Raw genomic sequence first — 107,757 nt, 5'->3', positions numbered from 1 at the left:
CTGGATTTTTGCTAGTGGGGAAGATGAGTCCTGCTTTTTCATGATTTTGTCCTTGTAAATCTCAGCATTAATTAACCAGTCGTCTTGCTCCATGTATCCCTCTGGAACAGTTGTTGTCTTCCCCAGGAGTAGCAGGCTGGCCGTAATTAACACGAGGGAGATAGATGATTGGACCCTTAAGGGATCTGGACCTTTCAGCCTCTCTTCGGAGCAAATTGACTGGCTAGGATCGTCGCCGAGTTGCAATTGCAAGTGTCTTTGAAAAGGTGCCACTGCTGGTAGCCAGCCAAATTGTTCAGCTTCGAATGAACACAGCTAAATGAGTCGTCGCCTGGGTAATATCTGATGCAGCACAATGGAATGTAATGCATAGAAACGATTTGATTGTTCTCCACGATTTACTATACTGCGTTGTCTATTTCGTCCTCCCAGAAGACATCATTAGAAATTATTATTTGGGTGACGAAAATTCAAGCACTCCTTGATGTTTTTGTGTCTTTGATATTAAAAGAAAAATGATTGGCATAGAGAATTCACTGTGTTCCTCAAAACGTATCATTATTCATCGCAATAGTATAATTATTATTCTGTCTAAAAATTAATTATTGAGTGTAATAAAGTATTTAAGGTTAGCTTAATTCATGATTGGGTTTGCTTTCTCTACCATCATTATCATATTTAAGGTTTGAATTCTTAACTAAGATACTAAGAAAAATAATATTTATGAACACATCATTAAAAAATGAATAACCTATTTAATTTGAAGGGAAGTGAAATTTAATTTTAAAATATGAAATTTTTCTGAGGAATTATAGTTTATATCTTAATCAATTCAATATTTAAAACATGATAAAAAAACAAATCTACCCTTATATATATAACATAACACGAACACACAAACAGCATATTAATCATCTAAATCCATCATTCATACAATTTCTTCTCCCCTCTCAAGGAACACAAAATCTCACCAAAATCAAAACCTAATCTACCTGCCAAAGCAAACCAGCAAAGAAAAGCAACACGATATTTAACAACCTCCCCTTTTGTGGTCAAGTTATGAAATCATGCAGGTGAAATCTGGAGTCATGATGAGAGGAGAAATTGATGGTGAGATCGAAGAGATTGATGGCGGGGGTAAAATTGCGGGGGTGATATGATTTTACTAGTTTTACTTGTGATACATAAATGGGTTTAATAAATATATTGCAAAATGATGGGAATTGGCTTGATATTAGCTCTGTTGATAGGGAGGACCTTTTTAAACTCCCTATTAAACAGAATTTCTCAGATAATCCTTCCATTTTTTAGCTCGCAAGAACAAAAGAATACTACATACCCTTTTCTTCTTCTTTTTTTTTTTTAAAAAAAAAAAACTAATCATGAATTCTGCATCATCTATAATAAACTTGAGATCAATTCTTTAAAACCTGGTGATATTAGAGGGTGAATAGTGTCACCAAGTTCGCTCTCGTTTGGAAATGCGGTCCAAACATAAATTTGTTAAATCATTTTTTTATTTAAAATTAATTTTTTTATGTTTTGAATCGTTTTGAAGTGTTGATATTAAAATAAATTTTAAAAAATTAAAAAATATTTTTTTGATACATTTCTAAGTGAAAAATACTTTAAAGATTAATTGTTACACAACTCTCAAACACTTTCTTTAACTCCACAATAAATTTATAATTATAACACTATCAAGTATATTTGTTTCATACACGGGCATGCCATCTTGTTTTTGTTATTTTAAGTTTTAAATCATTAAATAAAATATAATGATAATTTTATAAATAATTTAATTTTTTTGTTAATTTTTTACATGCATGAATGGGGTATAAAGGATTATCAACTTATAAATTTTAGGATATAAAAAATTACTAAACTAAATGAGGGTCGGAGTAATTTTTTTTATTTTTATAATAGTATCATTCCTTCCCTTGATTTATTTTCATCATAATTTCCTGTAACATTCATAGCTTGACTTGCATAATCCGTAAAACTTACGTATAATTTCCTGATAGAATATCAAAATTGCTATTCTTAAACCCTCACGAGATCTGAATCCCACCACCATCATCTATTTAGTTTTTTTTTTAATCTTTTTTCAATAATTAAAAGTATATGAATTACTTTTAGTATCAATCAAAATTAAATATATTATTTAGATTAAATATATTATTCGTACAAATTTAAAAACACATTCCAGATTAATGCATTCAAAAAATAAATTCTTCTAGGATTAATAAAAAAAACTAATAGGGCTCGATCTTTCATTGTAAGCCAAGACATATTGTGCTATATATTGAAACAATATAATAATAATGACCATTTAACTATTCTAAAAAAATCAATGAACTAGCTATCAAGGTAACACAATGTTTTCACAATGCTTTATTAGTTATAATAGAGGATAAATAAGTTTTTTAACTTTTTAAAGTACATTGAAATAATTAAATTACCCTTAAAAGCAAAAAACATTAAACAGATGTTCAGGTTTTTTTTTTTTTTGTATTTTCATTTTTAATCACGTATTAAAATGAATAAATTGTCATTCAAATCAAAATTTCTTTAACTAGTGTACACTTATGTTTTTGTATTGTTTACCTGTTTTTTTGGTTATGATCATATTAAATGAGGGATAATTTGGTAATTTAATAAATATAATATTATTTTTAAAAAAGTGAATTGTAGACATCAGAGTGTAGGTTGTTATCGCGTCATTTAGGTGGCTTATGAGCGGGTGCTCGACAACCAAATAATGGTTTGTGGGGCGACATTAGAATCGTCTCATTAGATTCTCTATCCTTGGACAGCGTGTGTGGCTAATGCACCTCTGATTTGACATCGACGACGTTTTATTTTCTATTTTTCCATCTTTTTCCACATTCTTCTCGATTTCCATGCTTAGCCCTTTAAATTTTCAAACATTCCTTCAGTTTGTTTTTCTTTCATATTTGGCCCATATTCTTTTTATTACCATTTGTTTTATTTGAAATAATTTGTAAAATTGAATTTTTTTAATTTTATTATCTTTTAATTGTTTTTGGTCATATTTGGTCCTTATTCTTTTTACTGCTATTTGTTTTTATATGAAATAATTTTTAAAATTATTTTTTCTTATAATTTCATCATTCTTTATTTTTTTTTCAGATTTGATCATCATTCTTTTATTACTATTTTTTTTTTACTTTGTCAACTTTTTAAAATTGAATTTTTTGTGGTTTCATCATTCAACATTGAATTGGTTGAGAATTAAGCTTCATGATTGAGTTTGGATCTATAATGTCACGGGTTATGAGTTTGAAAGAGTAACACATGTTTAAGTTATTCGTCTGGGTTTACTCCCCCCTCCCTCTCTTTTTTTCATTTTTATCATTAAAAATTTATTTTATTAGAAATTATGCTCTATTATTTTTTTATTTGCTTTCTATAGGATTTTTTACTGATTTTAAAAATAATTCGAGTTATCTCGGGTATTTTGATTTGTCTTTCTTTATCAAATTAATTAATTAAATATAAGCATGTGATGCTCACTTTATGATATCTTGTTTAATTTGCTTTTTGAGTTGTTGCTCTGATTGTGTATGCGATCTTTTTTGGTGTTGTTATGCAGCCTTTTATGATGACATTAGAACTGTCTCAATGAGTTTTTTCTAGTGGCGGAGTAACATTGAGTCTCCAACAAGCTTTTTTTTTTTTTTTTCCCTCCTTTTTAAGTATAATATTGAAAAAAGAAGAAGAAGAGATTTACTTACGCTGCCAGTAGCAACGTGGAATTCCTTTTTATGGTAATGTTGGGGAGAACAATGAACTTGGCATGAAGGTTGAACTTAACCCACGATCACTTTACTTGCAAACCGGCCACTATGCCTCTTGTCTTTTACACTTTTTTTTTTTACTTTTTTCCTTGAACAGATCTTTTAGACCTTTAGGCTTTAAGTTCTTCCAGCTCGCGATTAGTATACCTTACTCAAATACGAAGATATTAATGATACGTTAACATGTTAAATCTATCCTGATCGAAGACTAAGTTTAATTTGAGATACAAGGTATGTTGTCAGTTAATTATTAAAAAATAAAAAGAATATTGTTATCAATTAGGAAAAATTATACATATTTAAACAATTTTTGGTGTAGCTGATCAGAATTGAAAGATAGAAATCATATTAACTAATTCATACAAATAGGGGGGTAAGGGCGCGTTTCGGAACGCGTTCCCTTAAAATTTATTTATTTTTATTTAATTTTTTATTTTATGTTTTTAAATCATTTTGATATGTTAATCTTAAAAATTATTTTTTTAAAATGAAAAAATATCATTTTAAAGTATTTTTAAATAAAAAAACACTTTAAACTGAAATCGTTATCACAATTATAAACATGCACTGAAACATTTTGAAAGTTGGAACATATTTTTTATTTAGTTATATTTCTTGATCGGTAACTACAGTAGAACACGTTAGAAAATTTGTTTTTTGTTTTCTTCTCGTTTATGCAAATTGTTTTTATTTTTTAAAAAATTTCTTCTTCGTTATTCCCACATGCTTCCGTCTATAATACATTCGGTGTTGACAAAAGTTTTTGGTCTTTTTTTTTGTCCGGTATTGCAGTTTCACTTTGATTTTAAAAGTTTTTTTTTTTTTTAGTATTTTTAGATTGTTTTGATATATTAATATTAAAAATAATTTTTTTAAAAATAAAAAATATTATTTTAATATATTTTTAAATAAAAAATATTTTTTTAAATAATTAAAAAACATTGGATAATAGCATTAAAAAACCTTAAAACATTACAAATCTTGCCATCAGAATGACTGATCATATGGTTGGACGATGTTCACCGGATCCCACCCGCATAGATAGGCACCGATTGTTTTTAGCTATAAAAAAGCCAGGGCATTCTAGGAAATGCCCTATCAAACCTGACGGGTCCAGTAATTGAATTGAAACCAGCTAATACATGAAACCATACGAAGAATTACAGTTTTATTTATTTATTTATTAATATGAGTATCCGGATCGGTTTATATTTTTATCAATTAATTTTATAGATTCTGAAATTAACGACCATGTAAGTTTTCAATAACCCTAAAATTTATAAAAAATCAAACTAATTACCTTTAAAAAACCAAATCTAAATCTAGTTAATTAAGTTACACCGATCATGAGTTAAGAATTACAGATCCTTTACAACTTTCATGCGTGGATGTGATATTTTCTTCACCTTTTATCCAGTCCTTGAACTACGGTAAAGATTTGGCTTCTTGCCAAGGAAGAGAGAATGGTAGTGGGGTTGTTGAATGTCCCCATTATTGCGATAGGCATATTTGTTATTGTATTTTAAAATATTTTTTTTAAAATTGTTTTTTATTTTATTTTATTTTATTTAAATTAATATTTTATTTGTTTTTTCAGATATTTTAATTTACTATATCAAAAATAATTTTCTAAAATATAAAAAAATATTATTTTAATATATTTTTAAATAAAAAAATACTTTAAAAAGTATTACAACTTCCAAATAATATTTATTGCAACTTGCTGACAATATGCAAACCATGATCCCAAAGAAAGCAGGTTGGCATGCATGCGTAGTTCCACACTTTTATGTTATTTTATATTAGCAAGTGGTTGTGGCTTCCAGAACAATTATTCAATACTGTTATTTTTATTTTTATTTTCATATTAAAATGTGGATTTATTGATAACTTTCATAGTGTATTTTTTTAATTAACATGGGTGTCCGAGTCAGTTTACGCGTACTTTGACTAATCCCACGGGTCCTGAAGTTAACGACCATGTAAGTCTCCAGTGGTCATCATATTAGCAACCACAAAACTCGAACATGAGATTACAGATGGAGCAAACGCCTTTATTTACATGAGAGTGTGAGTGTTATATATATATATATATATATATATATATGTGATTATTTATTATTGCTTTTATGAATATATTTCAATTATAGTCTCACCTTAAAAAATAAGAATGAAAGAATGATACCAGCATAAGAGGAAATAAAAACCAATGATTTATTTATTAGAAAGAACGAAGAAAGAAAGTAGAGAAAGAAGACTATTTTCCATGAGACGCAATAATATTATGGTAGCGTTTGGAAACACAAATCAAACTCTATTTGTAAAAAGAAATGATTTTTTAAATATTTTTAAATGGTTTTGATATGTCAATATTAAATATAAATTTTAAAAATTAAATAAAAAATATTATTTTAATATATTTTCGAGTAATCACTACCACAATATCAAATTCTATTTTTTTTCGATGTTATTTTTTAGGCAAATTTCATATATATATACTTTCATGATTGGGTGGATTCAATTACCAATCTTATTAATTAGGTCCACCATATGTTAGTCGCATTTTTTCTAACTGACCCAGATTTTCCCAAGTTTTTAGTAAAAACTAAATAAATTCAATTGTTGATTTCAATTTAAAACGGGAGAGGTGAAATTAATACACATTCGAACAAATTTATACTTTAATTACACATGTTGAATGGATAGAAAATATATTTTTTTATATTTATACTTTAATCTAAAAAAAAAGAGTGTTTAAAAGTGGAATAACCTTTTTTTCGTGTGTTTCATTTTAAAAAAAATAATCGATTTAGTATTTTTTATTATTTTGATCTGTTAATATAAAAATTAAAAAAAAACTTTTAATAAACAACAACAACAACACAGTACCAATCGGACAAGTCTTCAATGGTCAAAACCGTCATTTAATTCCCAACATCTCTCCCACTCCACATAGTTTGACTTTAAAGTAAACCCATTAGGCCTAGTGGTGGTCACATTACACGCTAAATACCTAACCACCTCAAAAAAATCATTATCAATGTTCAATGAACAAAACAACAATGGACTGTCACCGCACACAATCTCTCTCTCTCTCTTTCTGTTTTTATTTATTTATTTATTTTAAAAAAGATATTATTATTATATAGGAATCTTGTCTAGTGGAGTAAGATGGGCCCATAGCTTAGGCTGGGCTTTTTAGTGAAAACTATATAAAATAGAAGATTGTCGGTGGCTTGATGGACTTTCTTGACACCCTGCTAAGCTAAAATAAAACAAACAGCCAAACCGAGCGAGCGAGTGAAAGGTTATCCTTCCTTCCTTCCTTCCTTCAAATCCAAATACGAACCCCTCTTCTCCTCTCCTCCTTCTAATCTTATCTTTAAAAGGATCATATTTCCTTTTCAGACAAAGAGAGAGAGATAGACGACACAAACTATATTGATAATCATCTGATAAAAAGAATGAACGGTGGTGATGCGTACAGTGCAGCAGAGGTTCAATACATACGGAGACACCATCAACACGAGCCTGCGGAGAACCAGTGCACTTCTGCTCTTGTTAAGCACATCAAAGCTCCTGCTCACCTTGTGAGTTTATTTTTGATACTCTGTTTTGGACGTTGATTGGTTGATTTTGTGCTCGTCGATTTGTTTGACTTCTTTTTTAAGGTGTTTGACTTCCTTGTTCTGTGTCAAATCTGGTAATTTTTACTCGATTTCGGCTGGTTTTGCTTCATTTCTGCCTTTTCTCGTAATGGGGTTCTCTCTGCTATTTGTTTTCTCGTTCATTTTTAATAAACCAATATAAAGAATGGGGCTTTATTTTTATTTCTTTTCGATATCTTGTTATGTGTGCTCTGCGTGCATAAACGGATTCTTATCGATAGAAAATCTGGTTTGATTTTGTTTGATGAATATATATATATATTTTGTTTATTTGGATCAGGTTTGGTCACTGGTGAGGCGATTTGATCAGCCACAGAGGTATAAGCCATTTGTGAGCAGGTGCGTTATGAATGGAGAGCTTGGTATTGGAAGTGTTAGGGAGGTGAATGTTAAATCTGGACTTCCTGCAACTACTAGTACCGAGAGGCTTGAACTTCTTGATGATGAAGAGCACATCCTTGGGGTCAAGATTGTTGGTGGTGATCATAGGCTCAAGGTATAAATAAATTTATCTTTCTTCTTGACCTTCTATTATAAGCTGTTGGGGTTTGGGTCGTGTTGTTTCTTGCAGTGTTATAGATTTTAGCACCTTCAACTGTATTTATGTGCCTTTACGCGTGCTTATAATAAATAGATACGCGGTTATCACAAGTTTATGGCATGTTAAATGCTGTGTTTTGAATGGATCGAAACGTGTGATAAGCTGCTGAAAAGTGGATAGATTTCAATAAAATCATCTCTACATCTCTGTGTGTATTGCTGTTTTTTCCATTTGTGATGAAGAGATTTTCTGTTTTGATTCTTAATAGCATTTCCCCAAGGGGGATTTGCTGTGTATTCCTTTTTTATGAAAATTGGAATTTTGTTTCCAAGTATTGGTCATGGAACGTAGCACCTAGTTCCAAGAAACGTGGATAGCACGAGATACTATCTTCTGTTGATGTGGTAAGTTTGCTGCAATTGTATTGTATCTTTTCCCCCTACCATTTCTGCTCTTTTAATCACATTAGATTTGTGTGGCCAAAGGGGCATCTTTTGGTGGGTTAGGTATGTTCTAGTGTTTTCTCCTTCAACATTTTGCTTGGTAGGTAACTTTATTTTAGGGCCATGATATCACAAGTCACTTAGAGTCACATATAGTGGTTGTGTATCACAGTAGCACGTGGGAGCTAAAGTTTTTTGCCTCCTTTTTATCCCTTTACTGTTTAGTGTCCAAATTATATATGTGAATTGGTCTCTCTCAATATGTTTGGAGGAAGAGAAATTGGAATCTTGTTTAGTTGAACGATGCTGAAAACGAAATAGAGAATGTTTATGGGGATTGTAGCCTTTTCAATTCTGAGGAAATAAAGTTTGCTCCAAATGGACAAGCCACTTTTTCTTGGTGAAATGGAATGAACCTTTATTTAACATCCATATATATATATATATATATATATTCAAAGTGCGCATATGCACATAATGAAAAGACATTTGGAATCTGCCTCTAACTATGGTATTTTGCAGTTGGATACTTGGTTGAATTATCAGTCTTTGGGCTACTTGTGTCCAGAGTAACCAAAGCATTCCTTTCAGTACTCAGATAAAGATGCCTCTCACTAAAAGCATCCTGGATTCTTCCTTCTTCTGATTCCCCCCTGGTTTATTTTGCAGAACTACTCATCCATCATGACTGTCCACCCTGAGATTATTGATGGGAGGCCTGGGACTTTAGTCATCGAATCATTTATTGTAGATGTGCCTGATGGGAACACCAAGGATGAGACATGCTACTTTGTCAAGGCCCTGATAAGGTGCAATCTCAAATCTCTGGCAGATGTTTCTGAGAGAATGGCTGTGCAGGACCTGGTTGAGCCCATCAATCAATTCTGAGTAGTAAGGTCCTGGAGATGCATATGAAGGATGATAAGCTGGAGTTATGCCGTTTGACTTGTCTAGTTTCCCGAAGCATCATATAGATTGGTAGGAGTACTTTTTAGGATGAGAAGTTTTGAATGCAATGGGTGTGCATTTCCACCTCATCGAGATTCGAGGCCCTACCTGTCTGCTGTTCCCTTTGCATTAATCCTCAACATTGATGCGGGAGTTTCCCCAGTATAGCCCCTAGGTTCTTAGTCAAGTTTCCTTAAACATCCAATGAATGGGAAAGAATCAGCTGTTTTCCCGAGTTGTTTTTACTTTATGCATGGTGGTATATAAACACACTACTGGTCATGTCTGTAAATACTCTTGCAAGACACAGTCGGTTCCTTTTGGATAGGGTTTCATGTTGCAGTTGAAGCTTGCAGGTGTAGGATTTTATAATAGGGACGAACTTGTAGTAGTAGTTAGCTGCTGTCTCTTCCGCGTACATATTTATTTTGCATTCAGTGCACTATTTCTTTTACATATTCTCCCCTATAGTTCAATAGATACCCATCTGCTCATGGTAAAACTTCATATGGGTTTGATTTATTTTTGTCTTCAACGGAAGCCCTTTTGAAAGAAGCCATCCATTCAGGAACAGATGGATGGAACGTTTTCTACTTCAGGAACAGGAATAAAGAAATTCATTGCTCTTAATCTTTATTATAATTAGATTAATAATACTATTAATTAATAATTAATAAGAAATAATAACAATATATATGGAAAAATGAAAAAATATTCTGGAAAAATATTTCGTCCAACCTTTAAAGCAGCATGTCGAAGCATATGGTTTTTAGTTCATGCTATATAAAGAGGGTTTTAGTTATAGTTTTCCTTGCGATGGTATGGGACAAGGTGAAGGTGCTATTTGAGATATTTTGGCTTTGGATGCATTTTATTTGGTAGTTTGGTCCGAAGTTAGCTCCTAAAGGATATCAGGACTGTTACCTATTAAGTGTCACTTGAAGCTTTTACTCGAGGAATTGTTCTTGGTTTAGTGAATATCGTTTATTCTGGTATTAGTTACTGGTGGTATACAATAGCCTTAAAGATCTTTATATTGAAGCTCATTTTCTATTATTTCTTTCCATCTTATTCCTACTAGGGACTTGTTTACACCTATAATTAAAATAAAAACCTAGCGTTTCGTGGTTTAAAAATCTCGAATCTTGTCTCAAGAACCACTATTTGTCAAGATTATAGAGTAAGTTTCTTGGCTTGGACATAACATTTAGTCCATGTTGTTATTCCTGGTTTTAAGAGAAATCTGTTCGATGGAATAATTTCTTAGATGCATTACCGTATCCTCAAGGATTAGACCTGATTTTTACATATCAATGGAATCTTTATACTCAGAATTCCAACTCAAGTAGTCATTTATTTGGTACAGGAACTTGAATTGTTGCTAGCTATAACTATTTTTGGCAGGTTCCACCCACAAACACAAAGTTTATGGTTTCCAATTCAGTGCTTACGATTCAGTAACGACTTGGAGTTATTAATTGAGTTTCAGTTAACAGACAGGGGTTGATCTAGGCTTTGAACGTAGTTTACTATTTTTCTTCATCCAGTGTGTGAAATTTCATTTTCTTTGAGTTATGTGATATTGCAGACATGTCCTCTGACTCAATATTTTTTCTGCACATGACATAAGACCCAGTTGAAACAAAATCCTCATTTTATTTCAAGTTTCAGCAGTGTAAAAATCTCATTAAAGATTTGTTATATAGAGGTGATGCACAAATGGGTTGACTTTCAGCGTTGAAAGCTGAAGTTATAATAATTTAACGAAGCTTGTCATTGTTACTGATGCTCAAAATACAACGCTTTTTTTAACGAGAAAATATTGCAAAATCAAGCTAAGGTCGGTTTTATATTGCTGCTTTTAATTAATGATGACCCGTGTACAAGCAACACAAGGAGGTGAACTTTCTGCTTCATAATCGAGACCATGCCCAACACATGGAAACTGTGTAGACTCTCATCAGAGGTTGATTGTGTTTCTCCAGTCTCTTTTTCAGTGTTCTGAAGAACTAATGGATCAAAGATTCAAAAAATAACCAGGGGGGTTTTAAGCTTTTCCTTTTGTTGACACTTTGTTTCGTCTTGCTATGTTTGTTGGTATGCACAACCTGGGAGTTCTTCTTGCTGGAATGTCACTGACTTGATTTATAAGGGCTGGGAGTGTTCAAGCAGTGCATGTACATTCTGTGCTACTCCTTGGCGAATCCTAGAAAATAGTGTTTTCTTGTAGTTGATAAAGATCATGATATTCTGGCTACTGTCTTCATCTATCACAATTTTTCATGAGTGTTACTGTAGGCTTGTTGTTGGATCTGCCAGCCTTCCGGACTCGTTGCTTGCTGATGCACAAGGGATAAGGGACTGTTTCAGCTAGAAAAATTCAGGTGGTGATCTCTTCCTTTCCATTTTCTCTTTAATTTCTGTGGTTAGGACTTCATGCTTGAGGCAGCCTAGTGTACTTTTATTGGATAACATGGTCAGCATTCTAATTTATCTTGAAAAAGTCACTCTAGAACTTTAGAGTGAGTGACTTCATCATATTCGAAGCCTGTTCTACTTACATTACAAATATGTAATATGGCAAAGGTGATGTATACCTGTATTTGCAAGATGGTGAAGTGTAACAGAAAAGATACACAAAAACAGATTTGACTTATGGTTTGCTTATCTGTGGAAGTGGTTCTTCTGACGGATTGTTGCCTGAATCTTCGAGTCCTATGTGAAGGCTTTCCGATGTTCCTTCTTTGAGGGACTTGATCACTTATCGTTTTGCTTTTCTGTAAGAGAGTTTTTTCTTACTGTTGCCTCTTTTCTTGCTAGTCCTCTGTGATGTTTCCTCTGCATTTCTTCTGTAAAGAACTTGATCATGCATCTCTGATACACTTTCCATACTTCATTGATGTTATAGAGCCTTACTAGTTGATTTTACACTTTTCGGTCATATTCAAGTGACCAATTGTCAGATATGAGATCATCTAGGGATTTTCAGTTATCTTATGATTGTTGAACTTCAAAATTTCTTTTTACAGAACTTCATTGGAACTTGGCTCTTTTGGGTTTAGTGGTCTAGAGTTGAATGATCTGAATAACAAGTTTTCTGGGGGTGGGGGGTGGGTGGCTGTTTCCCATTACTCGGATTTCAACTTTTTCTATGTTTTTTGCTAATCTTTCATACGAGACCTTCCTTTTAATGTTTTTATCTTGCTTCTGCTGGATGTTTTCATCGGATGTCTCATGAATCTTTCATACTAGGTGGCCCTTCAACTTCTTCTTCTTTGTCATGATCGAGAACCTGCAAGTTTTACTCCTTAGAAAGTATATTTTGATATTTGTTGTGTGCTTTTCCAGGGTTCTTTTGTGTTTTTATGGAATATATAGACTAAAACGAACCAGGGATTTTTTGTTTTAAAATCTATGTCTGTGTTTGTGTTAACTCTCAGAGATGTCAAGGTCATTATATTTTGTCGTTTGGCTTGCTCTTCCATCTATGCAGTTAATGGCAGTATAAGCTTGTCCCTGGACTGAATTCATACCTTACTTTATGCCAGGTTGGCTTGTCTATCTTCTGGTTTCATTTCTGTTTTGTGGTTGCAAGTGCTGGGAAACCCAAAAAACTGCATATGTAATTGGTAGGTCCTCGGAGCCTCTTTTGTTCACAGAATTCCCAGACAAGGGATGAGTGTATTCGATAATCTTCTAACTGGAGCATGTGTCAACTTGAATTTTCTGTTTCTAGAAAGATATGAAAATCTTCTATTTCAGTTTCTCACCTTTCCCTGTACACCTAACAGAAGTACTGCAGATGTTTGAGGAGTCTGTACCACCTTTTTTTAGTCTCTTCATTCCCTCTGTCGCTTCATAGGTTCTTGGATCTGAAAGACATATTTCAAACAAATCAAGTTAAAACCAGTGGTTAATTTAGTAATTATTCTTTTTATCTCCTTTCTAGTGGTTTCTATTTGTGCATGTCTAGGTCTTACCCTTGAATGGATGGAAAAAGGGCAGAACTGCTGTGAAGGCAATCTGATTTGATCTTCCCCTTGTTTTAAGATACAAACTTACATTCTTCTTCCTGGAATGGTTACTTGTCTGTAGCAAGCTGTGAGCATTTCTGTATGTCTTGGATGGATAGCTTAATGATTTCCTGCATTGGAAGAGCTAAGACTTTCGTGGCGGTTCGTCAACTTCTATTTGACCGATTCTGTTGTATGTTTATTTTGGATTTGTGCACGAGTTGATTATGAAGTCCTGTACAATGAATTTATCCATCATTTGAAGCATTTAGCAATTTCTGGCATGCGATCAAGCTTTAAACTTTTTTCTGAGATCTGCTTCATATATAAGTTGGTTTTTGGCTGACTTGCTGAGCTTGTAACTGGCGGTTGGTTTTTTCAACTGAGGTTCGGTGTATGTTATGCATCTCTGGCTTTCTTCTGTCGCTCATCAAGCAGTTATGTTTTCAGGTTTCAATAAAATTAACATTGTGAGGTTTCAATTTTGGTTCGCACACATCAGGAATATCATCTTGCATAAGTTTCTTGTAGATGTATTGTCTAAAAGAGATGACAAATGGGTTTTTTTTTTGGGGTTACTTCTTAGCTGGGAATTCTGTTCTCTTTCCGTCTCACGTTGTTATTTTTTATTTTTAAGTGCTATTAGAATCTAATCTTTGGTTATGTGTTTGTCAGACTCTTCTCGAAGCAGAAGATAATGCTTTTATACTGTTTTTGCCACAGGGAGCTTTGCACTATCCTAGCCCTTTGTTTCCATTTGGACGTGTCAACTTGGTAGGCCTTTCTATTATTATGATGTCCCGCCTTGTAGCAGAGTTTTCCTTTAACCAGGTTATCGCACTTGGCTGGAAAGAAGTTATTTCATATTGTTAGCGATGGCAATACAGCTGCTTCATGGTCGCAGTATGGTTTGGTACTAGGTTTGGCTTCTTTTTTTTTTGTTTCGTTTCTGAGAGTGTTTTCCTATCCTGTGCAATTAATCCTTTTAACATGACCTGTTAGATGATGCTTGCAAGTTCCATTGTTTATTTCATGTGTTCTGTCTAGGACTCTGGTGAAAGGAGATGCTTCGGCTGTTACGTTTTTGCTAGAGCAATGTTTTAAAGTTTGTTTTGGTTCAGGGGCAGGAATTTAGAACAAATTCCATTTCCTGGTTCTATTCGATATGCTTGTCCTTTAAATTCAGTTTTCTTGAATTTTTTATCACGCGACAGGAAATTATAAGACTTCATGTTGTTTGCCCTTTTTGGGAGACCACAAAGCTGGATTTGTACCTCCTTTTCAACTTCCCTTGCAATTATGGGTCTGTTTGATTGTGTGCATCTTGGTCTTTTCGACAAATAACAGTGTGGCGACCTGTCTCCTTTTTCAAGCAGCTTGCTAGACGTGCAGGTGATATATAATTTGCCTTTGATTCCATTTCGCTTCCGCAACCTGGTGGCAGAGACTTGGGTTATTTCTTTCTTTCAGAGCAGAGATGTCAGGAGAGTGATTCTGTAGATCATAATGGTGATAAATCTTGTTTCAAGATGTGCAACTATGATCGGTGTGCTATTTTTTGGTCCTGTTTTTCCAGTGATTCATAAACTTTGTGGTGCCTTTCCTCTTTTGTATTTCTGTATTTTCTTTTTTTGATTCTGGAAGGTGATGCATGAGGGAGGGTTCCGCAAGCTGCTGTTTGGTTTTGATTCGATCCTATCCTTATCTGTTTTCTCGGTATTTGTCTCCATGTTTTTCTCCCGATGACTTTTGCTTGTTGGGCCAATCTCAGTATATTTTATTGGATAAGTTATTCTCTTTATCCTAATATCAAATGATTTTTTTATGACAAAGCACCTTGTTAAAATAAGATCTTAAAATTAATTTTATAGCAGCATATTCAATTTGCTTTTTAGATAAAAAGTAATTTGAAAAGTAACATAAATATTGCCTTTGTGCTTGATTCTCTAATTTTTTTTGTCGTGCGTTCCTGCGTGCTTGCTTCTATTGATTCTTGTGGGTGTTTGTATGCATGCAACTCCGCCCGTGTGGTGTAGATTCTTGTGCGTACCATAGCTGGTCTCAAGCCCGCGATAAAGGAGGAGAGTATGCTTTTACAGATGATTCTGTGTCTAACAATGCTGCCAGGCAAAGAATATATTTAGAACTGTTACCATGGCTATGAATGGCAGAGGCAAAATTTGGAGGTGATGAAGTCACAACTCCCCATTTAATTTAGTTATAATGGCAAATTGCCAATTACCTCCTAGCTTCGTGAAGTTGGAATTGGAAAGAGGAGATAGTTCAAGTGGAAAGCAGGCAGGAATAGCTTGTAAAGTATGCTTCTCCTCTCTGTTCTCCCATTTGGACTGCAATTGGATAGAAGAAGCGTTGTGATTTCCATGCGTTAAAATGAAGATGGCCGCGCATTTGCTCTCTTACAACTGTCGGAAACGAATGAGTATACCTGTTCTATATACGCAGTCGATTATTGTTTTGTTTCATCTGGGGTAAGCTCGAAATTGACATACAATGCGGTCAAACAATTGGCTATTTGCTATCTTATAGCAAGGAGAGAGAGAGCCCTGAAAATCGTCCTCTTCCAGGTTGTGGGTCGGATTCAGATCTTTTTTATTTTTGTGTAGACAGACAGGCTACCAGTTGCTTCGTCAGGATTTGTACTGTTTTACAAGTACCAAACTGATTCCCTTGAGAATCACATGCATCCAAGACAACAAAAAAACAAATCTGGAACTGCTGACATCTTCACCCTTGAGAATCACATGCATCCAAGACAACAAAAAAACAAATCTGGAACTGCTGACATCTTCACTAAAGTTCTCCTATAGACAACCTCTGTGTCCTACCTCAATCTGCTATTTGGGCCATGGTTGGTAATTTTAACCTATCTAAACAGAGATATTAGTCTGTTCAATGTTATTCTAACATATCCTTCTATGTATTTTTTCGGTTCCAATTAGCTATGCATAAATTTTTCATGCATACAATTTTTTTTTCCCATAATTTTATGTAGATAACTTTTTTCTATACAAAGACATGCCACAACACCTAACGGTAGTCACAATGATTAGCCAAGAACAACGTGTGTGTGTGTGTATTATCTATGATATGTCTCGTTTTTTATGAAGAAAGTTTAAAACATGAGTGTATAAATATGCTTATCACCGGAAAATACATAGCTCTATAAAGCCAAGTTATTATCATGCAAGGATGCATACCATGCCAAACAACACAAAAGCCAAAGCATTCGGCTAAAGTTCGGTCAGACTTTACTTTTTGTAGCCATTATGTCTAGATATACACTCCTAGCAATTTCATTTTAATTTTTTTTTATACATTATTTTATCTTTCTACGTCTACGTACTGATTTGCATTGAAGTGTCCTAGAATAATCTAGTCTAGGCCAGACAAAGATCTACATTCTCCACCAACCCGAGAATGGAATAGCCATGGAAAACCTAAATTCTGTCTGAAGTATTTAATTTCTCGACTTTTTTGAGAGCCATAAAATGATGATTTTTTTTTTTTATCGACTTTGTCCACAACCGCGAAACTGAGAAAGCTACTACAGTAGACTTATCCAATGAAAGGTCAGGCCTAGAAGAAGCGGGATTGATACAACAACTGATTAGTCGCTAGGGCAAGGGAAGTGCTTCAGCGAAGATTTTTCATAGCATTTTTCTAAAGAATGATTCTCCAAATGTACGTAACGCACAGCCTGGGTTTTCTTCAAGCACCTGACTCGGAAGAGGGTAAAGAAAAAATAGCTTTGGGCAGTGAGAGGACACACGCATGCTAAATGCTCTATCTACTTCAATTCGTTTGATGGTTCCTGATCAGAACTACTAAAATATTTTCACTTTAACAGGAAATATTAAAATGTCTAAAATTAAAACCATATGTTTGCTTTGTTTTTCTCACATGGCTTTGTTTTTCTTCTATATTATGGATGTCTTTTGTTTTCCTTCCTTTGTTTATTGTTATTTTCTTTTAGTTTTAGGTTGTTTCGAAGACCGCGTTACTTGGCTTGAGCACCACCTCGGAGGGCTACTGCTGGACATGGACGCCGGTGGATCGATCTGCAGGTTCCACGGCCATTTGTTCCCGCAGCACCCATGCAGCAAGCCAGGTATTGAGATTTAAACAAATAAAAATAATAAATTTAAAAAAATATCCTTTTTCGTATATCCTCTTGTAATCTCAACACCATTTAAACAAAGCAAACCTTTCTTTTGATTCACTATATCCTTTTTCAAAGAAAGCCAGGTGTTGAGATTTAAACAAATAAAAATAAAAAATTGTATTTTCGTATGAAATGTTTATTATCAGCGGCTCTCTCTTTCTTCAAGAAGATAGGTTTCACAGCCAAAGGGAGAGAGGAGAAAAGTCAGTGACGGCAAAACTTGAAATTACAAGAGGCATTTGACTTCCTTGTTCATTCACCAGCCAGCCTACTGCACCTGAGCACCTGCACACCAACACCAAAACACCTCCTGTAGCACCATCTCCACCCCAAGCGAGGAACAAGCAGTTGCTGGCCCCTAAGCACCGGCGGGTCACATCCCATCTGCTTTTGGGGAGTAAGCTGGCCTACAGTATCAATCATATCCGCCAGTAAAAGGAGAGAACAGTTAGGCAAACTAAATAAGGGCTTACCAAAGGATGATCCAGTCGGATAGGCACCGGGATAAGGCTTAGAAGTCGCAAGCTATATGTCACGTCTGAAGGCGTAGCCCAGATTAATTCGCGTCTTAGATTCGCCTTCGAGGCATGCCTCAGGAGGTTTCTGCGTTTATTAAGAAATGTTGTTTGCCTTTATTGTTTTTAAGAGTATCTTTCAGTTTCACTACCTTGAAGAGGACGGAAAGCTTTCTTGGGTGCATAGGAGCAAGTCTGTTGTGCGTGGCTCTTTCGAAGAATAACTGTTGGAGAAGCGAAGACATAGATCGTAGTTAACTGCAAGCTAGTTAAGATTGATCCTTGATTAACTGGAAAAATCCAACGTCAATTGGAAAAATCCTTGATCGGTGCTTGAACGACAACCATACATATTTTCTACAATTTAGCAAAGACACTAATTTTCTGTTGATGGTCTTTTCTTGCACGTTTATTTCATATATCAAGAGAAATACAAAAAACAGAAGCTCTTCTCGATATCCCATGAAAGGATCACAAAGACCAATTTGTTTCCCTTGTAATGCCTTTCTGTTTTGTTGACACGAAATCTTACTAGTTAATGATTTCCTCTCGATGTTTTCGTTTCTAGAACTAAGATTAATGGATGAAGTGACAAAAATCCTTTCTAGCTATTTCACAACATGAACTATTACTATATGCTTGAGTGATTTCTATATATCCAGCCACTAAAATGAAACGAAAAACTCTTTTTTTTTAATCCAAAAAATCTTGCAAGAGGAGATACCTGCAGGTAGGATTAATTACCAGCAAAGAATTTACAGATGATATTGTTTTTTCTTGTCTGCCAAAATCATGACAGCTTTTGATCACTACTCTCACCAAAGACCTCGAGCCTGCAGCGAGAATATGCTGACATGCACGTACCTGCTTACTGCGTTGGAAGCCCTGAGGGAGAGCGAGCAACGATTGCCATCCTGAGACTACGGAGAGCCTTTGTAAGCAAGACAGAACCTGTTTAAACCCCCAAAAGAGCCCCCAGCCTGCCTCGATACTTGGTAGTATATGTTTTGTCTTAAAACACAAAACCATCATTACCAGATTGGGCAAACAGGAAGCCCTTGAGGGGGAGTGAACAGCCAGTGCCTTGAAGATCTGCGCATGGAGAGAACCTATGCTTTCTTTTGTCCTGACTTAATCAAGAAGGAGCGGACCCTCCTTATATAGACTCAAAAAACCTTACTTGAGCAGCTGAGCCAATTACCTTCTCACATGCAAGCCAGACAAATGGAAGTGTGTGTATGAGACAACAGAAGAATTTGTGGGGACTCCACTATGTGACACGTGATTTAGTGGCCTTTAATTTGATTCCAAGAGGGGTTTTTCTCAAACCCACTGGCTGCGAAGAGCCATTTCAGTCCCCCCTGAACAAAGAATAAAGTAGCTCTAGGCATCCCAACCATATCTATTATCTCATTAAGTCCACGCAAGAACAATTCCTACAATCTCTCTATCCTAGCAGCGAACATATCAAAAGTCAGGAAATGTAATAATCTCTGTCGTAATCAGACATTTATATAATAATGTTTTTATGAGAAAGTATAATCCCATTAATTATTTTCTGACTTATCTAAAGAAAAATACAAATAGAAGAGTAAAATTTTAAATAGAGATATTTTTATTATTTTTATTAAATTATAAATTTTAATTGTTTTTTGTGTTTATCTCTTTCTTTGAAATAAATATCCACTAGACACTTACTTATCACTATAAAATTTTCCTTGCAGTTTGCCAATTTCATTGATCTCCTGATCAGAAGGCTCTCTAGTACTGTACCAGTTCAATAGAGGAAAAAAAAAGTTATTTAGCGTAAAACTTCTTAAAACTATTAAATTTCCCCTTGCGTTCCAAAATAGTGTACCCCAGGTTCAAGAGTCTTCACAGCTGCATAGCACAACAAGAAAAAAAAACTTCACACTCCGCCACATCTCACCCCAAACCTTTTCTTTTTCTTGGAAGGATACCTAACATGTCAACAGTCCGGCACATCTCGCTGTCAGACCTTACGACCTGAAACTGACTGGAAAGATAAACAATGAAAGAAGGTGATGTAGGAGTAAAAACTGATTATGTTTAAGCTTATTACATGCAGCCACTAACCCTGTTTTCTATCTTTTATCACCGATATAATCCTAACCCTAACGTCCATGGCTATATGCACCTGTAGTATCAATTTTGCAGAACAAGTGATGTGATTTCGACAAAGCATGATAGTGATGCTCAATATAATCTGATAAAATGATGCTGAAGATTATTCTTTTTAGTTGCTTTATTGGATTGATTTAATTAGTTATAGATATCTATTATCTTGGAATGCATGAATTTTATAAAACACAAGGTCTCTGATAAACAAAAACGACATGGAGAATTTTCTGGATGTAAAAATGATGCAGAATTTGAGATTTGGTGTACAAGGGCATCCGAATCTAGATGTTCTACTATTCACATACTCCAGCCTGGATAGTCTCAACTCATCTTTACAAAAGATTGAAAGTTGAAAATCTAGTCAAAAAGCAGTCACATATACACGACAAAAATGAGGAAGTAAAATAATAGGGTAAGAAATTTCTAATAGGGTAAGAAATTTCTAACAGGAAGAAGAAATTTATTGTGATTTATAAAATGGAAAAGGAGGGCTTGGTAGCTTTCACTGGGAGGACTTTTAGCATCTACTACCATTTATTATCCACTGTACTTGATCTGAAAGAGGGAGTTTGGTGATGCCCAAGAGCTGGCAACAGGGTTTGATGACGGTTCTGAAGAAATGTATCACTACAATAGAAACTAGTATCTCATTGCGTGGAAGAAACGAGTTTGAACATAGAGTTATTGTCAAGATTATCCATGATGAATACAATAAATTAGTTCATGAATCTGAATATAGAGTTATTGTCAAGCCCTAAAATAGATATCCAAAGTTGTGGTCTCAATGTGCAAACAATTTGTAGCTGGCAGGTTACTTTAACAAAAGCATCGCCATACATATATACAGCTGATAGAACTTATTGCAGAACGAAAGCTAAATCATATTTCGGAAATGGAAGTTAGAAGCCATCAACCCACCACGTAATTTTGGCTTTGGTCAGCTACATATGAGAAACTCACAGATTTCAGCTATCGATATTCACTATTAGAGGGTGCTTCCATGATTAATGAGAAAATCAGCTTAACGATTTAAACAGAAAAATAACATTCCAAAAAGATCTATGTTTATAATTTGAAAAGGCTATTAGGTTAATTATATTAACAGAAGGCATAAACTACTACATATTGAAAGCAAGATACAAAGACCTATTATCCATGCAAAAAAGTTTTCTTTTAATGGTTTCAGAAGTTCAGGAGCCATATCTCTAAGTTTTGCACAAGTTTGAAGAGAAGAAGGCACATGCTATTGCTGCATGTCTCCATTTGCAAGGTACTTCCTGAGACTTCAAACTCGAGAACATGGTCTAGACCCGTACTTTTGAATTACCTTGTGAAATCTATGTTCTTCATCCAGAAAACTCACACTTACTGTAGCAATAATGCTATGATGATAGCCTCTTGGAGCAGTAACCCTACACCAGGGCACAGGTAATGATGCATTTGGCAGATTTGAATCTCATTCACCAAAGCTCTCTTGGCCGGCCATCAGGAAACACTGGAGTGAGCACCTTCTCTTTGTCATTTGTTACAGTATCTGTCTGCTTGATTGATTTGCTCAAACGAATTCTCACAGTTCCATCATCATCATCATCTTCAAAATCTGGGGGCATATCATCATCTTCATCACTCCAATCATCTTCATAATCATCATCTTCATCATCATTGAGCTCATCACCACTCAAGTAACTATCAATATCAGACCAATCTTCAGCCTCCTTAATAATTCCATCTTCATGCCCAGAAGTTCCATCTTCTCCAGCTACAGAATCTGTCTTCGGAGCACCTCTCCGAGGGAATCTAGGAACCATAACTAGAGAACGAAGCTTCTCTTTGATGAGCAATAGCCGGTCCTTCTCTACCAAATGAGAATCACAATATGCTTCCCTAAGGAAAACTGAATCCCTATCCCCTTTCAAAGACACGTAAAACAAATCAGGATGTCTTATTAGCATCCCCCTCAGCTGCTGAGAGAATCTGAACTCCTCTCGAAAATGAGTAAGATGATCAACAAGGATCCGCTTCTCTACTGTGAGACTTAAAATCTCATGAACAACCCCACAAGCATGTTTTTCCTTCTCCTTTGAACCTGATCTCAGATGGGAAAAGTCTGAATAAGGAGATATGTAAGGTATGTCTCTGAACTGGCAAACCCTTCTCATTTCACTCTTGGAAAGCTGTAAGCCCTTAGGCAGCTTCACTCTGTTAAACTTTAGTGGTCTATCAATTATCAAATCTTTCTCTTGCAGCTCTTTGGCTCGATTTTCCTCGTCAGCTAATTCAGCGGCTGATACTGCAAGCTCAGGATCCCAATGAGTTAATTCTAATGCAGGACCCCTTCCAGTTGCAACAACTCTAAAGTATTGTGGATATCTATGACAAATCGTATCCCGAAATTCAAAAGGTAACCCAAAATCAGTCTTCAAATGGGCTATTTTCTCCAACAAAATCCGCTTATCCATAGACATCATCAATAATTTCCTCAACTTCAGAACCAACAGATCCTCCATCTCATTCCTAACCTTCAATTCCTCTAGATACAGTCTTTCAGCCTCGGGCGTCAATCTGAATTGCAATGAATAAACCCCTTCTTCCACAATCTCAAACACCGCAGGGAATTTCTTCAACAAAGCAATAAATCGACGCTTCTTCGTAAGACCCAATTCTCTTCTAAACTTACCCAATTCCCTAAGTAACATAATTCTATTGGGTTGATTAACCAAAATCTTCCTTATCTTCATAACTAATTTCAACTTCTTGTCCCTGTCAATCACATTATCAAAAGGACGCTCCTTTCTCCACTTGACACCAGCAGCTCTAACGGGCTCAAATGGGAGACGGGTTTTTCTGAACTTGCCACTAAAAGACCCGTTTCTCTCTACAAAAACCAAACCATTACCTAAAAACTGCGAATTTTCTAGTTGAAAAGGTGAAACAGAGAGATTGGTTCTGACAGAAAGTTTGGGTCTTTCGAGGAAATAAGAAGATTTTTGTGAGAGAAAAAAGGGTAAAGAAGTAGATAGCGAAGCAATGGATGAGGAGAACAAGAGCTTAGGCTCCATATTTAAGCTTAGGCAATTTTAGAGGAACAAAATATAACAGAGAGAGGTAAGCGAATAGAAGCAAGAGGATAAGAGTTACCTTCTTTAATCAAGACAGGATGGTCGTTCGTAGCGTTTGAGCTGCCGAGGTAGACACTCTGGGGTTTATCTCTAAAGAGCAAAAGCCCTTTCCTTTTCTTTGATTGCATTCAGATCAGATATATAATAATAATAATAATAAAATTTCTATTTCCTCTTAACTGCATGTACCTGTGCAAAAAGCCAAAAATAGAAGGACAAAAAAGTCACTTGGGCCTAACTAGAGCCTCTTCTTGAGCCCATTTACATATAAAAAGGCAACTCGTTTCATTTCCAAACGAGAGTGAAGTAGGCTGGTTGGGTGGTTGTTGACTGGCCATGGCCATGGTGCAGACCCAGCCGCAGTGACTGTGAGTGTCTCAATCAGTACAGTTTGAAGAAGACGGAGTCGTTATAACCGACGTGAATCACCAAGAAATCCTCGACGTAAGTATCTTGCGGTTGCTGTTATTCGCTAACTAATCATTTGCTGCAAATAGTTATTTTGTTTAAAATCGAAATGTCGTCGTAGGAAAATACAAAGGTTTCGAAGAATGAAGGCAAATATCCTGTATTGGCCTACATTACAGTCTCAATGGTATATGCTGCGTATATCCCAATGGCATTCCATTTTTCCTTCTTTATTTAGTGAATTAGTTAACCAGAGTGTTATGATGATAACTTTCTAGGAACTCCAAGGGATATGAAATGGCGAAGCTGTTTACCAATAAGTTTACGCATTTATCGCCTGTTTTGTATGATTTGAAGAGCTGTGTATTTTCTGATTTCTGCATTTACAGCAAATATAACTTCTTCTTTTTTGTAATTTTTGATTGGTATGTTATAATTCGTTCCTTTTGTTTTGTGTTGCCCAGTCAAGGTGCTGGGTTAGTTCTGGAGGGGAGATATAATGCTGATATGGGATGGATTTCGGAGCTTAGAAGGCATGGAGATGCTCTGGTAATTCCAAACCACTTTATGTTTCATTTACTCTTCTCTGCTTTTGTAATAGGGAATTGTTTGGATTTTTTTTTTCTTAAGAAAATGTAATCCAATAGCTATTTGATAATTGATCCAAGTGATGCTATCTGAAATCATGTGGAGTTGGGCATCAATGAATTGGACGAGACAGTCACTAGATTATAATAAAGCAAATTCAGAAATGTGGATGAGTATTTTAAACTAACCAGTTCTACATATTGTTTAAATTTAAAAAATATTTTCTGGTAGTCCAAACACTGATCACTTGAAGTCTATATTTTTAAAAAAATCTTGTGTAAATGAACTGAATTAATTTTCCGTCAGACATCTCTGTAATGTCCATTAAGATATTTCTTTCATACTCATGAGAAGCTCTCAGATCCAATTTCTCATAGTTGTGAATACCCAAAGGTTTAAACTACGAATGGGCAATTTTTACTTGTCTGCGTATGGATCCTCAGGTGTTCAAAATTTTAGTACTTCTGACCATTCTTAGGTCAAGAAAACCATCCATTTGGCTTTACTTTAGTTCTGGTTGCCTGTTGATTCTTCTCTATTTGTAGGGAAATGGAATATGACGGCAATGTGCTTGAGCCCTGGTCAAGGTGGGCAGCTTATGGTGTCTTCCATGATCCTGAAATGAGGAATAAGGTAACTGTTGACTTGTATAAGGCTTCTTTTATAGCTCAATTTTTGTTAGGATCTGATTTTTATTGAAACCTGCCAAAATATTGTGTTCTATGTATCATACTCCATGTAAAATTTTTCAGTGCCTTATTTATAAACCAAACTGATGAGGAGAAAACTGTTAGTTCATATCAAGAAAAAAAATAAGAAAAGGAAAGGAAAATTGCTAATTCATGATTTTCTTGCTTCAATGTGCGATCAAAGGTTTCGTATAAATTTTTGACTTCTAAAACATGTAGTTTTTTCCTGATTTTATGCTTACAATCCAAGTTTTCGCAATCCATTTGCTAGTAGATGAAACCATCAACACACTGTGGCGGGATTTTGAGGATTGTGTCCGGGCCTGCAAGCCTAGGCGCTGCAGTTTATTAAACAACTTGGGCATGCAATGCATTCTGTAAGCTCATCACGGAATGGGAAGCAACATTTACAGTAGGCCTACATTATCTGTCCACCATATTTAGAGAAGCTCCAACCTCATGACTTCAGTCCAGAGGATCTTCAGAGCTTGAGTGATGCTGTAGATAGTTTCTCATTAATGAACCATGACTTCTCAAGCCCTCACAACCCAGGTCCAAATGCACCTTTGAAGTGAATCCATTTCACTCTGCAGATACTCACAGGCAACAGGGGTGCTCGTACCCTGGCCCATAAGATATTTCTGGGCATCAATTTTAACGGAAATGATTTCATGCTTTCTGAAGGTACTTTTCATCTTTCTTTCATTTATCCCCTTCACTTGTTTTTCTTTCTTTCTTTTGGTGATTCATTCTGGAGATATTCTAGTTTGATTTCAATAACTTTGGACAAGACACCAACAAGCACTTGGCTAGCAGCCTAGGCTTTCTTCTCCTTTTATCTTCCCATCTCGGCATCTAGCTTTAAACTACAGAATGGCCCATCCATGTTGTCCAAGACAATAAGAGATTCCAACTCATGGGAGGGTGAATGATTCATACACATCTTATTACACAACCCTTGCTGAAATGGGTCTGGACAAACCAACAATATTATAGGATCTGCTGGTTTCCTTAAATTTGCTAGCCATGCTGCCTCCAGTTATTGAAACTGATTCTTGTTAATGTGGGGTATATCTTGTGTTTAGAAAGACAAGGGGTGGAGTCACCAAAACAAACACTTAAATTATCTATCTATTAGATAGATAGATAGATAGATAGATAAGCTAACTTAGCTTTGTCTCCTTTCACTACGAATACCACACCATATATGGAACACGCTTATATGTCACTCATTTTATGGGAGTCGCAAATGGCCATTTTCCCAAGTTGGTGGCAAGCAACTGCTGTGTATGAAGATGTGCACAACTCCTGATCAAAATGCATTCCCATGCTATGCGAGGGAAATTGAACAACTGGTCCTGATAACACCATAGCTGTCCTTGTATAATACACAGTCAGCTTGAGGAAGCAAATCCAGATTTGCTTTTTTTCCCCATACCAATTTCTTGCTGTTCTAATGCTCCTGGAAACACTCTTTCTCTCAAAAACTTATGCTGCAACAGTCAATCAGCTATTTGTTTAGCAGAAAATCATGTATTCCATGCATGAAAGAAGCTTGGTGAATTGCTTTATCACTTGCAAGATAGAAGGTTTTACAAGGACTTTCACATTTATATTGATACGGAGGGCAAAGTGCCTGGTGTATGCACCGAGCCCTAAGGAACTCAATGGAGGAAGTTTATGGAGTTCTACTCGTGACTTGGAATGACAATAGGAGTTGTTGTTGAGGGTAATTCAACGCTGAACGCTGACTTGACACTTAGAAGAAGTGAAATTAAATTTGCTTTCTCAAGCAAGCCAAGAATTATACTAAGCCAGCTGTGGTATTGTTTAAATCCAACCATGAAGACAAGTTTAGCCAATAGGGAGAGTCTTCTTTGAACAAAATTTATACAGCATCTTCATACCAACTAGACATGCGAAAAAAAGGAAAGTGTTTTACAACTGGCCTTGAACTAGTATAAATAATTAAACTTGGCTCCATATAGTTATGTTTCAAAATCTGTGCGCTTCACCTTATGAGTGCTTGTGTAAGTGCGAATGTTACAGGTAGTGAGTTAAGAGAAAATTAAGTGAGCTTGTGGGTGCTTTTGAGCAAGTCATGGGCAGCATATTGTGAGAACGTTTTACTTGTTTCTTGGTTGTATGAGGTTCATGTATAGTGTTGAAGTACAATAAAATTGTGTTTTTTTTGTGGTCCACCCTTGTATTCCTAAACAGTATGTTGGGATTGTTAAATTAGTCACAAAACTGCAGGTTCTGAAGGTGGTGGAGCCATCGCGGAAATAGAATACCTCTCTTTACAGGAGAAGCATAAGCCTAAATTACAGTGGGAAAAGAACAGTGGGGAGGATTTTTTCCTCTACATTGATGATGACCCTATCAATCACGCAGTGTTCTCTAGAAGAAGCTCGACTAGGGGAGCAGGTATCTCAATCTGGGAAGCTAGTCAAGGTTTGGATTACTTTTTTGATATTTTGAACTTCTCAATACAATGTAACATGACTTCTTATTTTTAGTGGTTCATCTTAACTGTAACAAATTTTGGTTATGTCAGCATCAGTTTATAGAGTTCTTTCTGAATGGAAAAGACGTATAATTTTCGTCATTGATCTTGGAATTTCAAAGCATAAAGATTGGTTAGCAGCAGAAACGGTGTTCTTTTACAAGGCTAAGAGTCAGGGTGATCCAGCTCTCTTTCTTGGAAAGTTTATTCTCGTTTCCGCTAATACATATATATAGATTTGAAGCAGTTGCTACTACCTTTAAATAAGAATCTCATATTTTAATATTGTCAATATGTGAATTGAGTTATGCCATAAAAAATGATGAATACCAGAGCACAAGACTGTACTTCATGGAATGTGGAACGGCTTTCTGCCTACCTTGCATTATTACCACACATTGGATGAAATATTACTACATTTTAAGCACCACCATGCTATTAGAACTTCTTTTTTTTATCCACTGTAATCCCACCACATCCATAATTTTATGTTTTAAAAACAGTCTTGAAGCTTCGAAAACATGGCTGTAACGTATTAACTAATTTTGTTACCAATTTTTTTAGCCGAGCCTAATCCTTCTGTCCATGTTTATGTCAAAAACTGTAGCTCTGTACTGTAGGAAAAGTTCAGTACAATATATGTAGCTTCCATAAACTCTCTCTTTAATATCAGCCACAAAATCTCTTTCCATGAAAGTCATCAAGCCATATGATCACCAACTCCTCATCTCACTTCCACGTGTCAGGCAATGAGTGGCAAAGATATCCATTCCCCGTGCCACGCCAGCACAGCGCCCCCCCCCCCCCCCCCACTCAAAGCGCACCAGCAGCAGCTCGCATTCACTGAAGACAGGCTTTCCATCCTCTGCTTTACTTTCCATCCAATCATCCTAAAACAAACAATATCAGTATAAACTCCACTCTTATGGTGGTTCAAGCTTCTGCATCAGTTCGGTAAGAGAACATAATTTGTCCGTGACAGAGAACTATGCCATGAAGGCCCTCAATGCTGCAAGCTTGACACCATTATCTGTTCTTTGTGAGAGAAGAGCAGAGACCAGAAAATCTTTATCGCTCCCTACAGTTTCACCACTCAAATTATCTCATTCTGACTCTTTAAGCGCGAGCCGGTCAGCTGCACAAGAATGTCTATCAAGGACTTTACATGGTGGTGTGGTGCTACTATCTTCAGTTCTTAGTACTGGGCTAGCTAGAGCTTTAACATATGAAGAAGCACTAGAAAAACCTGCGAGTCCCTTCTCATCTGATTTTGATGTTAATGGGATCCTAGATGGTTTCATCAAATTTGGATCAGAAAACCCAACAATTATAGCAGGTAGTGTTACAGTTTTGGCAGTTCCTCTGATTCTGTCTCTGGTGCTAAACAAGCCTAAGTCATGGGGTGTTGAGTCTGCAAAAAATGCTTATGCAGCATTGGGTGATGACGCAAAGGCCCAGTTACTTGATATAAGAGCAACAGTGGAGTTTCGACAAGTGGGCAGTCCTGATATCAGCGGTTTGAGCAAGAAGCCAGCGTCAATTGTTTATAAAAGTGAAGATAAGCCAGGTTTCTTGAAGAAGCTGTCTTTGAAGTTTAAGGAACCAGAGAACACCACATTGTTCATTCTAGACAAGTAAGATAGTGAATCCAATTATTATATTTTTCATGAAGATTTCATCTCTTATTTTCATTAATATCAGGGTTATCAGCTAAGATAACAGGAAAATCTTTGATATAGAAAACCTAAATGGGGCAATTAGTCGTGGTTCTATGCAATTTGTCTCTGCACGGGCTGGTTTTAGATTCTATATTCTTAGCCTGTTGAAAATCAATTAAAGAACTAGATCTCCTCAGTTGTGTCCATTTTCTTAATGAATTCAAAGGACTGACTGAGATCGAGAACTTTGTTGTAGTGACTGCTTTAAATTGGCTAACTGGCATCTGTGTTTGCAATTTCAAACATGCTATAGTAACAAGTACATCATCTTTGATTGGGTTTGGCACAAATGTTAATCTTCATTTGGAGTTGTATCTTTGCCGTTTGGAGCTGGAAGAACCAGGAAAAGCAGTCAAAATAGCTAACAGATGGTGCTCGCTGCATCATATACTATACGGAACCGCCCAGGCTTGATGACTCAGATGTAGAAATCATTCATGAAGTTAAAATCTTATATATTATAGCCCTTATCAAGGACCCACAACTCATTGAATTACAGGGACATGCTGTTTACTACAAAATCTAATGAGGAAAAATAAGGAAATTAGTATCACTACCTTTTACAATTTCTTAACCCTCCAATACCCCTCTTCTCCTTTGCGGTGCCATTTCTGAGACGATAATAATTAGAGTTCTAATTCGTTCTTTGTTATCCAAAGCTAAAGTTTGAAGCTAACGTTGCTAAATTTACAATGAAAGCCAGATTTGATGGCAACTCTGAATTGGTTGCGGAGTTGGTCACTGTAAATGGATTCAAAGCAGCTTATGCAATCAAAGATGGAGCAGAGGGACCCCACGGATGGATGGTATTTGCTTTTTTTTCTTTCACTTTTAATTCGTGTTCAATCCCTTTCTTACCTTATGGAACATAAATACATAAATACAAGCTTTGAGAAATGTATTTTGCAGAATAGTGGGCTTCCCTGGATACCACCAAAGAAAGCATTGAGTCTTGATCTTAGCGATCTATCAGACACTATCAGTGGTGCATTTGGAGTATGTTTCCATCTTCTTTTTCCTTTTAATCGAAAATCTAACTTCATATACAATCTAAGGACCTTTACGAATGGAATGCTTATCCTTTCTTGTTTCATATAACTTTGAACCACTGATATTTATTGTAGGTTTCGTGATGAACCAATTATTTCTTCCTGTTCCAGTTATTTCATCCCTCACACTGATCTAGTAGGGGAACGATTTATGTGCGGGTCACAGCTTTCATTTCTATTCTTGGTTTGAATCTCAGAATTATGGCACTTAAGGATTGCTATTACTGAGTTCTTATATATAAAGTCGTAGAGCTGTGGCCATATATTTATGATTTTATAAACAAGCACTTCAGCATGGTAATCTCAGTGATTATTTTGCAGGAGGGCTCCGGTGCCTTGTCTGTCACCTTTGCACTTTCAGCAGCTGCTGGCTTAGGTGTACTGGCATTCTCAGAGGTTGGGTTGTGAAGCTTTTCTGTATTATTTTTATTTCATGTCTTTATTTATAATTCCTTTCATTTTATTTTCACTAAAAGGGATTTTGTTGTGAGAGATGCGAGTTTGACTGTTTCATTGTATTTTCCAGATGGAAACAATACTCCAAGTATTAGGCTCAGCTGCTCTAATTCAGTTTGTGAGTAAGAAACTCCTGTTTGCTGAGGCAAGTCTCTGTTACCATTCTAGATAAAATTCTATTTTATTTAATTTTGTGATTGGAGACGATATGATTTCATTCTGTTGCATAGGCTCCTCGTTGAAGTTTTGATGGACCTTTCTGCCTGCAAACAAGAGGTGAAAGGGGAAAAACACTTTCTTAATCATCAGAAAAATAAAAAAAGCTTGCTTCGAAATTTAAAACGTAATGTGTGCAGAAGCAAGCTCTGTGCCCTAAACAGTTAAAGACATGCTACCACACATGTCGTTATAATATGTTCTACTATAAAATTGAAAATATATTCTGATTCTGAAAAACCACTCAGACTGGGCCTTCCCTTGTTTGAGTGTGATGGTATTTCAATGTCCTCGTGTGAGTGTGACCCAGCATCCAGACTACGAAGTTCCATAACTTAGGCCATAACACTCAGGTCCTTAAACTGGAAACTTGAAGGTTCACTTTCATATTTTATTCTTTGCTTCCAATGGCAGGACCGTAAGCAAACTCTGGAACAAGTTGATGAATTCTTGACCACCAAGATTGCACCTAAAGAGTTAGGGGATGAATTGAAGGTAACATTTTGTATATTTGTATTCTACAATGGTGAAGCCAAGCCAGTTGTATCTTTCTAAAAATATGGAATTGTTTAGCGATGGAAGAAAAATCTTTTTCTCAATTACCTGGTGAATTCAGGATATAGGGAGGGCTCTTCTACCAGTGCCAGTGACTATCAAGGCCCTTCCTGCTCCCACAGAAGCAAGTCCAGAACCTGCTGTTGCTGATAGTACTGTACAGAAAGCAGAAGCTGCTTCCCAGATAAATTCAGTACCCATAACAGAAGCTAAAGCTGTATCAGTTTCTGGATTTTCAAGGCCGCTTTCTCCGTATCCTTATGTAATTCTCACTCTCATCATTCTAGTTTATTTCCAGCATGATTTTTCTTCCAGATTACAGCACACAAGGTGGTTGCATATGGTATAAAGTTTTCTACTAGTCTAAGCGCTGAACATATGACTGCCTTTCTTGTATTGCAGTATTCGGATCTCAAGCCTCCAACATCACCAACCCCATCTAAACCGTAAGTCCAGGTCTTAATGTCTTGTTCTGCAACAGGAAGCTGTTTTTTACCGGGAATATCTGGAGTTACTTTGCGAGCTGTGCAAGCAATGCTCCTCGTACATAACATGTTCGAGTCTACAAGAAGATTTGAATCGAAGAAAAAAACTAGGTTTGATGAACCATAAGAAAAAAAAGTGGGGGAAGGAAAGAAAATCAGACATGTAATGGATGGCTGCTTCGTGATATGCTGCTACAGCCAACCTGATCTGATAGTGTCTCTGTTCTAACTGTTTTGAGTAATGGCTGTCTTATTAAAGAGTTATTTTTCTTTAAATTCACTTTTCAAAACACATTCAACCAACCATTGTTTTCTATTTATGGGATTCACGAGCTAGCACTTGATGATCATTATTGTATAAGATTAGCATTTCTCAATTATTTTTCTTTTGATTGCTAGGCAGTTTTCTTTTTTGCTCGTGCTTGTGTGCAACGGTCCAATTTGAGTGACCTTGCAGACAGCAATGTTTTTTTTTTAAAAATAAAATAAAATAGCAAGAGCAAGTTCGCAGAAACGAAATTGTTTTTCAAATGAACAAACCAATCATTCAAAACTCAAATCAAACAGACCCAAGCAATTTGAATAAGTGATTTAATACCCGTTTCGTTTGTCTTTGTCTGATGTTGTGTCTGATGTTGTGTTCTCCATGTATTTATCTTGAAAATTATTAAATTGATATTTATTTAATATTTCTTTATAAATTATTTTGTATCAATTCTCTATTGTAATTAAATTTAATTATAGTGGTTAATAAATTGAATTCACATGTTTAACAAGATAAAATTTAATTTAATTCAATTTATTTTATATATTATATTTATTATTTTCATTTTTTTTATTTTTTTAAGGTTTCTAAAAAAACAATGAGAAGATAGATATTTTTAAAAAGTTAGTTTAAATTAATATAAATATTTAAAAAAATAATTGAAAATTAGAAGGGTTAATCTTTGATTTACTTTTATAGTATTTTTAGAAATTAAATTCTATTTAAAATTTAATTTTTAATATTCAAAAAGGTTTGAAACATAATATTTCATTAAAACCTTTAAATTAAATTCAATTAAGTTGTGTTCTTATTGTGACCTTTCCCACAACCTATTGGTTTTTCTCCTCCTCGTGTTCCGTCTCCATATTTCTTAGGTTTTCTTCTGTTCATGATTCAAGTTTTTTTTTGTACAATTGATTGTTCTATTTATGATTTTGCTACATCCTTTTGCCAATAGAAACCCAAAATTTTCTTCGTTGAAGATTTGTACTTTTTTTTCACGTCCAAGTTTTGCCGGTTGCCTTGCCTTTGTTATATATATTAGCGATGGATTGACAAAGGTGGGACTCAAACTTGAGACCTTACCTCTCTTGCTTTTTTGCAAGAGTACCATTAAGCTACAAGCTCATTGGTATGATTTCATGCTTTGTTTATAAGGGCTTGTTGATTTTTTTTCCGACAAACAAAGTTGGATCTCTCTGAATGCTGATAGGAACAAAATTCAATGGTTACTCTAGAAAACACAAGATCATCTTTTTTGGTGAATAACATCAATATTTGGAATCTTAAGTCCAGTACTCCAGTCAAAGTTGGATCTCTCTCTCTCTCTATCTTTGTCTGTGTGTTTGCTAAATTCACCTGTTACTTATTCTACTTTCATGGTTTAGTAACTTTGCTGTTGTTTCTCTCTTTCTCTATGTATTTGTTAAAATCTCATAGAGATTCTACAACTAGTTTCTTTAACCATGCCCTTTTGGTACATTAGGTTGTCGCCTTTTGTTTATATGATCATATTATTGAGGTTTAATTGGATGTGGTTATGGTCCTACAGGTAAGAATGATTACCCAGGAGTTTTCCCGAGAAGTTAACCGTTGGACTGCCGAAGCTTTAGTTGCAGTTCAGGAGGTATCTTGACTTTTCTCTAAAGCATATGCCAGTAGTATATATGCTTCATTACTTCCATGCCCCAGAAAAAAATCTATATACGTCTTCAAAAGTCTACATGCATTTTCTTTTCTGTGTTTGATGGTATGCGATCTCCTCTTAGTGTTGTCATCACCTCTAGTCTTGTTCAGTTCAGTCATGTAGTTTTTGATAAGAAACGGGACCACAGAGGTCCATAACACTCAAACTAAAGAGAACAAACATGAGGAACAACCAACCCTGTCATTGTCAAGTCATCAAAAACAAAACGTCCCAAACTCGATGTAGGGGACTCCAACCAAGAAACAGTAGAGTTACCATCCAGACTAAAGTATGCTTAATAATCAGCAGGCATGCTACCTTCAAGAAGAACATGTTGAATGATCACCACCCAATCACAGTTTTGACAGCAGAGCACCATCCAATAGTTCCGTGAGGCCACCTCTCCAGACTCCATTGCTATCACTAACCAGTCCTCCCAAACCAGCTTTAACAGGACAGCACCATAATATTTCAGTCATGTGGTTGTTACAAGCACCGATATTTATTCAAAACTGTAACTTCTAGATAGTAATTACTCTGCTATGGTTCTACTTTTTATAGGATTAGGAAATTTGTGCTAATAGATCTTGATGCGTGCCAGTTATTGTTTTGTTACTTGTGTAGGCAGCAGAGGATTTTTTTGGTTCATCTGTTTGAAGATGGCATGCTCTGTGCAATTCATGCAAAACGCGTTACATTAAGTGAGTGGGACTTGATGCACCTATTATAATTACATGCTTTCCCGTCGAGTTAGATTTTATACAACTACATTTATTATGATCATGACCCTTTGTCTTTCCTTCAAATTCTTTGGGAAAATTTTGCACTTTCATTTATTTATTTTGGTGGATTTTTTATCAAGTTTTCTTCTGTGGTCTTAGATATCACTAAATACTGTTTAATGATTTTCAGTGTAAATTCACTCCAAAACTTATGCTGTTGTTTTGTTTGTATGATCGCTAATATGATTTGCAGATCAATGACATTTCAGAAAATAAATATCTAGGATTGTGTGAACATGCTCGAAGTTATCTAGACTGACTTGTGACTTCGAGGAAATCAGTCTTGATGAAACATTGAAATAGACATTAACAAACCATAGACTATACAAGATACTTCTAATAGATTGCACAACTACATAACCTTGATCTTGATGGAACTGTTCTCTCAGCTTCTACTCTAAATACATTTTCAGAAGTTCTTCTGCAGTAATTATTGGCTGTTTTACTCAGAAGACCATGCCTTTTGTTTTCCTTTCCTTATGCCAGCGATGCACCCTTTTTTATTGCATTTGAAAGTACATACAAATGGATAACAATCGGGATATTCAAAAGTGCTTTGCTGCAGTGTTCTCATTATGCACAATTATTTGGATTCATCAGTAATATACATCTTCCTATTGATGATGCCATATAGCACCATGCCTATAATGTTTTGTCCAATTCAAATTTCATTCAATCTTGCTTTTGAATTTTATATTAGCTATTCAGTAAAGAACTTTTATTTGCCTTATTCCCTCAGTGAAAAAGGATTTTGAGCTGGCTCGGCGGCTTGGAGGGAAGGGACAACTTTGGTGAGAGTATGACAGTAAAAGAGCATCCCTTATTGTAACCACCTTGTTATGTAATTATGCGGTTGTTCTTTGGCAGCCATCGCTTTCTAGCTGTTTAGCAGGTGTAGTGGTATACAATTAGGAAGTAAGAAGCAGTCTCGATCCTCTTCACACCATTTGCAATGTGGCAGCGTCTAGAAATTTATGAACACAGAAAATTTGTGGTCCATGATATTTTAGACTATAGAGAAGGTAGATCCCATGTCAAAGTTTCCTTGGAATCCACAAATCATACTAGGGTTAGAAGTGGCCATTTATTTTACTGTAAGCATGTCCAGCACCCATATTTACTCCTGCTACTGTCAGGATTTATTATTATTGAAAATGCTTGTTTTGAAGGGGGACTAATGGCTGCCGTGCGTTGTCGTCTTGGACGCGTACATGTTGTCTTTTAATTCTTGTCCTTTTAATAACCCTTGCGATTTTAATCTGTTTGCATTGCTTATTTGATGTGAAAACTGGAACATTGGAACTTATTAGATAGATGTCACGCGTTAAGTTATTGGGTTAAATTTTTATGTTTTTTTTCTTCCTTCTTTCCCTCTTGTGTGAATGACCACTAACATGTCATCTCCTTCCACGTCTATTCTATTGTTGGCACTGCCACGAGTTTCTTCGGTGAATGATGATCAGTTCAAATGGAAACAACCATTACGAAAAAATCTGCTTGACTTCTGAAAATGGGAACTGACCAGGAATTGGAGTTTCAAATTTCGAGAATAGAATTGAATCCATGTGACCGACAGATTTGATTATGATTCGGTACGATTGCACATGGAGACTTGTTTCCAGGTGCCATTCCATCTTCCAGTAATTTGTTGAGTGAAATCTTTCTTTTTCTTGACAGGCATAGGATGCTTTTTTGCACTCTACATGATAGTGACGGATGTATTCTATTACGATTTATCATAGCTGACACCCTAACGAACTACTTGAATTTTTACCTTTGGCACTGGTGGTTATATGGTCAAACCTCGAACTATAAAATTCACCGTTGATATAATAGAGTTTTTCTTCTTCTTCTTCTTTTTACCTTAGCACATTTTTTTTTTTAATGGAGGAAATAGCATCTCATCAAATATTTAGAGATGTAGCATAATTTAAAATATAGCATCTGACTTTCTTAAATTGTTAAATGGTTGGTAAAAAAATTCAATGACGAGAGAGGAGTGAGAAAAAAAAAGATCTTAGAGGCACATCGAAACTCAAATGATAACACTACTGATATCATTTAAAAAATGTTAACAAAATAAATCTAACGACACCAAAAAAAATAGCTAAGAGACACAAAAATGGGTCACGGGAGCTGCCTAAAAGTGGTAGGGGCTCAGTTGCCTTTAAGCGGCTTATGTGGCCCATCTACTCATTGTTATTGACCTTTCTAGGTGTCGTTGGAATTGTTTTGTTGAGATTTTTTTATGGTACCATTGGTTTCATCATCACAGTATCAATGTGACTTAGGGTTTTCTTTCTTTCTTTCTTTGTTTTTTTTTCTCTTCCTCTCTCCTCCTTGTAATTTGTGGAGATATAGAAAAGAAAAAAACTATGGTGGCACATGAAATCTCTAATGATAACATCACAAGTATCATTAGAGAGATCTGAACGAGATCAATCTAATGACACCATGGAATACCACTAACAATGATCGGAGTGGGCTACACAACCCGTCCAAAGGCAAGTGAGCCTTGCTACCTTTAGGTGACTCGTGTGGTTCACTCCGACCACGGTTGGTGCCTTCCATATTATCCTTAAATTTATCTTGTCGAGATCTTTTTAATGGTATTGATGGTGTTATCATCGGAGCTTTGGTGTCTCTCCGATATCTCTTTCTTTCTTCTCTCTTCTCTTTGTAATTTTTTGCAAGCCATTTAACAATTAAAGAGAGTCACAAGTGATACGATTCACATTTGTCATATGTGATTCTAAATTGTGCTACTTTCCTATATATTTTATAGACTATGTTATTTCTATAAAAAATTTGAAATGACCAAAAAAAGGCAAATAAGAATGAACACCTAGCTCTTCTAATTCTAATCCTAAACCTAATACTATTTCTAATTTAAAAGTAATAACCGAATTATGTTGGTTGTGCAACATTTTTATCTTGTATATTTATATTCTTTCTATAGTTAATTTTTTTTTTCATTTTATCGGGGATGAATAGCTAAATGGTAGTCTGTGATTATTATAAATTTGATTAGCTTATTATATTTATTCTTTTTTGGGAAGTTACAAGAGGATAGAGAATTTATCAACATTAATTAAAAAGAGCTAAAACTTTTAGGGAAAGTACTGTAGTACTAGACTTATTGTTACTATTCAATGGAATAGTGTAATAGCGTTTTTACCCTTTCATCCAAAAAACTTAACACATGCTTTTTTGGGTATTGAAGTCTTTTCACATGATCCATTTACCATTATCAAGTAGAGCAAGGAAAAAGAAGTATTCTTCTATCATAATTACACAGTGAAACGACCCAAATACTCTTGAAAGAAAAAAAATTAAACTTGGCGTCAAAGGGTATTTTAATATTTTTACAATGGTTTTTTGGTTATTCTGATTTAAGTTGAGGGGTAATTTGGTATTTGACCAAATATAAAAATAATAAATAGTTAAAATACATGGTGAAGTGAAGAAAATACCCTTAAAAAAAATTATAAACCTGGAGTCAATGGGTATTTTCAGCTTTTCACAATAATTTTTTTATAATCATAAAGTCAGCTCAGGAGTAATTCTGTATTTGGCGTGAGAAAAAAACGATTGGTGTACATGTATAGCACTAAGAGGCATGTGGGAGTCGTCCACACATTTTAGGCGGCACGTGCGGCGTCTCCTGACATCCAAAAATACATTTCCATCATGTTGTTGGACACACTATAGTGTCCTTTTCCTGTTGATGTGGTGCGTGTCTCCAGTGGTAGTCCAGTTTGTTGTCGATTAGCTTTTTTCTTTTCTTTTCTCTCTCCTCCCTTAAAAATTAAAGTTTTGCCCTCTTTGTTGTTGTATTTCAACTTCAGTCCTCATTCTTTTGATTTCTAATATTTGGTATTAACCCTTTTATATAAGTTTTATTTTATTTTCAATTCATCATTCAATCCTAATTTTAAAAAATATTATATTTTTCAATTTGGTCCTCATTTTTTTATTTTTTTCCTTGATCATTTTGTAAAAGTTTTATTGGTTTTCAATTTCATCCTTCAATTTAAATTGATGGTATATGTTTTTCAATTTGGTCGTTGTTGTTTTGATTTCTGATTTTTTTTCTTGGATATTTTAGAAAAGTTATTATTCTTTTCAATTTCAGCCTTCAATCAAAATATTTTTTTATTTTTTAGTCAATTTTGATCCTTATTTTTTTTACTTTTCTTTGTCCTTTTACTAAATTGATTTCTCTTTTTAATTTCACCTTTCAATCAAATATAAAAACTATTTTTTTTTCAATTTTGGTTCTTATTCTTTTAATTGTTAGTTTGTTTTTAATTATTTTTTATAATTAAAATTATTTTTTCAATTTCATCCTTTAATATTTGATTAATTGGAAATTGGACTTTATGGTTTTTCCAAATTGAGTGTTCGGGTCTAATGACCAAGGTAAAAGGTTTGAAAAGTTAACGCAGGTTTGGCAGAATATTCTGGGTTGACTTGTTTCTAATTACCGAGGTTTCCAGACTTTATAGGTTTTTTATGTTATTTTTTACCTCGTTTTGTTCTTTTGTATTTAATGGGCTGAGGATCCATGTACTATCATTTTCTATATTTTTTTGTCTAATTAATTAAAGTCAGCTTATTTATCCTAGTCGGGTTGATGACCCGAGTTAAGTATTTTTTTTTCTTTTTTAAAACACACTTGTAGCAATTAAACATTATTTTTTACGCAAAAAAATAATAATTCCAATAAAGTGATTTAACAACTAAAAATAATTCGTTCCCACGGCGAAGCATGAACACCAAGACAAGTTTTTTCTATGCAAGCTTATTGGACCAAACTATGTTTTTATATAAAAAAGACTAAATTTAATAGATTGAAAGACACTTATTTGATTTGATACTTCTGATAAATGGAATATAACGTTGACACCTACCACCAACATTAGTGATATACTAGTTTATCGGCATGCACTACATTGCCAGTTAGATAAAAAAAAAAATTAATGTAATTAAAAATATTTAAGTCATAGAGAATTATTTGGTATTTTTATTAAATTTAACCTGGTGGATCAATATTAAAACCTCTTGATCCAACTCTTTTTCTAGAAAAAATTTAAAATTAAATCGTGTAGAAGTTGCTCCAATGTGACCTAGTTGACTTGGTTGGTTGAAAGACATAAAAAAACACTCCAAGGATAAGATTGGGAATAAAAAATAAAATTGACATAAAAAACTTCCTAATGATGACAAACCTGATTACATAATTGTGAGATCCATTTTGGTATCTCGATCAAAAACTTGAGTTAAACTATGGTTTGCGAAGATATCCTGCAATATAGATTTTTTTTCTTTTCTCAACAAAACATAATATAAAAAAAGTTCATTTTTCTTACCCCATCAACCGAATCAATTTGTTCGGCAATTCAAATAAAAACCTAATTCGGATTAGTCTTATAGCAACTATGCGAAAAGGAAAAACAAGTAATCCTTGGAGTTAAATAGACTAGTTAGGTTGTTATAAAAACTAAAATTTTCATGAATCTTGTAATCGAGAAGTGGATAATTTGTTCTTGATCCTTAGTTTTTATTTATTTATAAATAGTAATATAAAATTATTCTAAAAATTTTATTTTTTGAATTGGGATAATTTTGTTTTTAGATGTATAAAACGACTTGTCCAAAACTACTACTAACCATATAAATTCGAGATCAACGTTTCTTTAGATTCAAGCAGAACGTGTATCCAAGTTACTTTTTGCCAGCCACTGAACCCTTGTCTTCAAGAATAACATGTAAAAAATTGCTTTGCCTTCTAGAACTGACCCTTGAGAGGGGCTCGAAGACAAGAGCATTATTTTGACGACATCATAGTATTGAAGATATGTTCTAATTTTCAGAAAAACATGAAAAGAAAGAGAGAAAAAGAGTTTCTTGTCCATATTCAAAAATTTCTAATTAGAAAATTTGAAAAGTATGTTTTTCCATTTTTCACTTTTGTTCTTTGCTTGGGAGAACATTTTTTTTATTTTCTTCAAATTTTCACTTGTATTTTCTTAATAGAAAAGTGCTTTCACATTTGTTTTAGATTGAGCTTTGCAAAAAGAAATTTAAAAAATAAACTTTCTCCTCTTATATGGTTAATTCCCATTTCTTTACCCTTTTATATGGTTAATTCTTTATTTTTTTTCTTATGTTCTTAACATGAAATTTATTATGTTTTGAAGACGTGGATAAAATTTACATTGTCACTAATTTGATTGTATAAGAATTTAATGAAATCATGTTAAAAATGAAGGTTATATGTTTAGGTGATCTTGATTTCTGCAAATAGATGCACTTTAAGCATGTTTGTTACTCTAAAGTTGAAGATGGAAGGTTTTAATTTAATTTTAAAGTTTGAGTTTATTCAATTTAATCTTTATGATTGTAATTAGAAAATGAACATATTCTTCAATTTTATGAAAAATATTATGAAACTATAATATATGAACGAGATTTTTTTATTTTTTATTAGAAAATAAAAACTAAAAATAAAATAAAAAACTAAAATTGAAAAATGAAAGATAGTTACTAAAGATATCCTTGACTTATTTTTCTTATTCAATCATTCTAGATCTTACAATATATATATTTTTTTAATCATTTTTGTTTGGAATTCATTCTTTATTCAATCATTATTTATTTTTTAAATTAATTTATTTTTATATTTTTAAACTATTTTGATATAATAATACTAAAAATAAATAATAATAATAATAATAATAATAATAATAGCATTATTTTTATCTTTTTATAAATAAAAACATTTTAAATAACATTTTTCATGACGATAAAAACACTGCTTTGATTGGATAGCTTCATGTAAAACTTCAGTTCCTGTATTTGTTTAAAAAGAAAAATTAAAATTAAAAAAGTTTAATTGGTTAAATTTTAGATTTGTTTTTTAAAAATCACTAGTACGAGTTTTATAAATCTCAGAATAATTAAAAATTTTCATAATCGTTAATTTTAGAATCCGTTGAATTAGTTAAAAGTAGAATCAAATTAACTCGAATATTTATATTAATAAAAAAAATTAAATGCGATGCCAGAGAGGCTGAGATCGATGATCACTGGACCAGCACGAAATTTATGTTTTCAATGAAATAATCACCTGTCTTGCCTTGTTGCAGTTCAATTGTCAGAATCGTATGATTTCAGTGAATGATTGCTCGGGTGGTGGGTGGTCTACCCATGTTCTTATCAATACTTGCCAAATGTGTTGCATGTGAGCTTAATGTAATAATGCTGGAAACACCTACTTTAACAACAAATGCTACAACATTAAAAAGCTTGGACAAATTTGCCAACAACAACATTTAAAAAAACTTTTCATAAAATAACATATTTTTATATTGCCGCAATTTAAAATCATTATATTTACTTAAATATTATTATTTTTAAACATAATAAGATAATCATAAATATTAAAATAACAATATTTAATAAATATTATGTTTATTAAATTATTAGATTCAATGTTTTTGTAGGAAAAAAAAATGTAGTGGGCCATCTTCTCCTCGGGGGAGCACACACATCCAATTTGATAGGCACCCCTATGTCACCAACCTCACCTAACTAAGCCGTGATTTTTAAGAAATCGTTGCACTTTCTAGGCAAATAACGATAGAATATTAGTTATTGGTCATTTGACACTGTAAAAACAAGAGTTATTTTTATTTTGAAATATATTAAAATAATATTTTTTTATTTTTAAAATTTATTTTTGAGATAAATGAATTAAAATGATTTAAAACATAAAAAAATTAATTTTTTTAAAAATTAAAATAAAAAATATTTTTTTAAAAAATACAGGTTAACCCGCGTTTCCAAACACTCTTAGGAGAGTCGTTAGTTTTGCTATCCAAATCTCTTACTGCAAATGTATTTGTCTTAAACTCAATAGTAAATAGTTTGTAACTAGGGCAAATAACACTTTAAATATAATGAGTCTTCGTATTATAAAGACATATTATAATTAACATCAATTCTCCCAATAATTTCATCTTTTATATTGATATAATATATATTTCCCCGACACGCGAATCCTACCTACGATTCTAAGCACCTATTACATTAGATAAACCTCGATTAAGTGTATATTATGATACAAGTCTGGCGTTAATTTTTATTCGAGAACAAAATGTATTTTTAAACTAATTTATGTATCAACCTAGCTATAGAAATATTCTTTAAAAATAATTTTAGAAACATATCTATCATATCATAAATTAAAATATGTTTTATATGTAGACATGGAAAAACTAATGGACGTCCATCAATATAGTTTGTTGTAAAAATTAAATAAATCGTGAAAACCTATTAAACTCAAACTCAAACTCAACTCCCTGAAGTATTTAATTTTTAATTTTATATTTTTATAGTAAAACAAGTATTTTTATTGAATGCAAACAAAAAAAATTTAGAGAAAAAAATTGCTTTTTTATCCTGATAAAAATATGTAAAAAAATGAATTTTAAGAATAACTTGTCCGTAATGCACGCAATTTTGTATATCTTCACATAAAATTGAGGTTATTTTTAGTTTTTTTTTTTTTTTTTAACATGAGTGTGCTTAACCCAAACCCATCAAAGCCATGAGTACAACCCAATACAAAATAGCCCAAGCTTGTCATACCATAGACCAAACTTATTAACATTTATCAAGGAAGACTTGACCCCAACCAGGTAATCATTACAGCCCCAAAACACAAGCCCATGCCTATTTGTTGTATGAAAAGGGATAGAAAATGAGAGGTTTAGCCTTATATGACCTCCTGCCATTACAACTATTACAACCTTATAAAAGGGAATGCACAAGGTGACGTGCAAACAGACAAGCACGGGTCACACTTTTCTCTGTAGAGAAAGGAAACAGGGAGCGAGGTTCGCTTTTCTCGACACAAGAGGTATAGGGCGGGTTTCTTGTTTTAGCAGCAGATTATATGCATAAAAAAAATGAGAGGAAACGAGGCTGCCTTGCCTTCATTACATGTTAAGAGAAACAAGCACCAAGACCCATAACATGCATGTGATTAACGAAGAGGCAGTAGCCATAAGAGGGTGTGAAAGGGATGGAGTAAAAGAGGTTATTATACTTGTGGTAGCACTGATAAATCGATGTCCTTTTGTCTTGAGGGGTCACTTGGATTCCTTCCTTTGCCCAAAAAGCTAAGAGCTTCGTGAATATACAACCTGCAATAGCCAAAGCTGCTTTCTGTGCTTTTGTTTTATAGTTGGATGTACAGTTCCCCACAAAAGGTTGGCTTTAACAATAATGGAAAGGCTGAATTATGGCCCGGAAAAGATGTTGATTGAGTGTGTGTGTGTGTGTGTGTGGAAAGGCTGAATTATGGCCCGGAAAAGATGTTGATTGAGTGTGTGTGTGTGTGTGTGTGTGTGTGTGTGTTCGGCTTGAAATTTGAAGCGGATTACGTTTCTTGCATTATATGCTATCAAGAGAATCAATTAAGATCATAAATTAAAGTCCAGGGATCACATGAGAGTCGGCTGTTCCTGTTTTGCCTAGAAATTCTGCAGATTCATGAACAAAATGATGTCTTTTTGTTTGGATTTTCAAAACTTGTTTGTCGTTAAAAAAATGCATCATTTCACTTAATGTGAAACAATGTCATTTCGGTCTCGAATTAGAAATAGGTTTTTCCAATTAAAATCATGCCAAACTTGAGAAAGTTCATCACAGAAAAAGCTTCAAATTTGTCATATAGTGAATATAATTTCATTGTTATGGTAGGTTAGGATCTATAGAATCATAGTGATTTTGTATGTAAGAATTATATCATGATTAGATCCGATAATACATAAAATGATATGTATAATTCAATCAAGAAAATAAATTTACTTCAAAAAATTTTGGATAAAAAATTCAAGGTTGAAATTGCTGGTATGAAAAAGTTCATAGTTAATAAAATTTTAGATTTTAAGATAATTGACTCCAAGATTGTTATGGGTCAAGTTCAAGTGTTTCAACGTACCTTGCGTTATATCTACGCTAAAGATGTATTTATAAGTGAATACTTTTAAATGACTATAATTATTAAGAAATTATTATCATCTTAGAAAAAATTCAAAAATTATCTTAAGCATAATAGCAAGAAAATGTGAGTTAAAGACCTATATTGAGGCTAGAGGTAGAAGAGGACAATAAGTTATCCAAATGAAGAGCCAACTTTTCTGATATAGTCCTCAAAGCAAACTTTATGAAACAAGTGGTAAAGTTCCTAAATAAAATGCTTAATAAGAAAGGGAAAAGTATTGTCAAAACATTTAATAGCAAGCGTTTTATTTGCAACAAGATAAGGAATCCATCCAAGGGTTACCGAATTAGAGCTCAACAAATTAATACAAGAAATGATATAATTATTAAAGTTAATATCAACGAGGTTGATCACCTCGCTAGTAAAATTTAAAAAATGAATATTTTTATTGTTATTTATAAAGTTAACCTGATTAAAAATCTTGTATGGTAGTAGGTTAACACTAATGCAACTAAACATATATGCAACAAGACAATGTACCCAACCAATGATTACATAAATAAAGTTCAACAAAGTAATCCAAGAAATGGTATGATTATTGAAGCCAGTGTCAAAGAGGTTAATCACTTTGTTGATAAAGTTTTTAAAATGAACATGTTAATTTTTGGTCTATACTATTGTCTATATTATTATGTTTTCTGGTTCACCTCGGTCACCAACACAACAATTAATACATGACTATTATAACGATGAATAATAATAATAATAATAATAATAATAATGCCTATTCTTTTTGTCTGCTTAAGACTTGTGATATGTAGCATGGAAGGTTAAATTATGAGAATTATAATTATATATAAAAATTAATAAATCTTAATTTATTACCTAGTGTGATTTTTTAGAAAAATCATAACTGTGAGGTTTGTTTAGACTCAAAATTCATAAGAACTTTTTTTTCATTCAATTGAAAAAAGTAATGAACCTCTAAGTTTAATTCACTTGGATATTTGTGATTTAAAGTTTATGCAAACTAAGACGACGTTTAGTTACTGTCCTGGAATAGAAAGGATGAAGATAATAAGACAAAAATATGTTTGACTGAATAGTTAAAGATAGAGACATAAAAATACATTTATCTATGAGATAATTTTAGAGTGAATTTCTATACTTTCAAAACAAAAGATACAAAGAAGACATGACTTAAAAGACAATATTTATTTTTTTTATTTCTAAAATATCATTGTAAAAAACTCTCAATTCCAAAAGTGTCCAACTAAAACATGTAAGAATAAAAATAATTTTTATAATAGTTTTAAAACTCAACTTGGAAGTCGATCCGAGACAAGGTCCAGGTCACGGGTCATAAGAGTTGACCCGAGTTAATATAAAAATAAAAGTGAATATTATTATAGTTTTAAAACCTAACTTGAAGGTTAACCCGGGACAAGACCCAATTCATAGATCAGGTTGATTGTTGGCTATGGTTAAAATAAGAATAAAAATAATTATTATTATAGTTTTAAAACTCGACTTAGAATTTGATCAAGAAAAAAGCCCACGGCCAGCAAGGTCAAATCAGGTTGACTATGTCAATGTAAATTCTCACTATCAATTATATTCTTCTCATGGATTTTACTTCCACATTGGCATAAATTGCAGCATTTTATTGTAGTTCATTCACTGTCATTTCAGTGCCAAAATCATAAAATCAAAACGCTCTACTCCCATGATTTTATTTGATTTACTTCTTAAGAATGAAACCTGCTCTTATGCAATTTACACATGCCTTAATATATTTTTTTTCAGCAGCGTTTTATTTATTTATTTATTTATTTTCTCAATAAAATAGGAGGAAGTTAGGCTTGCCTTAAATTTATGTTCGGACATGTTGCATGCTCAACATTTACAAACATTTTTTAAGAATGAAAAACTAGCCAACAACATTAAAAACCAACCGTAAACTACTCAGATTTATGTTTGATAACATGACATAGGTTCTATTTGAATTGAAAAATCAGAATCATTCAATTTTTTTTGAAAAAACATGAAATTTAATACTTTTTTTCTTAATTCAAATGTAATTTAAAAACCATCTTCAAATACAGTAAAAACACCTTAACAATACAACTCTAAATAAACAGTAGAATAACTTGGTGATTTTAAATGTTTTTTCTTCCTTGAGTATGCCACCATACCTTGTGTTGCCCCCTAGAGGGATCACACACACAGTGGCGGAGGTAAGGGGGGCTGGCAGGGGTCCCAGTCCCTGCAAGAAAAATTTTCTCCAGCCCCTTTCTTGAAATAAAGTCTCAGAAAGAAAATCCCCCTTGTAACATTATTTAATTTGACCCCCCTTGATTTTTTTTTTGCTCCGCCTCTGCACACACACAGAGAAGTGTGGCTTATTTTGTCTTTGATGGTAAGTATAGTCTACTCTACTATGATAATCGTTAATAATCTTTTTAATATTGTTAAATTTGTTTTCTCAAGATTTTTTTTTTGATAATATTAGTGGTGTTGTAATTGGAGTTTTGATATGCTTCCACAGTCCTTTTTTTCTCTCTCTAATCTCTCCTCATTATTATTTATGAAGAAAAAGGAGAAAAAAAGAAGATCATAAAGGCATACCAAAGCTTTAATTACGATACTAGTACTATTAAAAAGATATCGATAAGACGAATCCAACAATACCAAGAAAAATAATCAATTGTGATTGGAGTGGGTCACACTGGTCACCGTAGGCAAATGAGCCACTTGTCATCTATGAGCAACAAGTGTAGCTTATTCCGATCACCGTATATGATATTTCTTGGTATAGTTGTACTCATTTTATCGAGATCTTTTTTATAATACTACTAGTTTTATAATCAGAGTTTCAATATATTTATGATATTTTTTTCTTTAATTTTTTTTCACTCTCCTTTTTCTTCTCTCTTCTTCATAATTTGTACAATTCATTTTGAAATAGCAACAAGGTTGACTGTTGTATTTCCCATGACATGTAACAACGTACCAAGAAGCAAATTGTGATTTGTTTCAGTGAGGAAAAAATAATGAGAAAAAAGATCAAGGGACTAGCTGAGAGACAGAGGGGGTTAATTAATAAAAAGAAACCCAACCCAACCGAGCTGACACTGTTAAATTTAGTATTGATTGGCTGTTAGGAATACAATAGCTTGTATTTTTAGGTATTTTTTTTTAAAAAAATTTGCTTTGAAAAAGCATTGATAATTTTTTTATAAATTTTTTATAATTTTAATATGATAATGTTAAAAATTAAAAAATATTTTTTTATTATATTTTAAAAAATATTATAAATCACACTACCAAACATCATGGGTTAAGTTGCGTTGATAGAGGGAGATGAACAAACCACAGGTCCTACCAATAAAATACAAATTGTACCGAGGTCCAAGTTCCTGTGTTTCGAGCTCTCCTTTTGCTGAAAAGACAATTATACCATTCATGAAAGGGACAGCATCGCGCTTTCCTCGCACAAATTGGTCTTTTCAAAATATGCTGGATTCATTTAATTACAGGGTTTCTTATTGTATCTTATCCACTATTTTTGCTTATTGGTAAGTTTTTTTTAAAAAAAAAAATAGCAAAATTAATATTCTAAAAGAAATATTAATTTTTTAAAAAAAAATATATATTTTTAAAAATGAAAGCTACCACTCCCAAAGGAAAGGATATTAAATTTAACATATATATATATATCTTGGTAAAAAACTGTTAATACACTGTCGGCTCTTTCACTTTCACGCTCGAAAATCCTGTTGGGTTGGGTTGTCTTTCTCTTTATTAATTAACCCCCCCTGTCTCAGCTCGTTCCCTGATCTCGTTCCCTGTATTTTTTTTCCTCACTGAAACTGCTCAGGGGCAAAAAATAAAAAAAATGGATAGACGTCGCAGGAAGCAAGCCAAGACAACAACTCATTGCTCTGATCAAGGTGAGCTTCCTACGCTTTAATTATACTTGTTATGGTGTTTCAAATCCAAAGAGTTTCTTTCCTTCCTCTTTTTGCTGCTTCAACCAAGCAATAATTCCCTTTGTGGATTCTCTTTTACCTTCTCAAAGATTAAGATCGTTTTCTTCTTTTCCCTCCTACGTACGTTTCGTGTTTAACTTTTTTTGTTTGAGTTCTCGATCCCTTGTCTCCCCCTTTCTTGCGAGGCCAATAGTTTCTCTTTACAGTTTCTCGTTTTCTTTCTAGCTACTTCACAGCTCTTTCTGTGTGATGATTTGGTAGAGGTAAGCAGCATTGAATGGGAATTCATCAACATGTCAGAACAAGAAGAAGATCTCATTTACAGAATGTATAAGCTGGTCGGAGACAGGTAAAGCATCCTTTTTAAGAGTGTATATCAAGAAACTTACCCTCTCTTTCTCGCAATGCAAACCGGAAAGTTCTTCTTCTTCTTCAATTAATCGATGGGCCCTGTGTGGCGTGTGTGATGGATCCGATCCAGTCATAGTTTAAATTTCTATTTATATAATGTAAACATGGTCTAAAAATGGGTCTCATTTGATGATCCGTCCTTCTGAAAATTATCATTTCTACTTCTCTCTGAAGATTAAAAAAAAATTGGAAAAGAAAGGAAATTGTTTTTTAAGGGCGAGCACTGTGAGATAATGCCTTAGGAATTTCTCAAAGACAATTTAAAAATTACCTATATATTAAGAGGAATAATACTACATGCATATCATCCTTCTTTATGTGATGTAGTAGGATTTTCACAATGATTCGATTTGGAGGTATATTTAAGGTTTATTTTTTTTTATGTTTTTCTAAATAAAAAAAACTTTAAAAAATAATCGTTATTATATTCTGAAACACGAACCACAAAAGAAACCAAGTAAAAGAATTTTTAGGTTGGCTAGCTGCTGCTTTGGGTGCATGTGTTCACAGAAAAAGAAAGAAGAGTATTATTCTCCGTTTTGTAAGATTAATCGGAATTCTCTTATTCATGATTTATTACAGGTGGGCTTTGATCGCAGGTCGAATTCCAGGCCGCAAAGCTGAGGAAATAGAGAGATATTGGATTATGAGACACTGTGAAGGGTTTGCCAGTCGACGAAAGGAACAAAAAAGAGATGTAATTCCTAATACCTCTTAATTAGGTTGTATCAATTTGTTTGGAAATGTACCTGTGCCTCTCTCTCTCTCTCTCTCTCTCTCTCTCTCTCTCTCATGTTCTTTTCTGCCATTATTGGACTTCTTATGCAGTGTGTCATAGTGACAGTGATCGTGATTTCCCTCGCCTATCGGCCCTAATTTTGATTATGAACATTTGAACAGCTATTCCATGATTGTACCCAAAATCATATGAAGGAAAACGCAAGCTGTTCCCCAAAATTTAAGATCGAGGATTTTTTTTATATAATTTCACAATAAAGAAATATAAATTTCTTGTCCATTTGTTGATGTCTTTCTGTTCTGTAGAGGGCGGGGAAGGTGAGGAACCAAATCTCCTGCCTCGCCAAAAATATTCTCATTTTGGGTTTCGGACTTTCCTTCTTCCTTTAAAACATAAAGTATTAAACTAAATTTAATTTTTTAAATATAATAATAAAGTAAACATGATTTACTTGTTGAAAAAATACAGACGAAAAATATAAATATTCTTGTCAAGAACTCGATCATTTATCCTTGAAAGTAGAATGTTATTGAAAAAATATGCTTGTTTATTCCAATTACTAATGATAGCCCCTAGCCGAAGCTCGAACTGTCATGATTAATTTTGAATAAAAAAAATTAATTCTGATGCTTTGTATTAAATAAAAATTTTTTAGGACTTTAGACTTTTAGGTATAAAACATAACAAATTAAAAAAAAAAATCAATTTAAAAACCTAGATACAGGCTAAGCAAGCACGTATTACTTAAATCTAGCTACTTGGTCTACGACTTTTTCTCTCTAAAATTTATGGTGATTTATAAGGTTAATTTTAATTCTTTAGTTTTTTATTATATAAGTTATAAGAAAATTTTATAATTTTTTGATGTAAAAGTGAAGTTTTTGGATTTGTAAAAACAAGTCAATTAAAAATTATTTTGTTATTCATTCATAATTAATTTTAAATGTTTTAATATTTTATATTAAAGTATTCATGTTAGAAAATAATTTTTAACAAAATCTTAACTCAAATGATGAGTGGACTCCACAATAAAATTGATCTTAAATGTATTTATTAAATGTGTTTCTAAACCAACTGTTCTAACATTCTAATTCACATTTTGTTAATCTTAAAAACGTTTCAAAACATTAACACATTGCTATAATCTCCTAAAAGCGCATCCAAATCATAAATCTTGACGCGATCAGTGTTAAGAGTAAGGTTGTCAATTCCATTCCGTTTCGTCCAGAATGGCCGAAACGTTCCATACCAATTCAAAAAACGGAACAAAACGGAATAAATTTCATCTCATTTTAAATCTCGGTCCGTTCCGGATTTTTCGGCTAAATTTCACCCGGAACGTTCTGGTTTCATTCCACATGTTCCGTTCCGCTCTTGAAAAGCCGTTGAATCAAATTGAACCTTGTTTAATTTAATTAATTAAACCATCCAATTATAAAAAAACTCTTTTTCATTACTATTTTCAATAACAATGATATTAATAATAATATTGAAAATTATTATTACTATTTTCATTAACAATGATATTAATTTTTTAAAATTAGATTTATCACTAATATATATGGTTTATATTCATGTTGTTTTTTTCATGTTTATACTTTGTAGGAATTTGAGCAAAACAAGGGATGCTTTAGATTCCATTAGCCTTGATAACATTGACCTAACTTTATATTTAAAATATTTGTGTTAAAACATTTTACTTTCATAAGATTTTAATATTTTGTTTAAGTTGAATTACTTTAAGTTAAAGATCTATTTAATCTTGACTATTTAGAAATATTTTAAATTTTAAAATTATATTTGTTTGGCATTGTGTTTGTATTGCATAATTTATAATTAATTTATCTTGAATTTGAATTATGTTTATTGAATATATATATATATGAACAGTACAACCCCGAAACGGCATGCCGAAACACTCCGAAACTGAAACATTCCATTCCAATTGAAAAAACGAAACACCTACCGAAACGGAATTGACAACCTTGATTAAGAGGATTGGGCAATTATTCAATTGGATTAAATGCATTTTTAAATTAAAATTAGATTGATTACTGTTGAAGCTTATTTTGCTTCTATTGCTGATTGAATATATATATATATATATATATATATATATATATATATATATATATATATATATATATATATATATATATGCTGTAATGTTGTAACCATGTAGGCGGATGATAATATATTCTTAATTTATGTAACTTGATTTCTAATAAATTTATTATTGAATGATTAAATTAATTGAATAAAAAAACTCAAATTATTTTAGATTAACCTGTCAAATTCACTACTTGGATTATGAGATCAGGATAATCCAATTGAAACAAATTAAAAAATCTATTTTGCAATCAATATTTCAGTGTTGAAAAATAAAATTGAAAGAAAATTAATTAAAAAACAACTTGAGATAACACAGGTTGACTTACTAAACTCGTAATTTTAGTCATGAGATAGAAATAATCCTCTAAAAAGCAAATCGAAACAAATCACGAAACCTAATTTTCAATCAACCTAATATTAAATGATAAAATTTTAAAAAATTAACTAGAAAAATAAAAAATAGCTTAACTCGTCAAATCTTAGATAATAATCATGAGATTAGTAACCTCATAAAAAATAAAATGAAAAAAATTATGAATTTTAGTTTTTAATAAATATAATATGAAAAAATTAAATTGAAAGTAAAAAGAAAAAAAAGAAAAAGAAAAGGAAGGAAAAAAAACATAGTTTTTAATTTTTTAAGAAAAGTACAATGATTTCCCCTCTTATTTCCAGGTTTTTGTTTATTATAATTTAATTCCTTTAAGTACAAGTTACTCCTGTTGACTTTTAGAAACATAATTCACTTGAGTGTTCAATTCTTTTTTAAAAAGTCCAAAGGAAATAATCGACTAGAGACTTCAAAATTTATTTTTATTTTTATTTTTATTTTTTATTGTAAAGACCATAATGCCCCTCTCAAACTTAAGATTCCAGAACTCAAACAATTCCCATATAACAGCATGAAAACCAAAACAACATTAAATCAAATTTGAAACTAAGAACATCAGCATTAAGATCTTAAAATCCCTTTGCCATACTTCCCATCAAGAAGTACCCCACCAACGCAAAATATCATATGGGCATCAAATTCCTTCCAACCTCCATTGTTGGAGTGGTTGAGGGCTACGTGTACATGGTTGCGTCACTCTTTCTTTTCTCTGGTACTCAGTCTTCATCTTTTCCAATGTTTTTTTTTAATTTTTTTTATTTTCCGTATTTATATATTTAAAAATATGGTTGCGGTTACTTTTCAAAGTGTTTTTTCACTCAGAAATGTATTAAAATAATATTTTTTATTTTTTAAAAATTATTTTTGACATCAGCGTATTAAAATGATATAAAAACACAAAAAAAAATATTAATTTAAAGCAAAGAAAAAAATAAAAAAATTTTAAATTTTTTCAAAAACGCTTTTGAAATGCAAAAACAAACAAGAACCAAATATACACTATGATTACATTTTACATGATCAATATCTTGTGGGTTTTATTAGAGAAAGCCGATGGAAGGTAATATAATGAGTTTATTGTTAATATTTTACATGATAGAGAAGGTGTCAATCCAAATAAAAAAAAGAATATGGATTTTTCATATAAAGGATCAATAATTCAGAAGGTGTTCATATAAATTCGTCTTTTTTCAAAGTTATATTTAAAATCTTGTGGGTGATTAAACTTGTGTCATCTCAATTTCTTAGGATCATCACGATAGATTGATTAATAAGAAATTGTTTGTATTTGCGTTTCTAAAATATTTTTGAAAAATTTTGATTTTATTTTTGTTTTTTTCTTTACTTCAAATTATTATTTTTTTTGATGTCTTCAGATGATTTTGATGTGCTGATGTCAAAAATAATTATTAAAAAATAAAAAAAATTACTCTAATATATTTTTTAAGTAAAAAACACTTTAAAAAGCAACCGCCTCCTAAATTCTTAGCGGGACAAGAGTAAGATGATCTTCTTAATGAAGAAAAAAAAAGAGATAAAGGGATCACGTTGAAAGATTCCAAGAATAGAGGGACAGAAATTCTCCTCCTTGTAGCGGCGGCCAAAACTGAACATGATAGATATGAACCACACGTCATTATATATTTGTCTTCGAGCCCAAAAACAAAATAGATCCATATCCGCAGTCCTTGGTGATGGTGCTGTGCCAGCTAAAGGAATGTACGGCAAGCAGAATGCCCGTGTAGCTTTGAGATTGCGTCAAAAGTAACTGCTCGACTCTCTCTCTCTCTGGTGTGAGATGCCAAACGAAGAGCTAAAAAATATATATTATTTTAGCACTTGAATTTTTTTATAGGCTTCAATAATAGTGCTAAACAAAGTGTTATTTTATTATTCTTTTATAAAAATATTAGTTTTACTTGTCTTGCAAAAATGCTAAAACACCATTTATTGCAATAATTTTTTTATCACTAGTTTTTTATTTTTTATATATTTTTTAAATTATTTTAATTTTATAACTCATGTAATGAATTTGACAAAAATATATATCGATGAACCATTGAAGAATGAATACAACTGCTAGGACAGAAGGTTTGAGAAAGTGTATTTTTCTTGTTGGATATAGAAAAACTACCAGCCCATAAGTCTGAAGCCCAAGAGCCCATCCAAAAAAGGACTGTTACGAGATCGACGACCATCCCTTTCAGGTCCATTTATTACAGTGATCAGCTCATTGTCTCCTTAGCAGCAGCTAGTTATATGGCCCCCAGCACATTCTATTCATAAATCAATAATTTTTTATATGAATTTAATTAAATAAATCAACAATCCTTTGTAATAATAAAAACAAAAAAAATCATAGACAATAATTAAAACTAAATAAAAATATTAAAAAGATGGATATGCATAAAGATACATGATCTTGGAATATAAACAATAAACCTGATTGTGTTTGATATCTTTGTTTCTTGAAATTATTTTTTTATTGAAGCAAGTTACACTAATTTGTTTTGAAATGCAAAAAAAATAAAATCACTCATGGTGAATAATTAATAAATAAATTAAGAAAGTTATTAAATTCAACTAGAGGTGGTGGTGGTATTAATATCAAGATGGTTGTTAAAATAGTTGGATAATATTATAAATAAAATATTATTTATAAAATTTTATAAGCTGAAATTTTTTTTAAGTAAATAAATTAAGTTTGAAAGTTGACAAAAATATATATTTTATATTAATTAATTTTTCTGTAAAATATTTTGTGAAAAACAAATAAAAAAATATTTTCCAGTAAATTATTTTACACAAAATAAATAGACCCTTGGATTCAATTTTTTGTCCAGGAAATTTTTACTGACTTTGATGTCTAATATCGAATGATAATTTCAGGGGCTTCTTCGTATATAGATGGTGGTCCAGTGGCAAGAGCTTGGGACCAAGAGGTTTGCTCTCTCTGTGGTCTCAAGTTCGAGCCCTGTGATTGATCATATGATGACCACTGGAGGCTTATATGGTCGTTAACTTCAGGACCCGTGGGATTAGTTGAGGTGCACGAAAGCTGGCCCGGACACCCACGTTAAACTAAAAAAAAAAAAAAAAGACCTCTTGCCACACGTGTAACTATTTGGAACCGTGTTGTCTGTCCAATCCAGGGATGAATATTTCACTTCCCACGTAGTACTGATTTCTAAAAAAAATCACCCCAAAATTCCTAAGAACAAGCTTTTACCGAATAGAGTAGCTAAGGCTTTTATTTAGAAAATATTATTCGTAAACAAGCATCTTATATTGCCTTTCTGCACAACAACCTAGCGACCAAATTCTAATTAAAAAAATTTAGCTGAATAATATTATTTTAAAAAATAGTATATTATAATTTTTATCGCTATTCTCATCATGAAATAATTATCATGCTTCGAATGAAAGGCATTTAAGAAATGTTTAGGAGTGTATTATCATTTGTGTGATTCATAATATTTTTTATTTATAAATATATTAAAATAATATATTTTTTTTAAAAAAGTACTTTTAATATTATAATATCAAAATAATTTAAAAATATAAAAAAATTAAATTTTTTATAAAAATAATTTCAACCCCGATGTTATACCTTACTAAACATCCCACATGCAACAACCTAACCCAATAATCCATAGTATTATACATGAAGTGGTTTTTAAATATTTAACGGTTTAATAATGATTGTTTTTTTAAAAAATTTATTTTAAAATATTTTAAAATAATTTTTTTATTTTTAAAAATTTATTTTTAATATTAACTTATCAAAATAATTTAAAATAAAAAAAATTCAAACGTTTTTTAAAAAAACTTTCACTGCACAAAAACATACAGAAGGTTTTTCATCACGTAACGATGACACCAGAGTGAGAGAGATTGAGAGAGAGAGAGAGAGAGATACTGTACAGTTTCCCTTTTTATCTGTAACAAGTAACAAGCAGACAAGGGATTCTACGGCATCCATCTGTCTTGGCATCCACTACTCATATAAAACACCCACAGCAGCACCGCTCACCACAACCATCTTCTTAAACAGCTGCAGCCTTCACGCCAGTGTTAGCCGCCAGAAAAACCCACTCAACCTCTCCTCCATCCCAATCAATCCGAAAACAAAACGACAGCCCCAAAACCGACCCATCAACCAGCCACCAAAGTTAACCCAATCCTTCTCAACACAGAAAAACCAAAGCTGTAGCAATCACCAAAGAAGAAGAAAACAAATTGAGAAATAAAGAAAAGTAAACGGTGAAGAGGAGAAGAAGATAATCAAATAAAACTGACTGTTGTTGTGATTTTTTTTTTGTCTTTTCAGGTTACTGTGAACTTTACCATCCGTATAAACATGAAGAGAAGGAGGAGATCTACACTATTGGGAACTGGAATAATAAAAAGACAGCAATTGAAATTTAATTGGCGTGATATCAATTAAAATTTTATATTAAATATCACGGGTATGAAACGTTAGTTACCAATTTTTTTTTATTGTGGTGTTAATTCATCTATTATTTTAAATTTATGTAGTGGCTGCCAAATTTACCCAACAAAATGCATATAATGTCCAGTTTACCCTTTAAGAGAGTTTCGTGCATGATATTATTTAAGGGACTAGCAGATTGGCCGCGATGCTAATAATTTTTATTTTAAATATAAAAAAAATATATAAAATATAAGTTTAAGTGATGAATAGAAAAAAAATTAAAATTAAAAATATTTGGCGGCCCAACCAAACCTTTTAGCATTGGGTTCAGCTGCCCAGCCATACCCAATTGCCCAGCCATACCCAATTGTCTTAGAGACAAAAAAATAAATTTTATATCAAAGAACCAATTCAATTCAATAACAGGAGTAGCTATTTCAAACCTCTCAAGTAAATTAAGAACAACTCCTACATTCAAAGCTCTCTTCTTACCATTAGTAAGAACTTGTTTTAGTTGCATATCTTAAGGAATTTGAACAACAACTTCAGATATAGTATTAGAAAGTATCGCTTGTGGAACCTCAATACCCACGGGCTTATTAGCTAAATGACAATTGGCGCATACAATACGACTAGTTGCTTCGCATGGATTTTCATAACCCTGCTATGCGAAAATAGGATAGTGAGACTCCAAACTATGTTTTATATTATTTTCAAATACACACTTTAAGTGAAAATCTTTTGAGCTTAAAACTTGTGCAGACCCACACTACATTATACTTAATTTTTATCAAATAAAATGAGAGTGATGAGATTTGAACACATGACTGCTTCTTCAGCAAGACTCTGATACCATGTCAAATAATCGTTTCAACCCGATGAGTAATGGTTTTTACAAATTGACCCCATTTAAAAGACAACACATGAAAGTCATAACCCAACATGAGATTATGTCTTTCTCGGCGCCCAACTCTAAGTTGGGAAGGGGCATGATCGCGCCCAACCCCCCGTTGGGTAAGGGCATGTCCGCGCCCAACCCCATGTTGGGGGAGGGCTCATTCGCGCCCAATCCCATGTTGGGCTTGGGCATGTCCGCGCCCAACCCCACGTTAGGTGAGGGCTCGTCCGCTCCCAATCCCGTGTTGGGTTGGGGCGCATCCACTCCCAACCCCCTGTTGGGCGAGGACACGTCCGCGCCCAATCCCGTGTTTGGTTTGGGCGCGTCCGCGCCCAACCCCGTGATGGGTTAAGGACGCAACCACACCCAGCTCTATGTTGGGCAGTAGCACGGTAGTTCCTAACCATTCTTGGGTACAGTCAAGAGCTGAACCTGATTCCTCCTGGGCTCAGGGAGTGAATTAAGCCTAATGTCCCTCAGATTGGGTACGTGATTGAAGGGTCATTCTACATTGAACCTCTCATACCCTGAGCATGGGTTAATAATTATGATACCCATTATAATCTCGTTAAATACGAACAAGCAGTCCATACTTACATTAATTAGATGTGATGGTACGAGCAGTAAGATAACATTATCTTAATCATACAAAACTACTTTTCTACCCCTCATACGTTACATGAGGTAGTTCAAATCAGGTTATATAAAAGAAGATTAAAAAAAGATTGATTCTCAGCTTCTTCTCCTGACCTTTAGACTTTCTTTTCCAACCTTTTCTATACGTTTATAAAAGCTCTTTAATATTTTCATTAATGTTGTTCTTTACATAAATATTCCTAGTACTAACTTGATCTTCGGAGGGTCCTCCATCAACATTCCCAAGGGACTTTGTGCAGGTATTTATCCCAGAAAAGTTTTTATATCCCCTAAGGGAGAGATTTGCCCAAGGAAAAGCCTATGTGGTCTTGAAGTAGAGGCCATTGAATTCACCATAAATGATGTATGAGAATTTTTAGGAATAATTCATCCCAGAATATTCCTTGTGATTTTTATAACCTCGTTACAACCCAATAACTCAAGTTGTTAAGAAAGACTCCAAGATATAATTTATATTATTCTCACAAATTTTATCTATTAAAGAAACACAAAGTTTTTTATTTTATAATATATATGTCATTTCTATCCATATACCGATTCAAATCCATCCTTGTGGACCCGTAAATTGGAGTGGAGGAACGTCTTGTGTCCTTAACGATCCCACTCATGAACCACACATTTCTAAGAGGAAAGGAGCGTTTTCATGGCCCTTAATTCCCAGATAACAGAAGCTTTGAGTCCTGCTTTTAATGGAGGCATGGATCTGGTTAATTGGATAATACCGCTATTATGATTTAAGTACTTGACAATTATTAGGTTCTAATCACTGGGGCGGTGAAAGACTAGAGTACTGAATATTATATGCTTGGTTTTTTCGTTTCCTTTTCTTTTTTTAGCGAAATTGTTATTTGAAAATGCTGGAAATTGGAATCATGTCGCAAGAGACTAGCAATGGATCCACGCGGAGATTTAGAAATAAAAGGGCTTCACTCCCTGCCCAGGGCCTAAACTTTTCTACTTCAAATAGTAGCTTGCATAAAATACCCAACTGATAATTGTTTAATTAACAATTAATATTTTTTATTTTATAATTTAATTAATTTGTTTCAGTAATGAATAGATCAAAACATGTTTGTATAATTGAATTTGATCGTACTCTATGTGTCCAAGGTGATGCAAGACCAAAATACCTCAATGCTAATTATTTGGGTTTTGGGATTGAGAAAAAATAATAATATTATTTTTTAAAGTGTTTTTTATTTAAAATAATATTTTTTATTTTATAATATTTAGAGGTGGCTGAGATATTTTGATTCAAGTTTTAACGAGTCAATTATTAATGCGAACAGACTCTATTGCAGAGACGCATCCACATTCCACGCGACCCACGTTTTGAATATATACTGAGTCACTGACCACTTGAACCCATCATTTTCCAATTCAAGGTTATGGACCCGGCCTCCTGACACGGTTCTTACTCTTTTTTCTTTTTTCTTTTTAATGTCTTTTACTTTTTAAGGCAATATTGCAACACATCATGGAATAACTTTAAATTATTGAATAAAAGCTTCTTTGATAGTGTAATAATGTTTATTTTTTAAAAAAATTATATAAATATATTAAATTAATATCTTTTTTATAAAAATCTATTTTTAATATCAGTATATCAAAACGATCTGAAAATATCAATTTTACACTTTTAAAATATAAAAACAAACAACCACACAAGTTAAGAAGTAAATTGAAAACCTACAAAATAAAAATCTTTCATGCAAATAGGCATAACTACAAGACCCAACTTGGCTCGGGATTAGTATCACAGGTTCATCTGAGCTTTTAATTAAAAAACAACTAAAATAATATTATTTTAATTTAAAAAAATAAAATGATATCATTTGGGTAAAAAAAAAATAGTTCGATATAAAACCTGATCTGTGTCAAATTTCAAGTTGACAAGTCACCATGTTAACCCAATAAACCAGACTTCGAGTCAGCAGGTTATCACTTTGATTGTCGAGCTGAGCCGAGTTTTATAACTATACAAATAAACTCAATTTTTATATTTGTGATTTTCATTTATTTCATGAAAAAAATTGTAATGTATTTTTACACTTTTTAAGTATTTAATGAAATTATATTTTTTGATAAAAAATTTTATTTGGCTTCAAACCACTTTCCAATATTATCCTTCATTTTATTTTAATAGAATTAGGATAGTGGAGGTTTTGATAACTTGAGTTCAATTTTGGATGCACGTATACGATTTTTTTTAATTATTTACACCAAATAATAATTTATAGATTTTTTAATAGCTCACATTATTAAAACCTTACGGTAGAGTATTATTAGCTATAAAAAATAAGGAAGAATATCATTATTTGTTTTTTAAAAAACTTAGACTTATTTTTAGAAAATTAATTTCAAAGAGTTAACTTCAAAATAGAAGCTTCAAATCCATTAATTCCCAGTTAAATGTCATCTTAAAAGCATAATTATTAAACCTAGTGACAAGTTGACTGAAAAAACTTGGAATTGGAAGCTATTTTTTTTATTATTAATGTGGGTATGCGGGTCAGTTTGTGTGTATTTTGATTAATTTCACGAGCCCTGAAGTTAACGACTATGTAAACCTCTAGTAGTCCTGAGGTTTGTGAGATTCGAATTGGTGATCTCTACGGAGTAAATCTATTATTTAACTAATTGAGTTACACCTCTCAGGGTTAATTCAAAGCTAATCTTGATTGGATTGCTGGTTGAATTAATTAAGATTTTGGTCCAATAAAAAACTCAATTGAGGGTTTTTAAAGATTAAGGTGACCTAGCTAAATTCATTCCAAACTCGATCGGGTTAACTATAGATAAAAAAAAAACTCTTTTTATATGCAAGAACTCAATATATCAATTTAACCAAATTCTACCATCAAAAAGTAAAGGAGCTTGTATTTTTTTTTAATTATAAATTGTGGTTATTGTCATGTGGATATTTAAAACTTTAAGTTTAGTTTGTGTTTTAAATATTTAAATTATGTTTGTTAATTTGAACTTTTAAGTTTCGAAATTGTTGTTTGTTTTTTGGATTAGTTAAAAATTATGTTAAAATTGAGGTTAGAAGTTGTGTTAAAATTGAGATATGTTTAAATTTAGCATACTAGATTATTAATTTCTAATGCAGTATATTATTGACCAACGACCAACTTGATCTGGGGTTTAGGGTTTGCTTAAAGATCGACCCAATAATTTAATTTAATGATCTAAGACTCCTTTTAAATTAATAATCAAATGGAGTCTCACAACTATATTTAAAAGAAAGGAAAGAGGAAGTGGTAAATTGACTGTAAATAAGTTTCTTTCCTAATTTTATCTTTTATTCTTAATGAATTCTTTATCATCGGAAAATAAACTTCACCAAGTAACATAACATCATTATTCGAATATATTTTTGTCATTTGGATGGAGACCTTTTATTTTATTTTTTATTTGATTTAACATCCATTTTATTATGTTATGATATTAATAGATTTTTTTTAATTGATACCCTCTGTTTTTTTTTTTAATACTCGAACTATGATCAGGGCCCCTTTTATTAGGTTTAAGCCAATATTAGTGATGATACCACCATCAAATGAAATTTTTAATCAATACGAGTTCATTTTTACCAATTTTAAACCCATCCATCACCGGAATGGATTATTTTAAGATTTAAAATTTAAAATTGAAAACTAGAAACTTAATTTTTTAAGTTTGATTTGATTTTAAAAATGATTTTTTGATATCAATATTGTTTGAGATGTTGAAAAGATTATTTTAGTGGTTTTTTTGAGTTGATTTTGCGATGACTAGATCGTTGATTTACGCTACGCTGCGGGCTGGATCAATTTTTCTTTTAACGTAAAAAGATATTCAACCATTGCTAATGTGTTTTCTAATAGTAAAAAAATATATATGGAGGTTGATGTTACTTGATGTCCCTGTTTGACTTGACAGATTTAAATATAATCCAAATAACCAGTAAAAACATAATTTAACCTAAATAAAAAAGAATTTAAGATGATTATTTTTATTAAATACTGAGACGACTACATATTAGATCAACCCGGGTCAACTTTGATTAACTTGCCAAATTTATATAAGGCAATTCAAAACAAATTATGAAGTTCAATTCTTAAGCAACCCAATATTGAATAATGAATTTGAAAAAAAAAAGATAAAAAAAACCTGAGTCAACTTGAGTTAATAAGTCAAATTCAAGACTCGAGTCATGAGATCGAGGTAACCCCTTAAAAAAGTAAATCAAAATAAATTATGGTGTCCAATTACACAATCAACCTAATATTGATGGATGGAATTAAAAAAAATCAATTAAAAAAGACACAAAAAATAACTGGATAATTAATCCAGGTTAAACCGTTAAACCAATTATTCAAGTCAAGAGACCGGGATGACCTAAAAAAATGACCCGTGACAACCTAGGTTACCCTTCCAAATCCGCGACTCGGATTATAAGACTAGTATAACTCTATATAAAGCAAATTGAAATAAATTATGAAGCATAATTTCCAATTAAACCATTGTTGAACAATGAGATTGAAAAAAGAATCAATAAAATAATAATAAAAAAACGACATGAATTAACCGAGATTAATTCGCAAAACTTGTAATCAGAGTCATGAAATTGAGATAATATAATATAAAGTAAACTGAGATAAATTATAATCCTAATTCCGAATCATTCTAATTTAAATAATAAAATTAAAAATAATAATAATTAAAAAAAACTCTAATCAATCTAATTAACCTGTTAGAACACATGTAACGAAACTGAAATAATCACTAAACCAAATGGTTTGGATTAAGAATCTTCATCTAAATGTCTAATAATTCAAGAGCTGTACGAACAAATTTAACTTTTTCATCTAAATGACTGATAATTCAAGAGCTGTACGTACAAATTTAACTTTTTTTTATTCAAATAAAATTATAGAATATCTAAATAACAACAGTTGAAGTTTTAATTAGAGGCGTGGTAAAAAAAATCAAGTAATTGATGGTTTGACTAATAGAAAGTAGACAAGTGTTTTGAACATTCCAGAACAAATTATTTGAGATGAAAGTTATGTTCCATGAGTACATGATATGGCTACAAAGGGTATGATTTGCTATAAATAATGATTTTTTCTTACAACAATATCTTAGTTAAATGAGTACCGCCGGACCAGTTCCACCTGAATAAAATGCTTTTATCCATTTCCGGCCGGTGGATATAATTTCAAGTGATGATCCATCTTCCTGGAAGATTGTGGTCTTGGTTCTATATGGTCGAGTGTCAAGTTCAAAATGGAGTTTTCTTTTTATAATTTGAAGCTGAGAAGTCATGCATTGGCCGGCGGGATCGTGACCTTTTCGTTCTAGAATTCGTGCTTCCTCAGAACATTCCACTGCTGCTATAATGATTGACAAGAAGAATCAAAGAATTATTAAATTTAGGCTACGTAAGTCCACTCGAAATGTTGAAACCGAGGGGAAACAATACAATTTCTCTACGCTTGGTTGATTTATTCAATCGTTCACACCTACACTCCTTTTCAGTCCTGCTTTCGGGGCTGCATCTTAGTAGCTTCATGGAAAGTCCTGCCCCGTAAATTGGTCAGGACTTTCCATTTGTGCAATAATGGAAACTTGGTAAAATTGTTCACATTTGTTTCTTTGAGTATACAAATTTGGGAAGAATTGACATTCGTAGGTTGTGTTTGGGATCACTCCCTCAAATTTTATTTTGTTTTGCTTAAAATAAATATTTTTATATTCTCGTATCAAAATTTGATATGTTAATATTAAAAATAATTTTTTTTAAATAAAATAATTTTATTTTAATGTATTTCTAAATAAAAAATACCTTGAATCGTCATCATTATTACAATTCCAAACATGCCCTTAATCATTATGTGAAATTTTCTACAATAGTTTGACATTTTTAAAATAGATACAAATTTATAAAATAATTTTTTATATTATTTCAAAATATCATTATCTGTCTTTTAATTAAAAAGATTGTTCTGTGTCGTTTTGGATAAAATGGGCTCATATAGCTAGTATTGAATTTTATTTTTTAAAATAAAAATCGATTATATATTTATAAGATAATATAAAAATATGAATAAGATAAAAAAAATAATAAGTACAATTATATAAAATGCTTATAGTAGAATTTCGAGTCAAAAGACAAGACAATATGGCAGAAAGTTGGTATCAAATATTGAATTTTTTTTTTTTTTTTTTTTTGTCTTTCAAGCTATATTTGACTGTTAATGTTGCAAATGTTTTTAGTGCAACTTGTCTCCTACAATTTCAACAACAATATCTCATACTAGAAAGCTTACTTAATTTCTCTTTCTACAACAACAAAACCTAAAGTTATAGAAAGGAGAGCACAAAAGTAAATAAGACAGAGCATAAATTTTCTATTTATTTTCTTCTTTTTTACTCCCACTTCTACTTTAAAGAATGAATTCCCTCCACCTAAAGGTTAGGGATGTGGAATCAATTAGAATTAATTTCTGATGATTCATTAAGTTAACCAAGGGATATGAAAAGATTCAATGGAGTTGAAATAATTCAAGACTAACGTCCAGAACTAATTCCTAGCCATTCATTGAATTTTGAGGTTGATAAAATTCTCATGAATAATTGTTCACCATCTACTTCTTTATACATGAAAAAACATTATTTTTTTAGCATAAACATGTTTTATAGCACATATATCAACCCACCACTACTTAGAATTGTTGATTAGGTTGGCCTCCGAGACAACTGCAAATAAGATCCTCTCCAATACCTCATTTGAGATGTTCTCAACCTTAGTGGAATAGGCTTAAAATTCCCTTCCTCTCTCATAACTACCTTGTTCAGATCTATTTTTTTCATCTTTGGCTTAATGTCCAATTTTCTTGCTATAAATAAAGAATTTGACATTGAGCTTTTTTTAGCAATCACTTTGTCATTCACGACAAGCATTTTTTTATTTTATTTTTGGGACTTTGTCACCTTTTCAACCATATTTTCCCTAGAATCCATTAAAAAATAAGTTGACTCTTATATTGGACAACTTATTATTCTTTTCTACCCTTAACCTTAAAATAAAAACTTCAACTCCTATATTCTTTTGTTAATATTTAAGGTAATTCTTGAAGTATTTCCAAGATGGTAGAAAATTCTCAATAATAATAGCCATTTGAAAAGATTTATCCATAACTATTTTTTCAACATGAATATCATACAATATGAGTATAAACTCTTGAACTCAGATTATTATAATCCTTGAATCGATTATCTCAAAATCAAGAAATCCATCGATTATGTTTTTTTTTTTTCATAGTGACATTTTCAGCTTTGTACTTCCAATCTAAAACTTCCTATAATGCATTTTCACTGCTAATATAACTATACATATCATAGAGTGTATTATCTAATCCATTCAAGATGTAAATGTTGAACACAAAATCGGTGTGCATCCATAACTTTCATATTAGTGGGATAAAATCTTTGTCCACCAATTTTTTCACATCTTTATTTAAGAACTTCACCAAGTTCAAGGTAGTTAACTAATATATTTTATTTTCATTTTTTAAAGTTCAAACCATTGAACTTTTCAAATTTCTCACCATATATTATAAAAATTAATTGAAGAATTCTCCCTACTAAAGTAGTGCTTGTCATAGTAATATTCGCGGAAGCAACAACAAAATTCTCTTAAGTAGAGTTCATATTTTTCTACTATAATAATAAATTTTGATTATTTTAAGAAATCAACTTATTTAATTAACAAAGCTTTATGCAAGAAAAAAAACTAGACAATTAAGATAAAAAGGATTTAGCTTTAAGATTGTTAAGAATTGTTTTGTAAAAATTAATTATATAATTGCAAGATAATATAAAAATATAATAAAATAAGTAAGTACAAATATATAAAGCACTTGCTTATATAGTAAGCTCTCTCGGATTACCAATATACTCAATGATTTTGTCGCAACGATGTAAAAAAATTATAGCGCATATAAAAAAAATTAATATTAAAAGATAGAACAGAAAACACATTGATTAAAAAAATATTTTTCTCGAGCGAAACTAAAACATATGAAACACGCTACATGCTTTAATGTATTATTTAGTTATTTAGCTGGATAAATATTTTATAGCGCATAAAGCTGGATTATGTGCTAGATGTGTAGTACACGTGGGTCACCATGACGCCCTCGTCATACGTCGATCTGTCCCCCCTCTCATTTCTCTTGCGTTAATTATATAACTCTCTCTTATATCTTTCATCTCTATATGTTCTATTTATAACTTATTTCTTTTGTCAACTTTGAAAAATAGAAAATAAATTGGAGGACTGTTAGTTTTGGTAGTTTATAGTTTCAACAAAGTATAGGAACTAAGTTATAATTAACTCCTTTTTTTTTAATCTTCATATTATATTTACATGAGTTAGTGTAAATGGTCAGTGTGAACCATGAAGCAAGAACGAGACCGCCGAGAATATCCAAACCTCCTTCCGCGTTGTTGCTGAGCACTGAAACAGTATAATAAAAGGGGTGAAAGTCGAGAGTGAGAGTAGTGATTGGTGACTCGATCCGTCTGTGTGTGTGTGTTTGAAATGGTCAGCAATTGAATCTTTCTCTCACACTCTCCTTTCTATCAACGTACATCAAGACAGAAACAGGCCCCACTGCTTTGTGAATGAAAAAACATAAAATCTTTTTCTCCAGTCAAGAGGTTGTCTCTTCCTTCCCCTTTCCCTACCTTAAATCTCCCTCTTCCTCACAGCTTCTTGATCAGCAACAAAAATCTTTACCTTTCTTACATACAGATAGCTTTATCATCTCTCTCTTTACATTTATATCTCACTCATCCACGCCACCAGTCTGTCGTTTCAGCTCATTTTCTACTCCCACATTTTGTTCGTTTTCTCTGTTTTAGCAAGTGATCTCACAAAACCCTGTTGCTATTTCGGCTCGTTTAATTTGATCTCTATTTAAAACTAGACACAGAGTTCTCTTTCTTAATTCAGTTCTATGTTTGTTGCTTTTGATTCTTCAATTCAAAGCCTTACCATAGCCTTTTTGTATACCTCCTTTGCTCACATAGCCAGGATCTCATTCTAGCTACACTTGAGAGCGCAAAGCTCAGTGCTCTTGATGGAATAACCTTCCTCCGTCTTATTACTCTGCACCTCAATTGGACCCAAATCTATTCACAACTTAACTCTTGAAAAGCACAGTTGTACTGCCCTTACTGCATTTTCTGAATGGAAAAGTCCATGGAGTGGGAGCAAAAGACTCTAGTTAGTGAGCTAGCTCAAGGGAAAGAGCTAGCAAAACAGCTCAGGAACCATCTTAACCCTTCCTCATCCCTTGAAGCACGTCAATCCCTGGTTGAGAAGATACTTTCTTCATACGAGAAAGCACTTTCAGTGCTAAATCGCGGTGCTTTAGTTGCTGATCAACCAAAGCCCACAATTGGCATAATGGAATCACCGCATTCATTTTCCAACAGTAGTCCTTGGAGTGAAGTCTCTGATCAAGATTGCAAGGAGGAATGGAACAAAGATGTTAACAAGAAGAGGTAATTAATAACCCTTTATTTTCTTTTTTGTATATGTTTACTACTTACTAGGTTTGCGTTTTAGGTGAACTGTGAATGATTATGATCTAACTTAGAATTGTGAATTGTGTGCCGCTGTAGAAAGACACAACCTCGACGGACCGAGCAAGTGAAGGTTTGTCCAGGGACTGGCCTAGAAGGACCACTTGATGACGGTCACAGCTGGAGGAAATACGGGCAAAAAGATATTCTCGGAGCTAATTTTCCAAGGTGAGAGTCCGAGACATGTTTTTTCGCTTTCTAAATCATGTTATCTCCACGTAAAAAACGGGGAGAAGAAAAACTTTGTTGCTTATCCAAATTGCACGACAGCTTCTTGAAAAATGTCATAATTGCTCGGCACTAGACCTTATCTACCTGGTGAGACTCCAATTTAAAATGTTAGACCGAGTCCTGACTGCTCTCGTCATTAAAGTCGCTAGGAAAAGAGACTTGTTGCCGTACCATACACAATCTAATAGCCATTAAAACTGTTTTATTTTTTTATTCAAACTCAGTAGCTACAAATTTAGATTACCATCATCATTAATGAATATTTAATTACCTGAATTTTTTTTTTCTTTTATCCAAGTTTTCTTTACTCAAACAAGCAATTCAAATAATTTGAAACCTTGTGCGCCATTTTTTTTCCCCTAAAACACTAAAAAGTTTCCAATTAATTAGCTAAAATTGAGCTTGAGGGAAGTTCTTACTAGTCAAAATAAGTTTAAGAGAAATATTACAATTTAAAATTCATAAATATTAAAAAATATAATTCGAGTAATTAATTATTACCTGAAATTTTTAAAAATTTGTCACTTTAATTTCTTATACTATTTTGGGTTATTTGGATTATTTTTTTAAAATTTAATAGTGATCAACCTTGACTCGTATAGACATCATCATTGTATCAAACCTCTCTGCAGCATTCTAAACCTTCCCTTCCCAGTTAAAAATTGTCTGACTAAGCCGCTTTGACTTCGATAACCATTGAGCATGTTTTAATCATCTTATTAATCCATTTGATTAGGTTTATTTAGAATCATTTTAACATTAATTGGTGTTGCAAATCGCAGAGGATACTACAGATGCACTCACCGTCATTCACAAGGTTGTCTGGCCACGAAGCAAGTGCAAAGATCTGATGAGAACCATTCAATTTTTGAAGTGACCTATCGAGGGAGGCATACATGTAAACAAGCCTCTACTCCACCCGTGGCATCGCCTTCACTGGAAAATGATTTCTCGAAACAAAGTAAATATCATTCTCAGCAGCAGCATGAAGAGAAACCAAAGCCATCAAAGGAGATATCTCGTCACTTTGGATTCGACTGTAATCAAGTTAAAAACGAGGACTTGGGCTCCAAGGACGGCATTTTCCCATTCTTTTCCTTCCCATGTACGTCATCTGGGAATGAAAACGAGGAAAACAATATTTTCACTGAGTCCATGATTGAAAACAGCTTCTTGGGTAACTTTTCTCCAACATTTATATCTTCTACAACGTCCGAATCCAACTATTTCTCAGTGTCACCATGTCATATGAACAGCTTTGGAATAGGTTCCCAAAATGTGCAAACCCAAGGGTGTGAACTCACCACCGAGAAAATCTCAGCCCCGACTTCGGTCACCAATTCGCCAATCAGAGATTTGGATATCTCTATCGATTATGTAGATTTTGACACCACTTTCCCATTTGACAATCCGGAATTCTTTGCTTAATAGAGCTAGGCTGCGCGTTCATTATTCCTGCCTCGTCATTATTGGAAGAGAGATGGTGTGTTCAAAGTCTCCTATGGTGCTGGTCGAGATAAATTTCCCCTTTGATTAGGTAGTGATTTTTTTTTTTTTTTTAATAATGTAACCTTTTAGCTCAGTTTTTTTCAAGATTGCTGGAGTGGCTATTGCACCAACCGGAAAAATGTACTGAATTACCTATAATCTAAACCTTGTGAAAAAACACTGTACAAAGTCCATGGTGTTTATATATATATATATAAAAATGAGATGAGCATTATGCAGTCGTACTGTTCACTCATTTATGTTTTACTGTACATGTACATGACTTTGTTCACTTTTTTTTTAGGTTTGCTATAAATTTTAGGGGAGAAAAATATTAAACCAATTAAGTTCATGGTCCGGGTCCATCCTAAATAAATTAAAGTGTGTAGGGTGAACACTGTGCAGATATACTTTTCACCTCCTCATGTTTTACTGTTGATGATACTGGTCATTATTTTTTTTTTTAAAAAAAAATATTTTAATAAATTTAAGGGGAAAACATGTGAGGTGAACATTGTGCAGCCGCATTGTTCACCCATTCATGCTTTACCGTGGACGACATTGTTTATTTTTTTTTAGATTTGCTATAAATTTAAGGGAAAAAAATATTAAATCCGGTTGAATTCATGATCCGAGTTCACACAAGTTTTAATGTGGACGAAACTGTTCACTTTTTTTATTTAAAAAAAAATATTTTTTCTATTTTTTAAAATTAATCTTAATGTTATTTTTATTTATATTTTAGATTAATATCCCTTCTCTCTTTTATGTTATTTAGAAAGCCTATTTGAAATGAAAATTAGTTTTCAATTATGCATTTAATTTTTTAGGAGGTTTTTCTTATATATATATATATATATTAATCTTTTGTATAAATGAACTTTATTTTTGAAAATAAAAAGAAATTTATTTTAAATAATATTTCTAATATGTGCAGCCTTGCATATTATTTTTTTCCTTTTATTTTATTCAATCAATTTATTATTGTTTGATTAAATAAAAAAATTATTTTAATTAACAAATTTAGCAAACACAACCACGTAAATGTCACATCTTGCAAAATTAAATATCTTGATTTACACATGTTTCTTAATTTTATTTTTATTTTTTTAAATACAAAAACGTGTTGAAAAAGTCTATATAAATTGTTTTTGTTGAGAAAAAAATATATAAGCCATGGTCACCGCAGGTAAAATATCTAGTCTTAATCTATATGGTGTTGTTGATACATGTTGAGGTAACAAAATAGATAGAATTAAGACTTCTCACTTAATGTTTTTTTTTTTATCTATGACCATAAAATGTTGGAAAAAATGTTAAAACATGGTTAATGAACGTATTTGAGGCTAAATTAAAAGTGGAATCCATTAACTTTTGGGTTAAAATTTTGTTTGAATTTAATTTTTAATATAAATCTTTAACATGAAACACTAACATGATTTAAATAAATTATGGATGAATGAGAAATTGATTTCAAAGAACTCTTGGTTGATATGTTTTTTTATGAAACTCAAAACCCTCTAAAATAATTATATCTTACACGGGTAAGAAACACAACTTTCTTGATGTTTATAAATTGGAATGTTAGCAAGTTAAAATTAGACCTAAATAGCAAAGTGAGTTTTGAGTTTAAACACAAGCACGCGTGTGCCGGCCCAACCCAGTTGTAAAATAATAGTTTAGATCATAAAAGATATTTTTTTTGTTAATCAAAATTTGAATTTGGGCATGGTCTATGAAAAATTATTTTTTCGGCCCATTGTTTTGTCAAGTTTAACCCATAATTTTTAAGAGTCTCTTCCAAAAACATGTTCTGCACATTTGAATAGTTTTTTTAGTTCAAAATTTCAAATTTATGGCCACCATATTCAAATTGAATTCTTTATCTACAGTGAATAATTTAAGGTTGATAATGGTGGGAGTTATTATGATTATTACCAAAATTAATTTTTTAACATTTTAATTTCTAAAAATCACTATAAAAAGAGGAGGTTAAAGAAGAGTTTCTAACAAGTTTTTTCCAAATGTTTACACACTCTTCCTTACCTTGTTTTTAGCATTTTGTTTTCTCTTTTTATGTTTTGGTTTTCATCTCAAATTTAAAGCTGAAGTTAACTCTAGTAAGAGATAATTTAGTTCTTTTATTTTGATTCAAAAATCTTATTTAAAAATGTATCTAAATTAAGGTGATGTTGGAATTTTGAAAGACATATTGCAAACATTTTAGTTGCAGAAGTGAGAAGCAATAAAATTTTAAAACAAATGATATATTCTTGACAACAACATAAATTTAATTATTTTAAAGCACTTTAATAAGTAAGATTCTTTTTATTTTAATTTAAACTTATATATTTTGTATTATTAATATTCATACTAGAAACTTGAATTGATATCAATTGCTTTACCTCGACGAGAAATATTAGTTTGTAGTTGTCTTCGGCCCCCCCAGACCCGGTTCATCACCCAATATATATATATATATATATATATATATATATATATATATATATATAAACGCCATGTTTTCATATCCCTCTCAAAATTTACGCAAACCTGGAATCAAGCACTTTCTCAAAGTAAAACGAGAATTCGTAATCAAGGTGTTGAAGGCCCATGAGTTTTTCTGTACGGACTTGTTATGATCCTTCAGGCTAAATGCTCAATGTTGGACCAACGCCTTCAAAGCTTAAACATGGATTATGGTATGGCGACCCAAGCTCGTATGATCTGCTCATGGACTTGGATACAAAATGAAACCCTAATAATCAGATAATCCATTTCTTAAGAGCCCAACCTCACAGGCAGCCTGGATCGGGTATAATTTTAGCGATTCGTAATATTATAATCCATTTTATAATGTAATTGAATGTTTTACTTTAATCCCTCTTTTTTTTAAAGAACACAATTTCGTCCCTATCAATTACCTCTCTTCAAATAATCCCTCATTTGGGATTTTTTTTAATCCTCATGTTTTTTGTTTGAAATATATATATATATATAGAATTTCATAGTAAATTATCATTATAATCTTTATAGCTCAATTAAAGATAATAAAGATAAAAATCTAATGTAATTGAATAAAAATTAAATTCATACAATATTTCTCTTAATCATTAATTGCTCGTTACATAATTTTTATATAATTTCTAATAGACTTACAAGAATTATAAATGAGTAATGATTACTACATGGCATTGCAATTTTTTTTCCAACCATACACAGAAACGGACGATATATAATATATCATGGTAGCATTTTTATTTTATTTTATCATGAGTAACAATTGATTGCAACATATCAAACATACTATAAGGTGTTAGAGTGGCTAATGAAATAAAATATTAATAATATAATCTTGGATGGTAGAGTTGCCGATGTGATGGGCATCAATTCACCTTATTCGAATAATATAATCTACAAAAACACATTCACAGCAAATATGAGCTCGGTATTTTGTATTCTAAATTAAATTTGATTCGTGCAGGTTGACTTCTGTGAATATAATGGGATATGTTGAGGGATTAAAGTGTCGACGGCTTGTGTAGGAGTCGAGCAAAGAAATGAAATAAAATTCTTGATGCACCGAAAACCGACTTTAGGACATTCTAATTGTTGAAAATACATGTCATTTTAGCAGTATAGTTGAAGCAACTTGAGATAGCATTATGCCACAAATACAAAGTTCTAGCTAAGATGGTTTGATATACAAAATCCCAGATAGCAGAAAACCCTCTACTATGCAGTTGATCAATTACAAGAAATATATTCTCTAATGTCTCTGTATTTTTAATAAAATTGGGCAAAATTATTATTTCTATTCAATAAAAAACAATCTTGTTCCTGAAATTAATTGGTTTCCTGTTCTCCAAAAGGGAAAATATTTTCAAAAACGGTTTGAGAAGTATATATGTGACAATGTTTTTTTAGGATTTATAAGTCATAAATATTGTATATATATACCCCATGACGATTTTAGATTTACAGCCGTGTTGAAAATGATGCAAAATGTTTTCTAGTCGTACCTCACAAGATGTCAAACTGAGTTGGTTTACCTCTACTTGAAAAAAAGAGTTTGAAATTTAACCCGTCGAAGTTGATGACACTTATATGATTTCCATACGGGAAAAATATTTTCAATTCTGATCTAAGATGGGGTTTCATTTAATTTACGTGTCAGTATTTGAAAGCAATGTCACATAGAAGTTTTGAGATTTAGTCTTCATAGCTACCTTTGGATATCTAGCATTTGTTATCCTATAGGTTGAACCGAATTTTTTAAAAAAGTAGAAAAAAATATTTAGGTCACAAAGAGTTTTTTTTTTATATATATAATATTATTAAACCCAATTTAGAAATCAGCCTATATAAAAACCTCTTAACTCAATTTTTTGTTTAGTTTTGATTTCAAATTAAATCATGTTGGAGCTGTCCGAAGATGACTTAATCGACTTAATGAGTCTAAAAATAACCTAGACGGCCAATAAAAAAAATAATTTGACTTTAAAAAAAAATCATGATGGTTTTTTTTTCTTTCAAATATTGAGAATATGACATATAAGATTGACTTGAAGAAATCTAGCTTAGCTCACCAAATCTACACTCGAATGATTGACACTTGATTTGCTTTCAATGTAGACAACATCAATATAGGAAAAAAGGTTGTTTCCATCGGGATCAAAATGTTCAAGAATAAAATATTTCGAGAATAACAAGTGAGAATTTTAGAATCTGTATGAAGAAGTGAAAACAAACTCTCGTGGAGGCGGCACTGTTCCGACTAGAGGTTATGGATTACTATGGCTGGACGATTACAACGAAATCAGGGAGGAGATCTGGTAAGCAATCAGGGAGGCATGATTCATGGTATAATTCAGAATTGAAGTAGAAATCACATGCAAATTTCAAGGCTAGGAAAGAGAAAATACCAATAAAAAGAAAGTTAGTTAGAGGATCCCGCTTTAATATGTTGCAGGATTTAAACATGGATGTAGGCATTAATATCGGTGCAGAGGATGAGAATCAGGAAGGTGAATAAGATAAAAAGAGTATGAGGACATGTAGAACTCATGCTAAGGCAAGAAAGTCTATTACAATTATAGAAGTAAGAACATAGTAAATTAATAAACAATCTTATAAGAAAAGAGCCAGAGTGAGCCGAAGGAAAGATTAAAAGGGAAGAGGCCCACAACATATGAAAACATCCACGAGTGAGGCTAGTGGACCGTTGATCTAATAATTTACAACTGAAACACAAGCCCGATCTATGGTGATTAATAGCAATACAAACCCTACACATACAGATCACTAGCATATGAAAACAATGAGGAATGTAGAGAAGGGTCTTGCGGGAGACGAAAATACTAAATATGCTAAATAACAGACCACCAATTCTTGCTTATGTAGTAGGTATCAGATTTCTGGAGAATAAAGGCATGGATGGTGCTTGGCAGAATAAAGTAGACCAGGGGTCTAATGAGGATACCGTTATGGTTGAAAATGAAGAAGCTCTTATCAAGCAAGGTTGTCTCAATGATGGTTGGAATTAGGTGTTGTGATTGTTTTACTTTGTTTATTTTTATGAAGGTATTGAATTGTAACTGTAGAGGGGCTGGGAATACATGATTTTGTTCTAGTGTGAACGATTATAGGAGGTTGTATAACTTTGATATTTTGATGGTAGCTGAACCACGAGTAAATAGCAATATTGTTGATAAAATTATGACAAAATTAAATTTAGTAATAGTTTTAGTGTGGAAGCTCAAGGTAAGTTAGGTGGATTATGACTTTTATGGAATAAGAAGAAGATAGACGTACAAGTCTTATATTTTTCTAAACATTATATTCATTTAATAGTGGATGATGGGGAAGGGTTCCAAGGTTATGTACAACTATCTATGTGAATCCAAAAGAAACACTAAAGAAGGGTTATTTTGAGGAGGTTAGTCTATTATTAAGATGTATATTGTCACTTTAGATGCTAATAAGAGATTTTAAAAAAATTATATCAGCTTCTGAGAAAATAGAAGGGGGACCAGGTGTTGTGAGGAAGTGTATACAGTTTGGTAAATGGGCTCAGAAGTATGGATTAATAGATATTTATAGCTTTAGTCCAAAATTTACATTAAGAGGCCAGGAAAGTAAAGGATATAACAGGGTGTTTAAAAAACTAGACCGAGGGTTTGGAAATCATTCTTAGAGACTTCGTTTCATAGAAGCTTGAATCAGAGTGTTGCCTAGAGTCAAATCAGATCACCACCTAATTCTTATAGAGATTGATAGCATGTTGGAGTAGAGATAGAAAGCTAGTTGACCATTCAGATTTGAAGCAACATGGATCACTTATAAGAAATTTGCAGAATTTATGCAGGACAATTAGAGTAGTGAAGCAATCTTAATAGATGTATTTGAGGAGATGACATGGAAATTGAAAATATGGAATAAAAATGTATTTAGACATATTTTTCTACGTAAGAGGAGGGTGTTAGCTAGACTAAGAGGGATTCAAAGACCTTGAATAATAGAGGTAATAAGTATTTATATAGGGTGGAAAGACTGTTAATTGAGGAGTACAATTGTATTCTAGCTTAGGAGGAGGTTTTTTGGTATAAAAATCTAGATGCCATTGGATCTTTGTTGGAGATAGAAAATTATCATATTTTTATATGAAAACAATAATCAGGAGGCAAAGTTAACAAGTAGTTTGTTAAAACAAATGGCTATGGATTTTTATCAAAAACTTTTCAGTAAAGAGGAGGATACAATACTAAAGTTCCAACTTCATGGAGCCTTCCCACTGGTCAGTCAGGGGTTTATATATAATTTGTTAGCTCCTATCACTAATGAGAAAATAAAAAGGGCAATGTTTGACATGAAGTCTTACAAAGTACTGAGACTAGATGGTTATCAACCTATTTTCTATCAGTCATAATGGCAATGAGTGGGGAAGTTTGTTTGCAAGTTTATAAAGCACGTGATTGAAGGCAAAACTAAAGTTCAAGAGATTAGTCAGTCATATTTGGTGTTGATTTTGAAACTATATAAACCGAAATATATTCACCAATTTAAACCTATTGGGATATGTAGTGTGATATTCAAAGTTCTGATAAAGTTAGTGGTAAATAGATCGAAATCGATGATGTCGTATCTAATTTTCCAATTCCAAAGCAGTTTTGTTCCAGGATGACATATTATAGATAATATAATTATAGATAATATAATTGTAGCTCATAAGATTATCCACATATGAGGAACAAAAAGAAAAAGAAAAAGAAAAAGAAAAAGGGGCTACATGACAATCAAGATGGATTTAGAAAAGGCCTATGATTGATCAAGATAGGACTTTATTAGGGGTATGTTGGAAGATGTTGGCTTACCATATTAGTTTTATAGATTGATTATGTCTAGTATTGAGAGTTCATCTTTACTAGTTTTATGGAATGAAGAAGTGTCCTCTATCTTTAAATCGATTAGGGGGATAAGACAAGGAGACCATTTCTCGCCTTATATTTTGTTCTTTGCCTAGAATAGTTGTCCTAATAATAAGTAAAGTTGTTAAGGATGGGTTGTGGAAGCCATTCAAAGTTAGCAAAAACAGGCTTAAAGATTTCTCATTTTTGCTACGTAGATGACATATTTTTTTGCTAAAGCTAGTGAAATACAACTTGAGAGAGTATTGCATTGTTTAAAGTTGTTCATTATCTCATCAAGCTAAAAGGTGAATATTTCTAAGATAAAAATATTTTTCTCTAAAAATATCCCATCTAACTTAGCAACAATCATTGAAAGGAACAATGGTTTTACTAGATCAGATGACTTTGAAAAATATCTTGGGGTCTCATTACTGCACCAGAGAATAACTAAAAAAACTTAAACTTATTTAACAGAGAGCATGCAAAAAAAAAAAAATGACAGTATAAAAGTCTAAGAATTTATCATTAGTAAGGAGAATAACTTTGTGCAAATAAGTTCTATCAACGACGCCTTTTATATCCTATGCAGTCCTCTCTTATCTCGAAATTATTAGTTTGTAAGGATATTGAGAGAATTTATAGAGGGTTTCTATGAGGATACAATGAAGATGGGAATAAAATTCGCCTAGTCAAATGAGATTCTATATGTTGGCCTAAAATAAAATGAGGTTTAGGATTAAGAAAGATGCATAACATGAATAAAGCATTTATCATGAAACTCGGTTGGGGCATAATTCATGACAATTGAAATTTTTATGTGGAAGTGCTCCGAGGTAAATATTTTAAGAAGAAGGATTGTGCTCCTCATGTATAGGCTAAAGGTATGGATTTCCCATTTTGAAAAGCTATTTGTAAGGTCTGGCCAAAGGTAATTGAGGGACTTGGCTGGTCATTGGAGAATGAGTTCGAAATGAGATTTTAGTTAGATGGGTTTGGATATTATGTGTACACTTAGTGTAAGATATTCCAAATGATTTGAAAAACTATATTATGGTTGAATTTGTTACTGTTGATAATCAGTAGAAATGGGAAGCATTTGCTCATTTTCTACACATACAGGTGTTAGTGGTTATGACAATCTATCCTCCTCCATTTGATAGTATTAATGAAGATTTAGTCTATAATATGCTTACTTCTAAAGGAGTTTTTATTCTTCATTCAACTTATAATTCATAGGTATACAATATGCATCAACTTAAGGATCTGCATCCTCTATGGAAATTAATTTGGAAATGGAATGGCCCAAAAAAAATCAAGACTTTTTTTTATGGCCTACAACTCATAATAGTCTCATGACAGATGAGGTTCGAGTACGCTGATATTTTATAAATGACCCTTATTGCTGTCATTATCCAACAGAAAGGGAGTCTTTAATACATGTTTTAAGGGATTGTACTTATGCAAAGAAGTATGATAGGCTATTATTAAACCTGGAGAGAGAGGGATTTTTTACTCAGTAGGTCTTATTTAGTGGTTTGCTAATAATCTCTCTATTATTATTTTGATAGAAAAAAAGGATTTTATGGTTCATCATGTTTGGTTTAGCGGCAAGGTTTATATGAAAATGGTGAAATAATAGAGTTTTTGAAGGTGAAGCCAATCTAAACTCTAATCCATCATGTGTTATCAATATTCTTGTTGTTGATATTAAGTATACTAATGATGATGGGATATTTTTAGGCACCAATAAAACAAGTGGCACAAATAGGGTGGATTTACCCTTCTAATCAATGGATGAAACTCAATGTTCATGAGTGTAGCAAAGGGAATTCAGGTGTACCTAGAGCATGAGGTCTAATTCAGGACAACTATGAATGAAGATTCCTAGCATTGATTAAAGGGTTCGCTATTAATAGTGGTCCTGGTTTTTAGTTCAAGCCGAGCTATATATGGGTGGTAGTTTCTAGTTTATAACTTGTATGAGACATGTACATCCATAAACTTATGCTTGAATCTATTTCAATTATTGCACTTGAACTTGTATAGAGAGATAACGTAATATCAGATGCCAACTTGGTTTTGATTCTAAAAGCTAGGAATCTTCTTACAAGGTACTGGGAGGTTAGTGTCCAACATACTTACAAGAAATTGTAATTCAGCAATTGATTGGTTAACTAACTTTGGTTTAATAAATGATCCATTTGATAGGATGAACTCAATGTTTGACCACATTTTTATCAACAAGAAAAAGCCAATATTGACAAATGTTCTTGTTTTCACAACCTTTCATGACTACTTTTCCCATTAAAATTTAGTCAAAACAAATGCATATAACTTTTTATTTATTTTATTAAATACACATTAATTTTCAATTTACAATTAAAATTTTTAATGATACTAACAAAGCGTTAACCATGCTTGTACTTCTGTTTTTTTTTAAATAATTTTTGATGTTACCCGCAACGTAGAGCAATCTAATCGGGGTCACCCACCGTTTCCAAATTTTCACCTCTTCTAGTATATTTTCCATCTTGCAATGATAAATGCATATGAAATGGAATTATTGTGGTGTCAATATTCAGCCACCCACCTCATTTGATCCTTCCAGTACCAATGACTTCACTGCGATGTTGCAACATTTTATAGTTCAGTGGGTCCTCATATTTGGCATATAATTCATGATGGTGGGTATTTAATTTATTGCTAATGGTGAACACTTCGCACCTAATCCTTGTTTTATGAGCAAATTAATGAAAGAAACAACACTCCCACGTAAGAAATTGCTGGATACCAAGCATCTAATATTCAAGCCAAATAAAAAGAATAAACAAAGAACCACATGAATATTATACAATCATGTGGCAAAGCAGATAACAACGGAGAACTCGAAGAAAGCGAACCTAAACTGAAATACAAAGGATTCGAAGAAAGGACAAAGTAAATAAAAAGTTTAAAAGAAGTTGATATTAAGTAAATACAAAGGGTTCTAAGTGCATTTTTGGTTCTTCCACTTGTGAGCCAGCTCAGATAGAGATCCATCTTCACTGAGCACCCTGGCTGCTGCCTCTTTTAGGTCCTTCATTCTGTTGCGGACCCTCTTCCCTTCTTCACCTTCCATTAGACCCCTCACAGCATTTGCAATCTCCTCTCTTCCAATGAGGCCATTTTCGCTGGCCTTTGGTCTTAAGGCCACTTTAATATCCTTAGTCAACATCCATGCATTCATTTTCTGCTCAGCATAGAGTGGCCACACGATTAATGGCACACCATTCACGACACTTTCAAGGGTGGAATTCCAGCCACAATGGGTTAAGAACCCTCCTGTTGACCCGTGACCCAACACCTGTGGTTGTGGCGCCCATGACGGCACTGCTAGACCTCTCCCTTTGGTCCTGTCCGAAAAACCCTTCGGTAAGAAATCAAAAGGGTCTTTGTGGCTATCCACAGAAAAAAATGTGGCATTAGATACTTTATCATTTGGGCTCCTCACAACCCACAAAAATCTCTGCTCGCTCATTTCCAAACCCAAAGCCAATTCAGTTATCTGATCCAAAGAGAGGGTCCCACCACTCCCAAATGAAACAAATAATACTGAGCCGTGTGGCTGATCATCTAGCCACCTCAAACACTCAGACCCTTCAACGCCAGCACTGGAATCCATATTCACCAGTGGACCGACGGGGTAAACGGTTGGTTTACCAGGTTCTACCTCTTGCAAAGCCTTTAGAGCTCCCTTTTCCAAGTCCATGAAGCTATTTACCATCACACCCTCAGCCATTCTATACCTATTTGTATGGTAAAGAAGCCATTTGTACGCGTCATTCTTTCGATCTTGAGTCGGGTCAAGCAACTCTCCCCCATGAATCGGTAAGCACCCGGGTATTTTCACGGGTTCTTGCATCTCTCTGTATTCGCAAGAAACCATCTCATCAAGCTTTGGCAAATGAAAGAATAAAGACAGAGCCATGGCCGTAGAAGGAAAGAAAATGTAAGGAGAGACATTGAATTCTCTAGCAACGTCAAATGCATCAGTCCCAAAAAGATCAACAACCAAGGCCACAACCCTGGCGCCTCCATCAACTAGAGACCTGAAAACATCACGTAGAGAAGGGAGTGACCGGGCGACTGTATGGCTAATTGTGGTTTCAATCTTGACATCTTCAGGGAGGTCACTTAGATTAACTTGGGGGAGAAATACTGAGTGAATTGCGCTAGGGAGTGATCCAAGAACTGATCTCTGTGCCTTAGAGGTAGAACCGTCTGTTGGGATAACGAAAGTGATTGAAAAGTTGTGTTGGTGAACGAGTCTCTTGGCTAGCTCAACGAGAGGGATGAGATGACCCATCCCCGGACTCGGTAAAATTGCTACATGGGCTGGTGCATCTGTTTGTGCCATAGATATAGCAGGGGAAAAGCTTGGCTTAAGCTTGCTGCTTATGGTTTGTAGGTGTGTTTTAGGAATGAAGCACATAGGAGAAAAGACGGTGTCATTATATAAGAGGGTTTGGTTACGTATATATTTAATAATATCTATTTTATTTCGGTGTATAATTGTCAATTGTGCTCGTGTGATGAATTAATTAGGAGGCTATAATTTGTTTGGTGGTAAACTGTGGAATTAATGACAGGAAAGAACTTGGGCAAACTCTGGAAAAGGGAAAGGAATCTCTCGCTGTTTAATTTCTTTCGTTCTTTCTTTTGCTTCTAGATGGTTTGAGTTTTTCTGGATGATATACCATCTTTTACGCCCTTCCAATACATTTATGGTGATGATGTCAGTTTCAACGTAAGGCTCATGTTATCAACTAACTTAAGCATTATTTTTTTAATAGTTATTAAACCCGACAGTATTTAAATGAAATTAACTTGAAAAAAAAATATCTGAAAATTTTAATATTTTACATGAAAAAAATAAAAAACAGTTTATATAAATATATGCTATAAATATTGTAAATAATAAAATTTAAAATATTATTTAAATTTATTTTTATCCTATATTGAAAATATATTATTCTATCATTTTAAGTTGAAGTATTTAAACAAAAAATATTTCTTATCCCACATTGAAAAAACACAACTTTCTTATTGTGAATAAAAAGTATAGATACTAATGTACTTTCAATCCAACATTTGAAAAATAAATCGTTCTAATATTTATATAGTAAACTTTAATATAAATTAGTAATTAATAAAGAAATGTGGTAAGCTCGCATGTATAAGGTTCAACCGAATAAAAGAAAAACCTTTGATTGTCTTTTTCTTGCATGCGAGACAACCTCTATGCTTTATGAACCTTTTGAAAAAATTAGTGTTTTTAAACCCAACCCGGTGGTCGACCCAACCCTAGGCCCAGGTCACGGGTTTTGACCGGGTCATCAACTCACCCGGATCAACTCCAATTTTTTTTACAAATCAAAACTACATTGTTTTGGTAAAAAAAATACAAAATAGTCAATAGGTTGCAACCGGGTTTTTTACCGGTTCTGGCGGGGTCAACCCACCGGGTCAACCAAGTTTTTAACTACCCTTATTATTTCATAAACCCGGCCCGGTTCCAGTCCCGAGTCAGCCGGGTTTTTAACTACCCTTATTATTTCATAAACCCGGTCGGGTTTCAAATCAATCAGCTGAGCCATGTTTTAAAACTATGAAAAAAAGCTTAATAATTTGTTTTTGTCCCTTTATTAACTAAAACCACTATTTTTTATTATTATTGTTGTTGTCCATCCCAGTTAAAACCACTTGCTTATCTGAAAGTGTTCCACATAAAAATGTTCTTTGACATGCTTAAAAAAAAAAAAAACCTATAGATTTGATTTTTCATTTTGTTAAAGAAAATATTGGCATGGAAAAAGAAAAAGGAACAACCAGCATGTCCACATTCCGGAGACTGAAAAACAAATCGGCCGAACAGTCTTTGCCTAAAAAACAAAAGTGAGCATGAAAAAAAATAAAAATTATACCGGGTTTTGTCAGGTCACTCGGGTTTTGGGTTGATCCGGTAGATTAAACGGTTTTATCCAGGCCAATTGCAGGCCTAGGTTTTGCCAAATTTAGACTCGGATAGGATTGTAAGTCCTGAGTTAACCTGTCGGGCCGAGTCTGATAACTATGTTTTTCTTTTTTTAAAAAAAAGAAGTCATTTGGCTTTTGTTTGGGTGCAAGTTTTTTCTTTTTTTTTTCCTTTTAAAAAATGTACCATTCTTCCACTATATGAATAATTTTAATTTTATCATTAAATATTTTTTTATGTCAATTTTTTTTAATTTTGTTTTAAATTAGGATTTTCATCTATTTTAAGATTTTTCATTTAAATTGTTTTTTTTTTTGTAAAAAAGTGATATCATTTCATAAAAAGCTTAACCTTTTTTATTAAGTGATTTTAATAAAAACATTTATTGATAAATCAAAATGATTTGGTGATAAATTGATAAAAAATAATTTAGATACAAAAATGACCACTACAATAATTTGAGAGTATATTTAAAGTTTGCTCTATTTTTTAACATCATCATATTTTTTAAATAGTTTTTCATCTGTCAGCATTAAATGCTACTACATGCTGTATATATATATATGATGTATGAGAATATTCTATCATTTGATTTATGGAACTGGTCACTAATAATTAGAGCTAATTTGTTCAATGTATGAGAATATTTGTCAAAAATTAAAGTGAATCAAAAAGAATATTGAGTGCATTACTTTTACATTATATATATATATATATATAATCAAGCCCAGAATAATATCTAGAACGTCATGATGGATCATTTTTTTCTTATATATAATAGGCTGTGAAAGTAAATTAATGGGTGGCTGAGATTGTAATTGCAAATGTTTGATAGATAAATAACTTCAATTAAACATTTTGTATTAGTACTTCTTTTAATTTTAATTTTAATAAATACATTGGTAATATATATATATATTTAAGGATTCAAAAAAGGAGAAGCCAGTCATCACTAAGACAGCAAAACACTTCTGGTTATGAAGAGTTGTAAGAGACGGAGAAATGTAGTAACAAAAATTATTGTCCACAACTGAGGCCATTGTTTTTCTGGTTGATGTCGTCTTCTACCTTGTAGTGTTTCCTCAGAATCAGAACTTGGAAGAATAGGAGAGCACCACAACAATCCCTATTTGCAACACAAGACGCAACAGTCATCAGCAGTAGCATAACATTTCAGCTGCAGCAGTCACATGTTCCAGCAGTGCTGTAGATTCCATTCCAACAAATTAGACCAGCAACATATAACAGATTCAGACACAATAGCAGTAGTTACTCGAACAACAGCAGTAGCTTCTTGAACAACAGCAGTAGCTTGAAGCACGCAACAATAGCTTCATTCCAACAACATACACAGCAGTAGCATCAACACGCAACATGAGGGAATAGCCACCACGTTTCTCAACTAGCAGCAACAATCACCGTATATGTAGTAGCATCTCAACCAGCAATTCCACACACTAGCAACCAAAAAAAAATAAAAATCCTCCAGTAGCAGTAATAACAGAAACCTCCACAGCAGCAGCAGCAAAGCTTGCAATAACAGGAGATAAATAGCACCTTTAACGTAGAAGATCAGCCTTCAAAAAGTAGTAGAAAACAACAGAAGGGAAATAGTAACCCAAACACAACAAGAAATCACAGCAGTAGCCACCTTATCAGCCTTCAAAGGCAACGGTAGCCCCTTGTCATGACAACATATCAGTCTCCAATTACAACAACTAAATAAAAAGAGATCATTTCTGTTTAGAATCATTGTTTATAACTATTTAATTATAATATTTATTAAACTAGCATTTTGAATTCTTATTGGAATATAATAATTTGAGCTTATCTTTATTTTATAATCCACCTTAAATATATATATAAGGTGAATATAAAGAAATAATAGCTTGAAAAGTTAAACAGTTAAGTGTTTAGTATTTTCAACATGGATTGCATGATTAGCACCAAACAAAGATAAACTCGGAGCTCACGTGTCTAATAACTTGAAATTCAAAACAAAGTTTCAAAAGATATATTTTCAAACTTTTATTCTTTATAATTTTGATCCTTTTATTAAAAAAATCTTCACTTTGATCCCAAACTCTTTTAGTATTATAATCTAATCCTTGAATTCAACGTTTTTTTTTTATATATACATTGGATTCAACAAATATCATTTTAAAAATCAGAGGATTTCAATCCCAAAACATGTTACACGAGTTCTAATCCGGACAAAACAAATTCCAAAAGCTTACATAAAAAAATGTTAATGTCAATAAATATCTTCTAGAAAGTCATTGAAGTTATCAAATATCGCGTCTCCTTTTTTTAATAAATTTATCATAAAGTTTTTGTTTTTTTAATGATGCCGATCTGTTTTTTAGTGAAATAATGATAACAATATAATTATTACATACGACAGTATGGCAGATTGCATGTATTTGGTCAGAGGAATTCCAAATAAAGGAGAAAAAACATTATTCTAAAAATCAAGAATAGACTTTTTAAAAAACACGTGAGCTATCAAATCATATAAATCAGTATGGCAGATTGCATGTATTTGGTCAGATGAATTGATTAAGCTATTTAACTCAACATTTAATAGTACTATATAGAATATTGTTAAATATATATAAGAAATAAGAATATTCACATAAATTATTAGATTAATTAGTGAGATCCGCTCTTTAAGGATATATAATCTAATGACTCATAATGTTTTTAGAGTATTTTTTATTTATACATATAGAATGTTGATTATTTAAAAAAAAAAACAAAATAGCATTGTTTACTAAAAAATTGGTAGAATAACATAGTTTGAAAAAAAAATTTAGTAAAATAACATAGTTTGATACATGTTACGGTTCTTAAACACGACTTTTAAGGATATTGTGATTGAAAAACAAAATATTTAAAGATATCGCGATTGGAAAACATAGTAACTTAAGATGTTGTGTTTTCGAACCGCGACATCTTACCAAATAAAAAATATATTTTCTTTTCTTCCTCAAAGAATAATCGCCCCTCACACCCTCTCTTCCATCATTTCTAACTTTCTACAGCTAAAAAACCATTGCCAATCAACCATTTACAGTCTTATAACACCCAAGAAAACTTTTTTTCTTTGTCTCTAAGCCTCATTTCAGTCATTTTTTAACCGAAAACCGATGCCTCCAATGTCCCCCTAGTTGATAAATCTAGGTGAACATCCTATATTACTCTTAATTTTATGGATTTCATAGTTAGTTTGTGATTGTTTGAGTTTTGATTGGATTGTTGTTTTGAGTTGAGTTTGATATATTAGAGTTTGTTGATTTGAGATAAATAATAATTTAATTGATGTAATTAGGTATGATTGCATGCAATTGATGATGTAAATAACATCAATTAAGTATAAATTAAATCAATTAAGGTTTACGTTGAATTTTGAGATTAGTAATTGTAATTGAGGATTTTGTTTCAATTGTGTAAATTATCTATGAATCGATGCAATTAGGATTGATTTTATGCAATTGAGCATGAAAATATTATCAATTATGTAGAAATTATATCAATTGGGCTTTGCATTGAATTTTGGAATTAATTGGCATAATTGGATATCTTGTTTTAATTGTGATAAATTACCTATAAATTGATATAATTATGATTGATTTCATGCAATTGTGAATGAAAATAACATCAATAAGGTAGAAATTAGATCAATTAGGTTTTGCATTGAATTTTAGAACTAATTGTTGTAAATTATCTTGTTTGAATTGTGACAAGTTAGCTATGAATTGACACAATTATGATTTATTTAATTCAATTAAGTATGAAAATAACATCAATTAGGTACAAACTAGATCAATCAGGCTTATAATTGTAATTATCATTGATTTCATACAATTTTATTGAAATTATGTTGAATTGATCAAAATGATTTTTCTTGTTTTACATAATGTCTTATAAAATATGTATGTTATGTCATTGTGGTGGTACTATTATTCTCGATATGAACAATAGTATCACTCACAATTACGGAAGTAATATATTGTTGAATGCTAATATATGCATGTCACTATTGGATATTAAACAAGTTATAGACTCGGGTGAAATTATATTGATGTTAAAGTTGATATTACTTAGAGATGTCATGTTGGGGAACATCAATATTATTCCATTTCAATTTCAAGTGATGTGAGTTTCAGGACAAGGGTGTGTTTGGTATTGTGGTAGCTATTGTGGTAGCTATTGTGGTTGTAGTTTGAAAAAAATTATTTTTATAAAAAGTACTTTTAGTTGAGGTTGGGTTGGAAAAATATATGTTTGGTTAAAACTGTGGTTGAAATTGAGGTTAAACAAAAAGTAGTTTAATATGTTTGGTTAAGAATGCTTTTGAAATTAAGGTTATAAAATAATTTAAAAATATATATATTAATATTTATGGTTTTTAATTTAAATATTGTAAATTTAACTATTGCTATTACATCATGAAATAAATCATACTTTATATCAATTTTTTTTATTGTTCCATTAAACTTTCTACAATTCCATTACGTATAAAATTCATCTGACAAGAATTATAGTTTCCATGATTTTTTGAGCGTGCAATAAAATTAGGTAAAATATTATCAGGAATAAAATTGAGATTACAGTACGAGTAAATTTAATTCACCTCAAACTAATTTTTTTAAAAAACAAAAAAAACAATTGTTATTCACATTCACGTGAACAGTGCGAGTGAAATCAATTAACTGCACTGGTTTTTTTAAAAAAAATTGTTCACGTGAACAGTGCGAGTGAATTAAAATTCACTGCACTGGTTTTTCAAAAGAAAAGAAAACAAAACAATTAACTGCATTGGTTTTTCGAGAAAAAAAATTATTCACAAGAACTGTGCGATAGTGGAGCAGGCTCCACTATTCAGTGGTTCTTCTCTACGAGAAGCAGCAAAATGCTGCTTCTACAAGACCTACGGCACAACTGAATTTTTGGTGGGTCCTATCAGCATCAAACTACGTTTTTTCTTTAACCAAACGTTTATATCTGTGGCGGCGGGTGAACCTCACCCGCAACCACATTACCAAACGGCCTCTATGATTGAATCGATCATCTGAAGTGGATCAAATATAGTGGAATTGTATGTGGGTAATCGACCTAAATGAATCATCACACCATTCCTATAGCCACCTTCAAACTTATATATCACTATGAAAAAGTATGGATGAATAAGATATTTATGAAGGTGCATCCTGTAATTCCATAAGATGACCATTTGGTTTGGTATTGGGGTATAACGTGTTGAATCATCAAATCAAACCTAGAGCATATTCCTTCATAGGAGGACATGGAATATGAGCCACAAGCGGGTTCAAAATACTGTATGTGTTTGTTTTTTTTTCACAATTAATATATGATAAATGATGGGTTTAATTTATGGTTTATTATATGTATTTGCCTAATATTAGATTGACTTGTTATTATAAGAGGTCCAGAAATCGTCGTTGATCTTCATGATCTCGATGATGATGACTTATAACATTATTATGCATTTTATTGGTTCACTGTTTGCCGTAATATAATTCAAAATTTTGGAGAGATCTAGAGTCTTGATGATGTCATAGTCAAAGGTGAGGCTACTTAATCAAAAGAAAATCATTTTATTGATGAAGCCGACCCATCCACCAATTGACGTGAGATCTAGTCTTGATGATGTCATAGTCAAAGGTGAGGCTACTTAATCAAAAGAAAATCATTTTATTGATGAAGCCGACCCATCCACCAATTGACGTGAGTATATATAGACTTACTTATATGTTCTTAGTTAATTATGTTATGTTATTTTATAATGAATTGCTTATATGTTCAAGCATTTACAGGTGAAGTCAACATTGATATGTTGAGTTATTATCAAAACTAATTACTCTTATACAAGTAACAATAGACCAACTTATATAAATGTGCCGAAAACCAAAGAAAATAAAGATTAGTTAAAAATGGATAAAAAAAAATGTTTTTTTATGCAATTCACTCTATATCTAAAAGAAATTTTATTTTAGATTTTTTTATTTATTTTAAAGATAGAGTGAATGTGACAACCCACACCACGCCATAACACATTGTCCTAAAAAAGAGAGTTTATTAATACATATATACATATTAAAATAAACATTCATAATTATATACATATCAACAATAAAAATTAAATACCATTCACTTCAAATGAAGATTATGGCAGTGGATATAAGGTGAAGATTATGGTAAGTATGCAGTATTGGTGATTTTGTAAAAAAAATAAATAAAGATGAGTTTGGATTTTTATATATATATATAAAAAAAAACTTATAATGTCTTATGATGGCTATATGAAACAAGAAATTTTATAATGCTTATGAAGTAATTGATAATATTTTATTAGTTATTATTCGGGTTTATTTTGAAAAAAATAAATGTAAAAAAAAATTTAAAATAAAATTTTTTTTATCAATTTTTATGAATCATTAATTTTATTATCTTCTTTTTTTTTATATCTATCTTTTTATTCAAAATATAAATAATAAAATACAACTAATTACCACTCGACGTTGGAAAATTTTCCCCTTGAAACGCAGTTACCTGTTTTGATCTTTCAACTATTTTGTTTTAATGCAGATCGATGTCAAGCAATCTTGCTTCTCAGAGCACTTTCCTAAAAAACAAAAAAATTCTTTTAGAAATTGGGCCTCTGTACCCAAAGGACAAGTTCCAATCCATCTCTCCATCTGTGGAACAATCAGTAGTGTACACATGTAATTTGAAGATTAGCCCACAAGATTCCTTCAGGTATAATCCAGCCCAAAATATTAACAGCCCAGCTTCATTTCTGTTTGATTTGATTGCCCTGAGGGCGGAGCCTGAGAATGGAGTAGAAACTGAAAATCAGAAGAATATATTGCAAGTTGAAGTGATCTTGTCGACCATTGATGCAAGTTGCTCCTTAGTCGACCATTGATGCTGGGCTAGTGTGATTAGATAAGATCTATTCTGCTGGAGTGATCGTTGACCATTGAATGTACATGTCTGCCGGAGGGGCCGGCCAGCGGCAATCTAGGGCGGCATCCTGGATACTGTTGTCGTGTTAACTTCCTTCTCGTTAAGAATGTAAAGTTTTCCTTTCTATCTCTCACTTAACTTTTTCTTTTTTTCGCTCGAAGATTAGATAAGATCTACATTTTACTATTTGGCTTTGATTGAATTGCTTATAACTGATTTTTATGTTGGGATTTGTATATGGTGGTTTTCTTTTTATGGAAAATTGATGGGCAACAAAGGAAAGGGGGAAATCTGATGAATCTAACTTCATTGCTTATATTCTTAGGGATTTTTTTTTCCTACTGTAATCAAATCCGATCATCAGCATTATTATGACCAGAGTGCAGAAATCTTACTAAACTTCTTTTCGTCTTTTAGCAAAAGAAAAGCAGTCTTTTCGAATAGATCCATCAGATGGAAGTGTGATTGTGTGTATAAAGCACTTGTAAAATTTTCAATCTGGATACAGTGAGATTAGGCGGATGGCAGTACAAGAATCTTCCAAGTCTCACTTTCACCCCTTCAATCAAATCTATTGTTTCTTGCAACTATCCTGCCGTGCTAATGCTGTTTTCATTTTTCAGATTTCACTTTTCTTTTAAAGTGCTAAAAGGAGTTGATAGTCTTGTTCACAGTAATGGCGAAGCGTGGAGCCAAATTGAAGGCCTTAGTTGGACTTCAAAACTGCCGGGTGCCTGTTGTGGTTACGTGTCTGGTTGTGATACTTGTATTGTTAATATTGTTGTTCTGCAACAATGGGAAAAGCCCTGATTCTTCTTTTGGATATCCGATAAAAAAGTGGAATTCTTTCGAGTCAGTGCAATTTAACCCAACAATAGAGCTGAGGAATGGAACAGATGTGATATGGCAAATACCCAGTTTGCCAAAAGCAGTTCTCTTTGTGGCTCATGGATGCGATGGCAGAGCTGCTAACTTTTGGGACAGGTCTTCAAGCTGCCCTAATTGCATTGGTTTGCCTGAGGAAAGGCTGCTTGTTCTTCATGCTCTTGCTCGTAAATTTGCCGTGATCACAATTTCAAGCGCAGGGAGATGCTGGACATTTGGGGAGGAAAGATTAATTGTTAAGAATATAATACAATGGTGGGCTCAAACACATAATCTTGAATCACTTCCTCTTGTAGCCTTGGGGGCCTCTTCTGGTGGATACTTCGTCTCTGCAGTCGCCACCAATTTGAGGTTCAGTAGCATAACACTTATGATTGCTGAAGGGAAGTTTGACCAAATGGATATCACAGTGAACTACCCACCCACGCTTTTTGTTCACATGCCTAAAGACTCGTATAGGCAGCAAAAGATAAGTGAGTTTATAGAAGTTCTGAAGAACAAGGGCATTGATGCGGCAGAGGTTGAATGCATGGAGTTTCCTTTGTCACCAAGTTTCTTAGCTGATAGAATCCCAGGAATGAATCAAACTGTTTCTGCTAAGTTGTTTGAGCTATTTCAGGTCAAGAGTTTTGTTGATGGGAACGGATATATGAAGAAAGATGGGCGAGCAACGCGATGGAAAGAAGCTCTCCGTGAATGCAAGAACCTTGTGCTGGATAAGAGTATGGTCCAACACGTGCAGGAGGAACTCAATCTTGCATTTGCTTACCATGAAATGACTAGCCTGCAGTCTGAGCAAATATTTAAATGGTTTGAATCTCATTTGAACTAATCAACACTCTTTCTTGCAAGTCAGTTTCTTTTTTTCGACTTTGGAAGAGCGAAGAGCATTGCCTTCATTAGGAAATTCTCTCTTTGCCCAACATACCATTTAGAATTTAGCTTCATTTAGATTTCGAATCTTTGTTCTTGAAATTAAGGTTTTTTTTTTTAAGTTATTTAATATATTTTCTATAAAAATACTAATTTTATTATTGGAAGGTTTTTGAATTCCCCAATTGAAACTGTTTTTGAAGATACTCAAAAATTTTATTGCAAGTCTAGAGTTTTTTAAACTAAAAAAAATCCAAGTAGGCATATTAGCCACTATTTTAAATACTAAATAATTTTTATTTATATATTTTGAATTTTGGGACATTAGAAAGTCTCTTTTGCCCACTGTACCTTTTAGAATTTAGCTTCATTTAGATTTCGAATCATGATTCCTATATAATAATGGGCGTTCTAAATGAGAATTCAGTTCTTCCAACTATAATTAACTAATGACTTGAACACAGTCATGGATGGAAGAAAACGAGTGGTTTACCGTAAGGGATTTTTGCTGTGGCAACTTGTTTACCTACTAACATGTCGCATCATCTTCACTGAAACATGCGATCTGTTATCAAATTCGATGTTTTTAAGGTGATTTTTTCTGATTTTGACATATCATATTAAAATTATCATAATGCATTTTAGCCTAAATGTATTTTAAAACACGAGCTTAACATCCTATTGTCAATCTCAATAATAAAAACTGGATGATGATAAAAATGGGATCTTATTATTTTAATTATTTATGTTTTTTTTTATTATCTGACTGAATAATTTTTCTTCCAACTGTGCTGTTATCTTCAAATTGAAACGCAGAAACGAGTCTTTTCTTCATTTTTTTCTTTCTAGTGACGATTTGAAGACCTAATCTTCAAAGTGGAAAAAAGAAAACAATTTGTTACTAGTCAATCCAGATTTGTGCTCCTAAACTTTATCATTACCAACACTTCAGGTGATTCCATCAAATGTAGAGCTTATAAGAAAACGGATATTAGATGTATGGTGTTGTTTCCATTGAAAACACTTTGTGATAGGAAGCTGGGAAAGCAGTAATTTTTCGTTGTCTTGGGATTTAGGATTCTTATAAGTGATGCAATTGGACATGCTTGGAAGTCTATTTTGATAGCTGTCTGATCGGAAATGCTGGTTGGGGAATAGCTCTGCCTACTCTTGAATATCTTTGTTGAACAAATTCTTCTAGCTGGAAATTGCTTTGTATTCTTGCTACGAGTAATTATGAATGTCAACTAGATGGAAACACTTTTCCTGACTGATGATGCGTTTACTAGCTTTTGTTTTGCCCCACTGATGGAGCAGCTTGTGGTTGGTGCTTTACTATAAGTTATTCTGTTCTCAAATTGTCAGCATTCATGATTAAATACATCAAAATTTGAAAAACAATGCCAAATCAGTTAGCAAATGTGCTCTCTTATAGTGCATATGACGATCAATAACTACAGACGTGTATTGCAATTAGAAAAGGTGTGTTGGTTCTGATGGATCTTAAAAGAAGAAGAAGGAGAAGATAGTGCAGGTTTTCCTGTGATAGAACGACTGTGTATTCCAAGTGTATGACCAAATAACTGTGATGAAATGAAATGATCATAAAGAATGTAGGTTTTCATTTACAATCGCGCCAACCCAACGGGTGTGCATAGGCAGGGTAATGGCTCCCCGTGCATGGCAAGCACAAGCCATAGAAAATCAGCTGTTCTTTTTCCAAAAGTCAAATCCCACTTCATTCAATCATCAAGATCTTATTCAGCCAAGCTTGCCAAAAAATCATGGAGAAGCTGAGCCTAGCAAAAATCTGTCATTGATATATTCCGCCATTGACTATCATCTCCATCACCAAATCATTCCAAGAGTCTATTGGCCCAGGCAAGCACCAATGTAAGCAATCATTCTGAACTTTAGAATTCTTATCTTCAGCAAATGGCTGAAACTGCCTGTATGGTCCTGGGTGCCCATCTGGTCTCAACAATGATAATCGAGTTGTATCCAGTAGTTTCAAAACCACCCCTTTGTCAGGTCCTAACGCTGCAGCCTTCGCAAACTCTTCCAGTTCAATATTACGCATTATCGTGTCTACATCAGTCATATTAACCTCGCCTTCTTTGAAGGGCACCTTTCTATCGCAAGTACCCCCACTAAACCATTCTCCGTTCTCGAAGTGGTCTGGCGTGGTTGTTCTAAGGAAAGCAAGAGTTTTGTGACCAGAGTTTGTGATGAAGTTAAAAATCAGCTGTATTGCTTTGCGATATGCATAATCGAACCCTAGCTCAGTCAAATTCTTTCCAGGGCAGTAATGGCAGCCTGTAACCACGTTGTTCTCATGGTAGATGGCAGTTTTCAGGAACCATTTTCCTCCAGCAACTATTGCATAATCAAAATTCCTATATTGATCGGTCCATTTTTTATCAAGTTCATCTAGATGAAGCTGGATTTCTGAAGAGGAAACTCCGTTCATGTCTTCAAAAATATCTGCTTTGATAAGGAAGGGGGTCCAAATTACTGAAAGAGTGAAGTTGTGGGTTCGAAAGTGCCATATTTTCGACCTATATTCCTCATCATGGTATGTTTCAACAGCTTGCTCCACCTATTTGACATAAATAACAAGCAATTGATCAATTATTGCCAACGCGACCAAATTTCGAAAACTGCCAGCAGAATACAACGCTGCAGCACAAAATCAAAATCTATGATGCTGCAGAACAAAAACAATAGCAGCAAGCTAGATCAAACATGTAATGCTGTGGTAGGTCATAGTGTATCCACCTACAGTTTTATTAAATGCAAGGGCTGTGGGTAGTGGGTGCTGCAGTGGGGCCTCAATCTGGGATTCAAGCATAAAAAAACATGAACATATACCTACTCTTTGCATGGCCTACCAGTTTTCCGTTGAATACCCAAGCTACTTCCTTTTCTATTCCTTTCCTGGACTATCCTTAAACCTAAATAGAAAAATTAGGCAAACAAATAATCACTTGGGATATATATATATTTTTTTTCCTATCGAGAACAATATATTTATTTTGTGCAAGACTTAGCTTGGATTATTGTGTTGGTAAATATAACAACTACTAACAGTTGCCGATTATTGATTCCAAATAATTACATAGACTAACCAACAAGAATAGTGGATATATAAATGACTAATAGACAGGATAACCATCTCCGAAAAAGACAGGATAACCTCTTAATAGCGGTACTCTGACCATCAAAGTAGCAGCTGTATTCCACAATGAACTAAGATTGATGTTTGATTATTGACATCTATATGATCCAGCTTCACGAGGAGAGAAAAAGAGACAGAAAAATAACAAAAAATGTTTACAGCTGAAGATTCAGAGTCCTCTACGTGCTCTTGAAGAAGATGCAAAGTGTCTTTAACCATGACAACCTCAAACTACACCACCTCAGTTCAATGCCTAGTTAAGTGGTCAGCAATCCTAATCTCACATGTGAAGGTGGCTAATGTGTAGCAATTGATATTGATTAATTAAACTTAGCTTCTACTCTAATTCTTTTGACTAGTTCAGTTTTCATAAGAAACAGCACATTGCACGTATTGATGATCTACAGTGCTTCCTGATATCCATTCCTGACCAAGAAATTATTCACAATGAAGTAGTAACCATCGAAAAACTTGGCCAAGCAAATGCTACATGATCGGCAACAAATCGAGAAATCAAATGACAGAACACAGAAAATTTCATTAGGCTCTTAGTTTTACCTGAGAGAGAATGCAAAGCAATGACTGGACATGGTTACGTGAAATGGAATCACCAATGAAGGCCCATGACTTATTCCTCATCAGGTGAAGAAATTTTTTAGGATTAAACTTGGGGAGACTGCAGCCACGCGGACTCCACCTCCAGTAGAGGTACCCTGAATCAGGTCTTCCATTTTTCATACAATTTTGATGACCTTCTATCTGAAGGCAACTCTGATTAGTGTAAAACGGACCAGAAGGGTCCGGTATCCATTCTCCAGTAAACAAATCACACTTTCCTGCAATTACATGTGCATGGAAGAGACATCACTACACTACAAAGAGTGGCATAGGAGTATTAACTGAAAGTGAATGCTAATACAAAGACTAGACAGCAAACTAAATTCTATGAAATGGGAGCGCATGCCTTTAAGTGAAATAATAATAATAATTAAAAAAAAAAAAAGTATTGTGCAGATAGCAGAATACTAAACGCTATTTTGCATTATTCAGATTTAAAAACCAGACATGTTAGCCAGCACCTAAAAAATATTGAAACTAAGAGGAAGTGGCTGAATTAAATGGTGAATGATCTATCTGCGTTGACGGGTTCACCGGAAAAGACAGGACAAAAGAACTGCGACAGTAAATAGAATAAACAGATGTAATACAGAACCAATAGCAAAAGAAAAGGATCGATCCAATCTTCAAATATTCGGAAAATGAAAATGAAAATGGGAAAAGAGAAGTTGTCATTGAATCACAAAACAAAGACTGTACACTGAATCCAGTTTTCGCATCCAAGAAAACCCACATCCTCATTTTGACAAATCTTTCTTACAATATAACCAATTCCTCGTTTTGATTAGAACTTTCTTGTTCAAGCATGTAGAGAAAAAAGAAAGGGAATAAAGAATTGGATACCTGATTGTGAATTTTGGCTTTTATTAGCTTCAAAATCATTAGAAGCTGGCTCTTCAGGCAAAGAAGCCATTAAAGACTCTGGTTTAGTCTCTTCATTAGCTGGGACGGATGTCTCGACAACTGAAGAGAATCTGAATGAACCAGAGATTAATAAACGAAAAGCAAGACCCACCAAGAGAAATGAGACTGCAAACTTTATAATGACGCTGTTGTGTTTCGAGAGTGAAAATGGGTTCAAATCAGACCTCATTTCCTTCACCATTTGGCGTCAGAGAGGCCAACAAATTCTCTTTGAAGGCGAGGAAAAAAAAACAGAAGGAGTGGAATCCGGTTTCCTCTACAGCCCAAATGGTGTTTTAGCATGAAAAATTAATAATGGTTTGATTCTGATTTGTTTTGTTTGGTGGCTCACAGAGCAGTGAGTATTGTTAAATGCATGGATCTAATACATAGACAAGAACATGTCCTGTCTTCGCTTTTTCATTTACAATTAGGTGCCCTGTCTTTATATATTATTTTTTCAGGGTGACCACTGTTCTTTTCCTTCATACCATTCTTTCATCTTACTTATTCTTTTCCTTCATATCCACTTAAAATAGCTTCCTTTTTCTCTCTTCTCTCTTTCTCTGTTTTTTTTTTTTTTTTTTTTTGTAATTTGGTTGAAGTCTGGTAATCTAAGGTTGGAGTTTATAATCTGGTTACCGTTATAAACGGATGGTGGGCAAGGAACAGTGCATGATAAGAGCAGAAAGCACATATGTCCTGTATCACAGAAAAGCTTTGGCTACAAGTTGCAACTTGCAAGGAAAACAACTTAATTTTTTTCCTGATCTAATCTAATAATGCACAAGGGATGGCCTCTCTCACGCCTCAGATCTCAATAGTAATTGATGGACTGTATATGCATTAGCCATTAAACATGGCCGCAGCCTGTCCAAACTGATTTTTATAAGAGCTCAGTTACGTCACATGTGGACCAAATATCCCTCATAGTCTCTTTCTTTTTTAAAAAAATATATTATTTTAATTTATTTTCAAAACAATCACTGCCAAACCCACAAACATCATATTTAAGCAACAATTGCTGTTTTTTTACCTGTTTTTCAGTGTCCAACATCGGTGTTCACAGTATAAAGGATTGGAGAAAGAGTGATTACAATGATCTGATTTTCTTGTTAGATAGATAAAAGAAATCTAACCAAGCAGCCTCTGGGCACATTGCACTGCTGGTTGGTTGGTACTTGGGAGTTGGGACACAAATTGTTAATATTATTCAGCTGTGATGACTTCTCAAAGTTCTAAGCATTCAGTGAATTTAATATATTATGTTTGCTTCTTGAGATGCTCATGAAGGGCATGTCGGTGTCTTTATTTATTTATGTACTTCGATACATTATTAATATTGATATATAATGTTAATGTTATGCACATGCATATCAATTCTTCTTGAAGGTTTTGATTACACGAGCTATACTAGCGACTGTTGCTGTGTTAGAAGTTAAATATTTTTTTTATATAAAAAAATTGTATTTATAATTTTTTTTATGCATTTCTACACTTAAAAAAATACATATAAATTGAAAAGCTCACGTTTATATACAATAAAAAAATTAAGAACTATGTGTGTTAATAAACAAAAAAAAAGTATTAAAGATAACTAAAAATAAAATTAAAAATATCAAAAGATAAATATAGATTAAGATATTTAATCTTGTAAGATGAAGCATTTATCTGGTTGTGTTTACTAAATTTTTTTATTAAAATTATTTTTTTATTCAATCAAATGATATTAAAAATAGACACATATATTAAATTGATTAAATAAAAAAAAATATATTATCAAGGTTGCACATCAAAAATATTATTTGAAAATAAATATATTTTTTTATTTTTAAAAATAAAATTCTTGTACACAAAAGATAATATTGGGAAACAAAACAAATGTTAAAAAAGGATTACGAAGACCAATTCATAAAGGCAATTGTAATTGATGAAATAAGCAATGTACATGATATACATAAAGGTAAATTTTAATAAATAAAGCTTGCAAGTCATTCCACTCTCCATGCCTATTACTAGTACCATAACCCTGTCCTCTTATATCTTGAATATAAAGATTATGATGAAATAAAACAAAGAAAATCTCTTCTTCAAGAGTTAAATCATTTGAATCTTTAACATGTAATATGTCAAAAAAAAACATTCTCGTATAAATTCACTTTTATCAACAAACTTGATAACAAGGGTCATTTGCTTTCTTCTGGATTCATTCCAAGTTTCATCAATAATTAAACAAAATTTTGCATCACCAATATTATGATGAAAACTGAACATTTCTAGCGAAGACATACAAAACTTCATTTTGAATTTGATATGATATGTATCTAGCATTTGTAGAGCATTATCCCAAATAACAACACATACTTGTTCATTGTATGATGTTAAAAGTTCCATCATTTCAAGAGAATTACCCTGATTTTTTTATTCTAGTCGTTCATTATGTCTTTTAAATGCACGTGCTTGAAATGTGAGCCAACGAACAATATCTATTGAGACTTTAATACACAATCGATTATTTATTATTTCTTGAGAAGATTGCCTCCCAACCACCTTTTCAATATGACATAATTGATTTTTCAAATTCTCCAAGCATCCGACAACAAATCTATAAGCTAAATTTGAACATTTTTCAATATGAGTAAAAAAAGTACATTGTTCTCCATCATTAACTTTCTTCCAACAATTGAATCATTTAAAAATAAATGTGTTTGATCATTGCCTTCCAGTTGGTTTACTTGCAAATAAATAGCAATGAAAATAAAATACAACATTTTTTTTCTAAATATTCAAGCCATGAAAAGCTTTGGAACCAATAAAACTAAAATTAACGATGATATGTTTTACTCGTTAGTGGATATTCATACATCAAATGTTGATGTGACCCTAAATTAATCTATACCCTTCCAATTTCATCTTATTGGTTAACTGGATATTCTCGAATTTGAGGTCAATTACCTGAGTTTCGAATTAAATGAGCAATGTTAATATTTTTTGTTCAATACTTATAATTCTTGTAAGAGGCTTCTTAATAATCAATCCAGGTTCTATAAACTGAAATAAGTTTGGGCTACTCAATCACTAATTCAACTTGCACATTAGGTTGTGAGTTATCAATATGTTTTTTTTTAAAAAAAACATAAAATCTTTTTTTTTTCATGTTCAACCTGAAATCAAAACATTATCCTGAAATAAAATAGACAAACCTTAATTAAGAGAATTTAAAATTTAAAATTAGGAACAACAATAAAGATCAAAATCATATGATGACAACTCACCCATAAAAACAAAATAGAATGCTCTAATAAAACAACCCTACCCTGAAAGGAAGAAGAGATAGTGAAAACAAGGGGAGAAAAAAGGTTTTTGAGTTTAGGTTACCTTCTTTTGATGGGAGAGAGGAAGGGACACATAATTTTTGGTATAGGGCGTGTAAAGACAGGAAACTGGGTGAGTAGGTATTTTAATTTTTTTTATCAATTTTTTTTTTACGAACCTAGTTCCGAGTTCAGATTCAATGCTAGTGGTGTTGGATAAGATTCTCGAAGGCCTCATGTGGGGACCGAAAGGGACTGTGGCAAAGAGAGCAAAAGCTTTGAACAAGAGCCTTCCAGCTCAATCAGAAATGCCAATTTCTCTGAATGCCTTCGTTATCACAATTGCACAGAACAAAGTCCAGCTTACTTCGATGACAACTGGGTGAGCACAGCCTTGTCAGCAGATATACCCTACCATCTGTCATTCCCCACCATGTATTTGGATGAACCGTGGTCCAGCAATCGCATAAAGAATTATCATTTGCTGGCACAAACAAAAATGTACTCCTAAGCCAGAAAAAAAGAAGAAGGAAGGGAACACAAGGGAAAGGTTATCTACTTTGGAATGCGGCCCTTTTGCCCACTTGGGGACTAGGCTCTGAAGGACATGAGCCCAAGAGGGAGGAGGTCCACATAGCACCTGCAGAGAGTTTGATCATGTGTTCGTGGGCAACATTGTTTGCTTTCTCGAGGATCGTACAAATTGCACGTCTCTCTGCTTCTTCTGTACTGGTAAACCAATGATTGGTTAGGTCGTATATTCTCCGAAATGAGACAGCAAAATGCCTTGAACTGTTCTCGTAAATTTTGATTTTTTCATATAAATATTCGGAACGGATGGCCAGATGTTCATGCTGTGATATTTCAAAACGTTTTCTTAACACTGTCAAGGAATTGGTACAGAAGGCCTACTATCTAGCACCGAAGGCTCGAGATAATGATTGGGCTGGAATGTTCGTATAGAAGGCCTACTTTTAACACAATCAAGACATGAATGGAATCAGAATCCTGTTCTGTTCCCTCCCTGCTATGCAGAGAGTGTTGTTGAACTTCAGAATATCGATGATTTATATTGCAAGTCCTCGCATGGGATGTTAGAAAAATTGAATAAAACATGTTTAATGGATATATTTAAGATTAATTTAGCTGTCATAATTTGGGTTAAAATTTTATTTAAAATTATTCTCCAATATAAGTAATTTAACATAAAATATTTAAAATTATGGATTAATATGAAATTGATCTTAAAAAAACCCTGAATTAACAAACATTTTCAAACTCAAAAGACCTCAATCCCATACTAAAAGTTTATAATATTTTTTTATAGTTTATATAGTGTAAAGTTAAAAATAAATAAAATTAGTTATATAGAGCATCAAAACTTTTAAAGAAAGAAGACTGTTGTGTGGATTTTGAACTTACGCCACATGCTCAAAATGGTTTGAATTTAAGTTTATTATAAAAAAATATTTTGTTTAATTTTTTTTGTCAATCCATTTTCAATATTTATTTAGATTCATTGAATTTATTTGATCTATTTCTTATGTTTAATAGCAAGACAATTTAAAGTCCAAAAGAAGGTTGTTAAAAACCTTTTTTTGACACGACACGAAATATACAATATAAACTCGGATCGTAAAATCATAAAATCACAAGAAAAATATTTTAACTAATTATATATTGACAATTTCAGTCAAGTAGTAAATAATAATATAACACAATTAAAATAAAAGTGAAATAAACAATACAAATTTCCAAACACCTTAAAACACATAATTCAAATAAAAATTCATACATGGTTTAAATAACTTAAAAATACAAAAAGAAAAAAAATAAGATTGAACAACTATGTTTTATTGATAGAGTTTCAGAACATTTTTTAGAGGACATGTCTTGAAACATACTGTATGTAACTAGTGAAATGATACAACATTGTAAGGTATATCACCAACTTAAAAAAAAAATTAACAGAGACCAATACAGTGAACCCGTGACAACGAGAACAAAAACGTACAAAATGACATCAATTTAATCTCATGTCACCTCACCTTCAATCTTTTTTATGTTAGTAACAAGTCCTATAAATAATGTCCAAATATCTCACCAAGCAAGACATGTATTTCAAGTTCTCTCTGAGTATTTGTCGTCTCTCTTTGTAATTAACAAATGGTTAGTCTAAAACACAATAGTTCTCTCTATATAGTTATTCTTATCTCTTATTTTACTCCTTTGACTCCTCACCATCTACCTCTGTCTTCCCATGATTTCGATCCTCCGATCAAGCCTTCCCGGCCTAAAATACAGTATAAGGATTCCCCATTCCCAAGATCCTCTAATGCTGGTGTTAGTCTGCTAAGATTGAAAATTTGAGATTTGGGCAACGGGGAAAGGGGAGACTGGGGAGTGGGGACTATGTAGTGGAGTGTCAGGGGACTCGGATAGGGAGGCAGTAAATTTTTTAGCTTTTGCGGGTTAAAACTCGAAATCGGTCAAACTCGGTCAAACTCGTAAAATCGGTCCGATTTTACCGATTTTAACTGAGTTTAACCGAGTTTGACCGATTTCGAGTTTTAACCTGATTTGACACGTTATATACATGTTAACTCGTAAAATTGTAAGATTTTAAGAGTCAACTCGTGATTTTAATACCAATGGTCCAAAACATATGTATTAATGCCTTAGATGTATTTTAAAACGTATTTAATGCTTTCTTATTTAATAAAAATATCAGAATTAACTCTCTTAATTTAGAATTAATTTGACAACCCTGGTTATAAAAGTATCAATCACGTCTTTTTCCTTTTCCTCGAGTCTTTTTGCATTCTAGTGAGTTTTTTTTTTTTTTTTACTCTTTAGGATCTTGAGTTAATTATGAGAGAAAATCAAGTTGTTTTTCCTATTTTTTAAAATAAAGTTGTTAAAATTTTGGGAGATTATTTGTAAGAAAAAATTATTTGTATCAAGTGACATGTAATTTATTTTTAAGATAAATAATTGAATCCTTAACAATAACCCTATATACTTTTTTGTTAAGATTTTTTCAACAAGTAAATTATATATTTACTTTGTAATTGCATCTAGAAAATAGAAATAAAGTTTAATACTTTATTGTCTTCGAGTTTAATACTATAATATTCTGTGTGTTTATATGCATTTTAGTGAATTAATTGAGTTACATGTTTATGATTTCTCTAGTTAATATTAAATTTGCATGTAATATAATTTTTAAATATTTTTAATAGAATTAAACTTGTATGCTACATATATTGAACTTGTATAACTAGACAGTTTCATTGCATTTATTATTATTAGGGGAAGACTCATAAACAATACCATAAATTAATCACATGTCAAGGAAGAATCTCAGTAGGTTCAGTAACTTTAAATTAACTTTTTTCTTTATAGAATTACAAGGGAAACCCCCAAAGTATAATTTGGATTCTACAATATGAATCCTAATAATAAAAGCATTATATAAGCATTTTTGTTTGCAATAAAGGTGTGTGCATGCAAACTTACAAATAGTATATGTGATACAGGTGTTCTTATTAGTTAGTTGTGGATCTACTATAATTGAACTACATAAATAACCTTTTAAGGATGTTTATGGACTGATAGGATATGGTTAATTCCAACAAAAGGTTTGAGTTGTGCAAAATAACCAATATTATAAAAAGATACATAACTTTCAATTTAACTATTGAATCATGAACAAATTTTATAAAGATATTCTACAAGTCTAGTTTTATAGGATAGTCAACTAGCTGTAACTATTAGAAGTCCAACAAACCTTCAAGTTTGTCCCCAAAAATGCTATTTTTGTTATTTTTCTTTTTTAGTTTAATATTTCCTAGTTAGTTTAGGGTTTTTTAATGCATTTTCCTTTAATTTTGAATTTCCAACATATTTAGATAAGTTTATTCAAGTGATTATAAACCTCTTAGAACAAGCTACTTGAAAAGAAATATTCAACAATAAAATTTGAATTAGAGTTTTTATATGGTAAGAATTTTATATTACTTATGATTGTTGTCTTGTTTTTTTTTTTTTTTTCTAGGAAGGATTGGTTCAACCATACTTTTACTTTGTTTTACCAAACTATTTGGTATGAGATGCCCATCTACCAAGAAATTATGTTTTCCATGCTCATCTATTTAATGAGATTTGGCGAAATCTTTAAAGCTCTTCGTGATAATTGATGCAAGGAATTTGGGTTACACGCACAATCTTATAATAACAGGTATGAATTTCGATTCAACAATTAAATTAAGCTGGAATTTTGATAGGAGATTCTAAAGACTCTATCTTTTATAGAGTCTAATTTTTGTAGTCATCTCAAGTTGGTAAGATCAACGTCTATTCCTCGTGGTCTATTCCTCGTGGTTAGTTGTTGTATGCTAATGAATAAAGAAGAGGAGCACAACAAGATGTGCTTTCAAATAAGATAATAATTAGTTTCAAATAAGATAATAATTAGTTTTGTTTTTGAGGAAGAGACATTAGGAACTTAAAAAAAAACATACAAAGATAAATCAAGAGTTGACCAAGTAGTTAGCAAAAGTGAGAACTTGGAGGAGAGTGACTATGGATTCATGGTCATCTATGAGAACCTATTTTAAAAGCGAGAGAGATAAGGCGGTGAACTTTTGAATGAGATGAGCATCATGGAGATAGGATATTGGATAAAACTCCATGAATTCACGAGAACCTTATAGGCAAATAAATTTATTGATTGGTTAAATTAAGTAGAGAGTATTTTTTTTATTAAATCAAAATCTGGCTTGATTCATAAGGATTGGAGCACTCAATACTTTCTATATATATAGCACAGGGTTTCTCCATACAATATTCGACAAGGGCAAGTATGATCAATGAGAGCAAAGAGTTTTAACCCAGTCTTATCATTGTAATTAATCTCACGGGACTGATGATGTGTGTCTGTGAGCGTATACAATCAATCTTGTTTAATTACAAAATTCTGAGCAATATAACCAGGAACAATATTTGATAGATTGAATTAGTACAATAGTAAATGCTACGTACTTTAAGAAGAGAAATCCTCCGCATTCGAAAGATATTTCAACAAATCAACGAACAAAATGACAGGCACCGTACGATCTCAAACAAGCAATCAAAATCACCCCTTATGGTCGATTACCTGTTTTATCGATCATTTTTGAGTTATTTCTAGCTGTTGCCTTCACAAGCCAAACTTGATACAAGAGCTACAATGTCCTGCTTTCAACTTCTCGGAATTATCCATCCTTCTGTGTGATCCAATCTTCTTCTTTATCCTCAACTTTCTCCTCACAAACTCACTCAAGGTGTTCAATTTAGAAGAAGAACGAACTCTTTTGGTTTCGCTCTTGGAGCCCATATTTGACACCAATATTGCAGCAGGGTCGACGACAGATGCTTGAGAAATTTTCTTGGGCGAGAACCCTTTTGATCCTCCAGGAGATGGCAGTACTGTCATGAGGTGCCGCTCGATGACATGAGCGAGGGACACCACTTCATGCGAGTCATATAATGGGCTGCCTAAATCCCATATGGCCAATGCTTTCTCTTCTTCTTGTTGTTGATCATCTGTTTTGGCCTCTAATGTTTTATTCATTGGGATCTAACTTGAGACTGGTTTGGTGTCTCAAAAACGAGATTTAAGAAAAAAGACCGACAACATACATTTGCCTAGCTTGTGAGCAACTACAGAGATTGGAAGTTGATCGATAGGATTCTGAAAATTTCCCTTTAAATTAGAGAATGTGGGAATAATGTAGTTGGATATTTGTTGAATGCTTAGAAAACAAAATTCGGTGAGGAAAATGACAGATCCCCTTATTTAAAAACATAATTACAACGTCTAAAGGACTAATTTGACATTTTAGTTTTAAGTATACATTTAATTTAATTGACATATACTAATGTTATTTACTCACGCGCGCGATATTGTGGGATAGTTTTTGAAGTTTGTTTTTATTTATTGTTTTTATAATTAAAATAGATATTTGTATGAAAACCTATGATTTAAAGTATTTAAATATATATAATACTAAAAAATATATTCATTTTTTAGTCAAAATTCTTTTTCCAAAATATTTTTTTATTAGTAGTATGTTTTTTGAATTAAAAGTAAAGGCAATTAAAATATTAAAATAATAATAATAATAATAATAATTTAAAATAAATAGAAAAAAATGTATCTCTTTAATTTAAACTTCCTTATTAATGAATTTTTTTAATAGAAATATTTTTTAAAAAATAAAAAAAATACTCATCATGATTTGAAAAGCAAGTTTAAAAAACAATTGAAAATCATGTCTTCATATATTATATGTAATTGAAGAAAACAAATCACTCTGGAAACTTTTTTGGAAAAAAAAAAATCAATAATAAAAAAATGAAATTTTTTTTTAATATCCATGATCAAAACTGACGCAGGGCTTTGTTAGAAAAATATATATTTTTCTATTTTTAATTTTCTATGCTTACTATGATGCTTTTCTCATATTTGTTTTCCTATTTGAAGGAAATATTGTTTCTAATTTATGTTTTCCTATTCAATATTATGAGGTTTACTAATGTTTTTCTATATAAAAAGTTAGAATAGTTTTTTTTGACAAGTGAAAACACGAATAAATAAAATTAAATATTTTAAGAGTATCCTTATACTTATAGTATTTTTGGTCTTTAAGGCTTTTAATATGTAACAAACCCTTTATCCTTTGCTCTAGTATGTGCAGTTGGTATAAGAGTCCAATGATCTTTTTGTTTATTTTGTTTTGTTGTGTGCTGCAAGAAAAAAAAAAACATGGATAGAAAATAATGCAAAGAGGTTTTTTTTTAGAAAAATAGATATTTTTCTATTTTTATTATGATGCTTTTCTATTTTTTTTTCTTATTTGAAGGAAATATTTTTTTCTATTCAGTATTATAAGGGTTTAATTTCTAGTTTTTTTTCTATATAACGAGTTGTAATAGTCGTTTGGCAAGTGGAAACATAAATAAATAAAATTAATTATTTTGATAGTCTCCTCATCCTTATGGGTTTTTTTTTTGTCTTTAAGGGTTTTGACATGTAACAAACTCATTTATCCTTTGCTCTCGTCCATGTTAATTAGTATTAGAGTCCAACAATTCTCAGTGGTTATTTTATTTTACTATATACTGCAAAACAATCATGGTTGGAAGAGAGCTTAATTATCCTTGGTGATTATTTTGCTTTATTGTGTGCTGAAGAACAACCATGTCTATAAAAAGATGTAGAATATGATGTGCTTATATAGGAGAGGACAAGAAGGATCCCTTTTAGGAAAAAAAATGTCTACGAATTGGTGTGTTATTTTCATCTGCGTTAGTTATTATCATTCAAAATCTTGATGGTGGTACTCACGATGAGGCGATCCACACAAAAATGTTATGTTAGGAATTCATGGTGGAGTGGTTTTCATAAAGGTGTTAAGTACCCACACGCAAAAGGATATTATTGATGGAGGTTGATTTTTTTCCTATTCTTTGTTCGAATGCTTTTCTAGTTTTTTATTTATTTAGTATTATAATGGTTTTCTAGTTTTTCTCAATATAAAAGTTGTAATAGTATTTTGGCAAATGGAGATATAACTGAATATAATGAAATAATTTGAAAATCTTCTTATACTTATGGTGTTTTTTTTACATGTAACAAACTCTTTTATCATTTGCTCCCGTCTATATCAATTAGTATCAGAGCCCAACGATCCTTAATGGTTATTTTATTCTAATGTGTG

General features: G+C 32.5%; 8 protein-coding genes, 3 long non-coding RNA genes and 1 pseudogene across 17 annotated transcripts; 7 read left to right on the top strand and 5 right to left on the bottom strand.

Moving 5' to 3' along the window:
* The first annotated feature begins 7,082 nt into the window (after positions 1 to 7,082).
* Positions 7,083 to 9,877, top strand: LOC7497243 (abscisic acid receptor PYL9). Its single transcript, XM_002302588.4, has 3 exons — positions 7,083 to 7,411; positions 7,770 to 7,985; positions 9,143 to 9,877. Exons 1-3 carry the CDS (start codon positions 7,286 to 7,288, stop codon positions 9,359 to 9,361), a joined length of 561 nt encoding a protein of 186 aa, XP_002302624.1. The 5' UTR covers positions 7,083 to 7,285; the 3' UTR covers positions 9,362 to 9,877.
* A 7,773-nt stretch (positions 9,878 to 17,650) lies between these two features.
* Positions 17,651 to 19,654, bottom strand: LOC127905003 (uncharacterized). Its single transcript, XR_008058563.1, has 2 exons — positions 18,091 to 19,654; positions 17,651 to 18,024 (listed from the first exon to the last, which is right to left on the bottom strand). It is a non-coding gene; the product is annotated as an uncharacterized LOC127905003 (long non-coding RNA).
* A 1,641-nt stretch (positions 19,655 to 21,295) lies between these two features.
* Positions 21,296 to 23,547, bottom strand: LOC18096373 (protein WHAT'S THIS FACTOR 1 homolog, chloroplastic). 2 transcript variants are annotated; one of them, XM_024595053.2, is made up of 2 exons: positions 23,413 to 23,547; positions 21,296 to 23,149 (listed from the first exon to the last, which is right to left on the bottom strand). In XM_024595053.2, exons 1-2 carry the CDS (start codon positions 23,519 to 23,521, stop codon positions 21,735 to 21,737), a joined length of 1,524 nt encoding a protein of 507 aa, XP_024450821.1. In that variant the 5' UTR covers positions 23,522 to 23,547; the 3' UTR covers positions 21,296 to 21,734. The 2 variants fall into 2 exon arrangements, with proteins under 2 accessions (XP_024450821.1, XP_006386624.1); XM_006386562.3 differs by having other exon boundaries at positions 21,296 to 23,531.
* A 551-nt stretch (positions 23,548 to 24,098) lies between these two features.
* On the top strand, positions 24,099 to 28,353 carry LOC18096372 (uncharacterized; annotated as a pseudogene).
* Positions 28,354 to 28,438: 85 nt separating this feature from the next.
* Positions 28,439 to 32,440, top strand: LOC7497240 (rhodanese-like domain-containing protein 4, chloroplastic). The gene is made up of 8 exons (XM_002302586.4): positions 28,439 to 29,218; positions 30,006 to 30,108; positions 30,212 to 30,298; positions 30,673 to 30,747; positions 30,878 to 30,952; positions 31,438 to 31,518; positions 31,640 to 31,840; positions 31,981 to 32,440. Exons 1-8 carry the CDS (start codon positions 28,578 to 28,580, stop codon positions 32,026 to 32,028), a joined length of 1,311 nt encoding a protein of 436 aa, XP_002302622.3. The 5' UTR covers positions 28,439 to 28,577; the 3' UTR covers positions 32,029 to 32,440.
* Positions 32,441 to 33,209: 769 nt separating this feature from the next.
* On the top strand, positions 33,210 to 35,965 carry LOC112326597 (uncharacterized). 2 transcript variants are annotated; one of them, XR_002980338.2, is made up of 4 exons: positions 33,210 to 33,637; positions 33,881 to 33,955; positions 34,640 to 34,716; positions 35,537 to 35,965. It is a non-coding gene; the product is annotated as an uncharacterized LOC112326597 (long non-coding RNA). The 2 variants fall into 2 exon arrangements; XR_002980335.2 differs by having other exon boundaries at positions 33,210 to 33,955.
* Positions 35,966 to 48,550: 12,585 nt separating this feature from the next.
* Positions 48,551 to 50,233, top strand: LOC7457390 (transcription factor CPC). 2 transcript variants are annotated; one of them, XM_024594988.2, is made up of 4 exons: positions 48,551 to 48,765; positions 49,030 to 49,153; positions 49,798 to 49,912; positions 50,044 to 50,233. In XM_024594988.2, the coding sequence occupies exons 1-4, from the start codon at positions 48,711 to 48,713 to the stop codon at positions 50,089 to 50,091; spliced, it is 342 nt and encodes a 113-aa protein (XP_024450756.1). In that variant the 5' UTR covers positions 48,551 to 48,710; the 3' UTR covers positions 50,092 to 50,233. The 2 variants fall into 2 exon arrangements, with proteins under 2 accessions (XP_024450756.1, XP_024450757.1); XM_024594989.2 differs by having other exon boundaries at positions 48,552 to 48,765; positions 49,066 to 49,153.
* A 6,031-nt stretch (positions 50,234 to 56,264) lies between these two features.
* Positions 56,265 to 56,911, bottom strand: LOC112326465 (uncharacterized). Its single transcript, XR_002980034.2, has 2 exons — positions 56,805 to 56,911; positions 56,265 to 56,664 (listed from the first exon to the last, which is right to left on the bottom strand). It is a non-coding gene; the product is annotated as an uncharacterized LOC112326465 (long non-coding RNA).
* A 10,174-nt stretch (positions 56,912 to 67,085) lies between these two features.
* LOC7457389 (probable WRKY transcription factor 46) lies at positions 67,086 to 69,997 on the top strand. 2 transcript variants are annotated; one of them, XM_002302584.4, is made up of 3 exons: positions 67,112 to 68,008; positions 68,129 to 68,257; positions 69,103 to 69,997. In XM_002302584.4, exons 1-3 carry the CDS (start codon positions 67,692 to 67,694, stop codon positions 69,746 to 69,748), a joined length of 1,092 nt encoding a protein of 363 aa, XP_002302620.1. In that variant the 5' UTR covers positions 67,112 to 67,691; the 3' UTR covers positions 69,749 to 69,997. The 2 variants fall into 2 exon arrangements, with proteins under 2 accessions (XP_024450032.1, XP_002302620.1); XM_024594264.2 differs by lacking the exon at positions 68,129 to 68,257 and having other exon boundaries at positions 67,086 to 68,008.
* Positions 69,998 to 79,990: 9,993 nt separating this feature from the next.
* Positions 79,991 to 81,856, bottom strand: LOC7497238 (hydroquinone glucosyltransferase). Its single transcript, XM_002301366.4, has one exon. It carries the CDS (start codon positions 81,686 to 81,688, stop codon positions 80,204 to 80,206), a length of 1,485 nt encoding a protein of 494 aa, XP_002301402.2. The 5' UTR covers positions 81,689 to 81,856; the 3' UTR covers positions 79,991 to 80,203.
* An 8,095-nt stretch (positions 81,857 to 89,951) lies between these two features.
* On the top strand, positions 89,952 to 91,959 carry LOC7457388 (uncharacterized). 2 transcript variants are annotated; one of them, XM_002302583.4, is made up of 2 exons: positions 89,952 to 90,331; positions 90,898 to 91,959. In XM_002302583.4, the coding sequence occupies exon 2, from the start codon at positions 90,900 to 90,902 to the stop codon at positions 91,938 to 91,940; it is 1,041 nt and encodes a 346-aa protein (XP_002302619.2). In that variant the 5' UTR covers positions 89,952 to 90,331; positions 90,898 to 90,899; the 3' UTR covers positions 91,941 to 91,959. The 2 variants fall into 2 exon arrangements, with proteins under 2 accessions (XP_002302619.2, XP_024451176.1); XM_024595408.2 differs by having other exon boundaries at positions 90,847 to 91,959.
* A 1,557-nt stretch (positions 91,960 to 93,516) lies between these two features.
* On the bottom strand, positions 93,517 to 97,186 carry LOC7457387 (protein trichome birefringence-like 26). Of its 2 annotated transcripts, XM_024595407.2 has the most exons (4): positions 96,866 to 97,186; positions 96,621 to 96,751; positions 95,718 to 95,995; positions 93,517 to 94,580 (listed from the first exon to the last, which is right to left on the bottom strand). In XM_024595407.2, exons 1-4 carry the CDS (start codon positions 96,880 to 96,882, stop codon positions 93,795 to 93,797), a joined length of 1,212 nt encoding a protein of 403 aa, XP_024451175.2. In that variant the 5' UTR covers positions 96,883 to 97,186; the 3' UTR covers positions 93,517 to 93,794. The 2 variants fall into 2 exon arrangements, with proteins under 2 accessions (XP_024451175.2, XP_002301401.2); XM_002301365.4 differs by having other exon boundaries at positions 96,621 to 97,185.
* Between the last annotated feature and the right edge of the window lie 10,571 nt (positions 97,187 to 107,757).

The sequence above is a fragment of the Populus trichocarpa genome, chromosome 2, assembly GCF_000002775.5.
Source record: "Populus trichocarpa isolate Nisqually-1 chromosome 2, P.trichocarpa_v4.1, whole genome shotgun sequence".
Lineage (NCBI taxonomy): Eukaryota > Viridiplantae > Streptophyta > Magnoliopsida > Malpighiales > Salicaceae > Populus > Populus trichocarpa.
This window is presented reverse-complemented; position numbering and strand designations above follow the sequence as displayed.

Coding starts and splice junctions, on each gene's coding strand:
- LOC7497243 (XM_002302588.4), top strand. CDS start 7,286: ATGAACGGTGGTGATGCGTACAGTGCAGCAGAGGTTCAATACATACGG. Junction 7,412..7,769: donor TCAAAGCTCCTGCTCACCTT/GTGAGTTTATTT, acceptor TATTTGGATCAG/GTTTGGTCACTGGTGAGGCG. Junction 7,986..9,142: donor GTGGTGATCATAGGCTCAAG/GTATAAATAAAT, acceptor TTTATTTTGCAG/AACTACTCATCCATCATGAC.
- LOC18096373 (XM_006386562.3), bottom strand. CDS start 23,333: ATGGAGCCTAAGCTCTTGTTCTCCTCATCCATTGCTTCGCTATCTACT.
- LOC7497240 (XM_002302586.4), top strand. CDS start 28,578: ATGAAGGCCCTCAATGCTGCAAGCTTGACACCATTATCTGTTCTTTGT. Junction 30,109..30,211: donor AGGGACCCCACGGATGGATG/GTATTTGCTTTT, acceptor TGTATTTTGCAG/AATAGTGGGCTTCCCTGGAT. Junction 30,299..30,672: donor CTATCAGTGGTGCATTTGGA/GTATGTTTCCAT, acceptor ATTATTTTGCAG/GAGGGCTCCGGTGCCTTGTC.
- LOC7457390 (XM_024594988.2), top strand. CDS start 48,711: ATGGATAGACGTCGCAGGAAGCAAGCCAAGACAACAACTCATTGCTCT. Junction 48,766..49,029: donor AACTCATTGCTCTGATCAAG/GTGAGCTTCCTA, acceptor TTTTCTTTCTAG/CTACTTCACAGCTCTTTCTG. Junction 49,913..50,043: donor GAAAGGAACAAAAAAGAGAT/GTAATTCCTAAT, acceptor CTTCTTATGCAG/TGTGTCATAGTGACAGTGAT.
- LOC7457389 (XM_002302584.4), top strand. CDS start 67,692: ATGGAAAAGTCCATGGAGTGGGAGCAAAAGACTCTAGTTAGTGAGCTA. Junction 68,009..68,128: donor AAAGATGTTAACAAGAAGAG/GTAATTAATAAC, acceptor GTGCCGCTGTAG/AAAGACACAACCTCGACGGA. Junction 68,258..69,102: donor CTCGGAGCTAATTTTCCAAG/GTGAGAGTCCGA, acceptor TGCAAATCGCAG/AGGATACTACAGATGCACTC.
- LOC7497238 (XM_002301366.4), bottom strand. CDS start 81,688: ATGTGCTTCATTCCTAAAACACACCTACAAACCATAAGCAGCAAGCTT.
- LOC7457388 (XM_002302583.4), top strand. CDS start 90,900: ATGGCGAAGCGTGGAGCCAAATTGAAGGCCTTAGTTGGACTTCAAAAC.
- LOC7457387 (XM_002301365.4), bottom strand. CDS start 96,882: ATGGTGAAGGAAATGAGGTCTGATTTGAACCCATTTTCACTCTCGAAA. Junction 95,996..96,620: donor AAGCCAAAATTCACAATCAG/GTATCCAATTCT, acceptor ATGTAATTGCAG/GAAAGTGTGATTTGTTTACT. Junction 94,581..95,717: donor TGCTTTGCATTCTCTCTCAG/GTAAAACTAAGA, acceptor TATGTCAAATAG/GTGGAGCAAGCTGTTGAAAC.